At 45.2% G+C, this 144,179-nt stretch overlaps 2 protein-coding genes across 5 annotated transcripts; both read left to right on the top strand.

The window, feature by feature from the left end:
- Window positions 1-31,932: 31,932 nt before the first annotated feature.
- Window positions 31,933-69,588, top strand: LOC140116806 (OX-2 membrane glycoprotein-like). 3 transcript variants are annotated; one of them, XM_072133243.1, is made up of 8 exons: window positions 31,933-32,085; window positions 33,900-34,232; window positions 54,121-54,312; window positions 54,842-55,057; window positions 56,953-57,049; window positions 61,474-61,704; window positions 66,963-67,023; window positions 69,443-69,588. In XM_072133243.1, exons 1-8 carry the CDS (start codon window positions 32,028-32,030, stop codon window positions 69,494-69,496), a joined length of 1,242 nt encoding a protein of 413 aa, XP_071989344.1. In that variant the 5' UTR covers window positions 31,933-32,027; the 3' UTR covers window positions 69,497-69,588. The 3 variants fall into 3 exon arrangements, with proteins under 3 accessions (XP_071989344.1, XP_071989343.1, XP_071989345.1); XM_072133242.1 differs by lacking the exon at window positions 69,443-69,588 and adding an exon at window positions 68,310-68,394; XM_072133244.1 differs by lacking the exons at window positions 61,474-61,704; window positions 69,443-69,588 and adding an exon at window positions 68,310-68,394.
- Window positions 69,589-79,833: 10,245 nt separating this feature from the next.
- LOC140116805 (OX-2 membrane glycoprotein-like) lies at window positions 79,834-143,010 on the top strand. 2 transcript variants are annotated; one of them, XM_072133241.1, is made up of 8 exons: window positions 79,834-79,927; window positions 101,886-102,218; window positions 103,856-104,047; window positions 105,135-105,350; window positions 120,467-120,569; window positions 124,569-124,638; window positions 125,789-125,887; window positions 142,227-143,010. In XM_072133241.1, exons 1-8 carry the CDS (start codon window positions 79,849-79,851, stop codon window positions 142,260-142,262), a joined length of 1,128 nt encoding a protein of 375 aa, XP_071989342.1. In that variant the 5' UTR covers window positions 79,834-79,848; the 3' UTR covers window positions 142,263-143,010. The 2 variants fall into 2 exon arrangements, with proteins under 2 accessions (XP_071989342.1, XP_071989341.1); XM_072133240.1 differs by lacking the exon at window positions 79,834-79,927 and adding an exon at window positions 97,892-97,977.
- Window positions 143,011-144,179: the final 1,169 nt, after the last annotated feature.

Below are 144,179 nucleotides of genomic sequence, written 5' to 3'. Positions count from 1 at the left end.
GAAAAACTGTACCGACACCTCCACTTTCAAGTCCCAAGCAACGATCCTAAAAAAACGTTTCCAAGAAAAAGGGTATCCTGCACATATTCTTAAAAATGCATACAAGAGGAGCTCCAAACTCACCCAGGAAGAATGTCTCACTACCGGAGTTAAAAATAAAGACCCGATCGATCTGCCGTTGGCATTCATCACGCGATACAACGACAAGCACAAACAAATCAAGGACATTCTCTACAAACATTGGCACATCCTAGAAGGTGATAATGTACTAAAGGAGATCATCCCCAAACACCCCAAGGTTACCTTCAGGAAAGCGGCCACTCTCAAGAATATTCTAGCCCCGAGCCAGATTAAACAACATGGGATCAAGAGAACAGTATCCACTGGACCAGTAGTCAACAGATGTGCCCAACCTCTATGCCTGTGTTGCCACAACATTAAACACAATGCTAATAACTTCCGGTCTAACACCACCTCTGAATGCTTTCAGGTTAAACACCATATGACGTGTCAGACCAAATACGTCATATATCTCCTGGAATGCCCCTGTGGACTCCAATATGTGGGGAGAACGACACAGGCCCTGAACAGAAGGATCAATGGCCACAGGGCAAACATAAAGAAGGGTTTCCAACTGCATGGGCTGTCTAAGCATTATCTCATGAGACATGCCAAGAATGAGAACTTGCTAACAATCATGCCTATCGACCATATTATGGAGGACGTCCACAACAGATATGAGACACTCTGCAAGAGAGAGGTCTTTTGGATTTTCAAACTTAATACCCTAAGCCCCACCGGTCTAAATGAAGTTACTGAGACTATCATTCATTGAATTCATCCCATTCTACCTCTCCCACTGCCCCAGACAATAATCCTTCATCTAATCAGACCTCTCCCCCTTCCCCTCCTCTTCAAAAAATTTTAGTTTATTTTATTTTATGTTATTCCCTTTTTCACTATATATATAATTTTTTTTTTCCTTTATTTAGAAACAATCCCTTTTTTTTTTTTTCTCTTTATTTTATTCAGACACTCACACCTATAAATTTCCGCTAAAACAGGGGAACCTAGATCACTTCTCCAGCACAACAAGCCTAGGTGAGTCCCTCCAGACTTCTATTTAGACATCCATCACAACCAGCTACATAGACTATTGGCCCCTCATCTTTAAGCCATCCGATGCATACTCTATGTCACAGGTCACTATATTTATGATTATGTTGTACTATATAATATTCCATGATTTTAACCAAATTGGTTGTTTTTAGCCTATAGGTTTATTCATTTATATGTATATGTATGTATGTGTATATATATGTATATATATATTTTTATTTTTATCATGTATTATCTGTCTCTTCCACTTCCAATGTGATCACCAATTACCTTAGAGAAGGCCATAGGAATATTTATTTCCCTCAAATGTATAATTTCCTAACTTATATGAACTTTTAAAGCCTATGTTTTATTCTTTTATTCTTTTTGGTATACCGAGCCTCTGCTTGCTATTCTCCTTTTTAACTTACCATAAATATTAAAATTAATTTATTTTTGTGTATTGTATTAGACCTGAGGAAGCACTCGTTGGAGTGCGAAACGCGTTGTCCTAAATATCTCTGAATAAAAGGAAACCTCTTACCCCTGATGACCAGCGCCTTTCTGATGTCCCATTTTTACACATAGGGTGGCACAATTAGTGTCCTACCCTCCAGCCCATATGCAGGATATCAGGCGCAGGATCTTAGTGACTCCCCGCACAGCGCATTATACACGGACAATGCACTTACATGCACCAGGAAGAAGAAGGTGAACTCCGGGGACCTGAGCGGGGAAGTGACACATGCAGGATATCGGGTGCAGGATCTTAGTGACTCCCCGCACAGTGCATTATACACGGACAATGCACTTACATGCACCAGGAAGAAGAAGGTGAACTCCGGGGACCTGAGCGAGGAAGCGACACATGCAGGATATCGGGGGCAGGATCTTAGTGACTCCCTGCACAGCACATTATACACGGACAATGCACTTACATGCACCAAGAAGAAGAAGGGGGAACTCCAGGGACCTGAGCGGGAGAAGTGACACATGCAGGATATCGGGCGCAGGATCTTAGTGACTCCCTGCACAGCGCATTATACACAGACAATGCACTTACATGCACCAGGAAGAAGTAGGTGAACTCCGGGGACCTGAGCGGGGAAGTGACACATGCAGGATATCGGGCGCAGGATCTTAGTGACTCCCCGCACAGCGCATTATACACGGACAATGCACTTACATGCACCAGGAAGAAGAAGGTGAACTCCGGGGACCTGAGTGGGGAAGCGACACATGCAGGATATCAGGCGCACAATCTTAGTGACTCCCCGCACAGCGCATTATACACGGACAATGCACTTACATGCACCAGGAGGAAGGTGAACTCCGGGGACCTGAGCGGGGAAGCGACACATGCAGGATATCGGACACACGATCTTAGTGACTCCCTACACAGCGCATTATACACGGACAATGCACTTACATGCACTAGGAAGAAGAAGGTGAACTCCGGGGACCTGAGCGGGGAAACAACACATGCAGGATATCGGGGGCAGGATCTTAGTGACTCCCCGCACAGCGCATTATACATGTACAATGCACTTACATGCACCAGGAAGAAGAAGGTGAACTCCTCTGGCAAAACTCTTGGTGCATTGGCAGATTTGTGGCGCCACCAAACATCATCATAATACAATCTATTATACTCTATAACAACCCAACAGGACCCTGATGTGCAGTAAGTTGTGACTCATGGTGATACCTTTCGTGTACTGTGTAATGTCCCCCAATGTGCCCATCAACTAATAATACACCATTTTTACAAGTCATGCAATTGAACCTCTTCCTCCAGTTCCCACTTTCTGCGGTGTACGCCCGACGGAGGGTGCACCTGGACTGGTGGAGGATGTTGGAGGCGGAAGGGGTTAATTACATGTTGCACTTTAAAGGGAGGAGGTTTGTTGCAGGGCTCTTTCCTCCTCCCCTTTTTCCTGTATATAAGGAGAGCGAGTCTCCTCCCCTCTCTCTCTCTTGACTGCGGCACTCAAAAAAGCAGTCCCTCCCTCCCTCCCTAATTTATTGGTTGTTTGTTTTTACTGTTTTTGGATAATTTGTGTTTTTCTTTAGTTCTGAAGTCACAGCTGGCGGAAAATGGAGATCTGAGATTTGTGCTTTGCTCGTCTGGCCGACTACCCATCTGGGAGTTCAGATGGGCATAGTGCTGTCCCGAGCCGTTTACCGTCAGATGGAGAGTTTTTCATCTAAAGTGCCTACTGTTTTTCATAATGATGTTTTGAATTAACAAATAATATTTGTTAATAAATGCTGTGACCGGTTTTTCCACCACCCAACATGAGCCTTGGTTCAAGCCATATCTTTAAGGAGGGGTTAAGTTAATCATTCCACCAGTCTGCCCAACTGTAGTTAACTTTTATACATCCCTCGATTGAAATTCCCCCTTCACATAGTCTTCCCACTTAAGCCTAATCTTTAGTTGTTGTACAATAATAATAAAAAATACTTACTTTTCCCTCTTTCCCTGCAGCAGCTCTTTTACTTTCTTCAGACCCCAACTGAATGTACAGAGATTTGGGACCTGACAAAATGTTTGCACGATTTATGAGTATATGTCTCTCTCTCTCACCTACTTTTGGGATGGAGACGTATGAATGCAATAGGCTGCCTAATGGGCTTGCTCCACCCATGTCCTGCATTTTGTTATCCATGCCCCTACGGTGGCAAGAAGCCAAGTAGTTTTGTACACACAGTCAAATATACCCAAGCCCTCAATGCCAGTCTGCTGCATCAAAAGCACACACTATATTGTCCTGTATACTGAAATGCTTGGTTTCTAGATACACGTGTACTATGTTACTTCTCTATAATGCCAGGGAGTGGCCACATTTTCAGAGTACAGCCCAGATTTGGGCACCAGTCCCTAAAATAGATCCGAGAAATCTATTCAAATTTCTAAAAAGGGCAACCAGATTTATACCAGGAATGGAAGGTTCATGTTATGAAAGAAGACAACACAGATAGACAGATACAAGTGGAGTCAGGATAACCAAGACAAAGCCAATATGGCTGCAAGGTACAGAATTGTAAGGAAAAGAGTAGTCTAAAAACAAAGCAATAGAGAAAACGTATAACCACAAGAGTCAAGAGAACAGTATAACAGCACGTGGAGTCCTAGCAGCTGATTGGTTCTGCCGTCCCTCATTCAACACACACCTGGCATACACACTAAGCTCCAAGATTAAACCAACCAGCTCTCCACAGAATATACACACAGCTAAGCCAAGTAAACTAAACGCTACCGAACAATCTGTCACTCACAGCCTCAGAAAGGGAGGATCCTGGTCTTTTTGCTGCCCGATGCAAAAATGTAAGTCCCCCCCCCCCCCCCACCTTCCAACTGGCCTACCACTGAACCACTACAGGGAAAAAAACATCTACAACCTGATGAGAATATGCTGACAACATCAATAACAATTGATAACATCCTCACACTGACACTATACATGCGGAGAGCTGCCTTCACACTAGTAGTCAGTCTTGTGTAGGATACAATTTGCTTCATTACGATTTTGCCACTGTTTATCACTGTTGAATTTTCTCCGTAGAGAACATCTCCACACTGTGCCCCTAAAAATCCCACAGTCACTTACAGTATAATGGATCATGTGCCTCAATTTATTCCACACCTAAAATATCCTTTATATAGTCGCCCTAATAAATTATTGTACATGCAGCACCCATGACTAATTTTATGCAGATCCCCATAACTAATATAAAGCCACACTAAGCCCCCTATATACATACTCCTCAATTAAATTATATTCATTACTGCAAATACAGCCACCTAGTTTAATAAAAATCTAGCCCCTATATACAGATCCCCCATTACCGTATTTTTTTTCCAGACTATAAGGTGCACAAAAAATCCTTTAATTTCCTCAGAAATCAAAGGGGTGCCTTATATATGAACCATACTTACAGACATCAGCTGCCTTGAACTGTGCACAGGTCTGCCACCTGCTGGTCATTCATCCTTATAATCAGGTGCGCCATATAATCCGGTGCGCCTTATATATGAACTTAGATGTTTTAGCAAGCATTTATTGATGGTGAGCCTTATACTCAGGTGCGCCTTATAGTCCGAAAAATATGGTAATTTAATTATATACAGCCATGCCACCCACCTCCATATATGGGATATACAGCCAGGCCACCCCCCTCAATATATGGGATATACAGCCACGCCACCCCCTTTGTGGATTATATATTCCTCCACCCCGCCAGTAAATAGTATATGTAGCCCTCCCAGTAGATAGCGTGTGTATTGTTATTCATGAAATGGAATGATATCTCTTCCCCTCTTTTATTTGGAAAGAGGTCGTGCGAAGATCTGTCTGTCCACTCTGCGACGACCTAAAGCATAGACAGGGGGAAGCTCTCTCGGGCCCCTTCCTGTATTACCTGGTGGGTCAGCTTTGTTATCCTCGTATCCTCTATATAAGCTACATATTGGTATGTAAATATGTAGCTAATATAGAGAATATGAATAAGAATTGTAATTGTCCTTCTTCGGCCATATGTGCTTCTAATTCCTCCTCTCCATATGTTCCAACCCCCTATTTATATATATATATATATATATATATATATATGCAACACCCTCACCGATGCAAGGCAGAGTGGTTGTTGCGAATACGTCCCATCATGTAGCTTGCAGCCTGTGAAGGCTGGTCAGGAAACTTCTAGAGTTCAGTTCCAGTCAGTTCTCTCTCAGAAGAGAGTCCACTGTGAGGAGAGAGTTCACTCTCTCAGATTAGAGACTCAGAGCAGTCTGTGCAGCCAGCACACCAGACCAGAGCAGGTTAGTGAGTGAGAGGAAAGGGGTATCATCCTACCTTCAAGGGTGATACCTGAAGCAATCCTTCTAGTTCCAATAAAGAACTGAAAGTTATTTTTGTTCAACGTCTGCCTCCGTCTGGTCCCTGCTACTACGGCTGTCACCATCACTGGCACCCTATCCACTACACTGGGACTCATACTCCAGACCCCAGGGGGTTGCCCCAGGGAGAACCGCTATAGCAGCCTCTCCCTCATCATTTCTTGCCAACACCACCCTGCTGGAGACCTGCCAGGCTGTAGGACAGCCCTCCGGTTCCCCCGTACCAAGCACCGTGACACTAGTGTGCCTAGGCCGCAACCGCCAGCCACTCAGGTACTGCGGGCCCCGGCTGTCTCCAGGCCCCAAGAAAAGGCTAGGCCCCGGTGGAGGATGTTGTAAGTGGCGTCACGAACAGGATTTATACTTCTGTGCCTTATTCTGGCACTATATACTGTCCTTTATTACAAAGACTGTGCTGCCTAACCCTGCTGCCATCCGGGTTTAGGCCCAAGTGATTGTGCGTTTCTACATTGAACTGTGTTACTGCTGCCACGTGCTGTCGAGCACCGCTCCAGCACTCCAGAGGTTAAACCCTGCAAAGAACTTTGTCAACTCTGCTACATCCGGCGCTGCCGCGCCTGAAGCATTTGCCTCAGAGGCGTGTGGCGCAGCAAGTATTTCCAGCCCGCCAAATCCTCATTGGAGGGAACTCCAGAGTCGTCACCAGGCTCCACCCCCTGCACGTGAGGCTTGAAGGATTGTAGAGGAGGAGCTGGAGCGTGTGCGGCCGGCAACGAAGAGGGTCCTGGATTTCGTATTTCGGCGCAGGCCGCGTCTGAAGCCTGCCGGCAGCGCGCGCCTCATCCGGAGTCCCGGCGCACGTGTCCTGCGACTGGAGGAGAGCACCGCTGAGCATCACCGAGCCCCTGCTGCCTGCTGGACATCGGGAACGGAGTCTTTCGCACACCGGAGCTGTCCTGTCACCGCGGCTGATCCTGAGTGACTACCGCTGGGGAAGTTAAAGGGGGGTAGAGATTGTTTCTGACGCTAGACTATTGGCTCACCTCCCAGGGTATAGTGACTGTTTCTTAAAGTGCCCACGTCCCATTCTAGCCATCGCCCATGCAGACTTCCCTCAGCTAGGCCAGTCATGTCCGCCCAGGACGAAGATACGGGACTGGAGCAGGTCACGTCCCCTGGTCCCTCCTCAGGGTACCGGAGCATGTTAAGCCCGCCAGAGAGTCCCTTCAGCCCTACTACAGCCAGTGTCCCCGGGACTCCCACCGTTATGCCTCTGACTATGCCATACTATCTGGGGGCCCCACTACGAGGGAGAATTGCACACTCTCTCTGAATTCAGAGCCAAGTTGTTAGCTACCTTCGCCCTCTACCCGCTCACAGAGGAACAGAAAGTGGGCATTTTAACTGGGCAGTTGAAAGGACCCGCTCTCCAGGAAGTCAAGTCTTAGCCCCGAGAACAGCGCCAGAATGTGGTCCAAATTCTCAATAGGCTGCGCAACACCTTTGACAAATGTACTGCCTCAGAGTTGAAGCAGAAATTCTTCGGGAAAAGACAGAAGCCCCAAGAGTCCCTCCGAGACTTTGAGGCTGTAGATACTACAAGAGGCTGAAACCTCTGATCAAACCCTGAGGGAACAATTCATTAATGGACTTGTTGATAGAAATCAAAGGTGTCAACTAAAGATAATCTCTTCTCAACATGCCCAGGCCTCCCTTCTTGAGTTTAAGGAAAGTGCCGTTGACATATTAGGGGACCAACTGCCTACTGGACCGCAGAAAGATCCTGAATCAGTGGAAATGGAGGACTCTGCTCTAGCTTGCCATCCAACGCAGCCGACATCACCTACTCCTGCGGCTGCGGAAGCTGCTGGCTTAGCAGGACAGGTCACTAATCTGATGGACACCCTGAGTAAATTACTCGATCGGCTGACCCAACTGGAAGTGACCGTCTCCTCTATGAGGAAGAAACCTCCAGAGGCCTCTGTACGGGCAGCTACCCCTCGTGGCTCCCCGGCCAAACCGCGCCCGAGGGAAGCAAAGTCGTTAAGCACCTGGAGTCAGAAGGAACCCTGCCAGCGGTGCAGCTACTGCCGTAAATACGGGCATGAAGAGGATGAATGTCGTCAGTTAAACGACAAACCCTTGGAGCTAAGGGACGACCCCCAAGGGAAGAACCTCTAAGTCCCTGAGATGTCAACTGGATGCCCAGGTTCGTGGGGACTCGCCCCATGGTTCATGTAACCATCAACGGAGTTACCCTACCGGCCTTAATCGATACCGGCTCTCAAGTGACCACCCTCCGGAGTGCTACCTTTGAGAGATGCCGAGGAGGAGCATCCTTAATCCAGCCTCCCAAGGCTTACTTGAACATTATTGCTACGAACGGAAAACCTGTACCCATCCGCGGCTACTGGGAGCCTACACTAACCATTGGAGACACTAAGTTAACCAGACAGGGCGTAGTGGTGACACGAGTGCCCGAAAATGGTAACTTCTCCTTGGTACTGGGTACCAATGTCCTCCGCAACTGCTACCCTGAAGTGCTGAAGGCTCTCCACGACTCCCTGCCAACAGTGCCCAACGGTTCCCGGAAGGTAATTCAGGAGACTATGCAGGTTCTAGCGGCGCAACAGAAGTTTGCTGGCCCTAATGGAGAAATCTGCAGAGCCCGGATCTAATATCCACAACCTGTCTGCCTTCAACCTGGGACTGAGACATTAGTATGGTGCCGAGCCTGCATGGGCGTCCAAGGTCAAGACTACCAGGCGATAGTAGAACCTTTACCAGCTGATGAAGACCTACCCATCCTAGCCGCCAGGAGCCTAGTCACTGTATCCCGAGGACAAGTACCCATTCTACTACTAAATGTGGGAGACTCCCCAGTAGATCTGAGAAAATATCAAGCTGTAGCCACTCTCTTCAGCGTCCATGCTGAAGACTTAGTGGAAACCTCTCTGTCTGCCTCCCAACAGTTGGAAGTGAAGCAAAGTGCTGAAGGTGAGCCTGCCGAGCAATCCTGGTGGCTTGAGCTCAATATTGGAGACAACGATTTTACTCCTGCAGACCAAGTACAAGGTGTCCTGGATGTCGTTGTGAAGCACCACCAGGCCTTTAGCAAACACCCACTGGATTTTGGGCAGACTACCATGATCCAACATACCATCCCTACTGGCTCTCATCCTCCTATCAAAGAGCGATACCGGCCTATACCTCCAGCCCGCTACCAAGAGGTGAAAAAGCTGGTACAAGAAATGAAGACAGCCAATGTTATCCGGGAGAGTCACAGCCCATGGGCTGCCCCGTTATTCCTTGTGAAAAATAAGGATGGAACCCTTCGATTCTGTGTTGACTATAGGAAGATCAACAATATCACCCACAAGGACGCCTATCCGCTGCCTCGAATCGAGGAATCCCTCGCAGCCCTAGGGTCAGCTGCCTACTTCTCTACCCTGGATCTGACCAGTGGCTACTGGCAAGTGGCCATGGTGCAGGAAGACAGAGAGAAGACGGCTTTCACCACCCCATTGGGCCTGTTCGAGTTCAACAACATGCCGTTCGGGCTATGCAATGCCCCAGGCACATTTCAACGGCTGATGGAGAGATGTTTGGGTCATCGAAACTTCGAGACCGTCCTGCTATACTTGGACGACATCATCATCTACTCCAAGACTTATGAAGACCACCTCCACCATCTGGCTGAAGTCTTCCAAATCCTGACCCAACATGGGTTGAAGGTCAAGCCATCCAAGTGCCACCTGCTACAACCTAGCGTCAAGTACCTGGGACATGTGGTGAGCACTCATGGAATTGAGCCAGATCCAGAGAAGATTGCAGCTGTCCACGACTGGCCTACCCCATCAACCATACGGGACATCAAAAGCTTCCTGGGATTTGCCAGTTATTACAGGCGTTTTATCCCGAAGTTTGCCCTGCTGGCGGCTCCTCTGCAAGAACTCCTAAGGGGCCTGTCAAAAGAGAGCCAACGTTCCCAAGTATCCATTGAGTGGACAGCCGAACGGGAAGCTGCCTTCCAGATGCTCAAGCAATGGTTGACTGAGCCTCCGGTGTTGGGATATCCAGACTACAATCTGCCTTTCACCCTATACACCGATACCAGCAAGCAAGGCCTAGGGGCTGTACTATCCCAGCTCCAGAACGGAACTGAAAGGGTCATAGCCTACGCCAGCCGTTCCCTCCGAGAACCGGAGCAAAACGACCAGAACTACAGTTCCTTCAAGTTGGAGTTTCTAGCGTTAATCTGGGCTGTGACCGAAAAGTTCAAGGACTACCTGGCTGCATCCTTCTTCACTGTCTTCACAGACAATAATCCCTTGGCGCATCTGAACACCGCTCTTTTCAGATTGTAGTGTGGCTGTGTCGGACCGTCTCTATGTAAACCCTGACCGCTATCTTATGCCTCAAACCGAAGCTTCGTAAGTGGGGGTAGTCCGTAAACTGTGGGTTCTTAGGGGACCGGAGGTGTTAAAGATGTAGCACCTGGATACCACTCATACAAGGGTAAGAATGTCAGTCGGCAGGTACTTGTACATTGTACAATGTCTTATTGTGTCACACATGCCAATGTAATGCATATCTACACTATATATTTGTCGCCAGGGAAGAAGTGTTTATATAACAAATATACAGGCCCTGGTGCAAGGAGTGGATTACAGTACATGACACCACCCTTATCTACTGTACAGTTTGGTTTAATGGCGTCAGCGACCAACTGTCAAACTTCACATACACATGTCCTTGTCTTAGTCTGACACCAACCCAGGTGCCTGTCTCCAGGACCATGGGCGGTTTGTCCCTACAGATCCCTTAGCCTGCACTTCACCGAAGTGCCCTTTTTGTAATCTACCTCTACCGGCCATAACTTGCACGGACCCCCCAGAGGTTCCCCGCTGCTGACCAGCAGTTGGTCCTCTGTGCCCCAACCAGTCCGTAGTCAAGTTGAGGGCGGCTCTTTCAATTGCCCCGGGGGTATGCAACACCCTCGCCGATGCAAGGCAGAGTGGTTGTTGCGAATACGTCCCATCATGTAGCTTGCAGCCTGTGAAGGGTTTGATAAACCCCACAGCAGGTCACTACATCACAACTACATAACACAGATGAGCACTGCAGTGGTAAAGCCTGCCTGGTAAGGCAGGAGTTAATTGTTTTCTGTGATGTAATTCCAGCAACCAATCACATGTGTTATACTTTGTTTCTGTGAGCTGAGATGTAATTGGAGGAGTAGCCACCACCTGACCAGTGGGAGTAACAAAACCCCTGGTCAGGAAATTTCTAGAGTTCAGTTCCAGTCAGTTCTCTCTCAGAAGAGAGTCCAGGGTGAGGAGAGCATTCACTCTCTCAGATTTGAGACTCAGAGGAGTCAGTCCAGCCAGCACACCAGACCAGAGCAGGTGAGCCCAGCTCCCTGCCTGAAGAGTGAAGCTAAGAGCTAGTTAGTGAGAGGAAAGGGGTATCATCCTACCTTCAAGGGTGATATCTGAAGCAACCCAGGACAAGCTGAAGCATCCTTCCAGGACACAGCTATCTCCCAGCCTGCCATTGCATCCAGGCTGATGATCCATTCCTGTGGCTCCCTCCAACTGCATCTCCAGCTTTCTACGATTCTGTCAAGGCACGTTCCTGTCGGTTCCAATAAAGAACTGTAAGTTATTTTTGTTCAACGGTTGCCTCCGTCTGGTCCCTGCTACTACGGCTGTCACCATCACGGGCACCCTATCCACTACACTGGGACTCATACTCCTGACCACAGGGTTGCCCCAGGGAGAACTGCTATAGCAGCCTCTCCCTCATCATTTCTTGCCAACACCACCCTGCTGGAGACCTGCCAGGCTGTAGGACAGCCCTCCGGTTCCCCATACCAAGCACCGTGACACTAGCGTGCTTAGGCCGCAACCGCCAGCGACTCAGGTACTGCGGGCCCCGGCTGACTCCAGGCCCTTAAGAGAAGGCTAGGCCCCGGTGGGGGATATTGCATATATATATATATATATATATATATATATATAATTTTATATATTTTTTAAGACGTGGATGCATATATTTCAATGTATTTCAAAATTCCTGTAGTCAGTATATATACATTGAGTGAAATTTCTATACAGTATGTTGGGAGAACTGCCAGGGTAAGTGTTAATGGGATGGCATCTCCTGTACTCAGCCTCCATAGGGGGACGAGCAGGGGTGTCCTCTCTCTCCCCTGTTATTTGCTATTGTTTGGAGCCTTTGGCCTGTGCCCTTAGATCTAGTATTCCGATTCAGGGGGTTTTGAGGACCCAGGGTGGATACTATTCTGCTGCACGCTGATGATTTGCTTCTATTTTGGAACACATGGTTGAGTCAGAGGAAAATGGTGACGATGAGCTTATGACCACTGCTAGTTGTGCGTAGACTTTTGCTCGCTGTAAGAAGGGTCAGGTAGAGCACGCATTAGCTACGGATAGAAGCTGGTACCATAACTTTCTATTTATAGTGAGAGCTCAGGTGACCTGAGGCTCAATCGGGGACTGGTGGAGATCTACCGGGGGGGACACATTTACAGCAGGACAACAAGTGGGGTAAAATAAAGAATAAGGGAGGGTTACTAACTAGCTAGGGGAGGGGGAAAAGGTACTAGTAAAGAATAAATAAGAAAATTAAGGGAAGCCAGAGGCCCGTCTCCTAACTCTCCTCCAGCAGGTCTCAAAAAGAAAACCAAGGCTGCCAGACCTTAAGAAACTTCTCTGAAGAACTGTGGACACCTGCCATTAATTCCTCCATGCAAAAGATTTGGATCAACTCGTGCAGCCTCTCTGTAACTTTGGGGGGGGAGCGGTATTGTGCCACTTACATGGTATCACTGATGTAGATGCAATCAGGCAGTACTTGAGCATGCTGCTTTTCAGTGCCCGTATCGACCCTGGTAAAATCGAGAGGAGTGCCAAGTCCGGAGTGTCAGAAACGTTGGGACCCTGTTATTGATTGGAATGACCTGAACACACTGTCCCAAAATGGTTTAATTTTATTGCAGAACCACCAGATGTGGACCACATCCCCCCGTTCGGATTCACACCCCCAACACATGTCTGGGACTGATAGTGTGGATGAGAATAGGCAGGGCCGGATTAAGGTTGGTGGGGGCCCCTGGGCGCAAAATCTGGTGGAGGCCCCCACTGAATGTTCCATAGGTACACATACTCCTTCTCACAATCCCCCCAGTAACAGCCGCCAACCCACAGTAATACATCTATATTTACCTCAACCCCTACCAGCCATGCAGTTTCATGTAACATACCCCCCATTCCCCACTTGCCATGCTGTCCCTAATAAAACACATGTTTAGCTCCCCTGACATGACTTCAATCATCCTTTTTCCTTGTCAAGACCCTCACCTCCATACACCTGTATACAGACACCGCCAGCCCCGTCACCTCCATACACCTGTATACAGACACCGCCAGCCCCGTCACCTCCATACACCTGTATACAGACACCGCCAGCCCCGTCACCTCCATACACATGTATACAGACACCGCCAGCCCCGTCACCTCCATACACCTGTATACAGACACCGCCAGCCCCGTCACCTCCATACACCTGTATACAGACACCTCCAGCCCCGTCACCTCCATACACCTGTATACAGACACCGCCAGCCCCGTCACCTCCATACACCTGTATACAGACACCGCCAGCCCCGTCACCTCCATACACCTGTATACAGACACCTCCAGCCCCTCACCTCCATACACCTGTATACAGACACCGCCAGCCCCGTCACCTCCATACACCTGTATACAGACACCGCCAGCCCCGTCACCTCCATACACCTGTATACAGACACCGCCAGCCCCGTCACCTCCATACACCTGTATACAGACACCGCCAGCCCCGTCACCTCCATACACCTGTATACAGACACCGCCAGCCCCGTCACCTCCATACACCTGTATACAGACACCGCCAGCCCCCTCACCTCCATACACCTGTATACAGACACCGCCAGCCCCGTCACCTCCATACACCTGTATACAGACACCGCCAGCCCCGTCACCTCCATACACCTGTATACAGACACCGCCAGCCCCGTCACCTCCATACACCTGTATACAGACACCGCCAGCCCCGTCACCTCCATACACCTGTATACAGACACCGCCAGCCCCGTCACCTCCATACACCTGTATACAGACACCGCCAGCCCCGTCACCTCCATACACCTGTATACAGACACCGCCAGCCCCGTCACTTCCATACACCTGTATACAGACACCGCCAGCCCCGTCACCTCCATACACCTGTATACAGACACCGCCAGCCCCGTCACCTCCATACACCTGTATACAGACACCGCCAGCCCCGTCACCTCCATACACCTGTATACAGACACCGCCAGCCCCGTCACCTCCATACACCTGTATACAGACACCGCCAGCCCCGTCACCTCCATACACCTGTATACAGACACCGCCAGCCCCCTCACCTCCATACACCTGTATACAGACACCGCCAGCCCCCTCACCTCCATACACATGTATACAGACACCTCCAGCCCCTCACCTCCATACACATGTATACAGACACCTCCAGCCCCCTCACCTCCATACACCTGTATACAGACACCGCCAGCCCCGTCACCTCCATACACCTGTATACAGACACTGCCAGCACCTCTCCTCCATACACATGTATACAGACACTGCCAGCACCTCACCTCCATACACCTGTATACAGACACCGCCAGCCCCGTCACCTCCATACACCTGTATACAGACACCGCCAGCCCCGTCACCTCCATACACCTGTATACAGACACCGCCAGCCCCGTCACCTCCATACACCTGTATACAGACACCGCCAGCCCCGTCACCTCCATACACCTGTATACAGACACCGCCAGCCCCGTCACCTCCATACACCTGTATACAGTGTCTGTCACTTCTCTCCCATCCACGTGTAGTCAGAAGTTACAGCATCTTTGCTTCCTCCATTGAGAAGAGACTGTCTCCGCCCCTTCCCGTGACATCACACCTTCCAGAAGACAGTGCGATGTAGAAGTATCTGCCTGCATTCTGGAGGTCTGTGCGCTGCCCTGTCCCTTTGAGCTGACTGTCGGTAGCTGGGAGCGATGTGCTGCAGCAGCTGCAGCACATCGCTCCAGCCAGAGACAGACAGCTCACAGCTCACATCTGGGATGGGGGGGCACGGTGCACTGTGCAGCTTGCTGTGTTTGCAAGCTGCCTGTCTCTGCGTGACTGGGAGTGATGCTCTGCAGAACCACCGCTGCGCACCGCTCCCAGGGTCAGAGGGAGACCGCTCTCTGTGCAGGAGCATCAGCGGAGGCTGCGGAGCACATACGGGCAGCGGGGGGAAATAAAATATGTCAGAGACCGTCACCCGGTGGGGGCCCCCTGGGGGGGCAAGATGGTGGGGGCCCCGGGGCTCGAGCCCCGGGAGCCCCGCCTATAATCCGGCCCTGAGAATAGGTACCTAATACCATCTCGAGAGGATTTTAAAATTCCGCTCCTGATCTGAGCAGGCAGAACAGAGTTTATGAGTATAAAGGAAGAGCTTTTGCCAATCTTCAGGAGATATTGTTACAGTAAGATCCCATTCCCACCCCGTTATGTAGGGTAGAGCCGTCCTGTTAGACTCCTGAATTAATACAGAGTACACCATGGAAATACAATGTTCTGGGGGTGGCTGGAGCCTGGTTACCCGAGAAAAGAACGGAGTTAGGAATATTCCAGCCAAGTAATCTGGAGGCAGCGGTGAGCCCTTGAGGAGATCATACATGCTAACATCAGTTTCGACACATTGGCTGAGAAAATGATCCCTAGAGAAGGGATAAAATCAGGGTTATTGAAAAGCGGTGTGAGTGGGCTATGTAAGCAGGAGAGAATGGTGCTGCCCGAGCTCTTATAAAGAATATGGTGGGGTCAGAGGTTGGGAAGGTCTGATGAGAGGTCCATGGGAGTAGGCACAGAAGAATCGAAGAACAAGCTTGTTCCAATGATACCCACTTCTCGGAGGGGCTATGATGTTGCCAGTCTAGTAGACGACGCAGTATTGAGGCCTGGTGATAACGTTTCAATTCTGGCAGTGCCGCTCCCCCATCCAGCTTAACCCGGGTTAAGTAACGCCAACCAATCCTCGGTCTGGATGTTCCCCAGATAAATCTCAAGAGAGCCGTCCGCAAAGTACGGAATAACGAGGCAGGGGACATTATAGGGACTCTCTGAAAGATATAGAACAAGCGCAGGTCTACAACTAAAAATGGATTCCTAAAACAGAGCGTATCCAAGCATCTTACTGTAGAGCACGGGAAGAACTTTGCCAACATAAAAATCTACCCTGTTGAACAAATCCCTTTAAATACACAGAACAGATTTCAAAAATTGAAAATCAGAGAATCCTGCTGGATCTTCAAATTCCAAGGTCTGAACAAAGCTCTGGAGCATGTACAAGAAAATGACACAGTGGGGCAGATTTACTTACCCGCTCCATTAGCGATCAAGCGGCGCGTTCTCTGCGCTGGATTCGGGTCCGGCCGGGATTTATTAAGGTAGTTCCTCCGCCGTCCTCCAGGTGGCGCTGCTGCGCTGAAAAGCATCGGAACGCACTGGAGTTCACCGAGCCGGGCTGAGTGAAGGTAAGTGCAAGCTCCGCGACAGATTTTTTGTTTTAAATGCGGCGGTTTTTCCGAATCCGTCGGGTTTTTGTTCGGCCACGCCCCCCGATTTCTGTCGCGTGCATGCCAGCGCCGATGCACCACAATCCGATCGCATGCGCCAAAATCCCGGGGCAATTCAGGGGAAATCGGCGCAAATCGGAAATATTCGGGTAGCACGTCGGGAAAACGCGAATCGGGGCCTTAGTAAATTACCCCCTTTTTGTCAGAGATGCAATTTTTTAACCATAGTTTATGTCCTTCGCCCTATCCCCCCCCCCCAATTCTAAACACAGCATCCATATCCATTAATTCCCACCCTCTCCCCAACTGATTGTATTATACACCCTAATCCCTTCCATCTGCCCCTATCCTGCCCCCCTCATTCTTATTCTCCTCTAATTACTATTTATTTTATCTTAAATATTATCACTTCCCCCATTCATATTTATACTATATATATATATAAATGTATACATTACTTCCCTCCATTTAACATCAACCCCCATTTATAAGCCCCCCCCCCCCCCCCCGTCTACTATTCACCTTTATGTCTACTATTCACCTTATGTCATTTAAATCTTGTATCCAGGGCCGGCGCTGACACTGGGCACAACTAGGCAAGTGCCAGGGCCCAGAGCTGCTGGGGGGGGGGGGCCTGCATAAGGCTGTACTTAAGGAATCCATGGGGGTGAGAGGAACTATATCTCATAAATCCATAGGGGGTGAGGGGGGCTTCATATAAAATAACGATGAGGCGGCTGTTTATTATGATAAACTAGGGAATATTTTAGGGAACAGGTGACTGTTTCAGATTCCGAATTTTTAATGCCGCCACGTGAGTTCACTGCAAAGGGGCCCACTGAGGCTCTGCCGCCCAGGGGCCTACTGATACCTGGAGCCGACCCTGGTCCTATCCCCTTTTTGTCTTCTTGCTTTTACTAATTCGGTTACATTTCCCGCCCCTGTGTGTCCATTAGGTGTCAGTGTTGTGCCTGGTGCCTCCACAAGTCCTCCCCACCCCCTCCAGGTCACTCCACTCCTCCTTATATTCCCGCCAGTATTGTCCTCCCGGCCCCAGCCAGAATCTCCCCCCAGGGCCGGCTTTGGTAAGTAAATATACTCCGTTTTGCCTTCCTTTTTGCCACGTATCACTTCCATTTAATGCTAATGATAAATTGTTCATCAAGTCACCCCCTTCCCCAATTATAACTTTGCCCCTGGACAATCTGTCTTTCCCTGCACCTGGTCCGTATATAAAATATTTTAAGGGCCCCATTACATTTATATAGAACATTCCCTGCAATGCGAGGCCTAATGTAGTTATGGTTTTGGAATACTTAGCAACATTTGTATCACATTGTCAGTGTCTCTTTTTTATGACATGTACCTGATTCATATACATGTATTTGTTGCTCTAGGAATATATATAGGTATATACAGTATGTTGTATATAAATTTGTACGGTATATACTATTTTTTATATTTTTACTTCAATTTATTATATATATATATATATCTTTGCTTTTAGTGGCCCTTTGTAATTTCTTATTATCAATTCCTGTTATTATGTACATTTATATGTTTGCGTATGTAATCTGTCATGATTAAGTAAGGTTGGGTAAGACCTGAGGCTACTTCGGGTTAACCCATTCATTACAATGTGCTATCAGCACATTGTAATGAATGGGGAGTAAAAACCCCATATACTGCCATACTGTAGTATATGATAGGATCGTAGAGACAACCTAGGGTTAAAGTACCCTAGGGACTCTGAAAAATAGTAAAAAGAAAAAGAAAAGTTTTAAAAAAAATTATAATAAAAAAACCTAAAAACTCAAATCACCCCCCTTTCCCTAGAACTGATATAAATATAAATAAGCAGTAAAAATCATAAACACATTAGGTATCGCCGCGTCCAAAAATTCCTGATCTATCAAAATATAATAACTTTTTTTTCACTGCATTTAATACCGAAATGGAAACCCCAAATTTTTGCCATTTAAAAAAAAATTCAAAATTCTATAAAAAGTGATCAAAAGGTCGCACAGTCCTAAAAATGATAACATTGTAAACGGCATAAAAATCTGCAAAAAAACGACACGACCCACAGCTCCGTACACCAAAGTATAAAAAAGTTATTAGCGCCAGAAGACAGCAAAATCGCAAAAAAAATTTTGTACAGAAGGTTTTAATTTTTTTTAAATGTATGAAACATTATAAAACCTATACAAATTTGGTATCCACGTGACCGTACCGACCCAAAGAATAAAGTAGACGTGTAATTTGGGGCATAAAGTGAAATCCGTAAAATCCAAGCCCACAAGAATACGGAACAAATGCGTTTTTTTTACCAATTTCACTGCATTTGGAATTTTTTTCCCACTTCCTAGTACACGGCATGGAATATTAAATACCACCATTTTGAAGTGTAATTTGTTACGCAGAAAGTAAGCCATCACATTGCTCTGTACATGGAAAAATAAAAAAGTTACAGATTTTTGAAGGTGGGAAGTGAAAACTGAAAACGCAAAAACGAAAAAGGGCTGCGGCGTTAAGGAGTTAAAAGCATTAATGATGCTTGGCATCATTGTTTCTCTTCTGTTATCCATGGTTATCTCTAAAGAAACATGTGCAGTCATCATTGCACTGCACAAAACTGGCCGAACAGGGAAGAGTATCGCAGCCAGAAAGATTGCACCTCAGTCACCAATCTATCACATCATCAAGGAATACAAGGAGAGAGGCTCCATTGTTACCAAAAAGGCTCCAGGGCCCAAGAAGGACCCGCAAGCGTCAGGAGCGTCTCTTACAAGTGTCTCAGCTTGGGGATGGGGCTCCCAGCATCGCAGAGCTCAGGAATGGCAGCAGCAGGTGTGAGGCATCTGCAGGCACTGTGACACTGCGGAGACTCCTGGAGCAAGGCCTGGTGTCCAGGAGGGCAGCACAGAAGCCACTTCTCTCCAGAAACCATCAGGGACAGACGGATATTCTGCAGGAGGTGCAGGGAGTGGACGCTGAGGGCTGGGGGACAGACGGATATTCTGCAGGAGGTGCAGGGAGTGGACGCTGAGGACTGGGGGACAGACGGATATTCTGCAGGAGGTGCAGGGAGTGGACGCTGAGGACTGGGGGACAGACTGATATCCTGCAGGAGGTGCAGGGAGTGGACGCTGAGGACTGGGGGAAAGCGATTGTCTCTGATGAATCCCCTTTCCGATTGTTGGGAGCAGACAAGGTGAGCGATGCCCCCAGTCCTGTCTCCTGCACCTGTAAAGCTCCTGCAGCCATCCATGTGTGTGTGTGGGGGGGCGGCTTCTCAGCCAAGGGAATCGCCTAAAAACACCTCAATGAATAAAGAATGGGACCAGAATGTCCTCCAGGAGCCGCTTCTCCCAACCCTCCAGGAGCAGATGGTGATGAGCAGAGCCTCCTCCAGCATGATGGAGCACCTGCCATAAAGGGGAGAACTAAATGGCTCCGGGAACAGAACACAGAGATTCTGGGTCCATGGCCCGGGAACAGAACACAGAGATTCTGGGTCCATGGCCCGGGAACAGAACACAGAGATTCTGGGTCCATGGCTCCGGGAACAGAACACAGAGATTCTGGGTCCATGGCCCGGGAATAGAACACAGAGATTCTGGGTCCATGGCCCGGGAACAGAACACAGAGATTCTGGGTCCATGGCTCCGGGAACAGAACACAGAGATTCTGGGTCCATGGCCCGGGAACAGAACACAGAGATTCTGGGTCCATGGCCCGGGAACAGAACACAGAGATTCTGGGTCCATGGCCCGGGAACAGAACACAGAGATTCTGGGTCCATGGCCCGGGAACAGAACACAGAGATTCTGGGTCCATGGCCCGGAGACTCCCCGGATCTTATCCCATTGAGAACTTGTGGTCAATCATCAGGAGACGGAGGACAAACAAACCCAACACATTGTGACAGAATGCAGCAGTGATTGTGCAGGAATGGACGGCGATCAGTCAGGATCTGGTGCAGGAGGTGAGTGAGAGCTGCCGGGGAGAATTGCAGAGGTCCTGAAGGAGAAGGAGAGGTCCTGCAGATACTGACTCGCTGCAGTAACTCCTCCTACCTGACAATAAAAGCTTCTGCTCCCCATAATATGATTGCACTTGTATCTCTGTATGTGATAAACATCTGACAGACCAGAGGGACACATCATGTGACAATAGAAGATTTGTGTCATTCTATAGGTCTGTAATTTGTTGGGGGTTCTGGGGATTTTCCTGGTTTTGGTATTGTGATTATTAGAGCGTTTATCATATCTTTTAGGAATTCGCCTTTTTGAGCTGCTACAGAGAATAGTTTGTGGCGGTGTGGAAGAAGGATGTAGGCAAATGTCTCGTAGTATTCTCCTGGTAGTCCGTCCGGGCCCGGTGCTTTGTGGCTGGGGAGGTTTATCTGCTGTTTTTGGTCTGGAGTTAAATGAGGAAGGTTTAGGTTTTTCAGTTATTACCTTGTCTGGGGGGTGATGTTTGGTGGCCTGAAGATACGTTGTATAGTTTTTGGTAGTTTTCTTTGAAGGCATTAGCAATGACCTTTGGGGATAGAATGTTTGGACCATTAGTTGGGTGTATTATATACGGGATTCTAGATTTTAATGCTCTTTTTTTCAGTTTATTGGCTAGTACTGCACCGGCTTTTTGGTCTTTGGAGTAAAATTTCGCTCTTGTAAAGCTTAGCGCCATTTCGTATTTGTCTAGTAGTATGTTTCGTTGATGATCTTTTGTTTGGGTTAATTCTACCGTTGTGGCATATGAGTATTTTGTTTTGTTTCTGTTTTCTAGTTGGTGAATTTTTTGGGTCATTTCTTTATTTCTAGCTTTTTTTTTTTTTTTTGCTTTTCTGCTGGTTTACTTATTTCTTCCCTTACATATCCCTTTTGTGTAATCCACACTGAGGAGAAGTTAAGAAGGTTTGGTTGTGCTAATGTGTGTTTCCTGTAAGCAGCAGGTGTCTATTTTATTGCTTTTTGTTTCTTGCCATATTAGGGATATTTTATATGGGCTGTTCGGACTTTGGACATTTAGAGACAATGAGGCACATTTACTTACCCAGTCCGGAGGAGATCCTGAAAAAACATTGTCCATGTATAATGCCCTCTGCCGCGATTCACTAAGATTGTGCACCCGATATCCTGCATGTGTCGCTTCCCCGCTCAGGTCCCCGGAGTTCACCTTCTTCTTCCCAGTGCATGTAAGTGCATTGTCCGTGTATAATGCGCTGTGCGGGGAGTCACTAAGATCCTGCGCCCGATATCCTGCATGTGTCGCTTCCCCGCTCAGGTCCCCGGAGTTCACCTTCTTCTTCCCAGTGCATGTAAGTGCATTGTCCGTGTATAATGCGCTGTGCGGGAAGTCACTAAGATCATACGCCCGATATCCTGCATGTGTCGCTTCCCCGCTCAGGTCCCCGGAGTTCACCTTCTTCTTCCTGGTGCATGTAAGTGCATTGTCTGTGTATAATGCGCTGTGCGGGGAGTCACTAAGATCGTGCTCCCGATATCCTGCATGTGTCGCTTCCCCGCTCAGGTCCCCGGAGTTCACCTTCTTCTTCCTGGTGCATGTAAGTGCATTGTCTGTGTATAATGCGCTGTGCGGGGAGTCACTAAGATCCTGCTCCCGATATCCTGCATGTGTCGCTTCCCCGCTCAGGTCCCCGGAGTTAACCTTCTTCTTCCTGGTGCATGTAAGTGCATTGTCCGTGTATAATGTGCTGTGCGGGGAGTCACTAAGATCCTGCGCCCGATATCCTGCATGTGTCGCTTCCCCGCTCAGGTCCCCGGAGTTCACCTTCTTCTTCCTAGTGCATGTAAGTGCATCGTCCGTGTATAATGTGCTGTGCAGGGAGTCACTAAGATCGTGCGCCCGATATCCTGCATGTGTCGCTTCCCCACTCAGGTCCCCGGAGTTCACCTTCTTCTTCCTGGTGCATGTAAGTGCATTGTCCGTGTATAATGCGCTGTGCGGGGAGTCACTAAGATCCTGCGCCCGATATCCTGCATGTGTCGCTTCCCAGCTCAGGTCCTCGGAGTGCACCTTCTTCTTCCTGGTGCATGTAAGTGCATTGTCCGTGTATAATGTGCTGTGCGGGGAGTCACTAAGATCGTGCACCGATATCCTGCATGTGTCGCTTCCCTGCTCAGGTCCCCGGAGTTCACCTTCTTCTTCCTGGTGCATGTAAGTGCATCGTCAGTGTATAATGCGCTGTGCAGGGAGTCACTAAGATCGTGCACCCGATATCCTGCATGTGTCGCTTCCCCGCTCAGGTCCCCGGAGTTCACCTTCTTCTTCTTGGTGCATGTAAGTGCATTGTCCGTGTATAATGTGCTGTGCGGGGAGTCACTAAGATTGTGCCCCGATATCCTGCATGTGTCGCTTCCCCGCTCAGGTCCCCGGAGTTCACCTTCTTCTTCCTGGTGCATGTAAGTGAATTGTCCGTGTATAATGCGCTGTGCAGGGAGTCACTAAGATCCTGCGCCCGATATCCTGCATGTGCCGCTTCCCCGCTCAGGTCCCCGGAGTTCACCTTCTTCTTCCTGGTGCATGTAAGTGCATTGTCCGTGTATAATGCGCTGTGCAGGGAGTCACTAAGTATGTGCACCCGATATCCTGCATGTGTCGCTTCCCCGCTCAGGTCCCCGGAGTTCACCTTCTTCTTCCTGGTGCATGTAAGTGCATTGTCCGTGTATAATGCGCTGTGCAGGGAGTCACTAAGTATGTGCACCCGATATCCTGCATGTGTCGCTTCCCCGCTCAGGTCCCCGGAGTTCACCTTCTTCTTCCTGGTGCATGTAAGTGCATTGTCCGTGTATAATGTGCTGTGCGGGGAGTCACTAAGATCGTGCGCAAGATATCCTGCATGTGTCGCTTCCCTGCTCAGGTCCCCGGAGTTCACCTTCTTCCTGGTGCATGTAAGTGCATTGTCCGTGTATAATGCGCTGTGCGGGGAGTCACTAAGATCCTGCGCCTGATATCCTGCATGTGTCACTTCCCCGCTCAGGTCCCCGGAGTTCACCTTCTTCTTCCTGGTGCATGTAAGTGCATTGTCCGTATATAATGCGCTGTGCGGGGAGTCACTAAGATCCTGCGTCCGATATCCTGCATGTGTCGCTTCCCCGCTCAGGTCCCCGGAGTTCACCTTCTTCTTCCTGGTATGTAAGTGCGTGTCTTGTGAGTTAAATCTCGCGCTCAGTCCGAATCCGTCGGATAGTCCTACGGAACGCCCTCCGATTTCTGTCGCATTAAAGCCAGCGACGATGCGGCAAAATCCGATCGCGTGTGGCACAATCCCCTTCTAAATCCCTGTCCCAGCGTCGCGATCCCCAAAACCGTTGGAAAACCCGACAGAAAAGCGGCCGCGGGACCCTCAGTAAATAAGCCCCATTATCTTAGTACCCATCTTTAGTACAATTTTCTTGCATGGTTATTTGGGTGAGATAACATCTATTACTGGGGGGGGGGTGAGCAGGCAAAACATGGGGAAAACATATTGAAGCAAATCAGTTGTTTTACAATATATATACCTAACATAGTGCACTTAACATCTTTGCAAATTTTGGGGATGGGGTTTCAGAGGGGTAAGTCACTTAACCTCCTGAAATCAAAAAGAACATACATATAGAAATAAAGTTCTGTCATTTTACGTAGCTGACAATTTTCTTGCTTTCGGCTCCAGATTTTCATGGCACTTTTTTCCATTCAGTATCCATTCTCCCAGGTGGGCATGAGTTTGGACTTGGGGATGTTTGCGGTGATACGATGTTCCATTTTTCTAGTACTTTGAACCTGTAGTCTGCTGAGGCTACTGGAATGATTGTGTTTTGTCGCTTGATCAGGATTTTGGTAGGGAATCCCCATCTGTATGGAATGTTGTGGTTCCTTAGAATATCTCTTCTAACTTGTAGGGTGGCAGCCAGGGGTGTAACGATCGCGGTCGCAGGGGTCACGACTGAGGCCGGGCCCATTGTCATTCATAGGCCCGCACCTGATCCCTGTGCTGCGCTGATAACTTGGCGCAGCACAGCGGGCAGATGTTTTAGATTGTGACAGCCGCGGTCCCTCCTGTTACAGCGCACGGACTGTTCTGCATCTGGTCTGTGCGCTGGATCCGGGGAATCCGGAGCAGTCATAATTCAAAATAAGAACAGGCCCCACTCCACCCAACGTCCCCACCCCACGCACCTCACCCACCGTCCCCACGCATCGCATCCATCGATTACGCCGATGCAGGCCTAAGTACGCGTCTGCCTGTGCCGGGTCTGCTGAGGTCTATGACCCGGCACCTGACCTGGCAGACGCGTCATCAGCTGTCAGCTGCGCCGATCTTCATATAAGAGAGCTCGGAGAGGAGCGGAATAAGGTAAGAATTATATTTTTTATTTTGCTTAAATATATGGGCCCTGTTTCTATTGGGGGGGGGGGGGTAGGTGAAAGTTAGGAAATGGATATTTGGGGGGATATTACCTATGGGGGACATTAATTATGGCTACTGGTGAGGGGGGGCATTAATTATTGCTACTGGTGGATGGGGGGACATTAATTATGGCTACTGGTGAGGGGGGGCATTAATTATGGCTATTGGAGGAGGTGGAGGGGACATTAATTATGGCTACTGGTGGATGGTGTTCAATGTTTTTATACATAGCGAGGGGGGGTCCCTGTTGGGAATTTTGCCCTGGGGCCCAGAGGACTCTAGTTACGCCACTGGTGGCAGCTGAGAGATCTGTGAAGAGCTTAATGTCTGTATGTGGCGCTGGTAGGGATTGTAGTTGAGTTTTGTTGAGTAGGGATTCCTTCACATGGAAGAAGGTGAATCTTGCTAGTGTGTCGCTAGGGACTGTTTCTGGGAGGTGGGTCGGTTTTGGGACTCTATGTACTTGGTCCATGCATAGTTCATAGTCTGCTAGATCCGGCAGCAGGGCTTTAGTCATGTCTTGGACGTATTGTTTTAGTTGGTTAGTGGGTTAATCTTTAACTTTTCCGTTTCCCTGCTGCCTGATCTCAGTAGAAGACACATGGAGCTTATCTGCACCGGCCTTGTTTATCCCCACCTGCTTCCGGCTGCCTGTTCCTCTCTTATCTTCCCTCCTACCTCCTCCCTGGAGTTTTCCTGGTTTTCCTACTCATCCTGCTCCTGTCACTTTGTGACGGCTTGTTTTCTGCGTAACAAATTGCACCTCATAGTGATGGTATATAATATTCCATGCCGTGTACTGGGAAGCGGGAAAAATATTCCAAATGTAATGAAAATGGTGAAAAAAGTGCATTTTCACCGTTTTCTTGCGGGCTTGGATTTTACGGCTTTCACTGTTCCCCCCCAAAATGACAGGTCTACTTTATTCTTTGGGTCGGTACGATCACCGGAATAAACATTTATATTGGTTTTATAATGTTTTCATACATTTACAAAAATTAAAACCTGTACAATCTTTTTTTTTTGTGTGTGTGATTTTGCTCTATATTCTGGCGCTAATGACTTATGAAGTTAAACGCAGTGAAAAACCGTTATTATATTTTGATAGATCGGGCATTTTCGGACGCGGCGATACCTAATGTGTTTATGATTTTTACTGTTTATTAATATTTATGTCAGTTCTAGGGAAAGGGGGGGGGGATTTGAATTTTTATGATTTTATTAGAATTTTTTTTTTTTTACTCTTTTAAAATTTTTATTGATACTATTTTTCAGACCCCCTAGGGTTCTTTAACCCTAGGTTGTCTGATCAATCCTACCATATACTGCCATACTACAGATGACGATGATCAATGAGGTCACGGGGCAATCCCAATTTGCCAGCGCCGATTGGTGGGATAACACTCGATAGCTAGCAACGATCGGGGGTGTTACCGATAAGCAATATGCAGCAAAGACTTACTGGATATGGAGAGGGCTCAGCCCGTGCGCCCTCTCCATGCACCCAACGCACGCCATACTATTACGTTGCGCATCGGGAAGGGGTTAAAGACTGGCTGGTAGCAAAGCATACCGACCCAAGAGTAAGATGTTTTATCCTGTAGGCTCGTTACTATCTTGCTCACTTAATTCTTCACATCCTTTGCCTTTCTCGTTTGTACATGTTTTATTAAGAAGATAAATAAAGCTGGAGGATTTGTATTTTATGATCCCGTTTCCAGCTGGAGTTCTTTCTTCATTCCTCTGTCTTGACCACTTGCAGCCCGGGTTCTCTCGTGCTAGTGAAACGGCATCCATTGTAAACCGGTGAGATGACCTTCAGTGTGTTTTGTGCACAGTCAGTAAACCCTTACGGACCCATAGCTTGGATGGTTCCCCTGCTACAGAGGTCTGACTTGGTCAGCTATTACAGCTCTGTCGTGCGACTTGAGGCACGGGCAGCTTAGACCATCTTCCATCACCGGTTGAATTAAAGTAGTCAGAGAAACCTTTACTTTCTGACCCCCCCTACACAAAGGAGGTCCAACTTTTTGGAGGCAGTGTAACAGAGAGTTTGGGGAGGATAATCATTTTGATTGTGGAAATGCGCCCAATCCAAGATATAGGCAGGTTATGGGATTTGTAGTACTCATTGTATGTTCTGTCAGGGCCGGGGGATCTGTTTGATTTGAGAAATGAAATTACTTTGGATATTTCCTGCAATGTAAATGGGCAGGCTAGAGAGGATACATGGCAGAAGATAGCTATGGGAGATGTAGCTGGGCTAGGAATGAGCTAATCTCTTGCTCTACTGGATATTCTTTGGGTATCAGGGTCAAAGTTTTGTTCAAGTATTTGAGTCTCCTTGAACAAGTGGATATGTTTTGCATGAGCCGCTTGTTTGATAAAATGGCCTCGAATGGTGGCCTTGTGGGCACACGATAGGGTGGTGTCGTCTACTTCTCTATTGTCATTGAAGTGAAAATATTCTTTCAATGCAGAGACGGTGGCCAACACCAAGTCGAGTTTGGTGGGGAGTCATATTCCTCTGTCATGTCCACTGTAATAGGGACATGATCTGACCAAGCAATGGTCCCAATGCATCTGATACTCTGATTAAAGTTTTTCTGTCTACCAGGAAGAAGTATATTTGTGAGTATTTTTTATGATGATTTGTTGTGGTTGGAGAGGTGCCATATATCATATAAATCAGACTTAAACACAGTAGCGGAATAGGGATGGTCCTCCTGAGGATGGGTGGGGGATGTAGAGTCAATGGAGGGCCATAAAACCTGATGAAAGTCGCCCCCACTGATGAGAGATCCCTTCCTAACTCACTACTCTTTCCTTAGAAGTGTCTTTAGGAAGGTGTGTTGTTTAGTGTTAGGACTGTATACTGCGACCAGAGTGGTGTCCATGTTGTACACATTGCACACATAATTATAATTAAGAATTATATAAATCATTTTGGGGAAGCGTATGTGTTTCAGTTGAGATGGTTCCTGGTTGAGATGAGTCTCCTGAACCAGCAAGATATCTGCATGAGATTTACATATTGCAGACTACAGAGTTGACCATTTGCAAGGGGAATTCAGACCTTTTGAATAAATTAAATGCATTTTAATTAGCATCGGGAGGGGGGGGGCTTATAAAAAAAAGATGTATAAAATAGCAGGGTTTGTTGAATGAGGTGTGGTATCCCCCTGACTTATACCCACACGTAAGCACAGACAAACAGGTCCATGCTGCTCTGCACCACTGTACCACTTGCCTCTGTGTCTGTAAGACCTGGAGGTTAGTGATAGTAATGGGGCAGTATTGACTGCTAGCGGCAGGTCCGTACTTCAAGTGTGTGATTGGGTCGGGTGCCGAATCACCCAGAGTTCTTTTTCAGCCTCCTTCAAGGCTCCTCATCTGCCGCCTGAGGCTGCTATTACACAACCTGAGCTTCCATAAAACCTCTGCAGCGCCATCAGCGGATCCCTCCAGTACAAATTACAGCAATGATGCCGTCATTCATGGAGAAGTAGCCCTGACCATGTACAAACTTTTCATTTGGCCAACATTTCTGTGTTCTAAATGTTTTTTACAGTTTTTCTAATATAATATTCTAATTTTCATTTTTAGGATTTTTTTTCATAGATAAACCTCTACATGTGGGCTCCTGGTAGGTCTTCTCTCCTGGCCATACATGTGGGCTCCTGGTAGGTCTTCTCTCCTGCCCATACATGTGGGCTCCTGGTAGGTCTTCTCTCCTGCCCATACATGTGGGCTCCTGGTAGGTCTTCCCTTCTGCCCATACATGTGGGCTTAGGTAGGTCCTCTAGTCTGCCTCTACATGTGGGCTCCTGGTAGGTCTTCTCTCTTGCCCATACATGTGGGCTCCTAGTAGGTCTTCCCTTCTGCCCATACATGTGGGCTCCTAGCAGGTCCTCTCTTCTGCCCATATATGTGGGCTTAGGTAGGTCCTCTAGTCTGCCTCTACATGTGGGCTCCTGGTAGGTCTTCTCTCCTGGCCATACATGTGGGTTCCTGGTAGGTCTTCTCTCCTGGCCATACATGTGGGCTCCTGGTAGATCTTCTCTCCTGGCCATACATGTGGGCTCCTGGTGGGTCCTCTCTTCTGCCCATACATGTGGGCTTCTGGTAGGTCTTCTCTCCTGGCCATACCTGTGGGCTCCTGGTAGGTCTTCTCCCCTGGCCATACATGTGGGCTCCTGGTAGGTCTTCTCTCCTGCCCATACATGTGGGCTCCTGGTAGGTCTTCTCTCCTGCCCATACATGTGGGCTCCTGGTAGGTCTTCCCTTCTGCCCATACATGTGGGCTCCTAGTAGGTCCTCTCTTCTGCCCATACATGTGGGCTTATGGTAGGTCCTCTGTTCTGCCTCTACATGTGGGCTCCTGGTAGGTCTTCTCTCCTGGCCATACATGTGGGCTCCTGGTAGGTCTTCTCTCCTGCCCATACATGTGGGCTCCTGGTAGGTCTTCTCTCCTGCCCATACATGTGGGCTCCTGGTAGGTCTTCTCTCCTGCCCATACATGTGGGCTCCTGGTAGGTCTTCCCTTCTGCCCATACATGTGGGCTTAGGTAGGTCCTCTGTTCTGCCTCTACATGTGGGCTCCTGGTAGGTCTTCTCTCCTGGCCATACATGTGGGTTCCTGGTAGGTCTTCTCTCCTGGCCATACATGTGGGCTCCTGGTAGGTCTTCTCTCCTGGCCATACATGTGGGCTCCTGGTGGGTCCTCTCTTCTGCCCATACATGTGGGCTTCTGGTGGGTCCTCTCTTCTGCCTCTACATGTGGGCTCCTGGTAGGTCTTCTCCCCTGGCCATACATGTGGGCTCCTGGTAGGTCTTCTCTCCTGCCCATACATGTGGGCTCCTGGTAGGTCTTCTCTCCTGCCCATACATGTGGGCTCCTAGTAGGTCCTCTCTTCTGCCCATACATGTGGGCTTATGGTAGGTCCTCTGTTCTGCCTCTACATGTGGGCTCCTAGTAGGTCTTCTCTCCTGGCCATGCATGTGGTCTCCTGGTAGTTCTTCTCTCCTGCCCATACATGTGGGCTCCTGGTAGGTCCTCTGTTCTGCCTCTATATGTGGGCGCCTGGTAGGTCTTCTCTTCTGCCCATACATTTGGGCTTATGGTAGGTCCTCTGTTCTGTCCATACATTTGGGCTTATGGTAGGTCTTCTCTCCTGGCCACACATGTGGGCTCCTGGTAGGTCCTCTCTCCTGCCCATACATGTGGGCTCCTGGTAGGTCCTCTCTTCTGCCCATACATGTGGGCTTATGGTAGGTCCTCTGTTCTGCCTCTACATGTGGGCTCCTGGTAGGTCTTCTCTCCTGGCCATACATGTGGGCTCCTGGTAGGTCTTCTCTCCTGCCCATACATGTGGGCTCCTGTGAGGTCTTCTCTCCTGCCCATACATGTGGGCTCCTGGTAGGTCTTCTCTCCTGCCCATACATGTGGGCTCCTGGTAGGTCTTCCCTTCTGCCCATACATGTGGGCTTAGGTAGGTCCTCTGTTCTGCCTCTACATGTGGGCTCCTGGTAGGTCTTCTCTCCTGGCCATACATGTGGGTTCCTGGTAGGTCTTCTCTCCTGGCCATACATGTGGGCTCCTGGTAGGTCTTCTCTCCTGGCCATACATGTGGGCTCCTGGTGGGTCCTCTCTTCTGCCTCTACATGTGGGCTCCTGGTAGGTCTTCTCCCCTGGCCATACATGTGGGCTCCTGGTAGGTCTTCTCTCCTGGCCATACATGTGGGCTCCTGGTAGGTCTTCTCTCCTGCCCATACATGTGGGCTCCTAGTAGGTCCTCTCTTCTGCCCATACATGTGGGCTCCTGGTAGGTCCTCTGTTCTGCCTCTACATGTGGGCTCCTGGTAGGTCTTCTCTCCTGGCCATACATGTGGTCTCCTGGTAGTTTTTCTCTCCTGCCCATACATGTGGGCTTATGGTAGGTCCTCTGTTCTGCCTCTATATGTGGGCGCCTGGTAGGTCTTCCCTTCTGCCCATACATGTGGGCTCCTGGTAGGTCTTCTCTTCTGCCCATACATTTGGGCTTATGGTAGGTCCTCTGTTCTGCCCATACATTTGGGCTTATGGTAGGTCTTCTCTCCTGGCCACACATGTGGGCTCCTGGTAGGTCTTCTCTCCTGGCCATACATGTGGGCTCCTGGTAGGTCTTCTCTCCTGGTCATACATGTGGGCTCCTGGTAGGTCTTCTCTCCTGGTCATACATGTGGTCTCCTGGTAGGTCTTCTCTCCTGCCCATACATGTGGGCTCCTGGTAGGTCCTCTCTTCTGCCCATACATGTGAGATCCTAGTAGGTCCCTCCTTCTTCCTATACATGTGGACTCCAAGTAATGCTGATGTTAGGACTCTGAGCTTCCTGGTGATATATGACGAAGGGAGTTCCGGCTTCCCCATGGAACAACAGCACCAAACCGTAATCATTATGATAGTATGACCTGCTGTTTTGCAGGAAATAAGGGCCTCCTTGCTTTATATATCATCACGATGTTCGGAGTCCCATCATGGGCATAATGTTCTGTCCACCACCTGGTTTGGGATTTACCAGCTTCAGAAGTCAGTAATCTCACTGGCTGACAGGAGGTGACATGAGCCGACATACACGTGATGTCACATCCACCCTTATACTCTATGCAGTGGAGTCTGTAGCATCTTCTGCCGTCCTCCTCCTCTAAGCCTACCGTGGCATCACTGGGATGTGTCCTTCTACCTCCCAGCCTTGTAGACCACATAGTGATGCTGATTATAATGTTAGATTGTCTGTTATCTGTTTTAGGCATTTAATAGTAAAACTTTTTGAAGTTCTTTGTGAAGGTTGTAAAGAATTAAAGTTTACTTATTGATCTAGGGTCAAGGATTTAGAGTGGTGCCTCAGAAAGCGAAATTACCAACAAACTACAGAATTTCCCACCAAGAATCAGTCGGCAGCGGAGGCCGGGGCAGATGTCTGCACCTATAATATTCATTATCATAGTGGCTACGGTCTTAAGTGTGACTCTCGGTAAGTGACCTCCCCCCTGTATGTGTCCAGCATATCTTATGAGTCTCCCATAACCCCTGACCCCCACCCCAAAAAGCAGAGCAGGGAGTTTAGTGAACCCCACTCTACCATAGGTTTAAACTACATTGGGGTCCTGCAATCATCAGAGTGGGGCCCACTTTGGGCCACATTTATCACTTTTGTGCGCCTAAGTGTAGTAGTTGCGCCTAAATTCGGGCGCACTGTTTTGCTAGAATTATCACAAGCTACAACCATCTGTGATAAGTATATTTTCTGCCTCTTATTAATCACTTCAGTTTAGGCGCAGTTTAGGCGCAATGTTAGATTCGGGCAATTACATGTCATCCTGCTACAAGCTCCTCTCTGCTTCTCCCACATCCCAGAATGAAGATAACACTCACAGCAGCACCCAGGTGTGTGACGCCCTGCACCCAGTGACCTCCTCAGCAGCACCCAGGTGTGTGACACCCAGCACCCAGTGACCTCCTCAGCAGTGGCTTCTCCTGGAGGGGATCCCCCAGTGCTGGTCTCCTGCTGCACCCCTGTAATTCTGCACAGTATCCCCCTCAGACACTGTGCAGAATTACATGGGGGACACTTGTTTGTAGCTTCTGCAAACTTGTGCAAACTTCTCTTGCTCTTGCTGTGAGCTCAGCGTTTTGCAGAATATTTTGTAAATAGAAGGTGATGAACTGTAAATAGAGTCTGCAGCTCCTATCTGCAGTGTATCTAATGTATCTATTATATGTTCTAGTGTCTGTAATGTATCTAATGTATCTATTATATGTTCTAGTGTCTGTAATGTATCTAATGTATCTATTATATGTTCCAGTGTCTGGCTGAGCTTTGCTGCTAGAAATGAGCTCTTCTGCAAAGGGGCTCAGTGCTTTCTTCTCAGACAACGCCACCTTCGGGCTGGAGTGTTTTTGCGCCCGTTTTTGCGCCTAAATGCAAAAGTCGCCCGTGATGAATATCATTAGGCCCAGCAAAACATCTGGAATTGAACGATAGATGAGGGAAAGGTGGTTATTTTAGCTGCGCGGCTAATTTGACGTTTAATCGCAAAAATGGCGCAAAAACGGTGCGCCTAAACGAAAAGGCGCAAAAACAACAGAAAAAACAAGTGATAAATGTGGCCCATTGTTCTCCGGAGCCCCAAGCACTTGCACAAAGATAAATGTCCTATGTGCAAACACTTTGGGGACATTTATCTTAAAGGGGTTGGCCACTTACCTCATGTTTTTGTAATGCCTGTGGGGGGCAGGATATTAGGTAATTTACCTATATACATCTAGTAATAGTTCTGCTCCGCTTTCCTGATAAGTAAAGTGACGCCTCCTGTCTGTTACCTCATCAGCTGGAGATTCATGACTATAAAATGGCCGCAGGTGGAGGGTCATGTGATCTCTAACTGTCCATGAACAATCGCCCTGCCAGGACCTTAAACTTATATTCATGAATACTATGATAAGGTCCTGGCAGAGCGATTGCTTGTGGACAGATAGACATCACTTGACCCTACACCTGCGGCCATTTTATGATCGGAAATGTCTGACTGATGAGGTCACTGGCTAGGGCTCAAATTTTTCATTCAGCTCGTATCAGTCATAATCCGTCTCAGGAATCAAAGTTCAGATATGTCAGGTAATTGTAGGGCAAATTTAGTGATGAAAATTGAGTGACTGCGAGGAGCTCACGCGCACTGAACACCAGATTCCAGACCTTTCCTTCCACCATATATTTGTGAAGAAATGGTCAAAGACAAGTCTTGTGAAAGACCTTCACAGATGCCACAAATGTCCTGTAATTTCTAGGATCAGATCCCCCAGTAAACTGCACAGTGACCAGAGCCGGAGGCCGCGCTGATCTGACGTGTAGGATCTCGTCTCTCCTGGACGTTGTACAAGTCACCTGGCAGAGGAGGACAGGAGACTCCTACCAGACCTTGGTAACACGTAGTAGAAGGTTCGGGGTCAAGATTTCCAAATCCTATGAAAACCGCGTCTCCGCTCCACGAACAAAAAACCTCGGGACATCGACCATCGCTCTATCAGAACTGGAAATAGACGATGTCTCCTGTTTTAGGATTATTTACAATCTATTCCCTGAGGGAACCCTGGAAGGAGACGTCTGCCTGCCAAAGCCCGGTGAGTACAAGACAAGAATTATAGAGGAGAAAAATAAGAAAAACTTTAAAAGGGTTTTAACTATTTTTTCCAATGAATGTGTTTCATGTTGAAATTGCTAGTGGCCCCACCAATAGGAGAGCAGGACAAAGCAATCGGACAATGATCTGATCTATAGTGTAGAAGACTTCCAAGAAATAGAACCCTTGGAAGTGCTACATCTATGTATGGATGTGGTTTCAATACGTTAACTTCATTGTTGCAGAAGATGGTGTTGGATTTCTTTTTATCTAAAAAAGATAGATATGAGATAGATAGATAGATAGATAGATATGAGATAGATAGATAGATAGATATGATATAGATAGATAGATAGATATGAGATAGATAGATAGATAGATATGATATAGATAGATAGATAGATATGAGATAGATAGATAGATATGAGATAGATAGATAGTTAGATATGAGAGAGATAGATAGATATGAGATAGATAGATAGATAGATAGATAGATAGATATGATATAGATAGATAGATAGATAGATAGATATGAGATAGATAGATAGATAGATATGAGATAGATAGATAGATAGATAGATAGATATGAGATAGATAGATATGAGATAGATAGATAGATAGATAGATAGATAGATAGATAGATATGAGATAGATAGATAGATAGATAGATATGAGATAGATAGATAGATAGATATGAGATAGATAGATAGATAGATAGATATGAGATAGATAGATAGATAGATAGATATGAGATAGATAGATAGATAGATAGATATGAGATAGATAGATAGATAGATAGATATGAGATAGATAGATAGATAGATAGATAGATAGATAGATAGATATGAGATAGATAGATAGATAGATATGAGATAGATAGATAGATAGATATGAGATAGATAGATAGATAGATAGATATGAGATAGATAGATAGATAGATAGATATGAGATAGATAGATAGATATGAGATAGATAGGTAGATAGATAGATAGATAGATATGAGATAGATAGATAGATATGAGATAGATAGATAGATAGATAGATAGATAGATAGAAGATAGATAGATAAATAGATATGAGATAGATAGATAGATAGATAGATAGATAGATAGATAGATAGATATGAGATAGATAGATAGATAGATAGATAGATAGATAGATAGATATGAGATAGATAGATAGATAGATAGATAGATAGATAGATAGATAGGAGATAGATAGATAGATAGGAGATAGATAGATAGATAGATAGATAGATATGAGATAGATAGATAGACAGATATGAGATAGATAGATAGATAGATATGAGATAGATAGATAGATAGATAGATAGATAGATAGGAGATAGATAGATAGATAGATATGAGATAGATAGATAGATATGAGATAGATAGATAGATAGATAGATAGATAGATAGATAGATATGAGATAGATAGATAGATAGATAGATAGATATGAGATAGATAGATAGATAGATAGATAGATAGATATGAGATAGATAGATAGATAGATAGATAGATAGATATGAGATAGATAGATAGATAGATAGGAGATAGATAGATAGATAGGAGATAGATAGATAGATAGATATGAGATAGATAGATAGATAGATAGATAGGAGATAGATAGATAGATAGATAGATATGAGATAGATAGATAGATAGATAGATAGATAGATATGAGATAGATAGATAGATAGATATGAGATAGATAGATAGATAGATAGATAGATATGAGATAGATAGATAGATAGATAGATATGAGATAGATAGATAGATAGATAGATATGAGATAGATAGATAGATAGATAGATAGATATGAGATAGATAGATAGATAGATATGAGATAGATAGATAGATATGAGATAGATAGATAGATAGATAGATAGATAGATAGATAGATAGATAGATAGATAGATATGAGATAGATAGATAGATAGATAGATATGAGATAGATAGATAGATATGAGATAGATAGGTAGATAGATAGATAGATATGAGATAGATAGATAGATATGAGATAGATAGATAGATAGATAGATAGATAGATAGATAGATAGAAGATAGATAGATAAATAGATATGAGATAGATAGATAGATAGATAGATAGATAGATAGATAGATATGAGATAGATAGATAGATAGATAGATAGATAGATAGATAGATATGAGATAGATAGATAGATAGATAGATAGGAGATAGATAGATAGATAGATAGATATGAGATAGATAGATAGATAGATAGATAGATAGGAGATAGATAGATAGATAGATAGATATGAGATAGATAGATAGATAGATATGAGATAGATAGATAGATAGATATGAGATAGATAGATAGATAGATAGATATGAGATAGATAGATAGATAGATAGATAGATAGATAGATATGAGATAGATAGATAGATAGATAGATAGATATGAGATAGATAGATAGATAGATAGATAGATAGATATGAGATAGATAGATAGATAGATAGATAGATAGATAGATAGATATGAGATAGATAGATAGATATGAGATAGATAGGTAGATAGATAGATAGATATGAGATAGATAGATAGATATGAGATAGATAGATAGATAGATAGATAGATAGATAGATAGAAGATAGATAGATAAATAGATATGAGATAGATAGATAGATAGATAGATAGATAGATAGATAGATATGAGATAGATAGATAGATAGATATGATATAGATAGATAGATAGATATGAGATAGATAGATAGATAGATATGATATAGATAGATAGATAGATATGAGATAGATAGATAGATATGAGATAGATAGATAGTTAGATATGAGAGAGATAGATAGATATGAGATAGATAGATAGATAGATAGATAGATAGATATGATATAGATAGATAGATAGATAGATAGATATGAGATAGATAGATAGATAGATATGAGATAGATAGATAGATAGATAGATAGATAGATATGAGATAGATAGATATGAGATAGATAGATAGATAGATAGATAGATATGAGATAGATAGATAGATAGATAGATATGAGATAGATAGATAGATAGATATGAGATAGATAGATAGATAGATAGATATGAGATAGATAGATAGATAGATAGATATGAGATAGATAGATAGATAGATAGATATGAGATAGATAGATAGATAGATAGATATGAGATAGATAGATAGATAGATAGATAGATAGATAGATAGATATGAGATAGATAGATAGATAGATATGAGATAGATAGATAGATAGATAGATAGATAGATATGAGATAGATAGATAGATAGATAGATATGAGATAGATAGATATGAGATAGATAGGTAGATAGATAGATAGATAGATATGAGATAGATAGATAGATATGAGATAGATAGATAGATAGATAGATAGATAGATAGAAGATAGATAGATAAATAGATATGAGATAGATAGATAGATAGATAGATAGATAGATAGATAGATAGATAGATAGATATGAGATAGATAGATAGATAGATAGATAGATAGATATGAGATAGATAGATAGATAGATAGATAGATAGATAGGAGATAGATAGATAGATAGGAGATAGATAGATAGATAGATAGATATGAGATAGATAGATAGACAGATATGAGATAGATAGATAGATAGATATGAGATAGATAGATAGATAGATAGATAGATAGGAGATAGATAGATAGATAGATATGAGATAGATAGATAGATATGAGATAGATAGATAGATAGATAGATAGATAGATATGAGATAGATAGATAGATAGATAGATAGATATGAGATAGATAGATAGATAGATAGATAGATAGATAGATAGATAGATATGAGATAGATAGATAGATAGATAGATAGATAGATATGAGATAGATAGATAGATAGATAGGAGATAGATAGATAGATAGGAGATAGATAGATAGATAGATATGAGATAGATAGATAGATAGATAGATAGGAGATAGATAGATAGATAGATAGATATGAGATAGATAGATAGATAGATAGATAGATAGATATGAGATAGATAGATAGATAGATATGAGATAGATAGATAGATAGATAGATATGAGATAGATAGATAGATAGATAGATATGAGATAGATAGATAGATAGATAGATATGAGATAGATAGATAGATAGATAGATAGATATGAGATAGATAGATAGATAGATATGAGATAGATAGATAGATATGAGATAGATAGATAGATAGATACGTATGGAAAGTTCAAGCAGCACATTCAGCAGGGCAATAGATGGGTGCACGCTGCATAAGATTGGGCCTCAAATCTTCAAGCAATAAAAAAGGAAATTGCGCAGCACACCGAATTGAGTGAAAAAAAATTCTTGTGGTTTATTCCATATTCAATAACAATAGCAGCGACGTTTCGGCTACATGTAGCCTTCCTCAAGCCATTAAACAAGTGTGCAGGATGGACATATATACAATGGTGATAGGTCACATGACCTCATAAGTGCCGCCCATCCCATTAACATATTTGTGTTAAAAAACATATATATACATATAAATAGATATATAGCAATAAAAACACGTTCATAATACATAGTGCATCAAGTATATGCATGTGATAATTAGGAATTACAATCAGATTACATGAATAAACATATAAAGTGCATGTGTGATGTATTCAAATACAACTAATCCCTCGCGGTAAAAGTGATCCAGTGTCAAAGTGCATGAAGTGTATCCTCTTACTGTGCAGAGTCCATGCGTCCCCGATTGAGCTGCGGATATATACTCTTAAAGATATAAGTTAAATTCCTTGAAATATGCAGACAAATCGAATGGACCGCACAAGTGGAACGCATGCCATTGAAGCCGAATGCGCATGCGCATCGGTAGTTATGGAGCAGAGCCAGCGTCTTTAGTGACCATTTGAAAAAATGTGTATTGTCACGTGATTCATGGAAGGATCGCGGAAGGAGACATCAGCCTCAAGTCATCCTGGAGAAGCAGAAGACAGCAAAAAGAGATAAGAAGCTCTAGCTGTAGCTCGATTAGTTATAGTGTATGCAACTTCAGTCACAACTTCGAGGGATGCATATAGCAGGTAAGTAGGACCGGAACAGAGGTGAAATGATTAACCCCTCCCGGGGAAACCATCACCAGTGCGGGTGACCCAATCACAGGGCAACCCATCTTAGGGTGCACCCAAATGGGTCAACCAAATCCTTTATAGGGACAAGAATATATTGTAACCTCTAGCTGCCATGACTCGAGAAGTGCAACACTCAAGAGAAACAAAACCAATGAATAGATTCACTAAATGGCATCTGCTGATAAAAAATAGTTTGGCATGTGTGTCTAATGTTGTGTCGGCCATAACCTCAGAATACAGAAAAATGTATAGAAAAATATAAAGAAGGATTTTTCCGTCAGCTTCCTCGGGGAGACGACAGGGACCAGGCCAAAGTATCTGGAAAAAATAGAGATCGTAATGAGTACAAGTGTATAGGTATGTTCACACTTAATGTTATTGTATAACTATACATCAGGAAACAGGAAAAGACACAAGACCTTTGTAACATTCCTTTAAATAGCCCATAATTTAAAGTCCACATTAAGACCATTAGGTCTGAGTGTATTTAATGTGTGGATCCATTGAAGCTCCTTCTTTTTTAGAATTCTTTCCCTGTCCCCTCCACGCCTAAGTGGGGGCACATGGTCTATTAAACGGAATCTGAGTTGTTTTTCAGTATGTCCAAAATCCGTAAAGTGCTTCGGTACAGGAAGATCTCTACGGTTGGATCTGATTGTGTAACGGTGCTGGTTAAACCGTGTCTTGAATTCTAGTGTAGTCTCGCCTACATATGCCAACCCACATGGACAACTTAGAAGATAAATTACATAGGTACTATCGCACGTCAAGTAGTGGATGATGTCATATTTTTTATTGTTGTGCAAGAATGAGGAGCCTTTGTCCATATGTTTGCAATTGATGCATTTACAGCAAGGAAAGCTACCTTTGTTCAGCTGGCCTAATATACCTGTTTGTCTACTTGTTCTCGTCGGGCCTACATCCGCTCTGACCAGTCTATCCCCAATTTTCTGTGAGTTTCTGTAGGATAGTAATGGTGGTATCTGGAATTCCGGTACTACTGAATCACTACATGTTAATTTCGGCCAATGTCTCCGAATAATATTGGCCACCTTGTGGCTCTGAGAATTGAAATCTGAAACAAATGGGATTCTGTCAGAGTGATTAGACTGTTTGGTTCTGGAGAGTAGGTCCCCTCTAGGTATATTTTTGGCCTTCTGTAAATTAAGGTCAATAATTTTATGTGGGTAGCCGCGTTGACGAAATCTGAGTGACATATCGGATAAATTACTTTCAAGATTATGTGGCTCACTGGTGATTCTTTTTACCCTGAGGAACTGGCTATAGGGTAAAGATCTGATGGTGGTGCGTGGGTGGCTACTCTCATAGCGTACCAATGTATTTCTGTCTGTAGGTTTTGTATAGAGATCAGTCATGAAATGTCCATCACATAGTTTAATAGTCACGTCTAGGAATTGTAACTCAGAATCAGAAGATACCACTGTGAATTTAATGGTATCATCTATTGTGTTGAGAAACAGATGAAAGTCTTCCAAGTCCTGTCTGGTCCCGGTCCAAAGGAGGAAGACGTCATCTATATACCTCCACCACCTGAGGCAATGCTCAAAAAGTGGGGAGGCATAGATGACGTCCTCCTCCAGTACCCGCATAACAATATTGGCGTAGGTAGGTGCCATATTAGCGCCCATGGCGACACCCCTACATTGTAAAAAATACTGGTCACCAAATAGAAAGTAGTTGTTGTTAAGTATGAAGTCTAAAAGGGTAAGTATAAAGTCCTGTGTTTTGAATGAAAAATTCTTTGTAGCAATTTTTTTCTTAACCGCTGCAATGCCCCTCCGGTGGTCGATGGATGTGTATAATGAAACCACATCGAACGACACCAGAAGTATTTGTTGTGTCGAAGAAAATTGTATTTCATTAAGTTTGTTAATAAAATCGGATGTGTCCCTAATATATGAAGTACCTGTAGTAGCAAGATCTCTGAGTGCCCTGTCCAAAAATGTGGCTATATTAGAAAAGATAGATTCTGTACCTGCGACAATAGGACGGCCAGGTGGATGCATTAAATCTTTGTGAATTTTTGGTAACACATAAATCACAGGAGTAATAGGATTTTTGACAAACAGAAATCTATACATATCATCATCGATAATACCATCCAGTAGTGCCTGATCGAGTATAATTTTAATCCTCTTAGCCAGAGAAAACTTAGGATCCGTGGGGATTTTTTTATAAACACCTGTGTCTGATAATTGTCTGTTGATCTCCGCCAAGTATGAGCTGGTATCCATGACGACGACAGCACCACCCTTGTCCGCAGACTTGATGGTGATGTCGCCGTCACGGGCCAGCTCACCCAGGGCTTCGATCTCACCCCTTGTAAGATTGGGGTGATCAAGGGTACCGCTACTGGACATGTTTTTCAATCTCATGATGTCCTTCCTGACGGCGGATGCAAAGGCCTCAATGTGTGGTGCCTCTACATCCGGAAAGAAAAGACTTTTGTTGCGCAACTGGAAATCATTAAGGCACAATTCAGACCTGCTACACTGGTCAATTCTTGGACGAGTATGGAAAAATTGTTTTAATTTAAGGGAACGTATAAACTTTTGTACATCTACTTCTAATTGAAACCAGTCAGGATGTGAAGATATACAGAAGGACAAACCCTTGGATAATACTGACATCTGATTGCTAGTAAGAGTCTTAGAAGAGATATTTACCACAAGTGATGTCAGGTTCTCTTTCTTAGTGCCATCTTCGGAGTGGACTGGTCTGTCTTGGATGATATTTGTCTTCCTATAGCGGTAGTGCTTGTGGCCCCCTCTTCTAGTCCTGGATCGTCTGATGTGTGGGCAGTCTTTGGGATCTCTAAAAAAGACTCGGATTGTTCCTTATTTTGTCTAGATTTGGAGTTTGACATTGTGCTCTTGTTTGTCGGTCCGCCTTTACGTCTGTTCATATCCCTCTGTTTCGGTTGAGAGTAATCACCTTGCCAACTGTAAATTTGTCCCTTTTTGTAGTCCTCAATATCTCGTAACCATTTGTTTCTCTTTGTAGCTTCTTGTTCCGTTTTATTGGTTTGTACTCGTGTCTGGATAGAAGTTGTGAAGGTAGTTTGTTCCTCAGCTGTAAGAACATTGTTTAATTGGAGCTCCGTATCTTGTACACACCTCTTAGTATTTTCAATTTCTCTTTTTAGGAATTCTACATTAAGTAATATAAGATCCATGGCGTATTTGTTAGAAATTTGTGCAAATTTAGTGCAAAAGTCCTTATCATGTGAAAACAGCGTAGGAGAGACACGTGAACGCATCCCTCTCGGGATCATATGATTTTTGTAGTATTCACTCAGGGTAGTAAGGTGCAGGTGAAGAGACATCAATTTTTTAGAAGAGTTTTCATATTTACGTTTAAGCTCCATGGTACTGGGAGTCGTCAAGAAAGTAGAGTCACATATCAGGTCCTGTAGAATCCTCTCCCCATCTTCAGGTGAATAGGTAAACATATGGAAACCATCATGCTGATTGTCATGTTCCATTGTGTTCAAAAGGTTGAAGTGCAGGCTTTGAAAGGCCAAAAAATACGTATGGAAAGTTCAAGCAGCACATTCAGCAGGGCAATAGATGGGTGCACGCTGCATAAGATTGGGCCTCAAATCTTCAAGCAATAAAAAAGGAAATTGCGCAGCACACCGAATTGAGTGAAAAAAAATTCTTGTGGTTTATTCCATATTCAATAACAATAGCAGCGACGTTTCGGCTACATGTAGCCTTCCTCAAGCCATTAAACAAGTGTGCAGGATGGACATATATACAATGGTGATAGGTCACATGACCTCATAAGTGCCGCCCATCCCATTAACATATTTGTGTTAAAAAACATATATATACATATAAATAGATATATAGCAATAAAAACACGTTCATAATACATAGTGCATCAAGTATATGCATGTGATAATTAGGAATTACAATCAGATTACATGAATAAACATATAAAGTGCATGTGTGATGTATTCAAATACAACTAATCCCTCGCGGTAAAAGTGATCCAGTGTCAAAGTGCATGAAGTGTATCCTCTTACTGTGCAGAGTCCATGCGTCCCCGATTGAGCTGCGGATATATACTCTTAAAGATATAAGTTAAATTCCTTGAAATATGCAGACAAATCGAATGGACCGCACAAGTGGAACGCATGCCATTGAAGCCGAATGCGCATGCGCATCGGTAGTTATGGAGCAGAGCCAGCGTCTTTAGTGACCATTTGAAAAAATGTGTATTGTCACGTGATTCATGGAAGGATCGCGGAAGGAGACATCAGCCTCAAGTCATCCTGGAGAAGCAGAAGACAGCAAAAAGAGATAAGAAGCTCTAGCTGTAGCTCGATTAGTTATAGTGTATGCAACTTCAGTCACAACTTCGAGGGATGCATATAGCAGGTAAGTAGGACCGGAACAGAGGTGAAATGATTAACCCCTCCCGGGGAAACCATCACCAGTGCGGGTGACCCAATCACAGGGCAACCCATCTTAGGGTGCACCCAAATGGGTCAACCAAATCCTTTATAGGGACAAGAATATATTGTAACCTCTAGCTGCCATGACTCGAGAAGTGCAACACTCAAGAGAAACAAAACCAATGAATAGATTCACTAAATGGCATCTGCTGATAAAAAATAGTTTGGCATGTGTGTCTAATGTTGTGTCGGCCATAACCTCAGAATACAGAAAAATGTATAGAAAAATATAAAGAAGGATTTTTCCGTCAGCTTCCTCGGGGAGACGACAGGGACCAGGCCAAAGTATCACAAGTGATGTCAGGTTCTCTTTCTTAGTGCCATCTTCGGAGTGGACTGGTCTGTCTTGGATGATATTTGTCTTCCTATAGCGGTAGTGCTTGTGGCCCCCTCTTCTAGTCCTGGATCGTCTGATGTGTGGGCAGTCTTTGGGATCTCTAAAAAAGACTCGGATTGTTCCTTATTTTGTCTAGATTTGGAGTTTGACATTGTGCTCTTGTTTGTCGGTCCGCCTTTACGTCTGTTCATATCCCTCTGTTTCGGTTGAGAGTAATCACCTTGCCAACTGTAAATTTGTCCCTTTTTGTAGTCCTCAATATCTCGTAACCATTTGTTTCTCTTTGTAGCTTCTTGTTCCGTTTTATTGGTTTGTACTCGTGTCTGGATAGAAGTTGTGAAGGTAGTTTGTTCCTCAGCTGTAAGAACATTGTTTAATTGGAGCTCCGTATCTTGTACACACCTCTTAGTATTTTCAATTTCTCTTTTTAGGAATTCTACATTAAGTAATATAAGATCCATGGCGTATTTGTTAGAAATTTGTGCAAATTTAGTGCAAAAGTCCTTATCATGTGAAAACAGCGTAGGAGAGACACGTGAACGCATCCCTCTCGGGATCATATGATTTTTGTAGTATTCACTCAGGGTAGTAAGGTGCAGGTGAAGAGACATCAATTTTTTAGAAGAGTTTTCATATTTACGTTTAAGCTCCATGGTACTGGGAGTCGTCAAGAAAGTAGAGTCACATATCAGGTCCTGTAGAATCCTCTCCCCATCTTCAGGTGAATAGGTAAACATATGGAAACCATCATGCTGATTGTCATGTTCCATTGTGTTCAAAAGGTTGAAGTGCAGGCTTTGAAAGGCCAAAAAATACGTATGGAAAGTTCAAGCAGCACATTCAGCAGGGCAATAGATGGGTGCACGCTGCATAAGATTGGGCCTCAAATCTTCAAGCAATAAAAAAGGAAATTGCGCAGCACACCGAATTGAGTGAAAAAAAATTCTTGTGGTTTATTCCATATTCAATAACAATAGCAGCGACGTTTCGGCTACATGTAGCCTTCCTCAAGGTCATGTGACCTATCACCATTGTATATATGTCCATCCTGCACACTTGTTTAATGGCTTGAGGAAGGCTACATGTAGCCGAAACGTCGCTGCTATTGTTATTGAATATGGAATAAACCACAAGAATTTTTTTTCACTCAATTCGGTGTGCTGCGCAATTTCCTTTTTTATTGCTTGAAGATTTGAGGCCCAATCTTATGCAGCGTGCACCCATCTATTGCCCTGCTGAATGTGCTGCTTGAACTTTCCATACGTATTTTTTGGCCTTTCAAAGCCTGCACTTCAACCTTTTGAACACAATGGAACATGACAATCAGCATGATGGTTTCCATATGTTTACCTATTCACCTGAAGATGGGGAGAGGATTCTACAGGACCTGATATGTGACTCTACTTTCTTGACGACTCCCAGTACCATGGAGCTTAAACGTAAATATGAAAACTCTTCTAAAAAATTGATGTCTCTTCACCTGCACCTTACTACCCTGAGTGAATACTACAAAAATCATATGATCCCGAGAGGGATGCGTTCACGTGTCTCTCCTACGCTGTTTTCACATGATAAGGACTTTTGCACTAAATTTGCACAAATTTCTAACAAATACGCCATGGATCTTATATTACTTAATGTAGAATTCCTAAAAAGAGAAATTGAAAATACTAAGAGGTGTGTACAAGATACGGAGCTCCAATTAAACAATGTTCTTACAGCTGAGGAACAAACTACCTTCACAACTTCTATCCAGACACGAGTACAAACCAATAAAACGGAACAAGAAGCTACAAAGAGAAACAAATGGTTACGAGATATTGAGGACTACAAAAAGGGACAAATTTACAGTTGGCAAGGTGATTACTCTCAACCGAAACAGAGGGATATGAACAGACGTAAAGGCGGACCGACAAACAAGAGCACAATGTCAAACTCCAAATCTAGACAAAATAAGGAACAATCCGAGTCTTTTTTAGAGATCCCAAAGACTGCCCACACATCAGACGATCCAGGACTAGAAGAGGGGGCCACAAGCACTACCGCTATAGGAAGACAAATATCATCCAAGACAGACCAGTCCACTCCGAAGATGGCACTAAGAAAGAGAACCTGACATCACTTGTGGTAAATATCTCTTCTAAGACTCTTACTAGCAATCAGATGTCAGTATTATCCAAGGGTTTGTCCTTCTGTATATCTTCACATCCTGACTGGTTTCAATTAGAAGTAGATGTACAAAAGTTTATACGTTCCCTTAAATTAAAACAATTTTTCCATACTCGTCCAAGAATTGACCAGTGTAGCAGGTCTGAATTGTGCCTTAATGATTTCCAGTTGCGCAACAAAAGTCTTTTCTTTCCGGATGTAGAGGCACCACACATTGAGGCCTTTGCATCCGCCGTCAGGAAGGACATCATGAGATTGAAAAACATGTCCAGTAGCGGTACCCTTGATCACCCCAATCTTACAAGGGGTGAGATCGAAGCCCTGGGTGAGCTGGCCCGTGACGGCGACATCACCATCAAGTCTGCGGACAAGGGTGGTGCTGTCGTCGTCATGGATACCAGCTCATACTTGGCGGAGATCAACAGACAATTATCAGACACAGGTGTTTATAAAAAAATCCCCACGGATCCTAAGTTTTCTCTGGCTAAGAGGATTAAAATTATACTCGATCAGGCACTACTGGATGGTATTATCGATGATGATATGTATAGATTTCTGTTTGTCAAAAATCCTATTACTCCTGTGATTTATGTGTTACCAAAAATTCACAAAGATTTAATGCATCCACCTGGCCGTCCTATTGTCGCAGGTACAGAATCTATCTTTTCTAATATAGCCACATTTTTGGACAGGGCACTCAGAGATCTTGCTACTACAGGTACTTCATATATTAGGGACACATCCGATTTTATTAACAAACTTAATGAAATACAATTTTCTTCGACACAACAAATACTTCTGGTGTCGTTCGATGTGGTTTCATTATACACATCCATCGACCACCGGAGGGGCATTGCAGCGGTTAAGAAAAAAATTGCTACAAAGAATTTTTCATTCAAAACACAGGACTTTATACTTACCCTTTTAGACTTCATACTTAACAACAACTACTTTCTATTTGGTGACCAGTATTTTTTACAATGTAGGGGTGTCGCCATGGGCGCTAATATGGCACCTACCTACGCCAATATTGTTATGCGGGTACTGGAGGAGGACGTCATCTATGCCTCCCCACTTTTTGAGCATTGCCTCAGGTGGTGGAGGTATATAGATGACGTCTTCCTCCTTTGGACCGGGACCAGACAGGACTTGGAAGACTTTCATCTGTTTCTCAACACAATAGATGATACCATTAAATTCACAGTGGTATCTTCTGATTCTGAGTTACAATTCCTAGACGTGACTATTAAACTATGTGATGGACATTTCATGACTGATCTCTATACAAAACCTACAGACAGAAATACATTGGTACGCTATGAGAGTAGCCACCCACGCACCACCATCAGATCTTTACCCTATAGCCAGTTCCTCAGGGTAAAAAGAATCACCAGTGAGCCACATAATCTTGAAAGTAATTTATCCGATATGTCACTCAGATTTCGTCAACGCGGCTACCCACATAAAATTATTGACCTTAATTTACAGAAGGCCAAAAATATACCTAGAGGGGACCTACTCTCCAGAACCAAACAGTCTAATCACTCTGACAGAATCCCATTTGTTTCAGATTTCAATTCTCAGAGCCACAAGGTGGCCAATATTATTCGGAGACATTGGCCGAAATTAACATGTAGTGATTCAGTAGTACCGGAATTCCAGATACCACCATTACTATCCTACAGAAACTCACAGAAAATTGGGGATAGACTGGTCAGAGCGGATGTAGGCCCGACGAGAACAAGTAGACAAACAGGTATATTAGGCCAGCTGAACAAAGGTAGCTTTCCTTGCTGTAAATGCATCAATTGCAAACATATGGACAAAGGCTCCTCATTCTTGCACAACAATAAAAAATATGACATCATCCACTACTTGACGTGCGATAGTACCTATGTAATTTATCTTCTAAGTTGTCCATGTGGGTTGGCATATGTAGGCGAGACTACACTAGAATTCAAGACACGGTTTAACCAGCACCGTTACACAATCAGATCCAACCGTAGAGATCTTCCTGTACCGAAGCACTTTACGGATTTTGGACATACTGAAAAACAACTCAGATTCCGTTTAATAGACCATGTGCCCCCACTTAGGCGTGGAGGGGACAGGGAAAGAATTCTAAAAAAGAAGGAGCTTCAATGGATCCACACATTAAATACACTCAGACCTAATGGTCTTAATGTGGACTTTAAATTATGGGCTATTTAAAGGAATGTTACAAAGGTCTTGTGTCTTTTCCTGTTTCCTGATGTATAGTTATACAATAACATTAAGTGTGAACATACCTATACACTTGTACTCATTACGATCTCTATTTTTTCCAGATACTTTGGCCTGGTCCCTGTCGTCTCCCCGAGGAAGCTGACGGAAAAATCCTTCTTTATATTTTTCTATACATTTTTCTGTATTCTGAGGTTATGGCCGACACAACATTAGACACACATGCCAAACTATTTTTTATCAGCAGATGCCATTTAGTGAATCTATTCATTGGTTTTGTTTCTCTTGAGTGTTGCACTTCTCGAGTCATGGCAGCTAGAGGTTACAATATATTCTTGTCCCTATAAAGGATTTGGTTGACCCATTTGGGTGCACCCTAAGATGGGTTGCCCTGTGATTGGGTCACCCGCACTGGTGATGGTTTCCCCGGGAGGGGTTAATCATTTCACCTCTGTTCCGGTCCTACTTACCTGCTATATGCATCCCTCGAAGTTGTGACTGAAGTTGCATACACTATAACTAATCGAGCTACAGCTAGAGCTTCTTATCTCTTTTTGCTGTCTTCTGCTTCTCCAGGATGACTTGAGGCTGATGTCTCCTTCCGCGATCCTTCCATGAATCACGTGACAATACACATTTTTTCAAATGGTCACTAAAGACGCTGGCTCTGCTCCATAACTACCGATGCGCATGCGCATTCGGCTTCAATGGCATGCGTTCCACTTGTGCGGTCCATTCGATTTGTCTGCATATTTCAAGGAATTTAACTTATATCTTTAAGAGTATATATCCGCAGCTCAATCGGGGACGCATGGACTCTGCACAGTAAGAGGATACACTTCATGCACTTTGACACTGGATCACTTTTACCGCGAGGGATTAGTTGTATTTGAATACATCACACATGCACTTTATATGTTTATTCATGTAATCTGATTGTAATTCCTAATTATCACATGCATATACTTGATGCACTATGTATTATGAACGTGTTTTTATTGCTATATATCTATTTATATGTATATATATGTTTTTTAACACAAATATGTTAATGGGATGGGCGGCACTTATGAGGTCATGTGACCTATCACCATTGTATATATGTCCATCCTGCACACTTGTTTAATGGCTTGAGGAAGGCTACATGTAGCCGAAACGTCGCTGCTATTGTTATTGAATATGGAATAAACCACAAGAATTTTTTTTCACTCAATTCGGTGTGCTGCGCAATTTCCTTTTTTATAGATAGATAGATAGATAGATAGATATGAGATAGATAGATAGATAGATAGATATGAGATAGATAGATAGATATGAGATAGATAGGTAGATAGATAGATAGATATGAGATAGATAGATAGATATGAGATAGATAGATAGATAGATAGATAGATAGATAGATAGATAGATAGAAGATAGATAGATAAATAGATATGAGATAGATAGATAGATAGATAGATAGATAGATATGAGATAGATAGATAGATAGATAGATAGATAGATAGATAGATAGATATGAGATAGATAGATAGATAGATAGATAGGAGATAGATAGATAGATAGATAGATAGATATGAGATAGATAGATAGATAGATAGATAGATAGATAGGAGATAGATAGATAGATAGATAGATATGAGATAGATAGATAGATAGATATGAGATAGATAGATAGATAGATATGAGATAGATAGATAGATAGATAGATATGAGATAGATAGATAGATAGATAGATAGATAGATATGAGATAGATAGATAGATAGATAGATAGATATGAGATAGATAGATAGATAGATAGATAGATAGATATGAGATAGATAGATAGATAGATAGATAGATATGAGATAGATAGATAGATATGAGATAGATAGGTAGATAGATAGATAGATATGAGATAGATAGATAGATATGAGATAGATAGATAGATAGATAGATAGATAGATAGATAGATAGATAGATAGATAGAAGATAGATAGATAAATAGATATGAGATAGATAGATAGATAGATAGATAGATAGATAGATAGATATGAGATAGATAGATAGATAGATAGATAGATAGATAGATAGATAGATAGATATGAGATAGATAGATAGATAGATAGATAGATAGATAGGAGATAGATAGATAGATAGGAGATAGATAGATAGATATGAGATAGATAGATAGACAGATATGAGATAGATAGATAGATATGAGATAGATAGATAGATAGATAGATAGATAGATAGATAGATAGGAGATAGATAGATAGATAGATATGAGATAGATAGATAGATATGAGATAGATAGATAGATAGATAGATATGAGATAGATAGATAGATAGATAGATAGATATGAGATAGATAGATAGATAGATAGATAGATAGATAGATAGATATGAGATAGATAGATAGATAGATAGATAGATAGATAGATATGAGATAGATAGATAGATAGATAGATAGATAGATAGATAGATAGGAGATAGATAGATAGATAGGAGATAGATAGATAGATAGATATGAGATAGATAGATAGATAGATAGATAGATAGATAGATAGGAGATAGATAGATAGATAGATAGATAGATATGAGATAGATAGATAGATAGATATGAGATAGATAGATAGATATGAGATAGATAGATAGATATGAGATAGATAGATAGATAGATAGATAGATATGAGATAGATAGATAGATAGATAGATAGATAGATAGATAGATAGATAGATAGGAGATAGATAGATAGATAGATAGATAGGAGATAGATAGATATGAGATAGATAGATAGATAGATATGAGATAGATAGATAGATATGAGATAGATATGAGATAGATAGATAGATATGAGATAGATAGATATGAGATAGATAGATAGATAGATATGAGATAGATAGATAGATATGAGATAGATATGAGATAGATAGATAGATAGATATGAGATAGATAGATAGATATGAGATAGATAGATAGATATGAGATAGATAGATATGAGATAGATAGATATGAGATAGATAGATATGAGATAGATAGATAGATAGATAGATATGAGATAGATAGATAGATAGATAGATATGAGATAGATAGATAGATAGGAGATAGATAGATAGATAGATAGATATGAGATAGATAGATAGATATGAGATAGATAGATAGATATGAGATAGATAGATATGAGATAGATAGATAGGAGATAGATAGATAGATAGATATGAGATAGATAGATAGATAGATAGGAGATAGATAGATAGATAGATAGATAGATATGAGATAGATAGATATGAGATAGATAGATATGAGATAGATAGATAGATAGATATGAGATAGATAGATATGAGATAGATAGGAGATAGATAGATAGATAGATAGATATGAGATAGATAGATAGATAGATAGGAGATAGATAGATAGATAGATAGATAGATATGAGATAGATAGATAGATATGAGATAGATAGATAGATAGATAGATAGATAGGATCATGTATAGAGATGAGCGAGCACTAAAATGCTCGGGTGCTCGTTATTCGAGACGAACTTTTCCAGATGCTCGAGTGCTCGTCTCGAATATCGAGCCCCATTGAAGTCAATGGGAGACTCCAGCATTTTTCAAAGGGACCATGGTTCGGGAATAAAATGTGTTAATTAATTGAAAAAGAATGTCTTCTGATAAGTTATCAGATGTATGCAAACATCTGCAATCTATTCTTCACTGTTCTCCGCGTATATTATCTCCCGACAAGTTATCAGATGTGAAGAACAGTAAAGAATAGAATAAAAACAGTGACCACAGGATCATTTAAGTGAAAAACACAGTGAAGAATAGATTGCAAATGTTCGGCACATCTGCTTTTTTGTCGGGAGATACGCTGTCCCGGGATCCGTGCTGCTCCCCGGTATCTCCGTGCTGCTGCTCCCCGGTGTCTCCGTGCTGCTGCTCCCTGGTGTCTCCGTTCTGCCCCGGTGTCTCCGTTCTGCCCCTGCCCCGATGTCTCCGTGCTGCCCGATGTCTCCGTGCTGCCCCAGTGTCTCCGTTCTGCCCCTGCCCAAATGTCTCCATGCTGCCCAATGTCTCCGTGCTGCCCCAGTGTCTCCGTTCTGCCCCTGCCCCGATGTCTCCATGCTGCCCGATGTCTCCGTGCTGCCCCAGTGTCTCCGTGCTGCCTCAGTGTCTCCATTCTGCCCCTGCCCCAATGTCTCCTTGCTGCCCGATGTCTCCATGCTGCCCGATGTCTCCGTGCTGCCCCAGTGTCTCCGTGCTGCCCCAGTGTCTCCGTTCTGCCCCTGCCCCGATGTCTCCGTGTTGCCCGATGTCTCCGTGCTGCCCCAGTGTCTGCGTGCTGCCCCAGTGTCTCCGTTCTGCCCCTGCCCCGATGTCTCCGTGCTGCCCGATGTCTCCGTGCTGCCCGATGTCTCTGTGCTGCCCCAGTGTCTCCGTTCTGCCCCTGCCCCGATGTCTCCGTGCTGCCTGATGTCTCCGTGCTGCCCGGTGTCTCCGTGCTGCCCCAGTGTCTCCGTTCTGCCCCTGCCCCGATGTCTCTGTGCTGCCCGATGTCTCCGTGCTGCCCCGATGTCTCCGTTCTGCCCCTGCCCCGATGTCTCCGTGCTGCAGATGTCTCCGAGCTGCCCGATGTCTCCGTGCTGCCCCAGTGTCTCCGTTCTGCCCCTGTCCCGATGTCTCCGTGCTGCCCGATGTCTCCGTGCTGCCCCAGTGTCTCCGTTCTGCCCCTGCCCCGATGTCTCCGTGCTGCTGTTCCCCCGGAGTCTCCGTGCTGCTGTTCCCCCGGAGTCTCCGTGCTGCTGCTCCCCGGAGTCTCCGTGCTGCTGCTCCCCGGTGTCTCTGTGCTGCTCCCCGGTGTCTCCGTGCTGCTGCTCCCCGGTGTCTCTGTGCTGCTCCCCGGTGTCTCCGTGCTGCTGCTCCCCGGTGTCTCCATGCTGCCGCTGCCCCATGTCTCCGCGCTGCTGCTCCCTGGTGTCTCTGTGCTGCTCCCCGGTGTCTCCGTGCTGCTGCTCCCCGTTGTCTCCGTGCTGCCGCTGCCCCATGTCTCTGCGCTGCTGCTCCCTGGTGTCTCTGTGCTGCTCCCCGGTGTCTCCGTGCTGCCGCTGCCCCATGTCTCCGCGCTGCTGCTCCCTGGTGTCTCTGTGCTGCTCCCCGGTGTCTCCGTGCTGCTCCCCGGTGTCTCCGTGCTGCTCCCCGGTGTCTCCGTGCTACTCCCCGTGTTCTTCTATGTGTTCTTCACACATATATATTGTTCTTCACATAGTATTTTGTTGGCACCGTTCCGCGCGTATCTCCCGACAAGTAAGCAGATGTGCCGAACATCTGTAATCTATTCTTCACTGTGTTCTTCACTTAAATGATCCTGTGTTCACTGTTTTTATTCTATTCTTCATTGTTCTTCACTGTGTTTTTTTAATTAAATGCTCGATCTCGAGCAGGGGAAATACTCGTCCGAGCAACGAGCTGTTTCGAGTACCTTAATACTCGAACGAGCATCAAGCTCGGACGAGTATACTCGCTCATCTCTAATCATGTATGTAGTGGATGGAATGATCTTTGTTTTGTTTCATTTCTATCTATTAGATGGAGTCAGAGAAGTCGTCTGTAGGAGTCCATCAGGCTTCAAAGTCATTCTAGACCCTCCACAGATCAAAACACAACACTCCGAAACACATGGCGTCATCACTGAAAAAGGTCGATGGCTTAACCATTCCTTCTCTCCAATGTGTACCTTTTACTTACAAGGGGAAACCAAGAGTAAGAGAAGTGTCCCAGGTAAGGGTCCATCCACCTGTGCAGTCCTTAGGATACGGAACATGCAGTTGTCAGTGAATGAGTATTTGGAGTTTGTGAGAAGTTATTTATTTTTGTTAGGTAAAACTAAAATCATTTTTTGGTAGATGGTCCAAAAAAAATCCATCCTGATAAACCAGGGACATTACTCATACATCCAGGGACTGTGACTGTGATAATCTTCTTATATTTGTTATCCATACCCTGCTTCCTTATAAAATCAGCTACTGAGCCAGAAGGGCTCCCCTAGCCCATATGTGCTATGGCTTTACAAACTGTTACAGCTCGTGAAGTTTCAACAGGGAGGGGCTACAGTAGACCTTCAGGTCCATTAGCATAATTAGAAATGTTGATTTTAGAAGGAAGGAGGTCATGGATAACACATATAAGAAGATACCACAGTCCCGGTGCCTGGATCTATGGGTAATGCCCCTGGTTTATCAAGATGGATTTTGATTTTCTTCAAATATCAACATTTTTAATTTTTTTCTCTCTTTTTGTATTTCTGAAGAGAAGGATAAAGAATTTTCCACGGAGTGTGAAGCATCCGGAGAACAGAAACCTACAATAACCTGGACTGATGAAGGACGTCCGATACGTATAGAAGAGAAGGAGAACATCACAGGAGACGTCATCACCGTCACCAGCACCCGGCACCATGTGTGGTCTACATTCCCCAAAGACAAGGAAATTAGATGTCATATATCCTACAACCAAAGTCCTGGAGGTATGGAAACAATGTCGGAGATAAATTAGGGCTTTGATGCCAGAAAACTGGCGTAGAAGCCCTGAAATATTCGGAATACCTTGAGAACCACCAGGCATTGTGATCATTTTTCCCCATATGCCACCAAAGTGGTATGAAGGGGTAGCGGCCAGCGGGGGGATGGATCAGTGCGGGGTCGGGCATAGAAATGTGCTCTGTGTAGCCGCCCCACCTGATACATCAAGGGCTTTGGCCAGGAGCCCTTGTGCAGTAGGGGTGGGGTTTTCGTCATGCACCGGGACACACGGGCACCAGCGTATGGTAAATCTCCCCTGATGACTGGTTACAATTGCTAAAGGAATCACCATAAATCTTAACATTCATTCACACCTCCAATAAACTTTTGCTCTCCTCCAAAATCCCCACGTCTTTGCATCCTATGAAAGCTGCTTCCCACTCAGATGAAATTTTTCTTTTAGCCCCTACTGAACAATCAGTGTCGTTAGCTGTGGTATACAATACGCTATTGTCAAGTGTGGAGTATCCAGGAAATGATTACTTAGGAACACAAGGTCCAACTGTTTCCAAATCAATGGAGCAAGGCCGACTAAAGGGGGCAAAGAACCCTCGTTTGTGGGGTGGAGTTATTTCCTTTTTTTAAGCTTGTGTAATAAGCGTTAACTTAAAATACCAAAATTTTAATAAAGTTTATGTTGTCAGATAAATCAACTAGTACAAGGTGCAGTGGCCTCAACTCTACTTTATGCAGTACTCATGCACCGGGGGGGCCAAAGAGGACTCAACTTACTTGACCCCCATCTCATTGCCCTACAGAAACTTAGGTATGTGCTGCATCCCCCACCAGGGCCTGACCTTTTTGGCTTGGGGGCAGCTTGATTCCCCTGGTACCTGAGTGGCTGTGGGTCACAGTCGCTTGGTCCAGGTGGAAAAGGAATCATCCATGCTGGGAAGGTGTCAGACAGGTCTATTGCAAGAAAGACAAGACAATCCTTTATTAGTGCAGAAGGAGGGAGATGCCATGGGTGGATGTAAACCGTCCTCCTTGGGGCACTCCCGTTGTATTCATCTATGAGGCAGATGGTAGAGAGGAGGCCCTTGATGTTATGCGGCTGCCAGGGATCGCACGGAGACAAGGGATGTGAAACATCAACTGATGGTTATTCCAGAACACGAACACAACAAAGGCAACAAGCCAAGGTAACAGCTCAACTGGTCCAGGTCCAAGGTGGCTGCTTGGAGTATATCTAGCCAAGGATGATCACAGTTTGGTTTCTGTGTCTTGGGTCTAGGGAGGTTAGGATCTGCTCTTGGCAGAAGTTCTACGCATGGTCCTGCATCAGGCCTGGTATCTGCAGGCTGTGTGTCTGGACAGCGGGCCTCAGACACATCTGCTCTTCACTCTATTTCAGAAAGAACTGGAACTTTCCAGCTACAAGGAGTTTAATGAACTTCCCTTGGGAGGTTGCAAGTTCTATTATCCAATCAGGAACCTTGTTACAGTATAGAATAAACATTGATAAACATGAACTTGAAAACATTTCTTTCGCAGGCAGTTGTTGTACAGCTGCAGTACCAGATATAGACCGTAGATGGCGCACAGAGGTGATCAGGCTCTATAGGACACATCCAATCTAATAGGAGAAGTACTTTGTAATGTATTGGGCCGGCCATGACATATCCAGTGTCTGACATTTGTAAGGTGCACAGATTTGGGACCATGATACCGGCTGCACACTGTAGGTCTATGCTGTTGGCTTAAGGGCTTCATACCTACAATGTCTCCTCTCATGGAGCTCACAATGCTGGCGGAAATATGGTCCGGAGCAGCATCTTGTGTTTGTTGCTTGGTTCTGTTTGGTTTGAGATGATAAAGATTATGTATCTTCATTTCCTAGGTCTCCAACATGAGCCGGATCAAAGGCTCATCAGAGTTCTATGCGTAGTCCCGCCTCTGCTGCTCCTGGGGGCTATCAGTGTTATCATTTACTGGAGGTAAGTTACTACCCAATACTATAGGTACCATAGACATAGTGCAGAGGGCAAAGGCGACACAGAGGAACCTGCTGGATTCACATTAGCAGCATAATGAGCAGGACTCGGACCGTTCTATCCACAGCAAGAACTAGAAACCCGATAAAGGTTCCAGAATTCAGCATATTAATTATATATACAATTATAATATTACAGATACAAACAGTCATATAGAACAATAGGAGTGAGGGCCATGATCACAAGAGCTTACAGTCTATGAGGATGAGGGGGTGACACAAGAGCTTACAGTCTATGAGGATGAGGGGGTGACACAAGAGCTTACAGTCTATGAGGATGAGGGGTGACACAAGAGCTTACAGTCTATGAGGATGAGGGGGGACACAAGAGCTTACAGTCTATGAGGATGAGGGGAGGACACAAGAGCTTACAGTCTATGAGGATGAGGGGGTGACACAAGAGCTTACAGTCTATGAGGATGAGGGGTGACACATGAGCTTACAGTCTATGAGGATGAGGGAGGACACAGGAGCTTACAGTCTATGAGGATGAGGGGGTTACACAAGAGCTTACAGTCTATGAGGATGAGGGGGTTACACAAGAGCTTACAGTCTATGAGGATGAGGAGGTGACACAAGAGCTTACAGTCTATGAGGATGAGGGGGGTGACACAAGAGCTTACAGTCTATGAGGATGAGGGGGTGACACAAGAGCTTACAGTATATGAGGATAAGGGGTGACACAAGAGCTTACAGTCTATGAGGATGAGGGGGTGACACAAGAGCTTACAGTCTATGAGGATGAGGGGGTGACACAAGAGCTTAAAGTCTATGAGGATGAGGGGTGACACAAGAGCTTACAGTCTATGAGGATGAGGGGGTGACACAAGAGCTTACAGTCTATGAGGATGAGGGGGTGACACAAGAGCTTAAAGTCTATGAGGATGAGGGGGACACAAGAGCTTACAGTCTATGAAGATGAGGAGGTGACACAAGGTCTTACAGTCTATGAGGATGAGGGGGTTACACAAGAGCTTACAGTCTATGAGGATGAGGGGGGACACAAGAGCTTACAGTCTATGAGGATGAGGGGTGACACAAGAGCTTACAGTCTATGAGGATGAGGAGTGACACAAGAGCTTACAATCTATGAGGATGAGGGGGTGACACAAGAGCTTACAGTCTATGAGGATGAGGGATGTGACACAAGAGCTTACAGTCTATGAGGATGAGGAGTGACACAAGAGCTTACAATCTATGAGGATGAGGGGGTGACACAAGAGCTTACAGTCTATGAGGATGAGGGGGTGACACAAGAGCTTACAGTCTATGAGGATGAGGGGTGACACAAGAGCTTACAGACTATGAGGATGAGGGGTGACACAAGGTCTTACAGTCTATGAGGATGAGGGGGTTACACAAGAGCTTACAGTCTATGAGGATGAGGGGGGACACAAGAGCTTACAGTCTATGAGGATGAGGGGTGACACAAGAGCTTACAGTCTATGAGGATGAGGAGTGACACAAGAGCTTACAATCTATGAGGATGAGGGGGTGACACAAGAGCTTACAGTCTATGAGGATGAGGGATGTGACACAAGAGCTTACAGTCTATGAGGATGAGGAGTGACACAAGAGCTTACAATCTATGAGGATGAGGGGGTGACACAAGAGCTTACAATCTATGAGGATGAGGGGGTGACACAAGAGCTTACAGTCTATGAGGATGAGGGTCGACACAAGAGCTTACAGACTATGAGGATGAGGGGTGACACAAGATCTTACAGTCTATGAGGATGAGGGGGTGACACAAGAGCTTACAGACTATGAGGATGAGGGGTGACACAAGATCTTACAGTCTATGAGGATGAGGGGGTGACACAAGAGCTTACAGTCTATGAGGATGAGGGGTGACACAAGAGCTTACAGTCTATGAGGATGAGGGGGACACAAGAGCTTACAGTCTATGAGGATGAGGGGGGACACAAGAGCTTACAGTCTATGAGGATGAGGGGTGACACAAGAGCTTACAGTCTATGAGGAAGATGGGGTTGACACAAGAGCTTACAGGCTATGAGGATGAGGGGGGTGACACAAGAGCTTACAGTCTATGAGGATGAGGGGGGACACAAGAGCTTACAGTCTATGAGGATGAGGGGGTGACACAAGAGCTTACAGTCTATGAGGATGAGGGGGTGACACAAGAGCTTACAGTCTATGAGGATGAGGGGGTGACACAAGAGCTTACAGTCTATGAGGATGAGGGGGTGACACAAGAGCTTACAGACTATGAGGATGAGGGGGTGACACAAGAGCTTACAGACTATGAGGATGAGGGGGACACAAGAGCTTACAGTCTATGAGGATGAGGGGGTGACACAAGAGCTTACAGACTATGAGGATGAGGGGGACACAAGAGCTTACAGACTATGGGGATGAGGAGATGACACAAGAGCTTACAGTCTATGAGGATGAGGGGGTGACACAAGAGCTTACAGTCTATGAGGGTGAGGGGGTGACACAAGCGCTTACAGTCTATGAGGATGAGGGGGTGACACAAGAGCTTACAGTCTATGAGGATGAGGAGGTGACTCAAGAGCTTACAGTCTATGAGGATGAGGGGTGACACAAGAGCTTACAGACTATGAGGATGAGGGGACACAAGAGCTTACAGTCTATGAGGATGAGGAGGTGACACAAGAGCTTACAGCCTATGAGGATGAGGGGGTGACACAAGAGCTTACAGTCTATGAGGATGAGGGGGTGACACAAGAGCTTACAGACTATGAGGATGAGGGGGTGACACAAGAGCTTACAGTCTATGAGGATGAGGGGGTGACACAAGAGCTTACAGACTATGAGGATGAGGGGGGACACAAGAGCTTACAGTCTATGAGGATGAGGGGGACACAAGAGCTTACAGTCTATGAGGATGAGGGGGTGACACAAGAGCTTACAGTCTATGAGGATGAGGGGGTGACACAAGAGCTTACAGTCTATGAGGATGAGGGGGTGACACAAGAGCTTACAGTCTATGAGGATGAGGGGGTGACACAAGAGCTTACATATTATGTAGCTTGGGGGTCGCATACCTGGGACATTATTAGGTTAGGGGGCAGAGTTAGGGTACATTTTTGGTGGTGTCCACATTGAGGGGGTATTATTATAATATAAGTGTGGGTGGCCTTGTTTATGTAACAGATCACATTTAGGGAATTTTATAAGGTGTGTTGCACAATGTGGGGGCATTATGAAGTGTGAGGGGTTAAAAATGCCATTTTCTATCTGGGGGCCGTAATTGGTGGTTTATTATAAAATGCTGGGGCCACAATAAGGGGCATAATACAAGGTGTGAGGGGCACAATTGGGACAATGGACTGTGTGTGACTCAGTGGGGCACATTTACTAAGGGTCTGAATCGTGTTTTTCCGCCGGGTTTCCCGAATATTTCCGATTTGCGCCAAATAGCCCCGGGATTTTGGCACACGCAATCGGATTGTGGAGCATCGGCGCCGGCTTTCACGCGACAGAAATCGGAGGACGTCTCCGTCAGAAAACCCGATGGATTCGGAAAACCGTGGAAGTTTTTTTAAAAAATTGTGTCGCAAAAATAGCACTTACATACACCAAGGCGGAAGAAGTGAACTCCGGCGGACTTCAGCGCAGCAGCGACACCTAGTGGACATTGGGCGCACGACCTTAGTGAATCCCGTCAGAACCCGAATCAGCGTCGGAGAACGCACCGCTGGATCGCGACCGGACTGGGTAAGTAAATGACCCCCAGTATGTAGAATATTATGCTGTGTGGGGCTATTAGGAGGAGATTATATGGTTTGGTAGACAAAATTAGTACATTACACTGTGTCGGGCCATAAGTACAGACTCCTATTGTATGTATTATGTATTATATTTGTATATGTTATGTATTATATTTGTATATGTCCCCTATGATTTGTAAAGCTACGGAATATGATGCCACTATATTATTATTATTATTATTATTATTATTATTATTATTATTATAGTGTGCAGGGAATGTACCAGTGGGGGAGGGGGGGAATTTTATAATTAGTTACAAATGGGACAACTATTTATATACTGGTATTTTTCTCGAAAATTTTATATAAAATGTCTGTGTGTGACCGCAGGAAGAGACGAGGTGCTGCTGGGCCAGAAGGAAACAATAACGAGCACACGTTAGAACAAGCACTTGTGGGGAAGGGTGTATAGAACTGGACACTTCTGAGAATTTGGTTTATATGCACAAGGACCCGTGACCCGGGATTTTTCTGACCCTAGCAATGCCCTGACAGGCAGAATGACACGACACCTCAGTGTCCACTTGTGGGGAAGGTGGTTTAGCGATTGTAGGTTGTGGTGGGGTAGTGATGAGGGGGTTTATTAAACTTCTGACTTGGAACTTCTCAGACGGTCATCAGAAGACCGCCCAGGCAGACAGTCTCCAGAAGACCGCCCAGGCAGACAGTCTCCAGAAGACCTCCGAGCCAGTGCTGCTTCTCTAAATGGTAATGTAGGACGAAGAGGATATGTGCAACAAATCCTCCCAGAGAAAAGTGCACAGAGAGAGACCTCCAGGTCACATTCACAGCCGTTGGGTAACTCACCTCGGGCTGAAGCCCCCTCAGGAGACTCCCAAAGGTAGGAAAATGTCCTGGTTTGCAGCAGTATATAAACCATAGACTAATAAAAAACTAGACTGGTAAAATATTAGAGATTGCAAAAAAGAGAAATACTTACTGAATTAGTCACAAAATCTACTGAAGACTTTCACTGCGATTCTAGAGGACATGGTGTAGAGTACATAGCTCCCAACCGTCCCGATTTTGACGGGACTTTCCCGTTTTTCGTACCTCTGCCCCGCGTCACGGGCAGCTATGATATTGTCACGGATTCTCCCCCCAGGTCCCGCTGTGTCCCGGCGCTGTGTCCGCATAGTAAATACTTTGAAAGCCTGCACTCACAGTACAGAATGGCTTCTACAGACATCGGGAGGGAATCCTTTTCAGAGAAGTGTCGGCTTAGCAGAGAGCAGGGACCACGTCATCAGCTCAGATCAGCATCTGTCCATATATGGTCACTGCATCTCCTAGGGTTCCCCAGAGCAGACATCGGGCAGGGAATCCTTTTCAGAGAAGTGTCGGCTTAGCAGAGAGAGCAGGGACCACGTCATCAGCTTCAGTTTACCATCTGTCCATATATGGTCACTGCATCTCCTAGGGTTCCCCAGAGCAGACATCGGGAGGGAATCCTTTTCAGAGAAGTGTCGGGTTAGCGGAGAGCAGGGACCACGTCATCAGGTTCATATCACCATCTGTCCATATATGGTCACTGCATCTCCTAGGGTTCCCCAGAGCAGACATCGGGCAGGGAATCCTTTTCAGAGAAGTGTCGGCTTAGCAGAGAGAGCAGGGACCACGTCATCAGGTTCATATCAGCATCTGTCCATATATGGTCTCCAGGGCTTCCCCAGACACAAGCTCTTTATATAATTAAATTACATAAAGTTTTGCCCAGGCTGAGATTCAAACCTGGGACCCTCTGCACTGCAGACAGGAGCCTTAACTAACTGAGCTATAAGCCCAGTGATACAGAGCTGAGGATTTCTGGTAACTAAGAAGTGTTATCAGCCATTTACACTGTGACACAGACTAATGCACTGATATATAGAGAGGGAACTTCTCAGATATTATTATTGTAATTATTCAGACTATTATTATTATTATAAATTTTATTATTTTTATTATTATGGAGATGATTATTAATAATGGTAAAAATAATAATAATAATCTCCATAACAATAATAATAATAATAATAATAATAATCTCCATAATAATAATAATAGTCTCAATAATTACAATAATCTGAGAAGATCCCTTCCTATATACCAAGGCAGTATATAGTCATAGTTCTTAGTTACCAAAATTCTCCACCATGTTAATCACAGAGGTTATAGCTCAGTGGGTTGAGGCGCTGTGTTATTATTGTACATGGACACTGCAGGTTCTGGGTTAAAATTATAATGAGGATAATTTTTTTTTTTTATTGAGATGATTTTTATTATTTTAATATGGCTAAAATTTGGGGCGTGGCCAGGGAGTGATTGGGGGTGTGGCTTAGGGGGATCGCCACGGCACGCTACCGCGTGCCATCATTTTGTCCCTCTTTCCTTTTCACAAATGTTGGGAGGTATGCACACCTGTAGGCACCTGTAGTAGTAGCGGGGACGGGGGGCACCTGTAGTAGTAGCGGGGACGGGGAGCACCTGTAGTAGTAGTGGGGACGGGGGGCACCTGTAGTAGTAGCGGGGACGGGGGGCACCTGTAGTAGTAGTGGAGACGGGGGGCACCTGTAGTAGTAGCGGGGACGGGGGGCACCTGTAGTAGTAGCAGGGACGGGGGGCACCTGTAGTAGTAGTGGGGACGGGGGGCACCTGTAGTAGTAGCAGGGACGGGGGGCACCTGTAGTAGTAGTGGGGACGGGGGGCACCTGCCTGTAGTAGTAGCAGGGACGGGGGGCACCTGTAGTAGTAGTGGGGACGGGGGGCACCTGTAGTAGTAGCAGGGACGGGGGGCACCTGTAGTAGTAGTGGGGATGGGGGGCACCTGTAGTAGTAGCGGGGACGGGGGGCACCTGTAGTAGTAGCGGGGACGGGGGGCACCTGTAGTAGTAGTGGGGACGGGGGGCACCTGTAGTAGTAGTGGGGACGGGGGGCACCTGTAGTAGTAGTAGGGACGGGGGGCACCTGTAGTAGTAGTGGGGACGGGGGGCACCTGTAGTAGTAGTAGTAGGGACGGGGGGCACCTGTAGTACTAGTAGTCATAGCTCCCAACCGTCCCGATTTTGATGGGACTTTCCCGTTTTTCGTACCTCTGCCCCGCGTCACGGGCAGCTATGAGATTGTTACGGATTCTCCCCCCAGGTCCCGCTGTGTCCCGGCGCTGTGTCCCCATAGTAAATACTTTCAAAGTCTGAACTCACAGTACAGAATGGCTTCTACAGACATCGGGAGGGAATCCTTCTCAGAGAAGTGTCGGCTTAGTGGAGAGAGCAGGGACCACGTCATCAGCTTCAGATCAGCATCTGTCCATATATGGTCACTGCATCTCCTAGGGTTCCCCAGAGCAGACATCGGGAGGGAATCCTTTTCAGAGAAGTGTCGGGCTTAGCGGAGAGCAGGGACCACGTCATCAGCTTCAGATCAGCATCTGTCCATATATGGTCTCTGCATCTCCTAGGGTTCTCCAGAGCAGACATCGGCAGGGAATCCTTTTCAGAGAAGTGTCGGGTTAGCAGAGAGCAGGGACCACGTCATCAGGTCAGATCAGTATCTGTCCATATATGGTCACTGCATCTCCTAGGGTTCCCCAGAGCAGACATCGGGCAGGGAATCCTTCTCAGAGAAGTGTCGGGCTTAGCAGGGACCACGTCATCAGGTCAGATCAGCATCTGTCCATATATGGTCACTGCATCTCCTAGGGTTCCCCAGAGCAGACATCGGGCAGGGAATCCTTTTCAGAGAAGTGTCGGCTTAGCGGAGAGAGCAGGGACCACGTCATCAGGTCAGATCAGTATCTGTCCATATATGGTCGCTGCATCTCCTAGGGTTCCCCAGAGCAGACATCGGGGAGGGAATCCTTTTCAGAGAAGTGTCGGGCTTAGCGGAGAGAGCAGGGACCACGTCATCAGCTTCAGATCAGCATCTGTCCATATATGGTCACTGCATCTCCTAGGGTTCCCCAGAGCAGACATCGGGCAGGGAATCCTTTTCACAGAAGTGTCGGCTTAGCGGAGAGCAGGGACCACGTCATCAGGTCAGATCAGCATCTGTCCATATATGGTCTCCAGGGCTTCCCCAGACACAAGCTCTTTATATAATTAAATTACATAAAGTTTTGCCCAGGCTGAGATTCGCACCTGGGACTCTCTGCACCAGAGACAGGAGCCTTAACTAACTGAGCTATGAGCCCAGTGATACAGAGCTGAGGATTTCTGGTAACTAAGAAGTGTTATCAGCCAGTGTTACACTGTGACACAGACTAATGCACTGATATATAGAGAGGGATCTTCTCAGAGATTATTATTGTAATTATTGAGACTATTATTATTATTATTAATTTTATTATTTTTATTATTATGGAGATGATTATTAATAATGGTAAAAATAATAATAATCATCTCAATAATAATAATAATAATCTCCATAATAATAATAATAGTCTCAATAATTACAATAATCTGAGAAGATCCCTCCCTATATACCAAGGCAGTATATAGTCATAGTTCTTAGTTACCAAAATTCTCCACCCTGTTAATCACAGAGATTATAGCTCAGTGGGTTGAGGCGCTGTGTTATTATTGTACATGGACACTGGGTTCAAATCCCTATGAGGATAATTTTTTTTTGTTTTTTTTTTATTGAGATAATTTTTATTATTTTAATATGGCTAAAATTGGGGGTGTGGCTTAGGGGGATCGCTACGCGTGCCGCAATTTTGGCCCTCTTTCCTTTTCACAAATGTTGGGAGGTATGTAGAGTAGGTTGCCTATTAACCACTTCAAGCATAATGAAATCTATATGAATATATGGAGGGGGCTCATGGTTGAGCATATGGCACTAAGGGCATCTTAACTGTGGATTCAACTGCAGATTGTCACGGGTGCCCCCACAATCCATGCCCGTGCCCCTCTTCGTGCCGCGGTCCCCGCCGCCCCGGTCCTAGACCTATACTCCACGCTCCTGCTCCGGATCCCACTAGGCCACGCACGCCAGCTCTTCAAGACTTAAAGGGCCAGTGTCCTTTTGATTGGCGCTGGTTAATCCGGCTCTGCCTTATAATCCGGCTCCTCCCTTCCTGCCTCACTGGATCTTCAGCATCATTTCCTGCTAAGTGAAAGCCCTTCAGTGTTGCTGTGTTTCCAGTGTTCCTCCGTGTTCCAGTTTCTTTGTTCCTGCCATGAGCTCCAGAGTTTTCTCTAAAGCTGTCCACAGACTACGACTTCCCCTGAACTCCATGTTCTCCAGTCCCATGTCCACTGGCATTGGTAACACAGACCCTAAACAGTGGTAGAGAAGGGTACTGTCAAGTTAGCTGCAATCACAGCTCCCTACTGAAGTCATCAGGGGGCATCAAGCTGTTGCCATGACAGTCGGGAGCCTCTCAGAGGCTTCCCTAGCTGCCATTCTGCTTCTGCTATTACAGTTTTCCAGAGGCAGGCAGTAATAGGCAAGCCGTATATTCACAATAAGCGTCAATACAGTTGTATTGCAATATATTCAAGAAAATGTAAAGTGTGGTAACTGTGAGGCACTTATCTGCTTTATAGGACTACATAAGGTACCTACCAACCAATCCCATGAACCACCACGATCAGCTTGAATAAAAAACACATGTGGTGCTCAAGATCCAGATCAAGTTAAACCAAACGTATATTGTCCATATTGAAAACAGTAGAACTGCCCTCACCAATGGTCATCTTCTGAATCCATTTATTGATATATTTCTCATACAGCCATGATAAAAAGTGAATTCATGAAGGGAGGGAAGGACAACAGGACATCACAGGGTAGTAAGAGAAACCACAGCTGTTCTGCGCACGTGACGCTTCATCTGGTTTTCTGATAATAAGATGAGAATTTACAAGAAAACCTGATGAACCGTTAGACCAATCAGACCCCCCCAAGATTTCAAACACCCTAAGGGGCCTGATATAATGGTAAAAAAAATAGTAATTATAAAAAAAATATAAAGTCCATACAGTATATAAACAAATAACACAGAACTGAAAATGGCATGGGCATGAAAGGGTTAAAGCATGTAAAAAGGAGTTGGAATCGGTGAAAGTGGTAACGGTATCATAATCTGTCCTTAAAACTTTTTTGCCTGTTGTATTACAGAAAGAAGCCTGATTCAAGAAAGGGTCAGGGTGGTTCAGCTGTTGCGCGCAGGTCTGGTCCGGTAAGTTTTATGTCATTTGGACTAGTATTTTTTTCTGTCTGTATAGTTAAGGTAAGTTGTAGGTCTTGCTGTTTGGTGGGAAGCATCTTGCTGGATGAGAGGCAGCTCGCTGGCTCCTGGGCTTCACTGACTACTTTGGGGCTTTTGGAACATGGACTCCAGTTGATATGGAGGACGTCAGACTCCCAGTCTTGTTAATCTTGACACAATGGGGCTCATTTTCTAAGGGTCTGAACGCCGCACTTTTGTTGGGTTTCCCAAATATTTCTCTTTTGCCCCGAATTGCTCCGGGATTTTGGTGCACGCGATCGGATTGTGGCGCATCGGCGCCGGCTTACATGCAACAGAAATCAGAGGCGTGGCCGTCGGACAACCCGACGGATTCGGACAAACCACGGAATCTAAAAAAGGAAATGTGTCGCAAGATCAAGCACGTGCACCAGGAAGAAGCAGGTGAACTCCGGCGGACCTCAGCGCAGCAGCGACACACGTGTAGGATATCGGGCGCACGATCTTAGTGAATCCCGGCAGACCCGAATCCTCGTCGGACAACGCACCGCGGGATCGGATAAGTAAATCTTCCCCAATCTCCTTTAAAATATTATTAGAGACTAAAATAAATGATGAGGCCTCCAGTTGCGCACACAAGAGGTCGTAGGGCTCAGTTTATGGTCATTCTTCTTGTTGAGTTGCCACTTCTGGAGGCCATTCCTTTCGCTCCAGAATCCCATTTGGGAGGATCTGACGACCTTCAGGCTGGTGGAAGTTTCTTCCAGGGTAACTCATTGTTCAGGTCTAGTTGTAGTGAAACGGCCATTCGAGAATCCCCCTTCAACATGTGAACCAAGCCCGTTCCACCAGTGTGCCCATCCTCGTGTCTCATGCTGACACCAGATCTATGGGCATCAAACCTCATGATGGTTGTCCATGCTGGTTGCTAATTGTCTAAATGTATAGGAAAGAGCAGCACAAAGTGGAAATGGTGGTGTAGAGCCATAGGATCCGCGGCAGAAAATCCCAATAAATAAGTCCAAAAGTAGGCAGTGAAAAAAAATCAAGGGTGAAGTTTTATTCCATTGCGGCGTTTCGGTGGTGGCACCCAACTTTTTCAAAACTTCACCCTCGATTTTTTGACTTCAATCCTGAATGCTGCCTACTTTTAGACTTAATTGTCTAAATGGATATAAAAATCACCAGAATTTTCCTAAATGAATTCATAGTAATCTAGTATATTATTTAGAAATCATGAAGCGATTCAGTTTAGTTCTTATCATTTTGTATTTTAGCTAATGGAAGGAAAACCAAAAAATGTGAGAAAACGAAATAAAAAGAAGACAAAATAAGAATCACCTGGATCCCAGTTCTTCTCCATGGAGAATAATAGAGGATGGCCAGACAAATGGGCGGTCCAATGGACTATAGGGTCAATAATGATCACTGATTCAGTGCACGGATGGAGCCTGGGTGGAGCCATGTCACCTGCTGCAGCCAAGGACCACCCACCTGGCAGTAGCCTAATTAGCATATATGGTAGTTGGGCTCTTTCTTGTCTTGGACTGGATGGACAGCGTGGCTCCACCCATAGAATTTGTCAAAATATTGGCCTAGATTACTCAGATATTAAGGAATGTCCGAGCCGAACGCTCAGAGTCCAGAACCAAACTGACGTGGTGAGTTCAGTTCTGGCCTCTGAGCATTTGGGCCGGACATTTTGAGCACACGATGTGAGTTTGATAAGAATTAGTTGCATCAGACTCGCTTGTGAGCAATAGGCCTTAAAGAGGATTTTTCACCATCTTCAACTTTTTGCATCATTTAATAGATATTGCTGCAATTTCCTCTCTAGTTTTCACAATGCCTGAGTAATCTGTGTCAATATTTTAGCTTCATACTGTCAGATGGGTGGAGCCAGGCTGTCCATAAAGTCCAAGACAATAAAGAGCCCAACTAGCATAGTTTTAGTTCACTATATGCTAATTAGGCTCTCTACTTCCAGGTGGGTGGTCCTTGGCTACAGCAGATGTCATGGCTCCACCCACCTGACAGTAGAGATCTAAAAATGATGACATATATGACTAATTGTGAAATAGCAGAATAACAACTGTCGGGGATAGGGATGTAATATTATCACTGTACAAGGCATTGGTTCGGCCTCACCTGGAATATGCCGTTCAGTTCTGGGCACCGGTCCATAAAAAGGAGGCCCTGGAGCTGGAGAGGGTTCAACGTAGCGCCACAAAAATGATAAGGGGTATGGAGGGTCTGAGTTATGAGAAAAGATTCATGGAATTAGATTTATTTAGTCTGGAAAAGAGACGACTACGAGGGGACATGATTAATGTATATAAATATATGAATGGTCCATACAAAAAATATGGTGGGAGCTGTGATTCACATTTTTTTGTTCTTATTCATAAAGGTTGTTGCTGGAACTTCTACAATCAGGAGGAAACCAAGAAGCCAAAAACGATGAAGCCAAAAACCAAGATGCCAAAATTAACAACTACTACTTTGAAGTGAAAAACTTTCTTAAGGATGTAATAATATAGGGAAAAGAAAGATAAACCGGTTGTACGGTGTCATTATTAACCCTTGGAAACCTCAATAGTGGCCAATTTCATCCTACCCTATACATAGGGCACTACAACCCCAACCACCGGACATGACCCTAACAATTCTATTACACTGTATACATAGAGCCCTACAAGACCCTACAGGCCCGTCCTGAGGACATCAGTGACTAAAATGCAAATGTGGAGTCCCTATGGGTGGAGATAAGGGGAGGAAAAAAGAATAATAAAATATCACTAGGGGTTTGTTATAAGGCTCCAAATATAATGGAGGCAGCAGAGGAAATGCTGATAAGTGAAATGGATGCGGCTTCAGAGCATGGTGAAGTACTTATCATGGGGGACTTCAATTACCCAGATATTGACTGGGGGGCAGAAACCTGCAGGTCCTTCAAAGGCAGCGGGTTCTTGTCAACAACAAAAGACAATTACCTGTCTCAACTAGTCCTGGAGCCAACAAGAGGGCTGCTGGACCTTATCCTAACCAACAGACCTGATAGGGTATCAAAATTACATGTTGGGGGGAACCTGAGGAATAGTGATCACAATATCATAGATTTTGTATTACTTTACTAACTTCAGGAGGGCAAATTTTCACCAGCTAAGGGAAGACCTTATAGCCATAAACAGGGATAAGGTTTTCAAAGACAAAAGTCCCCCCCCCCGAAAAAAAAAGAACTTTTATTTACAAATATTTTACAAATATTAAAAAAGACTTGTGAGAAACACAAATATGGGGAAAAGGGTAAGAGGAACAAGAAAAAGCCAATGATGTGGCTAAAAAGTCTTGTAAGGAGAGCAATAAGCGAGAAAGATAAGGAATTTAAGGTGCTAAAACGTGAAGGTAGCGATGAGTCGTTACAGGATTATAGAAGAAAAATAGGAGAAAAATAAATCTTGTAATTTACAGATAAAGGCAGATAATTTATTCTTCTGAGCCCTCTGAAGAATAATCTGGGGGTCATGGTGGAAGGAGATGAGGAAAGGGCCAATCTACTGAATGTCGTCCTCTCAACTGTCTTTACACAGGAAAATCCCCTGGTGGAAGACACAGTGGGCCACATGTATCATAGTTTTGTCTCTCTGAGGTGAATTTTAGAGACTTTTGGCTGCTAGTATTTGCACCTTATGTATGATCCTGTCTTTTTACTTGTGATACATGTTCAGTTTTTCCTATCCAGACGGGCGCAAATTTTGGCTTCTTTTTGAGACTTTTGGTTGCAAATGTCTCAAATCCACATGGACACAAGCCACGTGAGGGGGTTATATACAGGAGAGGACACAAGCCACGTGAGAACGTTATATACAGGAGAGGATACAAGCCATGTGAGGGGTTATATACAGGAGAGGATACAAGCCATGTGAGGGGTTATATACAGGTGAGGACACAAGCCATGTGAGGGGTTATATACAGGAGAGGATACAAGCCATGTGAGGGGTTATATACAGGAGAGGACACAAGCCATGTGAGGGGTTATATACAGGAGAGGATACAAGCCATGTGAGCGGTTATATACAGGAGATGACACAAGCCATGTGAGGGGGTTATATACAGGAGAGGATACAAGCCATGTGAGGGGTTATATACAGAAGAGGACACAAGCCATGTGAGGGGTTATATACAGGAGATGATACAAGCCATGTGAGGGGTTATATACAGAAGAGGACACAAGCCATGTGAGGGGTTATATACAGGAGAGGATACAAGCCATGTGAGGGGTTATATACAGGAGAGGATACAAGCCATGAGAGGGGTTATATACAGGAGAGGACACAAGCCATGAGAGGGGTTGCATACAGGAGAGGATACCAGCCATGTGAGGGGTTATATACAGGAGAGGATACAAGCCATGAGAGGGGTTATATACAGGAGAGGATACAAGCCATGTGAGGGGTTATATACAGGAGAGGACACAAGCCATGAGAGGGGTTGCATACAGGAGAGGATACAAGCCATGTGAGGGGTTATATACAGGAGAGGATACAAGCCATGTGAGGGGTTATATACAGGAGAGGATACAAGCCATGTGAGGGGGTTATATACAGGAGAGGATACAAGCCATGTGAGGAGGTTATATACAGGAGAGGACACAAGCCACGTGAGAAGGTTATATACAGTAGAAGATACAAGCCATGTGAGGGGTTTTATACAGAAGAGGATACAAGCCATGTGAGGGGTTTTATACAGAAGAGGATACAAGCCATGTGAGGGGTTTTATACAGAAGAGGATACAAGACATGTGAGGAGTTATATACAGGAGAGGATACAAGCCACAGGAGGGGGTTATATACAGGGGAGGATACAAGACATGTGAGGAGTTATATACAGGAGAGGATACAAGCCATGTGAGGGGATTATATACAGGAGAGGATACGAGCCATGAGAGGGGTTATATACAGGAGAGGATATAAGCCATGTGAGGGGTTATATACAGGAGAGGACACAAGCCATGTGAGGGGTTATATACAGGAGAGGACACAAGCCATGTGAGGGGTTATATACAGGAGAGGATACAAGCCATGTGAGAGGTTACATACAGGAGAGGGTACAAGCCATGTGAGGAGGTTATATACAGGAGAGGATACAAGCCATGTGAGGGATTATATACAGGAGAGGGCACAAGCCATGTGAGGGGTTATATACAGGAGAGGATACAAGCCATGTGAGGGGTTATATACAGGAGAGGATACAAGCCATGTGAGGAGGTTATATACAGGAGAGGATACAAGACATGTGAGGGGTTATATACAGGAGAGGATACAAGCCACAGGAGGGGGTTATATACAGGGGAGGATACAAGACATGTGAGGGGTTATATACAGGAGAGGATACAAGCCATGTGAGGGGTTATATACAGGAGAGGATACAAGCCACAGGAGGGGGTTATATACAGGGGAGGATACAAGACATGTGAGGAGTTATATACAGGAGAGGATACAAGCCATGTGAGAGGTTACATACAGGAGAGGGTACAAGCCATGTGAGGGGGTTATATACAGGAGAGGATATGAGCCATGAGAGGGGTTATATACAGAAGAGGATACAAGCCACAGGAGGGGGTTATATACAGGGGAGGATACAAGCCATGTGAGGGGTTATATACAGGAGAGGATACAAGCCATGTGCGGGGTTATATACAGGAGAGGATACAAGCCATGCAAGGGGGTTATATACAGTAGAGGATACAAGCCATGTGAGGGGTTATATACAGGAGAGGATACAAGCCATGTGAGGGGGTTATATACCGGAGAGGATACAAGCCATGTGAGAGGTTATATACAAGAGAGGATACAAGCCTTGTGAGGGGATATATACAGGAGTGGATACAAGCCATGTGAGGGGTTATATACAGGAGAGGATACAAGACATGTGAGGAGGTTATATACAGGAGAGGATACAAGACATGTGAGGGGTTATATACAGGAGAGGATACAAGCCACAGGAGGGGGTTATATACAGGGGAGGATACAAGACATGTGAGGGGTTATATACAGGAGAGGATACAAGCCATGTGAGGGGTTATATACAGGAGAGGATACAAGCCACAGGAGGGGGTTATATACAGGGGAGGATACAAGACATGTGAGGAGTTATATACAGGAGAGGATACAAGCCATGTGAGGGGGTTATATACAGGAGAGGATACAAGCCATGTGAGGGGTTATATACAGGAGAGGATACAAGCCATGTGAGGGGTTATATACAGGAGAGGATACAAGCCATGTGAGGGGTTATATACAGGAGAGGATACAAGCCATGTGAGGGGGTTATATACAGGAGAGGACACAAGCCATGTGAGGGGGTTATATACAGGAGAGGATACATGCCATGTGAGGGGGTTATATACAGGAGAGGATACATGCCATGTGAGGGGGTTATATACAGGAGAGGATACAAGCCATGTGAGAGGTTACATACAGGAGAGTGTACAAGCCATGTGAGGGGGTTATATACAGGAGAGGATATGAGCCATGAGAGGGGTTATATACAGAAGAGGATACAAGCCACAGGAGGGGGTTATATACAGGGGAGGATACAAGCCATGTGAGGGGTTATATACAGGAGAGGATACAAGCCATGTGCGGGGTTATATACAGGAGAGGATACAAGCCATGCAAGGGGGTTATATACAGTAGAGGATACAAGCCATGTGAGGGGTTATATACAGGAGAGGATACAAGCCATGTGAGGGGGTTATATACCGGAGAGGATACAAGCCATGTGAGAGGTTATATACAAGAGAGGATACAAGCCTTGTGAGGGGATATATACAGGAGTGGATACAAGCCATGTGAGGGGTTATATACAGGAGAGGATACAAGCCATGAGAGGGGTTATATACAGGGGAGAATACAAGCCATGTGAGGGGGTTATATACAGGAGAGGATACAAGCCATGTGAGGGGGTTATATACCGGAGAGGATACAAGCCATGTGAGAGGTTATATACAAGAGAGGATACAAGACTTGTGAGGGGATATATACAGGAGAGGATACAAGCCATGTGAGGGGGTTATATACCGGAGAGGATACAAGCCATGTGAGAGGATATATACAAGAGAGGATACAAGACTTGTGAGGGGATATATACAGGAGAGGATACAAGCCATGTGAGGGTTTATATACAGGAGTGGATACAATCCATGTGAGGGGGTTATATATAGGAGAGGATACAAGCCATGTGAGGGGTTAAATACAGGAGAGGTTACAAGCCATGTGAGAGGTTATATACAAGAGAGGATACAAGCCATGTGAGGGGTTATATACAGGAGAGGATACAAGCCATGTGAGGGGTTATATACAGGAGAGGATACAGGACATGTGAGGGTTATATACAGGAGAGGATACAAGCCATGTGAGGGGGTTATATACAGGAGAGGACACAAGCCATGTGAGGGGATATATACAGGAGTGGATACAAGCCATGTGAGGGGGTTATATGCAGGAGAGGATACAAGCCACGTGAGGGGGTTATATACAGGAGAGGATACAAGCCATGTAAGGGGGTTATATACAGGAGAGGATACAAGCCATATGAGGGGTCATATACAGGAGAGGATACAAGCCATGTGAGGGGTTATATACAGGAGAGGACACAAGCCATGTGAGGGGTTATATACAGGAGAAGACACAAGCCATTTTAGGGGGTTATATACAGGAGAGGATACAAGCCATGTGAGGGGGTTATATACAGGAGAGGACACAAGCCATGTGAGGGGGTTATATACAAGAGAGGATACAAGCCTTGTGAGGGGGTTATATACAGGAGAGGATACAAGCCATGTGAGGGGTTATATACAGGAGAGGATACAAGCCATGAGAGGGGTTATATACAGGAGAGGATACAAGCCACAGGAGGGGGTTATATACAGGGGAGGATACAAGCCATGTGAGGGGTTATATACAGGAGAGGATACAAGCCATGTTAGGGGATATATACAGGAGAGGACACAAGCCATGTGAAGGGTTATATACAGGAGAGGACACAAGCCATGTGAGGAGTTATATACAGGAGAGGACACAAGCCATGTGAGGGGTTATATACAGGAGAAGACACAAGCCATGTGAGGGGGTTATATACAGGAGAGGATACAAGCCATTTGAGGGGTTATATACAGGAGAGGACACAAGCCATGTGAGGGGTTATATACAGGAGAAGACACAAGCCATTTGAGGGGGTTATATACAGGAGAGGATACAAGCCATGTGAGGGGGTTATATACAGGAGAGGACACAAGCCATGTGAGGGGGTTATATACAAGAGAGGATACAAGCCTTGTGAGGGGGTTATATACAGGAGAGGATACAAGCCATGTGAGGGGGTTATATACAGGAGAGGACACAAGCCATGTGAGGGGGTTATATACAAGAGAGGATACAAGCCATGTGAGGGGTTATATACAGGAGAGGATACAAGCCATGAGAGGGGTTATATACTGGAGAGGATACAAGCCACAGGAGGGGGTTATATACAGTGGAGGATACAAGCCATGTGAGGGGTTATATACAGGAGAGGATACAAGCCATGTGAGGGGTTATATACAGGAGAGGACACAAGCCATGTGAAGGGTTATATACAGGAGAGGACACAAGCCATGTGAGGGGTTATATACAGGAGAGGACACAAGCCATGTGAGGGGTTATATACAGGAGAGGATACAAGACATGTGAGGGGTTACATACAGGAGAGGACACAAGCCATGTGAGGGGTTATATACAGGAGAGGACACAAGCCATGTGAGGGGTTATATACAGGAGAGGATACAAGCCATGTGAGGGGGTTATATACAGGAGAGGATACAAGCCATGTGAGGAGGTTATATACAGGAGAGGATACAAGCCATGTGAGGGGTTATATACAGGAGAGGACACAAGCTATGTGAGGGGTTATATACAGGAGAGGACACAAGCCATGTGAGGGGGTTATATACAGAAGAGGATACAAGCCATGTGAGGGGTTATATACAGGAGAGGACACAAGCCATGTGAGGGGGTTATATACAGGAGATGATACAAGCCATGTGAGGAGGTTATATACAGGAGAGGATACAAGCCATGTGAGGGGTTATATACAGGAGAGGACACAAGCCATGTGAGGGGTTATATACAGGAGAGGACACAAGCCATGTGAGGGGTTATATACAGGAGAAGACACAAGCCATGTGAGGGGGTTATATACAGGAGAGGATACAAGCCATGTGAGGGGTTATATACAGGAGAGGATACAAGCCATGTGAGGGGTTATATACAGGAGAGAATACAAGCCATGTGAGGGGGTTATATACAGGAGAGGATACAAGCCATGTGAGGGGGTTATATACAGGAGAAGACACAAGCCATGTGAGGGGGTTATATACAGGAGAGGACACAAGCCATGTGAGGAGGTTATATACAGGAGAGGATACAAGCCATGTGAGGGGGTTATATACAGGAGTGGACACTGCTGTTAATTTGGGATTTAACATTTTGCATTTTTAATGCATTTTGAAACATATTAAAATGCATTGAGGGGAGCCCCTCGTCCCTAGCTGCCAGTAATATACTGTAGAGTACCGTATATACCAGAGTATAAGCCGAGGCACCTAATTTTAAACACAAAATCTGGAAAAACCTATTAACTTGAGTACAACCCGAGGTTGGGAAATGTATTGGTCACAGCCTCCCAGTATATAGCCAGAACTCCTCCCCCAGTATATAGCCAGCATCCCCCAGTTTATAGCCAGCCCCTGTCCCCTAGTATATAGCCAGCAGCCCCTGCCCCAGTATATTGCCAGCCCCTGCCCCCTCGTTTATAGTCAGCGTTTGCCCCCAGTATATAGCCAGTGCATGTCCCTCAGTATATGGACACTGCCTGCCCCTTTAGTATATAGCCAGTGCCTGTGCTCTTAGTAAATAGCCAGTATCTGCCCCCTCAGTATATAACCAGTGCCTGCCCCTAGTGTATAGCTAGTGCCTGCCCCCCAATATATAGACTGTTCCTGCCCCTAGTATATAGCCAGTGCCTGCCCCTAGTATATAGCCAGTGCCTGTCCCCAAGTATACAACCAATTCCTGCCCCTCATATATAGCTAGCAGCCCCCAGACCAGCCTTAAAAAAAAGACAAAAAACGCTGTACTCACCTTTCCGATGCCCCCCGCTGGTCCTCTTCTGTCTTCGGCTCCCCGTACGGTCCCGTCGCATGCACCATGAGGTCAGCCGTTCGGTACCTGACCATCTGAGATGATGGTTGGGCAAGGGGCAGCAGCAGCAGAATTAGGCTACCATGGGCCAATAACTGTGGCTCCTGACAGCCCGGTGCTCACTGCTCACTGCTGCTCACTGGCCGTAGAGGGAAAAACAGGGGGGACCCTTAGGTTTTTATAAAAATTATTTATTAAATAACACACAGAATTTTATTGAAATAAGAAATCCCCCCTAGTTCGCTGTTTGATCATTTTATTGAAACTAAAAAAAATCCAATGGGTCCAGGAAAAACAGAAAAGAAATGCATTAACCATTTCTAGTACCAATAACAATGATACTTACAGTCACTGCTGCTCTGCGGCCTCTGGATCTGCATGCGCCCCCTGGTGGCTGAGCTTTGTAGTTACACCTATTTTTAGTAAAGTTAGCAGCGCGTTATCCTCGACAGTCCAATAGAGAATGGGACAAAACTATTCTTCAGTCTTTCCATCTTGCAAATCCAATGGTTGTATCTACCGCTAAATACACTTTGCTGTCTTATAATTCGCTGTATCATAATTCAGGGTTCCGAGGGTCCCTAATCATTTTCTTAAACCTTTCCAGCAAACACTTGTTAATCACCAACTCCCAAGACTCCAATAAAGTTCCCACGACAGACCCGGCTTTCCGGATCTGAGTCTAGATCTATCACGGGTTGTGATTCCTGTGCCCCACCCTCCAGCTGCGAAAAATAACCTGCTTTCCAGTAGGGATCAATAAAAACTATATAATAATTGGCTACAAATATTAAAAGATCTTAATGAAATTTCTTTACCTGTTGATTAACATGAAAGTCCCAATAAAGTTTCTAATCAAAACAGACCCCTAAGTACTTCCTCTATAGACCCCTAAGTATTCCCCTATAGACCCCTAAGTATTTCCCCTACAGACCCCTAATTACTTCCTCTATAGACCCCTAAGTATTCCCCTATAGACCCCTAATTACTTCCTCTATAGACCCCTAAGTATTCCCCTATAGACCCCTAAGTACGTCCCCTATAGACCCTAAGTACTTCCTCTATAGACCCCTAAGTATTCCCCTATAGACCCCTAATTACTTCCTCTATAGACCCCTAAGTATTCCCCTATAGACCCCTAAGTACGTCCCCTATAGACCCTAAGTACTTCCTCTATAGACCCCTAAGTATTCCCCTATAGACCCCTAAGTATTTTCCCTATAGACCCTAAGTATTTCCCCTATAGACCCCTTAGTACTTCCCCTATAGACCCCTAAGTACCTCCCCTATAGACCCCTAAGTACCTCCCTTATAGACCCCTAAGTATTTCCCCTATAGACCCCTTAGTACTTCCTCTATAGACCCCTAAGTACTTCCTCTATAGACCCCTAAGTATTCCCCTATAGACCCCTAATTACTTCCTCTATATACCCTTAAGTACTTCCCCTGTAGACCCCTAAGTACTTCCTCTATAGACCCTTAACTACTTCCTCTATAGACCCCTAAGTACTTCCCCTATAGACCCCTAAGTATTCCCCTATAGACCCCTAAGTATTTCCTCTATAGACCCCTAAGTATTTCCCCATAGACCCCTTAGTACTTCCCCTATAGACCCCTAAGTACCTCCCCTATAGACCCCTAATTACCTCCCTTATAGACCCCTAAGTATTTCCCCTATAGACCCCTTAGTACTTCCTCTATAGACCCCTAAGTACTTCCTCTATAGACCCCTAAGTATTTCCCTGTAGACCCCTAAGTACTTCCCCTATAGACCCCTAAGTACTTCCCCTATAGACCCCTAAGTACTTCCCCTATAGACCCCTAAGTACTTCCTCTATAGACCCCTAAGTATTTCGAGACTTGCTCCACTGCGGAGTCATCTATACACATGGGGGAACACACGGCACCCTTGTCTATCCTTTGATACATTTGTATCAGGAGTCAAATAAGTGATCTGTAAGAGTCTTAAGGTCAAGAGTCAAAATGGATCATCCAAGGTCAATGGCTAAAAGATATCACATCTCCAACGCGCAACTTCCAGCTACAAAGCAAAGCAAGGACAACAAGAGATGTTCCCGGGAAAAAGTAGAACATTCCAAATGAATGAGATTTTACAACCATTTCCTATAATTCACAAATATTCCACAAACTGCTCAAATAATATAATAGTGTCCACACCATACAGTGCCCTTACATTGTAAAAAGACCGGATGAGCTTGTACTGTTCCATGTACAGAGGTCACTGCAACCAATGTTCCCCCTTGTAGCAATCACGAGAGCGGGATCATTCATATATATCATCCTACAGGTGGCAACTGAGAAGATTGTCCATCCCGAGGTACTGGCTACCGGGGTCACCCACCAGCACCCATTATTGATGAGCACCTTAAACGATTTGGTCTTTCTGCTGTCTTTGACACTTAATAGGTTAAACTATTGTTCTAGGAACTACCTGCAGTGACCATTGTAGATTCCCATAGTTACGTAAGCTCAGGTGTTATGTTTCCTTATCAGTCATAGGTAAAGTGACGTCTCTCGACAAACTGAAACTACAGTTAGTTTCACACCAGGGATCATGCGGTGGAGTCGGCCAGAGATCTCTGTACATATAATAACCACTATTATTGTGATTGTGACTTCCCGTGTGACTCCAGGTAAGTGACCTCCTTCTTCCTGTATGTGGACTGCTCCTCAGGGCGCCTTCCCATGTGGCATTTTTCTCGCGTTTTTAAACACCTCCAAAACAAAAGTGGGAGGGGGGGGGGGTTTGGATGCGTTTAATAACAGGAGAAAAATGACATGTGGAAGGCGCCCTGCGGAGCAGTCTACTGCTACAAGGCATTACTAGAACTACGACAAGGCATCTACCAGAGCAACCCCCCACACATAGTGGAATGGAGCGGGCAAAGTGCAGTGAAGTATACACTAGCTGAATGTTAATAAAGCAGCTTGTCCAGACCAATGTGCAGCAGCAGGAAACAAACAGCAGCTGACAACTGCTCAGCACAGGACTGTCCCAGCGATGACTGTGAAGGACGCAGGGAAGGAGGTCCGCAAAGCCATGACAAAGATGACGAGGTGGAGGACGATGTGGAGGCCTAGCTGACAGGGTTTGAGACGGTGGCCACCCGAGAGAGGTTGCCACAGCAATACTGGGCAGAGGGGTTGGCTCCCTTCTTCGTCGCTGAACCCCAGCAGGCATACTACGATCTGAGCAAGCAGGATTTATACAGGTAGCTTTCGACTTAAGGACAACAACTTACAGACCACCCCCTAGTTACAGATGAACCTCTCTGCACGCTGTGCCCTCTGGTGACCTCTCTAGATGCTTTACTTTAGTCCCAGGCTGCAAACCAAACCAGTAGACCTATTCCAGAAGGAACAGAATCCCAGCTGTAGGCAGTGCTGTACAATGTTTCAACCTTGTTGGGTCTCTTCAGTACAGTGCAGGAACTGGATTGGCTGGGAGAGAGGCTTCTGACTAGGGTCAGGAAGAAAGAGTTCTCCTTACAGCAGGGGCGTTGCTAGGGTCATAAAAGATTCGGGGCACGGGCCCCAATGAATATACGTTGAATTCTCAGGAGTGTCAACTCCTCTACATACCCTCTGCCCATGTGTGCTTGTTCTACAAACAACAGTGCATATCATTTACAGCTACAGAAAACACAGGAGATGTACAGATGTCCCTATTACATCTAGTGATATTGGGGTCATTGTGGCCATCACAGTAAAACACTCAACGTTGGGATCTGCATCTATCTCAAAAGTGGGGGGTAGCTGTCCCCATTCACACAGATGGGCAGAATGCAGAGTTTTACATGCATACGTGGTCACTTTCCACTCGAGTCTGTGGGAGTTATGAAAAAAGCAGAGAAAATTGACTTTTCATTTGGCCTGGCCGCACAAAGGATGTCATCAGACCCCTGTTTTAGAAATGGCCCTGAGGGATCTGCACCTGTCATGTATTAATGACATATCCTATGCTCCCCACCTTATAATGCCCCTCAATGAAACATCTACACTTGCCACCTAATGTGGCCCACTTCCTAATAAAGCAGACTGTAAGAAACCAACCACTAGTTATACCCATACTAAATAATGCTCCCACTAAAAAATGCTGGCACACTAAAGTCCCCTTAATGTGCCCCCTTCCCGTTCACAATGAATAATACCCCCACATTCACTAATGCTCACAGTGAATAATGGTATTTCAAAATGTCGCACTAAAGCAACAACAACAACAAAAAAAAAAGGTCCTTTGGCCTATAAAAATTAATTGTCCCCCAGTGAATAATGGGGCACAATTACTCATAACAGTGCATTGGGCACTATATGCATTTTTCTGGTGCAGCTTTAACGTTACGCGCTCATGACATATCTCTGTCGTACCTTGCATGATAAATGTGGTGCAAGGTCCATCTGAGCACTAGAACGGCCATATCAGTGCAGAGATTTATGTCACATTGGTAACAGTGCAGCGTGCGCCACAAAACGGTCTCAGACACTTTTTAATTATCTATGCAAGCAATTTGCTCTGAAAAGAACTTGCAAATTCTGAAAGAAAACCGGCGCACAACCCTTAGGCTACATTCACACTAACGTATGGGGGACGTATATACGGCCGATATACGTCCCCCATACACTTCTATGGGCGCACGGCACCCTACGGGAGCGGTACGGTGCAGCACACGTGCGGCACCGTACCGTTCCGTACCCGGGAAGAAGATAGGACCTGTCCTATCTTTTCCCGTAATATGGCGCCGTGCGCCATAGGTTGCTATGGAGAGGGGCGGGGGTGAGCTGCGCTCACCTCCTCCTCCTCTCCCCGTGCACTGCCGTTGCCCGCTACGGTACGGTACGGGCGGGCAACGGCAGTGTGAATATAGCCTAAGTAAATGTTTGTCAATGTTACCACGCCAAAGACCCATTAATTTGAGCCCCATCTTCTTGCTGTGAAGGATGAGGTGTTATGATATCACTATATCACGCCTCTGTGATGTATGAATGTAGGATACAGTACATAACTCTCTGGGGCTGGAGGATACAGAGTTGATATCTCAGAGGAACATGTTTTAAATGCATTTTTAAATGATTTGGATATCTTTAAAGGACATCTACCATCAGATTACCTGATGGTAGATGACTATTACGTACCCATCCCTAGCTTCATTTCTTATATCTTTGCATGGCCGCATTTCTGTAAAAAAATACGTTTATATGGTATGCAAATTAGTCTGTGGCGCTCTGCAGAGCCCCATCAGGCTCCATGTAATCTAATTTACACCAGCCACGTTCTGAGAGACGGTGATGTCATCGGACCTCTTTTCAAATTGAGCCAGCTCTCAAAATGTGGCTGGCATAAACTATATTACGGTGGAGCCTGATCAGAGGCTAATTTGCATATTTCATCATCTTTGTTTTTTACAAAAATGTAGCCATTCAAAGATACAAGAAATTAATCTGATGGAAAATGTTCTTTAAATTATACATTATTAGGCTATATTCACACGACCGTATGGGGGATGTATATACGGCCAACATATATACGCAATATATACACGTCCCCCATAGACGGCAATGGTTGCACGGCGCCGTATGGGAATGGTGCTGCGCATCACACGTGCGGCACCGCACCGTTCTGTAGCTGGGAGAAAGATAGGACATGTCCTATCTTCGTCAAGAATATGGCGCTGTGTGCCATACATTGGTATGTAGAGGGCCAGGGGCGAGCAGCGCTCCACCTCTCCCCAGTGCTGTGAATACGGTACGGTGGGCACACATCAGGGGGATGTAGCCTAAGGCTTCACATGCACGACTGTATATGTGTGCTGTGTGTTAGCCACACAAACTGTGTCTAACTCATAGCGCACATAAGGGGGATTTATCATGGCTTGTACATACAGTATAAAAGATGTGATTTCATTGAAATTCCCGGAACAGAGCTGGCAATTGCAACTACTCTGCTAACTATGCTGGTTGGGCAGGGAGGCAATGCAGTGGGCCTGCGCATGCGCATGCACCCGTTCAGGCACAGTCTAGGGCACGATTCTATGCCAGGTCAGACCTGTTGTAGAGGTGCACAGCTCACCTGTCCATTGTGATTTTTCTGGAGGCTGGAGCCAGCGAGTGCCTGGACCCCATCATATAATCATATGACAAATGTGCCCCATAGACTTGTATTGTGTGCGAGGCACAGTACACATCACCGTGACCAAGGTGTTAGAGGAAAGAGTTTATCTCTGTTCAGGCTCCTGTACAATTACCTGAAAAAGAAGCAGGAAGTGACAGGAGACAGGGATCTTTTGACCTAGCGACGCCCCTGCCTTACAGAGACTGACAATTAAGGCCACTGTGTAGGTGTGTGGAGTCTGTGTTGGCAGTCTAAGGCCCGTTCCCCACTTGCGAGTGTGATGCGATGAACTCGCATCACACTCGCAACGCAAGCTGCCGGGAACGCACGGCCTGAACGCTGCACCGCGGGAGTGAACTCAGCATGTCAGTTCACTCCCGCGGTGCAGCGTTCGGGCCGTGCGTTCCCGACAGCTTGCGTTGCGAGTGTGATGCGAGTTCATCGCATCACACTCGCAAGTGGGGAAGGGGCCTAAGTCTACGTAAGGAGAACTTTTACTTCCTGACTCTATTCAAAAGCCTCTAACAACGTGCACGCTGCGCCGAGGTCCGCTGGAGTTCACCTGCTTCTTCCCGGTGCATGTGAGTGCTTGATCTTGCGACACAAATGGTTTTTTTAAATTTTTAAATAAGTTTTTCCGAACCCGTCGGGTTGTCCGACGGCCCATCCCCCGTGCAAGCCGGCGCCGATGCGCCAAAATCCGATCGCATGCGTCAAAATCTCGGGGCAAATCAGCGCAAAATATTCGGGAAACCCAACGAAAGTGCAGCGTTCGGACCCTTAGTAAATGAGCCCCATTGTGTTTATGAGCACGGCTGGACCGTGGATTTATTCTCAAAATACTGCTTTGCCCGTGCAGAGGGGTGGTCCGTGCCTCACTCCACATGTTGGAATGAGAGGTGAGCTGGTATACATCTATACACACAGTCCCCGGGTTACGTACAAGATAGGTTCCGATGATTTGTTCTTAAGTTGAATTTGTATGTAAGTCGAAACTGTATATTTTACAATTGTATTTCAAGGCTATTTTTTTTTTGCCCCAGTGACAATTGGAGTTTCAAAATTTTTTACTGTAATTGGACCAAGGATTATGAATAAAGCTTCATTACAGACTCCTTACAGCTGATCATTACAGCCTGGGACTATAGTAACATCCAGAGAGGTCACCAGAGGTCACAGGGGGCAGAGGGGTCTCTCTGTAACTATGGGTTGTCTGTAAGTCGGGTGTCCTTAAGTAGGGGACTTCCTGTATTTGCAGTGGTGCCTGTAATAACTGCAGTAACCCTTCTTTATCATTATAAAAGCTACATCCAACAATTTTGAGTTAACAATTGATACATTTCTCCCCTGCTGCTCTTGGGGAGGTTACAGTATATACATTTCTCACAATGCCTGTTACGGAATATCGGTAGGACAATTTTAGAAGTTGAAAAGAAATGATAGGGGAACACGATTGTGTTATAAAATCAGGTTTTCGATCACTCTGTATCACAACATTTTTAAAATGTGCCCAATTGTAACCCAAAATATATGAAATTCTTTGCCATCCAATCAATAAAGGCAGAAAGGAGAGGTGGCCACTTTATTTACAGAATGTCAAAAGCGGACTAAAAAATAATTTATGAATTTAACTCTTTGGCTCCTAGAAATAAATGGAGACACTGGGGGTCATTTATTAAAGTGTCGGTGTCAGGTTCGCTGGAGAGAATGCTGGTACTTCTGGTTCTTCTGGTGGTGCTAGCAGTGTTCTCCAACCTCCAGCGCGTGTCCGCGCAAACTCCTCCTCTCGTCCCGGGCAGCGGCTGCTAAGATCTCGCGCTGTCTAGGAGTTGTGTTCTGAACTGCTGACTTGTGGTACCTCTGCATGGTGCCTGCTATTGTGCTTGGTTATTCGACACCATGAGGGGTTAATTCCCAGTAGCTGTGCAGCTCCTATCAGGTTCTGGAGGTGGAGTTCTGGCTGCATAAATTGCAGCCTCACTAGTCACCTGTGCCAGTGTTTGAAATCCCTTCTCCACTCGCTCTGTGCATTAGGTGTGACTTGCTCTGTATCTGTATCGTTGTGACCTCGGCTAGTTTTTTACATTGACTCTTTGCTTACTGACTTTGCTATTGACGTACCCTCTCGTTGTTACTCCGGCTAGTTTACCATTCTTTTGTGTTTTATGTTTGTCAGTCTGTTTGTGTTTCCCTTCCCACACTTATCCAGCGTATCTCGAGTCTTCAAGTAGTCGCCCCACGGTTTAGCGTGGGGGGGCTATAGGAAGGGACAGAGGTTGGGGCAAGCTCAGGGCACACTATCCCCTGTCTTTTGTGTTACCCAATCCTAACAGAAATACTGGCCACACATAGGTCTGCATCCTGTATCCGACCTGCTACATTCTCTCCTCCCATGGAGCCTTTGTCAGCTGTGGTCACTCAGGTCCAGACCCTAACTCAGCTTGTTCAGGATCTAGCTTCCCGTCTCCAAATTCAGGAATCTATGCAGGTTCCACGGCAGACACCACCACAGGATCCACTGACACCCATGCCTGAACCTAAGGTTCCTCTCCCTGACTTGTTTTTTTGGTGACCGTAAGAAATTTTTTTCATTTCGGGAGGGCTGTAAACTTTATTTTTCTTTACGTCCTCGTTCTTCGGGCACAGAGACTCAAAGGGTGGGCGTGGTAATTTCCCTGTTGCGTGGGGATCCGCAAAATTGGGCCTTTTCTCTCCCACCTGACTCTCCATCCCGTTCTTCTCTTGACGCTTTTTTTTCTGCTTTATGCCAGATTTATGACGAACCTGACCGCCGAGCACTGGCAGTTTCCCACCTTAGATCTCTGTGTCAGGGAAAACGGACAGCAGAAGATTATTGTGCCCAGTTCAGACAGTATGTGACTGACTCACAATGGAATGACTGCGCCCTAAAAGACCAATTTATGTCCAGACTGTCAGACCGAGTAAGGACTTAGTCTTATCTTATGCCGAGCCTCAGACATTAGATGATGCTATGACTCTGGTCGTCCGAGTTGATCGTCGCCTAAGATCCAGGCGATCATCTCGGGTGTCCCCTGACTGTCAGGGTACATTCACACGGCCGTATGCCTTTTCTGTCCTGTATTTACAGCTGTATTCTGGTCGCAAATACAGGCTGTATGAAATCTGTATGTTGCCTGTATGTAACCTGTATTTTCACAGTATTCTGTAAAAAATACAATGGGCTTCCAAATGATGTCACTTACTTGGCCAAGCCCAAATTTGATCACCTGATAAGCCCAGACTACATTTTCATTTTACTGAGAGTGAGGTTTAGATTTCATTGTGGAATATATAACTGGATATATAGATGTACATGCTTGTATCATCTATACATGCATATTTGCAAGTATACAGCATAGGAGTAGTAGTACTGTGTCCCCATATATACAGGATAGGAGTAGTAGTACTGTGTCCCCCACCCACTAGGCAACGGGCATGTCCCCATTCCGCCCTAGACAACGAGCATGTCCCCCCTTGGCAACGGGCATGTCCCCACCCCCCCTAGACAACGAGCATGTCTCCCCTAGACAACGAGCATGTCCCCCCTTGGCAACGAGCATGGTCCCCACTCCCCTTGGCAACAAGCACGTCCCCCCAGACAATGAGCATGTCCCCCCTTGGCAACGAGCATGTCCCCCCTTGGCAACGAGCATGTCCCCCCTTGGCAACGAGCATGTCCCCCCTTGGCAATGAGCATGGTCCCCACTCCCCTTGGCAACGAGCATGTCCCCCCTTGGCAACAGGCATGTCCCCACTCCCCCCCTAGACAACGAGCATGTCTCCCCTAGACAACGAGCATGTCTCCCCTAGACAACGAGCATGTCTCCCTTAGAAAACAGGCATGGTCCCCACTCCCCTTGGCAACGAGCATGGTCCCCACTCCCCTTGGCAACGAGCATGGTCCCCACTCCCCTTGGCAACGAGCATGGTCCCCACTCCCCTTGGCAACGAGCATGTCCCCCCCTAGACAACGAGCATGTCCGCCTCCCCCTTTGGCAACAAGCCCTTTTTTGTGTGTGTGTTTTTATTTTTTGTCTTCCAGGACCGTGCATGCTGTGGACTACTTCAGATTCGTAGGATTGCGTCGATAACTACCATTATTTTTACAAATAAAATGGTCAACGAGGGTGTGTCCGCATTTTTTTTTCAATAAAACTATCTTTTTGTTATTAAAAGTGTGGGGTTTTTTTCTTCGCAAGACTGTATAATTTGCCATAGTAGTGGTGCTGTCTAGTTGACGGTGATCATTACTAAGGGCTGGCCTTAGTGTTTGCCATCTTTTTTTAGCAAATTTTCACTAATGCCGATACCATTACCCCGGTACCCACCGCCACCAGGGGTGCCGGGAAGAGCCGGGTACAAACCAGTATCTGACCGTCTATAGATGGTCAGGTAGTGGGGCGGCTGCAGGCTGTTATTGTTGCGCTGGAATAGCCCCCTAACAGTGGCCTATCCCAGCTCAGTAATGGCAGGCTGCTGCTGCTTTTTTGTATCTGGCTGATTTGGACAATAGAGGGGGGACTCACGTCAATTTTTTTTTTCATTTTTTGGCCGAAAATTGGGTAAAAAAAGAAGACATGGGGTCCACTCTATTAATAGGGGGAACCCTACATCATTTTTTTGGTCAGAATTGTTATTTTTTTAATTATGTGGGGTCCACCATATCATTTATTGGCCAAAAAATGAAAAAAAAAAATTGACGTGCGTCCCCCCTCTATTGTCCAAATCAATTAAATTACATAAAGTTTTTCTGGTAACTAAGAAGTGTTATCTGCCATTTACACTGTGACACAGACTAATGCACTGATATATAGAGAGGGATCTTCTCAGAGATTATTATTGTAATTATTCAGACTATTATTATTATTATAAATTTTATTATTTTTATTATTATGGAGATGATTATTAATAATGGTAAAAATAATAATAATAATCATCTCAATAATAATAATAATAATCTCCATAATAATAATAATAATAATAATAATCTCCATAATAATAATAATAATAGTCTCAATAATTACAATAATCTGAGAAGATCCCTCCCTATATACCAAGGCAGTATATAGTCATAGTTCTTAGTTACCAAAATTCTCCACCTAGATAATCACAGAGGTTATAGCTCAGTTGGTTGAAGCGTCGTGTTATTATTGTACATGGACACTGCAGGTTCTGGGTTCAAATCCCAATGAGGATCATTTTTTTTTTTTTTTATTGAGATGATTTTTATTATTTTAATATGGCTAAAATTTGGGGCGTGGCCAGGGAGTGATTGGGGGTGTGGCTACGCGTGCCGCCATTTTGTCCCTCTTTCCTTTTCACAAATGTTGGGAGGTATGCACACTGCACACTCTTTCACACCCCATGCACACACTCTTTCACACCCTTTCATACACTTGCACACCCTTTGAACTTACTTTTCACAGGCTCCTGCTCTGCACACTCTTCAGACACTCAGCTGACAGCAGTGCTGAGGTCACGTTCTGCAGCGTGATCGCGTCACGTGATCGCGTCTCCACAGCAACCCACAGCACAGTGAACGGCCGCATGCGGTGGATCCTTTCTGGCACCGTAAGCACACCGGATATTTTACACTTCCATACACTTCTATTGGAATGGCCGCATCGCAAATCTGTCCATAAATAGGACATGTTCTATATTTTGCGATGAGGCAATCTGGTCTGGTCACGATGCGGTGAGACATCGTTTGCTCACCGCATCACTACCAGAAGTAATGTAAGTCTATGGGGGGCTGTGATCTGGTCGCAAATCATGCGACCAGATCACTGTCCCCCTCACGGTCGTGTGAATGAGGCCTCAGCCAGCGGCCAGTCTGTCTCCAGGCCGTCAAAAATTGGAATCCCTGGAGCTGGATAGCATCTCTCCTGCACAGCGGAAGCAACTTCGAATAAGACGCCATCTTTGTTTCTGCTGTGGAAGTCCTGATCATCAGATACTCACCTGTTCCAAGAGGCAGCAGCAGGAAAACTTCCGCTCCTAAGCAGTAATCGAGGGGACTGCTTAGGAGCTCAGGTACTCCCAGTTGTGTCTAGAATGTATTTACTTTGTACGGTTAAGTTTCAGTCTGTTTCCTGCACTGGTCGCGCCTTTTTGGATTCAGGTGCTGCGACTAATTTAATCGATTATAATTTTGTCTCTCAGTTTTGCATGTCATTGATTCCATTGTCCACTCCTATCCAGATGTCGGGTGCGGATTTGACCCCTCTACAGGCAGGGTTGATTAAATTCCGAACCCCGCAGATAAAGCTTATGGTAGGAGCTATGCATGAAGAATGGTGTTCTTTCCTAGTTATGGAAAATTTGTCTGAAAATGTCATTCTTGGTCTACCCTGGCTCCGGATCCATAATCCGGTAATTAATTGGGAAACTCTGGAGCTGGTTCATTGGGGTCCTCACTGTAAGGATCACCTGACCAGAGTTTCATTATGTACAGTAGTGACGGAAGATCAGGGTCTTCCAGGTTTTCTCTCTGATTACTCAGATGTGTTTTCTAAACCCTTGTCCCAAGTCCTTCCTCCTCACAGGGAGTTTGATTGTAAAATTGACCTTCTTCCTGATGCTAGATTGCCAAAGGGTCGTATATATAACCTGTCAGTACCAGAACGGGAGGCACTGAAGAGTTATATTGATGAGAGTTTGGCAATCGGACATATCCGTCCCTCTGAGTCGCCCACTGGGGCCGGGTTCTTTTTTGTTGAGAAAAAAGATGGTGGTTTACGGCCGTGTATTGACTATCGAGAATTAAATAAGATAACGGTAAAAAACTCAGGTCCTCTCCCCTTGATCCCGGATCTCTTAAATCAGGTTTCTGGGGCCCAAGTTTTCTCTAAATTAGATCTCAGAGGGGCTTATAACCTGATTCGGATCCGGGAAGGGGATGAGTGGAAGACTGCATTTAATACACCTTTGGGGCACTTTGAATACCTGGTTATGCCCTTTGGTTTGAGTAATGCCCCAGCGTTTTTTCAAGGGTTTATGAACTCCATTTTTCATGATTACATCGGTGTGTTTATGGTGGTGTATCTAGACGATATCTTGATTTTCTCTCCTGATATGATTTCTCACCAGCAACATCTCCGCCAAGTACTTACCAGGTTACGCAAAAACCATCTCTTCGCTAAGCTGGAAAAGTGTGTTTTTTGCATCCAGAAGGTTTCCTTCTTAGGTTATGTTGTGACTCCCTCTGATGTACAGATGGATCCGAGTAAGGTTCAGGCGCTCACGGACTGGGTTCGGCCTACCAATCTTAAGGCCTTACAACGTTTTTTAGGTTTCGCTAACTATTATCGGAACTTTATTAAGAACTTTTCCGTGATCGCCAAACCCCTCACGGATCTAACCCGTAAGGGTGCTGATCCAAACAATTGGTCCCCTGCCGCTTGCTCTGCGTTTGAAACTTTAAAAGCGGCATTCTCGTCAGCCCCAGTTTTGGTTCAACCTGACCTCTCTCTACCGTTTGTGGAGGTTGATGCCTCCGAGGTTGGAGTAGGTGCAGTGTTGTCTCAGGGGTCCTCCACTCTCACCAGACTCAGACCCTGTGCATATTTCTCTAGAAAGTTTTCTTCTTGTGAGAGGAATTATGATATTGGTAATCGAGAGCTCCTTGCCATTAAGTGGGCATTTGAAGTCTGGCGACACTTTTTGGAGGGAGCTCTTCATCCGATAACTGTGCTCACGGATCATAAGAACTTAGTATATTTGGATACTGCTAAGCGTTTGAACTCGCGTCAGGCTAGGTGGGCCTTGTTTTTCTCTCGCTTTAATTTTATGGTCACCTACCGACCGGGGTCAAAAAATGTGAAGGCTGATGCCTTGTCCCGTAGCTTTGGGACTCCTGAGCTTCCAGAGACTACGGACAGTAATATTTTGTCTCCGGGTGTTGTGCTGGCAGCTGTCTCCTCCCACCTCTCCTCTCAAATTTTAGCAGGACAAAGATCTGCACCTAAAGACCTTCCGGTAGGCAAATTATTTGTTCCTCTTTCTTGTCGTTTGAGAGTGTTGGAGGAGATGCATTGCTCGGTATTGGCAGGTCATCCGGGGGTATGCGGAGTACCTTGGATCTCTTAAAAAGAAGTTACTGGTGGCCTCACATGACTAATGATGTGCACGCATTTGTCCAAGCCTGTCAGGTCTGTGCGCGAGGAAAGACTCCCAGGAGACGTCCTGAGGGGCCTCTTCTTCCGCTTCCAGTTCCCACCAGGCCATGGTCTAAAGTGTCAATGGATTTTGTCACTGATCTGTCAGCATCTCAAGGCTATACAGTGATTTGGGTGGTAGTGGACCGTTTTTCTAAGATGGGACACTTTGTTCCATTAAAAAAGTTACCTTCAGCTGAAGAATTGGCTGAATTGTTTATACAGAATATTGTGCGCCTCCATGGTATACCAGATGATATTATGTCAGATAGGGGCGTACAATTTGTTTCCAGATTTTGGCGAGCATTTTGTTCTAAACTGGAAGTGAATTTGTTATTCTCGTCGGCGTTTCACCCTGAGTCTAATGGTCAGTCCGAGAGAATGAATCAGGAGATGATTCAATATCTGCGACTCTTTGTCTCGGACAGTCAGGACCAGTGGGTGAAATTCCTTCCGTTGGCAGAATTTGCTATTAATAATCACTGTAGTTCGTCCACTCAGGTTTCTCAGTTTTTCTGCAATTATGGTTTTCATCCTCGTTTTTCCTTTTCTTCTGTGCCTGTCTCTAATATTCCTCGAGCAGAAGCTATTACATCCAAGTTGCGCTCGCTCTGGTCACAAGTTCGGGAGAATATTCAGAGGGCACAAAATTCTATGGTCCAACAGACTGAAAGAAGGCGCACTAAATCTGATACGTTTGAGGTGGGGGATAAAGTGTGGTTATCCACGAAAAACCTTAAATTGAAGGTCCCCTCTTTGAAGTTTGCACCCAGGTTTGTGGGTCCGTTTGTTGTTACTCATATTGTTAACCCGGTTTCCTTCAAGATTACACTTCCAGCAGGGTGGCGGGTCCATAACACCTTCCATAAGAGTCTTCTGAAGCGCTATGTTGAGCCTGTTTTGCCTCTTTCTGACCCTCCTTCTCCATCTATTGTGGAGGGGAATCTGGAATTTGAGGTGGAAAAGGTGGTGAATTCCAGATGGGTAGGTTACTCCCTGCAGTACCTGGTCCATTGGAAAGGTTTTGGTCCTGAGGATAGGTCTTGGGTTCCGGCTAGGGATGTTCATGCTCCACGGTTACTCAGGTTATTTCATCAGACCTACACTCAGAAGCCGTCTTTAAGATATAGGGGTCCGAAGGCCCCCCGTCAGGGGGGGGGGGGTACTGTCAGGTTCGCTAGGGAGATTGCTGGGACTTCTGGTTCTTCTGGTGGTACCAGCAGCGTTCTCCGAACCCCGGCGCGTATCCGCGCAAACTCCACCTCTCGTCCTGGGCAGCGGCTGCTAAGATCTCGCGCTGTCTAGGAGTGGCTGGGACTTTGAACCTCTGCTTGGTGCCTGGTTGTTCTGCACCATGAGGGGTTAATTCCCAGATGCTGTCAAGCTCCTATCAGGTTCTGGAGGTGGAGTTCTGGCTGCATAAATTGCAGCTTCACTAGTCACCTGTGCCAGTGTTTGAAAATCCCTTTCTCCACTCGCTGCTACTAGGTTGTATTGCTCAGTATCTTTATCTGTATTGTTGTTACCTCGGCTAGTTTTTGACTTTGACTCTTTGCTTACTGATTTTGCTATTGACGTACCCTCTCGTTGTGACTCCGGCTAGTTTACCATTCTTTTGTGTTTTATGTTTGTCTGTTTGTGTTTCCCTTCCCTCACTTATCCAGCGTATCTCGAGTCTTCAAGTAGTCGCCCCACGGTTTAGCGTGGGGGGGCTATAGGAAGGGACAGAGGTTGGGGAAAGCTCAGGGCACACTATCCCCTGTCTTTTGTGTACCAATCTTAACAATATTATTTCAGCGCTTCTTGCGCATCTGTTTACATTCCCCTCACCCGCCATATCCTAAACTTATAAGAATACTACTACACTTGATCTTATACAAAAGGTTCTTAGAAGTGCTGTTTGGGGAGTAGCCTAGAGACAGGGGCTTGGATTGGCGAAAGCTCGCCTGGCAGCGGAGCGCCAGCTCCATGCCAAGATCCAACTAACATAGTTTTAACTGCAGCACCTTTAATCTACTACTAGTTCACTGCCTCCATACATGGTCCCCTTATCAAACGAGCTGTGTCAGGCAGAATTTTGGGTTGTTTTCATGGCTTCCATGTTAACTTTGTCGCCACCCTGCTGTGTAATCCACAAAATATACTGGCAAACTTTTATCATGTACCGATATTATTTGAGCGCTTCTTGCTCACCTCCTTTGGTTCCTCTCTGCCACCCATTGGTTTGAAGCCTGAGTCCATTTAGGGTATGTCGCCATGACACTCTCTAGCCTGCTGCCGCTGCCTCTGCATGCCGTCCCCTATAGTGTCAGGGTCAATTATTGGATGCTTTACATGCTATCTAGCTTCATTCTGTCACTCTGTCATGGCCATGCTGTTGCCCATAATTTTGGCATAATGGTGCGATTAAGCAGCCTCAGAGGCATCCATGCATGCTGCCCCTGCTGTTTCCTGTCCATTTCCGTGGTGTTTCCATCCTTTTCTGAGGTTCCCAGGTGTTTGGCCAAGCTTCCCTGTGCAGAGCCTTGGTCCCCTTGAAAAATGCTCGAGTCTCCCATTGACTTCAATGGGGCTCGTTATTCGAGACGAGCACTCGAGCATCGGGAAAAGTTCGTCTAGAATAACGAGTACCCGAGCATTTTAGTGCTCGCTCATCGCTAATCATAACCTATGCTGAGAGCACAACATGACCTGACACTGGACATGGCCATCATACAATCTATTACCCCCAATACACCAAAACAAGATCCGATTTGTTCTTAAGTTGAATTTGTATGTAAGTCAAAACCGTATACTTTATTATTGTAACCCCAGCCAAATATTTTTTGGCCTCTGCGACAATTGGATTTTAAAAATGTTGGATTGTCATAAGAACCAGGATTAACAATAAATCTTCGTTACAGACGCCTGTGATAACTGTTACAGCTGTTTATTGCAGTCTAGGCCTAAAGTACATAAGTCGGGTAAGTCGTCTGTAAATCGGGTGTAGGGCACTGCCTGTATTGCACATTTTTTGGCAGGTCGATGGGATTAGGTTTGAAGGATGTAAAGAACCTTTGGTAAAGTGTTTTTTTTCATCGGATTCTTCCTTGCAAACCAGGAGATGAGTGTGAAGAACGTGCAGCCACAACTGAAGACATCTGGGGGCAAATTCTGCAGCAATAAATCACAGTCGGAGGAGTCATTTTAAAGTTTCCAACCTGACTATGGCTTCCGGGTCCATGATGTCTATATACACCCCTGCAAAGTGCACTTAAAGAGAATCTACCATGTGATTTGATGCAGTATGAAGCAAACATACCTTGAGCACGCTGCAGCTACACTGATGCAGAAACATGTCTTGTTTAATCCCTGAGCTGAGTGGTTTTGCTGAAAAAAAAACAGATATAACATTCAGGATAATGAGTCTCTGTAGCTCCTATGGCTCAGCACTTCTCTTCTAACACTTTTCAAGAGGATGATGTAATCACTGTGTTGTGCCTGAAGGCATAAGTAATCAATCACTGCACCATCCCCCAGCTACTGTGTATGAGTCATCCATCTCAGGTTGATTAGTCCTGTCTAGACACTGCAGACAGCAAAACCACTCAGCTCAGGGACTAAACAAGATATGTTGCTGCATCAATGTACAGCAGCCTCAATGTATGTTTGCTTCATACTGCATCACATGGTAGGTTTCCTTTAAAAAGTATTCATTGTTTCAGAAAATGAACAGACATGTGTGATTGTCCTTTCTGAAGAAAAAACTGTTTAACCTGAGAAAACTGACCATAGATGAGGTCACGGGCAAAGAAAGCGAACATTTAAGAAACAAAACTCTCACGGAAGATAAACATAGGATCATAATTCAAGATGCGGTTAATACTTCCACCAAATAAAATATAATGGGGGGCACCAGTCTTATTATTCCCACAGCTGCCCCTTAGTAATTCTGGGGCAACACTTGTGTGTCAGAAAAAAATCTACACCAGCTCCCGGTATAGATAGATTTGCAGCCGCTCCAATATTCTGGCACAGATTATAGAAAATTTGGCATCCCCCGGTGTCCTCATGCTTCCCAATTTTTTAGTAAAGAGGTGCGAGTGGTGGAAATCCACAAAAAAAGTAGAATTGCAACAACAAAAGTTGTGACAAGGTGACTGCTGGAGTGCTGAGTGTGCATGTCTAGTGGTGTGACAAGGTTACAGCTAGAGAGCTGAGCGTGCATGTCTAGTGGTGTGACATGGTGATTGCTAGAGAGCTGAGCGTGCATGTCTAGTGGTGTGACAAGGTGACTGCTAGAGAGCTGAGCGTGCATGTCTAGTGGTGTGACAAGGTGACTGCTAGGGTGCTGAGCGTGCATGTCTAGTGGTGTGACAAGGTGACTGCTAGAGTGCTGAGCGTGCATGTCTAGTGGTGTGACAAGGTGACTGCTAGAGAGTTGAGCGTGCATGTCTAGTGGTGTGACAAAGGGACTGCTAGAGTGCTGAGCGTGCATGTCTAGTGGTGTGACAAAGTGCTGCTAGAGAGCTGAGCATGCATGTCTAGTGGTGTGACAATGTGACTGCTAGAGAGCTGAGCGTGCATGTCTAGTGGTGTGACAAGGTGACTGCTAGAGTGCTGAGCATGCATGTCTAGTGGTGTAACAAGGTGACTGCTAGAGAGCTGAGCGTGCATGTCTAGTGGTGTGACAAGGTGACTGCTAGAGAGCTGAGTGTGCATGTCTAGTGGTGTGACAAGGTGACTGCTAGAGAGCTGAGTGTGCATGTCTAGTGGTGTGACAAGGTGACTGCTTGAGAAGCAAGAGCGGATGTAGAGTTGGATAATTATTGGTCCCAGTATAAATACAATAAGTGGTGGCAGTGGATAGTAATTTTAGCTGGAATCTGTGTGAGGTGTGATTTATGCTCAATTGTGTCCTGATTGAAAGGTGAGAGCAAGTTTGAGTAGGCTAAATTAACCCTTACAGTCACACCCCAAGTCACATGACGAGGCGGTGGCAACCTCTCTGTGATGATATATTAAAGTCACATTGTAGCCGTGGTCACTCACCAGCACCTGTCATTGATGAGCACCAATGGCCTGGCAATGGGTGGCCCCTTCTTAGGTGAAGCCTTAGATGTTTGGTCTCTACTGACTTTGACACTTAATGGGTTAAAGTTTAACCTCCCAACTTTTCTGGAAGGGAAAGAGGGACAAAATGGCGGCACGCGCAGCGATTCCCCCTAAGCCACACCCCCAATCACACGGTGGCAACGCCCCGAATTGCTGTTACCTGTTACTGTTACACTGTGACTTAATGCCCTGGTATACAGAGAGGGATCTTCTCAGAGATTATTATTGTAATTAATGAGACAATTATTATTTTTATTATTATTATTAATAATAATAATAATTGTCTCCATAATAATAATAAAAAAAATAAAAATTATAATAATCTCTGAGAAGATCCCTCTCTATATACCAGGGCATTAAGTCACAGTGTAACAGTAACAGGTAACAGCTCTTAGTTACCAAAAATCCACTAATAGACATTCACTAAGCCCATAGCCTCTGTCTCTCTCTATGGTAGGTAGAGCTGTGAAGTCTGAGTTTGAATACTGGGCAGAAATTTAATTAATCTAAATAAATAGCTTGTGTCTGGGGGAACCCTGGAGACCATATATGGACAGATGCTGATCAGACCTGATGACGTGGTCCCTGCTCTCTCCGCTAAGCCGACACTTCTCTGAAAAGGATTCCCTCCCGATGTCTGCTCTGGGGAACCCTAGGAGATGCAGTGACCATATATGGACAGATGCTGATCTGAGCTGATGACGTGGTCCCTGCTCTCTCCGCTAAGCCCGACACTTCTCTGAAAAGGATTCCCTCCCGATGTCTGCTCTGGGGAACCCTAGGAGATGCAGTGACCATATATGGATAGAGATCTGAAGCTGATGACGTGGTCCCTGCTCTCCACTAACCCGACACTTCTCTGAAAAGGATTCCCTCCCGATGTCTGTAGAAGCCATTCTGTACTGTGAGTTCTGGCTTTGAAAGTATTTACTATGCGGACACAGAGTCGGGACAACCCCAGCCAGTGCGGGACCTGGAGGGAATATTGGGGACAATCTCCCAGCTGCCCATGACATGGGGCAGAGGTAAAAAAAATCAGGACTGTCCCGGCAAATCCGAGACGGTTGGGAATTATGGTTACACTAGTGTTGTAGGCACTCCCTGCAGAAACCATTGTAGGTTCCTATAAGTATACGTATACAGGTGAGGTTTTATGTTTATGTGTCAAAGGTAAAGACTGAAACTGAAACTGAATCTACAGGTGAGTTTCCCGCAGATATTATCATGCAGCGACGGCGGAGAGAGATATGTGCTCATGTAATAATCCATATTATCGTGATTGTGACTTCCCGTGTGACTCCAGGTAAGTGACCTCCTTCTCCCTGTATGGCGACTGCTCCCCAATCTCTTCCCCTCGATCATGTACCTGGGCGGCTGAGGTATATTCACTGTAAATGGCAGATCATGGAGACTATTGCATCATGTTCTACCATAGATTCATCGGACCCAGAAGGAAGGGGCTCCACGGGACATGATTGGGGATGAGGGTGACTATTCGCCACCACCGGTCACTGGTACTGGTGGGTAGTGGCTTTTTGGGGGTCACCTGCCAGTCCCTGGGATTGGCATAAGAAGAGTGAGAGAACTTCCAGCGTCTGTCCAGGTGTCTGTAGAAGGTCAACTATTACAGGACTCCTATCCCCCCATCCTGTACATCTACGCAGAGCACAGTACTACTACTCCTATCCTGTATATATGAGCACAGAACTACTACTCCTATCCTGTATATATGGACACTGCACAGTACTACTACTCCTGTCCTGTATATATGGACACAGCACAGTACTACTACTCCTATCCTGTATATATGAGCACAGCACAGTACTACTACTCCTATCCTGTATATATGGGCACAGCACAGTACTACTACTCCTATCCTGTATATATGGACACAGCACAGTACTACTACTCCTATCCTGTATATATGGGCACAGCACTACTACTACTCCTATCCTGTATATATGGACACAGCACAGTACTACTACTCCTATCCTGTATATATGGGCACAGCACTACTACTCCTATCCTGTATATATGGGGACAGCACAGTACTACTACTCCTATCCTGTATATATGGGCACAGTACAGTACTACTACCCCTATCCTATATAAAGGGCACAGCACAGTACTACTACTCCTATCCTGTATATATGGGCACAGCATAGTACTACTACTCCTATCCTGTATATATAGACACAGTACTACTACTCCTATTCTGTATATATGGGCACAGCACAGTACTACTACTCCTATCCTGTATATATGGACATAGCACAGTACTACTACTCCTATCCTGTATATATGGGCACAGTACAGTACTACTACTCCTACCCTGTATATATGGACACAGCACATTACTACTACTCCTATCCTGTATATATGGACACAATACTACTACTCCTATCCTGTACATATCGGCACATATCAGTACTACTACTCCTATCCTGTATATATGGGCACAGCACAGTACTACTACTCCTATCCTGTATATATAGGCACAGTACTACTACTCCTATCCTGTATATATGGGCACAGCACAGTACTACTACTCCTATCCTGTATATATAGGCACTGTACTACTACTCCTATCATGTATCTATGGAGACAGCACAGTACTACTACTTCTATCCTGTATATATGGGCACATCACAGTACTACTACTCCTATCCTGTATATATGGGCACAGCACAGTACTACTACTCCTGTCCTATATATATGGGCACAGCACAGTACTACTACTCCTATCCTGTATATATAGGCACAATACTACTACTCCTATCCTGTATATATGGGCACAGCACAGTACTACTACTCCTATCCTGTATATATAGGCACTGTACTACTACTCCTATCCTGTATCTATGGAGACAGCACAGTACTACTACTCCTATCCTATACTTTATATATGGGCACAGCACAGTACTACTACTCCTTTCCTGTATATATGGACACAGCACAGTACTACTACTCCTATCCTGTATATATAGGCACAGTACTACTACTCCTATCCTGTATATATGGGCACAGCACAGTACTACTACTCCTATCCTGTATATATAGGCACTGTACTACTACTCCTATCCTGTATCTATGGAGACAGCACAGTACTACTACTCCTATCCTATACTTTATATATGGGCACAGCACAGTACTACTACTCCTATCCTGTATGTATGGGCACAGCACAGTACTACTACTCCTATCCTGTATATATGGGCACAGCACAGTACTACTACTCCTATCCTGTATATATGGGCACAGCACAGTACTACTACTCCTATCCTGTACATATGGGCACAGCACTGTACTACTACTCCTATCCTGTACATATGAAAACAACACAGTACTACTACTCCTATCCTGTATATATGGACACAGCACAGTACTACTACTCCTATCCTGTATATATGGACACAGCACAGAACTACTACTCCTATCATATACTCTATATATGGGCACAGCACAGTACTACTACTCCTATCCTATACTTTATATATGGGCACAGCACAGTACTACTACTCCTATCCTGTATATATGGGCACAGCACAGTACTACTACTCCTATCCTGTATATATGGGCACAGCACAGTACTACTACTCCCATCCTGTATATATGGGCACAGCACAGTACCACTACTCCTATCCTGTATATATGGGCACAGCACAGTACTACTACTCCTATCCTGTATAAATGAGCACAGCACAGTACTACTACTCCCATCCTGTATATATGGGCACAGCACAGTACTACTACTCCTATCCTGTATATATGGACACAGCACAGTACTACTACTCCTATCCTGTATATATGGGCACAGCACAGTACTACTACTCCTATCCTGTATAAATGAGCACAGCACAGTACTACTACTCCCATCCTGTATATATGGGCACAGCACAGTACTACTACTCCTATCCTGTATATATGGACACAGCACAGTACTACTAATCCTATCCTGTATATATGGGCACAGAACAGTACTACTACTCCTATCCTGTATATATGGGCACAGCACAGTACTACTACTCATATCCTGTATATATGGGCACAGTACAGTACTACTACCCCTATCCTGTATATATAGGCACAGTACTTCTACTCCTATCCTGTATATATGGGCACAGCACAGTACTACTACTCCTATCCTGTATATATGGGCACAGCACAGTACTACTACTCCTATCCTGTATATATGGGCACAGCACAGTACTACTACTCCTATCCAGTATATATGGGCACAGTACAGCACTACAACTCCTATCCTGTATATATAGGCACAGTACTACTACTCCTATCCTGTATATATGGGCACAGCACAGTACAACTACTCCTATCCAGTATATATGGGCACAGTACAGCACTACAACTCCTATCCTGTATATATAGGCACAGTACTACTACTCCTATCCTGTATATATGGGCACAGCACAGTACTACTACTCCTATCCTGTATATATAGACACTGTACTACTACTCCTATCCTGTATCTATGGAGACAGCACAGTACTACTACTTCTATCCTGTATATATGGGCACAGCACAGTACTACTACTCCTATCCTGTATATATGGGCACAGTACAGTACTACTACTCCTATCCTGTATATATGGACACAGCACAGTACTACTCCTCCTGTCCTGTATATATGGGCACAGCACAGTACTACTACTCCTATCCTATACTCTATATATGGGCACAGCACAGTACTACTACTCCTATCCTGTATATATGGGCACAGCCTAGTACTACTACTCCTATCCTGTATATATGGGCACAGCACAGTACTACTACTCCTATCCTGTATATATGGGCACAGCCTAGTACTACTACTCCTATCCTGTATATATGGGCACAGCACAGTACTACTACTCCTATCCAGTATATATGGGCACAGCACAGTACTACTACTCCTATCCTGTATATATGGGCACAGCACAGTACTACTACTCCTAACTCTGTATATATGGGCACAGCACAGTACTACTACTCCTAACTCTGTATATATGGGCACCGCCTAGTACTACTACTCCTATCATGCAGAAAGCTGACAGTTTTATTTATGGAGTATTCTTGGTTATGACATTGTTTGGACTCTATGCATTAGCTTTAAACACTTTTGAAAACATTTTAGGGCCCCCAAATGTCTGCACTTCCATTATACTGTATCTTAGGAAACCCTTTAGAAAGCCACAATTTTCTTGTTCCCTTTAGGATCGGATCCCCCAGTAAACTGCACAGTGACCAGAGCCGGAGGCCGCGCTGATCTGACGTGTAGGATCTCGTCTCTCCTGGACGTTGTACAAGTCACCTGGCAGAGGAGGACAGGAGACTCCTACCAGACCTTGGTAACACGTAGTAGAAGGTTTGGGGTTCAGATTTCCAAATTCTATGAAAACCGCATCTCCGCTCCACAAACCAAAGACCTGGGGACATCGACCATCGCTCTATCAGAACTGGAAATAGACGATGTCTCCTGTTTTAGGATTATTTACAATCTATTCCCTGAGGGAACCCTGGAAGGAGATGTCTGCCTGCCCAAGCCCGGTGAGTACATAGAGGCAGAAAAATAATGCACATGATAGGAAGTGGGGAGGGGGGAGGGAGCTGGATGAGTGAGGGGGAGAGGAAGACTGATACAGGCACACACAGTCCGCAGCTGCCCCCTCACCCGGGGACTCACTACACACGGCTGGAAAGGAGATAGACAATGGAAAATAAACTGAAATACTGAAGTACTGAAATGATGCAGGGTGCTGACAAATCAGCACAGAATAGGCTACAGGAACCTGTCAGCAGCTAAAAATGACATTCCTGGTGACAGGTTTCCTTAAAATAAGCTGACACGGAGGTTAACATTGTAGTGATGAATAAGGACAATTACAAAATGATTTGCATTGATATTCTAGACGACAGGGACTGTTACACAAAACTCTAGTGAGCTTTACAATGGAAGGACACTGGATAGCGCAAAAGATTAGATACAGTATCCCAAAAGTCCACAAGGAGTTTCAACCACTTGACAAAGCACCATATCTAGACTTGAGGCCTTCCATCAATTTTTCACATTTGTTTGGGCCTTAGTGCCATCCTCTGTCCATAAAGTACATCAGAGGAAGCTCTGTTGACTATGATTTTGTACTTAGTTTCCATCCATTCCTGCACTAGTCTGAATCCTGCCCTATTCCACTCCTGTCTGACTTAATTGATGTACACCACATCTGTCTGTCTCCTGCTGACTTTGCTCTAGGCTGCAGACGGTTAAGCTAATTGTAATGGACAATGCTTTCTCCTTTCATTGGCCTTCTCTGCTGGTCTGTTTCCCATTGATGATTATGTGCCCTCTGCTAGATGCGTACTATAAGCTGTTTTGCCCTGTTTGTGTCTCTGTTTTACTTTGGTGCAGGAAGAGAATGTCTCTTAGTTGTTGCCTAACATCTAGAGTAGGGTTGAAAGTAGGTAGGGACAGTTGGATGGATCCAATTTCATTGCTAGTATGTTCCCTGTCAGGATCAGAGATAGTGGACTCACTGGACCACCATGGATGATGACGTAAACCGACACCTGAGAGCAGAGTCCAAGTGCCACAAAGCAGGTTGGACTTGCTGTGGCGTGGTACCACCAGGTCGTTCCACAGGTGCGACTTTGTCTGCGGTGGTACAGAGACGTTGAGCAAAATCGTAGTCAGGGACAGGCAGGAGGTCAGGGCAGGCAGCACAGGATCAGAGTCGGGGACAAAGTGGAAGGTCACAACAGGCACAAAAGGAGCGTGGTCAGGAACGGAACCCGGGTCACAATAGGAATTCTGAACATGAGCGACGGGCATCAGGAACAAAGCTTTCTCGAATGCACAATGCACAAAGATCCGGCTGGGTGTGCATGGATAAGATGCGTTATAAAGAATTCTGGGAATGGGCAGCACCAATCAATGGTGCACTTTAAATCTTTGTGCGCACACCATAGGAGACAGGGACGCACGTGCACATCCGCCGTATCCGGAACGGGGACAAGTAAGTGGAGCTGTGGAGTCACTAGAGCACAGAAAGGGGCACGGGTGAACCCGAAACCTGAGACGTGGGTCACTGGAGCACCCGTGACATCAGCAACAAAACAACACAATGGATAGATATATATGAGTATGTAGTGAATATAATCATCTGTTTAATTCAATTTTTGTCTAACAGATGGAGTCAGAGAAGTCGTCTGTAAGAGTTCAGCAGATCTCAGAGTTATTTTAGACCCTCCACAGATAAGAACACAACACTCCGAAACCAATGGAATATTCATTGAGAAAGGTCGATGGCTTAATGATTCCCTATCTCCGATGTGTATCTTTTACTTACAAGGGGAAGCCAAGAGTAAGAGAAGTGTCCCAGGTAAGTGTCCATCCACCAGGCTTGGTGCTGTGAATACTCTGCGGCAATCAATGCCCGGTCACTGTGGAGCCATGTAGGGTAATTTATCATTAGTATTTTTGTCTATTTTTGGCGTAAGTGGAATTTTACTCTGTTTTTACTCTATTGCGACAATTGAAATGTTTCAAGTGATTTTGGCATAGAACTTGTGTGTGCAAAATTCTTTATTTTCGTCTGTTGCTTATTCCAGGCTTTTAGACTGCAATCATGTTTTGCGACTGTTTGTTCAAACCAATTTTTTTTTGCGAAAAATTACTCCAGTCACCCTGTGGCGTAGAAATATGATAAAAACAATTAGCAAATTTACCAAGATAAGCACAAAAAAAGCTAAATTATGCGACACAACAAAAAAAAAAAGAAACACCAAATACAACAACTTACATAGAGTCACTCGATGAATTCAGATAAAATAAAAATTGAATTGAACATAAACAACCAAGATTAAAGGGTTTTTTTTTACACGGAGACAAGTTTCTTATATGTACTCAGGATAATAAAATAACACATTCCCTAATTCCCTGTTATTAACAAAAATACAGAATTTCACAGATATAAGTCCAACCTGTCTCCATCAGTCCTGGTGTAAACAAATTTGGTTGTCCTTGGAACCGACCCTGGATTTTATGACTTTAGGGTCGCCAGACATCTTGTTCTCCTGTCTGACGCTGCACTGAGCTCCACTCTCTCTCTAGCCTTTCCCCTTGCATTCCAGGACGAGCTCACACACACAGACACTGACTTCCTGCCAGCATGTGATGAGAGTAAAGCTACAGACAGATAAGATCTTTATCCAGGAGAGAGGGAGGCACAGCAGTTCTGGCAGTGTGTGTTATAGGGGAGATATAGCAGGGCTGTGTATGTCATGGCTGTGATAGCAGAGCTGAGAATGTCATTTTGTGTTATATCCATCTCATGGATCACATAATCTCTCATCTCTGATCTATCTGATCTCTCTTTCTCTGTTTCATATACTAGTGAGTGTTCAGAAGCCAAATGAAAGTGTAGATAAACCCCCTTACTGTTATTTATTTTTTGTTGTTTTCTGAAGAGACGGAAGAAGAATTTTTCATAGAGTGTAAAGCATCTGGAGCCCAGAAACCTACAATAACCTGGACTGATGAAGGACGTCCCATAAGTAGAGAAGAGAAGGAGAACATCATAGGAGACGTCATCACCGTCACCAGCATCCGGCACCATGCGAGATCTACATTACCCAGAGACAAGGAAATAAGGTGTCATGTATCCTACAACCAAAGTCCTGAAGGTATGGAGATTAGGATTGTATACAGTGGTTAAAGGATTGATCCTTAAACTAAACATTCACAACACCCCACTAAACTTTTCAAAACCTTCACCAAGGGGTACAACTGCAATGAGGCAAATTCAGCCACTCACCTCAGGAGGCAACCCCTTGCTGCATAACAGGGGGCGGCATCTTGTGGGCAGGTACTTTCAGGCAGCTAGGACATGGCATGTCCTGGCTGCAGAAGGAGAGGTCCATGTAGAGAAGAGGGCGGTGAAATCAGTGCAGAGTGGAGGGGTATGTAATGACTTTGCTCCAGAAAGTATGAAAATCCGGCACTACATAGTCAACGGGCCCTCCCCCTCCACCCTCAATGCTTCTAGGACTACGCTCTGCCTTGTCCAACTTATCTCAAACTCTGCAGGATTATGGAGTAGTATATATTAACGGGGGTGTAACTTGAGGGGGTGCGGTCGCAACTGGGCCCAAGAGGCTTAGATGACCCATGTAGTGTAGCTTTCCTGTATGAATAGACTATTACAATAAACAACACATTGTAATTGGGGGCCTGACAGACATTTTGCTCTGTGGCCCGACAGCTTCAAGTTACATCCCTTTATATCAAGGTTATGTAAACAAAAAAAACACAATGGCTGCCATATTTTTGCAGTACACAGGAAAATCCACAAAACCAGCCCTGCCCCTTCCATTACATCTCAGCATGTTAGGAGGAGAAGGGAGAGGTGTGAGCCCTGGCAGCAGGGCCCGCGCAAGCACATACCCGGACAAGTGTCAGGGCCCAGAGCTGCTGGGGGGCTGTACTTGAGGAATCCATGGGGGTGAGAGGGGCTGTATATAATGACTCCATAGAGTGTGAGGGGGGGTATAAAATACACATGAGGGGGCTGTATATAAAATAACCATGAGGGGGCTATATATAAAATAACCATGAGGGGGCTGTATATAAAATAACCATGAGAGGGGGCTGTATATAAAATAACCATGAGGGGCTGTATATAAAATAACCATGAGGGGGCTGTATATAAAATAACCATGAGGGGGCTGTATATATAATAACCATGAGGGGCTGTATATAAAATACACATGAGGGGGTTGTATATAAAATACCCATGAGGGGCTGTATATAAAATACACATGAGGGGGTTGTATATAAAATACCCATGAGGGGCTGTATATAAAATAACCATGAGGGGCTGTATATAAAATACCCATGAGGGGCGGTATATAAAATAACCATGAGGGGACTGTATATAAAATACCCATGAGGGGCTGTATATAAAATACCCATGTGGGGGCTGTATATAAAATAACCATGAGGGGGCTGTATATAAAATACCCATGAGGGGGCTGTATATAAAATACCCATGAGGAGCTGTATATAAAATACCCATGAGGGGCTGTATATAAAATACCCATGAGGGGCCGTATATAAAATAACCATGAGGGACTGTATATAAAATAACCATGAGGGGCTGTATATAAAATAACCATGAGGGACTGTATATAAAATAACCATGAGGGGCTGTATATAAAATACCCATGAGGGGGCTGTATACAAAATAACCATGAGGAGGGCTGTATATAAAATAACCACGAGGGGCTGTATATAAAATAACCATGAGGGGCTGTATATAAAATAACCATGAGGGGGCTGTATATAAAATAACCACGAGGGGCTGTATATAAAATAACCATGAGAGGGGGCTGTATATAAAATACCCATGAGGGGCTGTATATAAAATAACCATGAGGAGCTGTATATAAAATAACCATGAGGGGGCTGTATATAAAATAACCATGAGGAGCTGTATATAAAATAACCATGAGGGGCTGTATATAAAATACACATGAGGGGGTTGTATATAAAATACCCATGAGGGGCTGTATATAAAATACACATGAGGGGGTTGTATATAAAATACCCATGAGGGGCTGTATATAAAATAACCATGAGGGGCTGTATATAAAATACACATGAGGGGGCTGTATATAAAATACCCATAGGGGGCTGTATATAAAATACCCATGAGGGGCGGTATATAAAATAACCATGAGGGGACTGTATATAAAATACCCATGAGGGGCTGTATATAAAATACCCATGTGGGGGCTGTATATAAAATAACCATGAGGGGGCTGTATATAAAATACCCATGAGGGGGCTGTATATAAAATACCCATGAAGGGGCTGTATATAAAATAACCATGAGGGACTGTATATAAAATAACCATGAGGGGCTGTATATAAAATAACCATGAGGGACTGTATATAAAATAACCATGAGGGGCTGTATATAAAATACCCATGAGGGGGCTGTATACAAAATAACCATGAGGGGGCTGTATATAAAATAACCACGAGGGGCTGTATATAAAATAACCATGAGGAGCTGTATATAAAATACCCATGAGGGGCTGTATATAAAATACCCATGAGGGGCCGTATATAAAATAACCATGAGGGACTGTATATAAAATAACCATGAGGGGCTGTATATAAAATAACCATGAGGGACTGTATATAAAATAACCATGAGGGGCTGTATATAAAATACCCATGAGGGGGCTGTATACAAAATAACCATGAGGGGGCTGTATATAAAATAACCACGAGGGGCTGTATATAAAATAACCATGAGGGGCTGTATATAAAATAACCATGAGGGGGCTGTATATAAAATAACCATGAGGAGCTGTATATAAAATACCCATGAGGGGGCTGTATATAAAATACCCATGAGGAGCTGTATATAAAATACCCATGAGGGGCTGTATATAAAATACCCATGAGGGGCCGTATATAAAATAACCATGAGGGACTGTATATAAAATAACCATGAGGGGCTGTATATAAAATACCCATGAGGGGGCTGTATATAAAATAACCATGAGGGGACTGTATATAAAATAACCATGAGGGGCTGTATATAAAATACCCATGAGGGGGCTGTATATAAAATAACCATGAGGGACTGTATATAAAATAACCATGAGAGACTGTATATAAAATAACCATGAGGGGCTATATATAAAAGAACCATAATGGGGCTGTATATAAAATAACCATGAGGGGCTGTATATAAAATAACCATGAGGGGCTGTATATAAAGTAACCATGAGGGGCTGTATATAAAATACCCATGAGGGGCTGTATATAAAATACCCATGAGGGGCTGTATATAAAATACCCATGAGGGGCTGTATATAAAATACCCATGAGGGGGCTGTATATAAAATACCCATGAGGGGCTGTATATAAAATAACCATGAGGGGGCTGTATATAAAATACCCATGAGGGGCTGTATATAAAATACCCATGTGGGGGCTGTATATAAAATAACCATGAGGGACTGTATATAAAATAACCATGAGGGGCTGTATATAAAATACCCATGAGGGGGCTGTATATAAAATAACCATGAGGGGACTGTATATAAAATAACCATGAGGGGACTGTATATAAAATAACCATGAGGGGACTGTATATAAAATAACCATGAGGGGACTGTATATAAAATACCCATGAGGGGGCTGTATATAAAATAACCATGAGGGGACTGTATATAAAATAACCATGAGGGACTGTATATAAAATAACCATGAGGGACTGTATATAAAATAACCATGAGGGACTGTATATAAACTAACCATGAGGGGCTATATATAAAATAACCATGATGGGGCTGTATATAAAATAACCATGAAGGGTTGTATATAAAATAACCATGAGGGGCTGTATATAAAATACCCATGAGGGGCTGTATATAAAATAACCATGAGGGGCTGTATATAAAATAACCATGAGGGGCTGTATATAAACTAACCATGAGGGGCTGTATATAAAATACCCATGAGGGGGCTGTATATAAAATACCCATGAGGGGCTGTATATAAAATACCCATGAGGGGGCTGTATATAAAATACCCATGAGGGGCTGTATATAAAATAACCATGAGGGGGCTGTATATAAAATACCCATGAGGGGGCTGTATATAAAATACCCATGAGGGGGTTGTATATAAAATACCCATGAGGGGGCTGTATATAAAATACCCATGAGGGGCTGTATATAAAATACCCATGAGGGGCTGTATATAAAATACCCATGAGGGGGCTGTATATAAAATACCCATGAGGGGCTGTATATAAAATACCCATCAGGGGCTGTATATAAAATAACCATGAGGGGGCTGTATATAAAATACCCATGAGAGGCTGTATATAAAATAACCATGAGGGGCTGTATATAAAATAACCATGAGGGGGCTGTATATAAAATACCCATGAGGGGCTGTATATAAAATACCCATCAGGGGCTGTATATAAAATAACCATGAGGGGGCTGTATATAAAATAACCATGAGGGGGCTGTATATAAAATAACCATGAGGGGCTGTATATAAACTAACCATGAGGGGCTATATATAAAATAACCATGATGGGGCTATATATAAAATAACCATGAGGGGCTGTATATAAAATACCCATGAGGGGCTGTATATAAAATAACCATGAGGGGCTGTATATAAAATAACCATGAGGGGCTGTATATAAACTAACCATGAGGGGCTGTATATAAAATACCCATGAGGGGGCTGTATATAAAATACCCATGAGGGGCTGTATATAAAATACCCATGAGGGGGCTGTATATAAAATACCCATGAGGGGCTGTATATAAAATAACCATGAGGGGGCTGTATATAAAATACCCATGAGGGGGCTGTATATAAAATACCCATGAGGGGGCTGTATATAAAATAACCATGAGGGGACTGTATATAAAATAACCATGAGGGGACTGTATATAAAATACCCATGAGGGGGCTGTATATAAAATAACCATGAGGGACTGTATATAAAATAACCATGAGAGACTGTATATAAAATAACCATGAGGGGCTATATATAAAAGAACCATAATGGGGCTGTATATAAAATAACCATGAGGGGCTGTATATAAAATACCCATGAGGGGCTGTATATAAAATAACCATGAGGGGCTTTATATAAAATAACCATGAGGGGCTGTATATAAAGTAAGCATGAGGGGCTGTATATAAAATACCCATGAGGGGGCTGTATATAAAATACCCATGAGGGGCTGTATATAAAATACCCATGAGGGGGCTGTATATAAAATACCCATGAGGGGCTGTATATAAAATAACCATGAGGGGGCTGTATATAAAATACCCATGAGGGGCTGTATATAAAATACCCATGTGGGGGCTGTATATAAAATAACCATGAGGGACTGTATATAAAATAACCATGAGGGGCTGTATATAAAATACCCATGAGGGGGCTGTATATAAAATAACCATGAGGGGACTGTATATAAAATAACCATGAGGGGACTGTATATAAAATAACCATGAGGGGACTGTATATAAAATAACCATGAGGGGACTGTATATAAAATACCCATGAGGGGGCTGTATATAAAATAACCATGAGGGGACTGTATATAAAATAACCATGAGGGACTGTATATAAAATAACCATGAGGGACTGTATATAAAATAACCATGAGGGACTGTATATAAACTAACCATGAGGGGCTATATATAAAATAACGATGATGGGGCTGTATATAAAATAACCATGAAGGGTTGTATATAAAATAACCATGAGGGGCTGTATATAAAATACCCATGAGGGGCTGTATATAAAATAACCATGAGGGGCTGTATATAAAATAACCATGAGGGGCTGTATATAAACTAACCATGAGGGGCTGTATATAAAATACCCATGAGGGGGCTGTATATAAAATACCCATGAGGGGCTGTATATAAAATACCCATGAGGGGGCTGTATATAAAATACCCATGAGGGGCTGTATATAAAATAACCATGAGGGGGCTGTATATAAAATACCCATGAGGGGGCTGTATATAAAATACCCATGAGGGGGTTGTATATAAAATACCCATGAGGGGGCTGTATATAAAATACCCATGAGGGGCTGTATATAAAATACCCATGAGGGGCTGTATATAAAATACCCATGAGGGGGCTGTATATAAAATACCCATGAGGGGCTGTATATAAAATACCCATCAGGGGCTGTATATAAAATAACCATGAGGGGGCTGTATATAAAATACCCATGAGAGGCTGTATATAAAATAACCATGAGGGGCTGTATATAAAATAACCATGAGGGGGCTGTATATAAAATACCCATGAGGGGCTGTATATAAAATACCCATCAGGGGCTGTATATAAAATAACCATGAGGGGGCTGTATATAAAATAACCATGAGGGGCTGTATATAAACTAACCATGAGGGGCTATATATAAAATAACCATGATGGGGCTGTATATAAAATAACCATGAGGGGCTGTATATAAAATACCCATGAGGGGCTGTATATAAAATAACCATGAGGGGCTGTATATAAAATAACCATGAGGGGCTGTATATAAACTAACCATGAGGGGCTGTATATAAAATACCCATGAGGGGGCTGTATATAAAATACCCATGAGGGGCTGTATATAAAATACCCATGAGGGGGCTGTATATAAAATACCCATGAGGGGCTGTATATAAAATAACCATGAGGGGGCTGTATATAAAATACCCATGAGGGGGCTGTATATAAAATACCCATGAGGGGCTGTATATAAAATACCCATGAGGGGCTGTATATAAAATACCCATGAGGGGCTGTATATAAAATAACCATGAGGGGCTGTATATAAAATACCCATGAGGGGCTGTATATAAAATACACATGAGGGGGTTGTATATAAAATACCCATGAGGGGCGGTATATAAAATAACCATGAGGGGGCTGTATATAAAATAACCATGAGGGGGCTGTATATAAAATACCCATGAGGGGCTGTATATAAAATACACATGAGGGGCTGTATATAAAATACACATGAGGGGGTTGTATATAAAATACCCATGAGGGGCTGTATATAAAATACCCATGAGGGGGTTGTATATAAAATACCCATGAGGGGCTGTATATAAAATAACCATGAGGGGCTGTATATAAAATAACCATGAGGGGGCTGTATATAAAATAACCATGAGGGGGCTGTATATAAAATACCCATGAGGGGCTGTATATAGAATACACATGAGGGGGTTGTATATAAAATACCCATGAGGGGCGGTATATAAAATAACCATGAGGGGGCTGTATATAAAATAACCATGGGGGGGCTGTATATAAATACCCATGAGGGGCTGTATATAATATAACCATGAGGGGACTGTATATAAAATAACCATGAGGGGCTGTATATAATATAACCATGAGGGGACTGTATATAAAATAACCATGAGGGGACTGTATATAAAATAACCATGAGGGGCTGTATATAAAATACCCATGAGGGGGCTGTATATAAAATAACCATGAGGGGACTGTATATAAAATAACCATGAGGGGACTGTATATAAAATACCCATGAGGGGGCTGTATATAAAATAACCATGAGGGGCTGTATATAAAATAACCATGAGGGGACTGTATATAAAATACCCATGAGGGGGCTGTATATAAAATAACCATGAGGGGGCTGTATATAAAATAACCAAGAGGGGACTGTATATAAAATAACCATGAGGGGACTGTATATAAAATACCCATGAGGGGACTGTATATAAAATAACCATGAGGGGCTGTATATAAAATAACCATGAGGGACTGTATATAAAATAACCATGAGGGGACTGTATATAAAATACCCATGAGGGGCTGTATATAAAATAACCATGAGGGGCTGTATATAAAATAACCATGAGGGACTGTATATAAAATAACCATGAGGGGACTGTATATAAAATACCCATGAGGGGCTGTATATAAAATAACCATGAGGGGCTGTATATAAAATACCCATGAGGGGCTGTATATAAAATAACCATGAGGGGCTGTATATAAAATAACCATGAGGGGCTATATATAAAATAACCATGATGGGGCTGTATATAAAATAACCATGAGGGGGCTGTATATAAAATAACCATGAGGGGGCTGTATATAAAATAACCATGAGGGGGCTGTATATAAAATACACATGAGGGGGTTGTATATAAAATACCCATGAGGGGCGGTATATAAAATAACCATGAGGGGGCTGTATATAAAATAACCATGGGGGGGCTGTATATAAAATACCCATGAGGGGCTGTATATAATATAACCATGAGGGGACTGTATATAAAATAACCATGAGGGGCTGTATATAATATAACCATGAGGGGACTGTATATAAAATAACCATGAGGGGCTGTATATAAAATACCCATGAGGGGGCTGTATATAAAATAACCATGAGGGGACTGTATATAAAATAACCATGAGGGGACTGTATATAAAATACCCATGAGGGGGCTGTATATAAAATAACCATGAGGGGCTGTATATAAAATAACCATGAGGGGGCTGTATATAAAATAACCATGAGGGGACTGTATATAAAATAACCATGAGGGGACTGTATATAAAATACCCATGAGGGGGCTGTATAAAAAATAACCATGAGGGGCTGTATATAAAATAACCATGAGGGACTGTATATAAAATAACCATGAGGGGACTGTATATAAAATACCCATGAGGGGCTGTATATAAAATACCCATGAGGGGCTGTATATAAAATACCCATGAGGGGGCTGTATATAAAATACCCATGAGGGGGCTGTATATAAAATAACCATGAGGGGGCTGTATATAAAATAACCATGAGGGACTGTATATAAAATAACCATGAGGGACTGTATATAAAATAACCATGAGGGACTGTATATAAAATACCCATGAGAGGGCTGTATATAAAATACCCATGAGGGGCTGTATATAAAATAACCATGAGGGGACTGTATATAAACTAACCATGAGGGGGCTGTATATAAAATACCCATGAGGGGCTGTATATAAAATACCCATGAGGGGCTGTATATAAAATAACCATGAGGGGGCTGTATATAAAATACCCATGAGGGGGCTGTATATAAAATAACCATGAGGGGCTGTATATAAAATACCCATGAGGGGCTGTATATAAAATACCCATGAGGGGGCTGTATATAAAATAACCATGAGGGGGCTGTATATAAAATACCCATGAGGGGCTGTATATAAAATACCCATGAGGGGGCTGTATATAAAATAACCATGAGGGGCTGTATATTAGATAACCATGAGGGACTGTATATAAAATAACCATGAGGGGACTGTATATAAAATACCCATGAGGGGCTGTATATAAAATAACCATGAGGGGCTGTATATAAAATAACCATGAGGGACTGTATATAAAATAACCATGAGGGGACTGTATATAAAATACCCATGAGGGGCTGTATATAAAATAACCATGAGGGGCTGTATATAAAATACCCATGAGGGGCTGTATATAAAATAACCATGAGGGGCTGTATATAAAATAACCATGAGGGGCTGTATATAAACTAACCATGAGGGGCTATATATAAAATAACCATGATGGGGCTGTATATAAAATAACCATGAAGGGTTGTATATAAAATAACCATGAGGGGCTGTATATAAAATACCCATGAGGGGCTGTATATAAAATACCCATGTGGGGGCTGTATATAAAATAACCATGAGGGGCTGTATATAAACTAACCATGAGGGGCTGTATATTAAATACCCATGAGGGGGCTGTATATAAAATACCCATGAGGGGCTGTATATAAAATACCCTTGAGGGGGCTGTATATAAAATACCCATGAGGGGATGTATATAAAATACCCATGAGGGGGCTGTATATAAAATACCCATGAGGAGGCTGTATATAAAATAACCATGAGGGGCTGTATATAAAATACCCATGAGGGGCTGTATATAAAATACCCATGTGGGGGCTGTATATAAAATAACCATGAGGGGCTGTATATAAACTAACCATGAGGGGCTGTATATAAAATACCCATGAGGGGGCTGTATATAAAATACCCATGAGGGGCTGTATATAAAATACCCATGAGGGGGCTGTATATAAAAAACCCATGAGGGGCTGTATATAAAATACCCATGAGGGGGCTGTATATAAAATACCCATGAGGAGGCTGTATATAAAATAACCATGAGGGGCTGTATATAAAATAACCATGAGGGGGCTGTATATAAAATACCCATGAGGGGACTGTATATAAAATAACCATGAGGGGGCTGTATATAAAATAACCATGAGGGGGCTGTATATAAAATAACCATGAGGGGGCTGTATATAAAATACCCATGAGGGGGCTGTATATAAAATAACCATGAGGGGCTGTATATAAAATAACCATGAGGGACTGTATATAAAATACCCATGAGGGGCTGTATATAAAATACCCATGAGGGGCTGTATATAAAATAACCATGAGGGGCTGTATATAAAATAACCATGAGGGGCTGTATATAAAATACCCATGAGGGGCTGTATATAAAATAACCATGAGGGGCTGTATATAAAATACACATGAGGAGGTTGTATATAAAATACCCATGAGGGGGCTGTATATAAAATACACATGAGGGGGTTGTATATAAAATACCCATGAGGGGCGGTATATAAAATAACCATGAGGGGGCTGTATATAAAATAACCATGAGGGGGCTGTATATAAAATACCCATGAGGGGCTGTATATAAAATACACATGAGGGGCTGTATATAAAATACACATGAGGGGGTTGTATATAAAATACCCATGAGGGGCTGTATATAAAATAACCATGTAGGGGGCTGTATATAATATAACCATGAGGGGACTGTATATAAAATAACCATGAGGGGGCTGTATATAAAATAACCATGAGGGGACTGTATATAAAATAACCATGAGGGGACTGTATATAAAATAACCATGAGGGGACTGTATATAAAATACCCATGAGGGGCTGTATATAAAATACCCATGAGGGGCTGTATATAAAATAACCATGAGGGGCTGTATATAAAATAACCATGAGGGACTGTATATAAAATAACCATGAGGGGACTGTATATAAAATACCCATGAGGGGCTGTATATAAAATACCCATGAGGGGCTGTATATAAAATAACCATGAGGGGCTGTATATAAAATACCCATGAGGGGCTGTATATAAAATACCCATGAGGGGGCTGTATATAAAATAACCATGAGGGGGCTGTATATAAAATACCCATGAGGGGCTGTATATAAAATACCCATGAGGGGGCTGTATATAAAATAACCATGAGGGGCTGTATATAAAATAAACATGAGGGACTGTATATAAAATAACCATGAGGGGACTGTATATTAAATAACCATGAGGGGACTGTATATAAAATACCCATGAGGGGCTGTATATAAAATAACCATGAGGGGCTGTATATAAAATACCCATGAGGGGCTGTATATAAAATAACCATGAGGGGCTGTATATAAAATAACCATGAGGGGCTGTATATAAACTAACCATGAGGGGCTATATATAAAATAACCATGATGGGGCTGTATATAAAATAACCATGAAGGGTTGTATATAAAATAACCATGAGGGGCTGTATATAAAATACCCATGAGGGGCTGTATATAAAATACCCATGTGGGGGCTGTATATAAAATAACCATGAGGGGCTGTATATAAACTAACCATGAGGGGCTGTATATAAAATACCCATGAGGGGGCTGTATATAAAATACCCATGAGGGGCTGTATATAAAATGCCCATGAGGGGGCTGTATATAAAATACCCATGAGGGGCTGTATATAAAATAACCATGAGGGGGCTGTATATAAAATACCCATGAGGGGGCTGTATATAAAATACCCATGAGGGGGTTGTATATAAAATACCCATGAGGGGGCTGTATATAAAATACCCATGAGGGGCTGTATATAAAATACCCAGGAGGGGCTGTATATAAAATACCCATGAGGGGGCTGTATATAAAATACCCATGAGGGGCTGTATATAAAATACCCATCAGGGGCTGTATATAAAATAACCATGAGGGGGCTGTATATAAAATACCCATGAGGGGCTGTATATAAAATACCCATGAGGGGCTGTATATAAAATAACCATGAGGGGGCTGTATATAAAATAACCATGAGGGGGCTGTATATAAAATAACCATGAGGGGGCTGTATATAAAATACCCATGAGGGGGCTGTATATAAAATACCCATGAGGGGGCTGTATATAAAATAACCATGAGGGGCTGTATATAAAATACCCATGAGGGGCTGCATATAAAATACCCATGAGGGGCTGTATATAAAATACCCATGAGGGGCTGCATATAAAATACCCATGAGGGGCTGCATATAAAATACCCATGAGGGGGCTGTATATAAAATAACCATAGGGGGCTGTATATAAAATAACCATGAGGGGGCTGTATATAAAATAACCATGAGGGGCTGTATATAAAATAACCATGAGGGGGCTGTATATAAAATATCCATGAGGGGGCTGTATATAAAATAACCATGAGGGGCTGTATATAAACTAACCATGAGGGGCTGTATATAAAATATCCATGAGGGGGCTGTATATAAAATAACCATGAGGGGGCTGTATATAAAATAACCATGAGGGGCTGTATATAAACTAACCATGAGGGGCTGTATATAAAATATCCATGAGGGGGCTGTATATAAAATACCCATGAGGGGGCTGTATATAAAATACCCATGAGGGGCTGTATATAAAATACCCATGAGGGGCTGTATATAAAATACCCATGAGGGGATTGCAGGAAGAGGGTTTATGAGGGTTTTCTCCCTGGGGCACTCCCGATGTATGTGTGATGTCAGGATCCCCAAGTAGATGGTAGAGGGAAGACTTGTGATGTTACCCCGGCCGGGGATCATACGTAGAGACAAGATGTAGAACAAGATGTCAAATATACAGGGGCACATTTACTTACCCGGTCCTGTCACGATCCAGCGGCACGTTCTCCGACAAGGATTTGGGTCTGCCGGGATTCATTAAGGTCGTGCAGCCGATATCCACTAGGTGTCGCTGCGCCGAGTTCACTTTTTTCGTCCCGGTGCATGTAAGTGCTGATCTTGCGACACAAAGGGGGTCATTTACTAAGGGCCCTATTCAAGTTTTCCTGACGTGTTACCCGAATATTTCCGATTTGCGCTGATTTTCCCTGTATTGCCCCAGGTTTTTGGTGCACGCGATCGGATTGTGGCGCATCGATTGTGACGGATTTAGAGAAACCGCTGCATTTAAAAAAAAACAAGTGTCGCCCGACACGCGCTTACCTTCACCCACGATGGCTCGGTGAACTCCAGATGCTCTTAAGCGCAGCAGCGACACCTGGTGGACGTCGGAGGAACTGCCTTAGTGAATCCCGGCCGGACCCGAATCCACCGCAGAGAATGAGACGCTGGATCGCGAATGGACCGGGTAAGTAAATCTGCCCCAAATTCCTTTATAAATTCCGCGGTTTTTCCAAATCTGTTGGGTTGTCCGATGGCCACGCCCCCCAATTTCTGTCGTTTGAAAGCCGGCGTCGATGCACCAAAATCTGATCATGTGCGCCAAAATCCCGGGGCGGAGAAAATTCGGAGAAAATTGGAAATCGTCGGGAAACCCGACAAATGTCTTAGATTCGGACCCTTAGTAAATGAGCCCCACAGTCTCTTTATTTCAAGACTTCAACGCAGCAAACGTAACAGACTGAGGTGGTGTCCTATCTGCCGGTGTCCGAGGAAGCTGGTTGGGTGCAGTCTCGTAGAAGAGGCTCACAGCCCAGATACAGGAACAGATACAGGGGCTGGAGAAGATAGAAGTGGCTTCTTGGGCAGCAAGGTTAAAGGAAACCTACCACCACAAATCTACCTATAAAGGTAGATTGGGTGGTAGGTGCATCAATGGGACGTGAGGATAGCCCTTTTAAGGGCTAATCCTCACGTCCCCTCACTTTTTTGGTAACTTTTATTCCATATATATTTAAATTTACTTATGTGGCTACCGGGGCGTGGAGTAGCCGCATATGAGATTACATGAGGCGGCTACTCCACGCCCCGGTACCCACTTTACCCCTCCTACTCACCCATCTTCGGCGCGCAGCTCCGCGTAGCTGCGCGCCCTCGTCCGGCGACCCTGCCGTCTGCGCATGCGCAGAAGAGCAGGCCCGCGCCTGTTTCGGAGCAGTGACCGCGCAGGCGCGGGCCTGCTCTTCTGCGTATGCGCAGACGGCAGGGTCGCCGGACGAGGGCGCGCAGCTACGCGGAGCTGCGCGCCGAAGATGGGTGAGTAGGAGGGGTAAAGTGGGTACCGGGGCGTGGAGTAGCCGCCTCATGTAATCTCATATGCGGCTACTCCACGCCCCGGTAGCCACATAAGTAAATTTAAATATATATGGAATAAAAGTTACCAAAAAAGTGAGGGGACGTGAGGATTAGCCCTTAAAAGGGCTATCCTCACGTCCCATTGATGCACCTACCACCCAATCTACCTTTATAGGTAGATTTGTGGTGGTAGGTGCCCTTTAAGGCAAGTTCTGTAAGTAAGTTAGAGTCCTGCAGACCTGATGGAGGGAGACAACAGGAGTAGGTTGATGGGTCATGTGCCTGGTTTGCCCTCTAGGACAGAAGAATCTGGAAAATCCACTTCAACTACAACTCTTGCTGACAGGCTCCTCCGCACCTGGTTCTCATCCCAGTGCAGACAGCAGCTCCGGAGGTGTGACAGCTCCATGTAGGAGAAGACTCCAGCACATGGCTCGCTGATCTCCTGAGGCTGTGAAGGAGGCACAGCGGGAGCTGCCACAATCTGCTCCCTAGTTCTGGGTCATTCAAACCCCTTCACACTCCCTCAGCACCGAGCAACATCCTGCAACAATCACTTTACTTACCTGCTCCTCTCCCAGGCTGTATTCCACCTGCCTGCCGCGTTACTGCCACCCCCTAGCCGGCACCAGCACCTGTCCTGCTACAGTGAGAAATATGAGTGCTGTGGGCCCCCCTGGCATTGCAGAGCCTTGGCACTTGGCCGGGTGCTGGTGCCGTCCCTGACTATTGGCTACAATGCTGGTGTAAATATGGTATATAGCAGCGTCTTCTGTATATTGTTCAGTTTTGGTTTGGTTTGTGATGATTGAGATTATATATATGGCTTCCAATCTTAGGTCTCCAACATGAACAAAATCAAGAACTCATTATAATTCTATCCGTAGTCCTGCCTCTCATATTCCTGGTGGGAGTCTCTGTTATCATTTATCACTTCAGAAGGTAAGTTACTCCTATGTACTATCATGCACCGTGTGGTGGGCAGAGAGGTGACGTGAAGCTGTTTGGTCGTAAAGTTAAATCTGTAGCAGCCCTCTTACTATAACGTCCCACCTATCTTCACGCCTTTATCGAAGCTTATGTCGCGTCGCCACCTCTCCGAGCTCTACACATGTGCAATAACTCCGACTTCAGTGCCGCATGTAGAGCTCCAGGGGCTGGTGCTCCGTGTAGAGTACCGGGGGCTGGTGCTCCGTGTAGAGTACCGGGGGCTGGTGCTCCGTGTAGAGTACCGGGGGCTTGTGCTCCGTGTAGAGTACCGGGGGCTGGTGCTCCGTGTAGAGTACCCGGGGGTGGTGATCCGACAGAAGCTTCGGCTAAGGCTACATTCACACTGCCATTCACTATGGGGGAGGTATATACGACCGATGTATATACAATGTATATACCTCCCCCATAGATGGCAATGGGCGCACAGCACCGGACGGGAGCGGTGGGGCACTGTACCGTTCCGTAGCCAGGAGAAAGATAGGACATGTCTTATCTTTCCCCGGAATACGGCACCGTGCCCCAGGTTTCTCTGTAGAGAGGGGCAGCGGTGCTCATCCCCTCCTCCCCTCCCCGGCGTTAGTGTGAATTTAGCCTACGGTGCGCAGGTAGGAGGGATCGCCAAGGCTACTGGGGCACGAAGTAGTCTTTGCTCCCGGGAGAGGGTACCCCCGCGCTACTATGCTGACAATTTGCATACGCTACTACCCTCCAGTAAGAAGGGTAATGGGAGCAGAGGCAAGGTCAGACAGGTGCTGGTAGTGGGAGATTCGATTATTAGGGGAACACACAGGGCAATCTGTCACAAAGACCGTGCATACCGAACAGTGTGTTGTTTGCCGGGTGCTCGGGTTCGGCATGTTGCGGATCGGGTTGATGGATTACTGGGAGGGGCTGGTGAGGAACCAGCGGTCATGGTCCACATTGGCACTAATGACAAAGTAACAGGTAGGTGGAAGGTCCTTAAAAATGATTTCAGAGATTTAGGCCACTCTAAACTTCAGGAGGGCAAACTTTCATCAACTAAGGGAAGACCTTAAAGGCATAGACTGGGATAATGCTCTCAAAGACAAAAGTCCCCCCCAAAAATGGGACTTTTTCTCATATATTCTGAAAAAGTCCTGTGAGAAACACATACCTTATGGGAAAAAGCATAAAAGGAACAAGAAAAAGCCTATGTGGCTAACTAGTCTTGTAAGGAAAGCAATAAGCGAGAAAGATAAAGCGTTTAAGGTGCTAAAACGTGAAGGTAGCGATGAGGCATTACAGGATTATAGAGAGAAAAATAAATCCTGTAAAAAGCAGATAAAGGCCGCAAAAATAGAGACTGAGAGAAATATTGCCAGGGAGAGCAAAAATAATCCCAAATTATTTTTCAAGTATATAAATGATAAGAAACTAAAAACAGAGAGTGTGGGTCCCCTTAGAAATAACATGGGGGTCATGGTGGAAGGAGATGAGGAAAGGGCCAATCTACTGAATGTCGCCTTCTCAACTATCTTTACCCAGGAAAATCCCCTGGTGGAAGACACAATGAGGAATAATATAAATTCTTTTTATAATGTCAACAGTTTAACCCAGGAAGAGGTACGGCGCCGCCTCGCATCCACTAAGATAGATAAATCACCTGGGCCAGATGGCATACACCCCCGGGTTCTGCATGAATTATGTACGGTGATAGACAGACCGTTATTTTTAATATTTGAAGATTCACTGAGGACTGGTTATGTTCCACAGGAATGGCGCATAGCAAATGTGGTACCAATATACAAAAAAGGATCAAATAGCGATCCTGGAAACTACAGACCCGTAAGTCTAACTGCTGTGGTGGGGAAAATATTTGAGGGGTTTATTAGAGATGCTATCCTGGAGTATCTCACTGTGCACAACCTTATAACCCAGCGTCAGCATGGGTTTATGAGAGATCGGTCCTGTCAGACTAATCTGATTGGTTTCTACGAGGAGGTAAGTTCAAGACTGGATCTGGGGGACGCTGTGGATGTTGTATATCTGGACTTTTCAAAGGCATTTGACACCGTGCCACATAAAAGGTTGGTATATAAAATGAGACTGCTGGGAGTAGGAGAAAATCTGTGTATCTGGGTAAGTAATTGGCTTAGTGATAGAAAACAGAGGGTGGTCATTAATGGCACATTCTCAGATTGGGTTGATGTTACCAGTGGAGTGCCACAGGGGTCAGTATTGGGGCCACTTCTTTTTAATATTTTTATTAATGACCTTGTAGTGGGTTTACACAGTCAAGTTTCAATATTTGCAGATGATACTAAGCTGTGTAAAGTAATAAATACTGAGGTCGATAGTTTAGCATTACAGAGGGATTTGTGGAAGCTTGAGGGATGGGCAGAGAAATGGTTGATGAGGTTTAATGTAGATAAATGTAAAGTTATGCACTTGGGCCATGGAAACAAAAAGTATAATTATGTTCTAAACGGTCAATTACTTAGTAAAACTGAAGCTGAAAAGGACTTGGGGGTATTGGTGGATGGTAAACTTAATTTTAGTGACCAGAGCCAGGCGGCTGCTGCTAAAGCAAATAAAATAATGGGATGTATCAAGAGAGGAATAGATTCTCATGATAAAGACATAGTTCTGCCCTTATACAAATCCCTGGTCAGACCACACATGGAATATTGTGTACAGTTTTGGGCACCAGTGTATAAAAAGGATATAGTAGAGCTGGAACGGGTGCAGAGGAGAGCAACCAGGATTATTAGGGGAATGGGACGACTAGAATACAATGACAGATTACAAAATTTGGGATTATTCAGTTTAGAAAAAAGACGACTGAGGGGAGACCTCATTACAATGTACAAATACCTGAACGGACAGTACAAGGATCTCTCCAAAGATCTTTTTATACCTAGGCCTGTGACCAGAACAAGGGGGCATCCTCTACGCCTAGAGGAGAGGCGATTCTACCATCAACATAGACAGGGGGCATCCTCTACACCTAGAGGGGAGGAGGTTCTACCATCACCATAGACAGGGGGCATCCTCTACGCCTAGAGGAGAGGCGGTTCTACCATCAACATAGACAGGGGGCATCCTCTACACCTAGAGGAGAGGAGGTTCTACATCACCATAGACAGGGGGCATCCTCTACACCTAGAGGAGAGGAGGTTCTACCATCACCATAGACAGGAGGCATCCTCTACACCCAGAGGAGAGGAGGTTCTACCATCACCATAGACAGGGGGCATCCTCTACACCTAGAGGAGAGGAGGTTCTACCATCATCATAGACAGGGGGCATCCTCTACACCTAGAGGAGAGGAGGTTCTACCATCACCATAGACAGGGGGCATCCTCTACACCTAGAGGAGAGGAGGTTCTACCATCACCATAGACAGGGGGCATCCTCTACACCTAGAGGAGAGGAGGTTCTACCATCACCATAGACAGGGGGCATCCTCTACACCTAGACGAGAGGAGGTTCTATCATCACCATAGACAGGGGGCATCCTATACACCTAGAGGAGAGGAGGCTCTACCATCACCATAGACAGGGGACATCCTCTACGCCTAGAGGAGAGGCGATTCTACCATCACCATAGACAAAGGTTCTTTACTGTAAGAGCAGTGAGACTATGGAACTCTCTGCCGCAGGAGGTTGTTATGGAGGACTCTTTGTACATGTTCAGGAGAGGCCTGGATGCCTTTCTGGAGAGAAAAAATGTCACGGGTTATGGGGATAAAACATTTATTTAATTCTTGAAGGTTGGACTTGATGGACTTGCGTCTCCTTCCAGCCTTATATACTATGATACTATGATACTAGTTATATAAAGTGTAGACTAGGTTAGAAAGTCTTATAGGATTAGGGAAGGATAGTTTAGGGCTTAGGTGGTTACGGGGAACCTACCACCAGATCTACCTTAATAGGCAGCTTCCTGTAGGTAGGTTTCCTTTCAACTTTTTTTTACCTGTTTTATAGCAGAATGGAGGAAGAGGAATATCAAGTGCCTGTAATGGATCATTTGGGCCCAGGAAGACTTTCTTATCTGGTAGGTTTTCTAAAATTTGGATAATTTTTTTCCATCTAGTTTAGGAAAGTAATAGGACTTGCTGTAGGTCGGGATAAGAGACAGTTTGCTGGTTCCTGTACTAATATTCGGCTTATGAAACATGGAAGCCCGTCTGGGATGGAGCATGTCAGACCTCCCAAAGATCCACACCCTTATCAAAAATGTTTACACTAATGAAATGAGGCACAGATGAGGTCAAATGGGTTTCTTTTAGGTTCAGTTGATGGTCAATCTTCTTGTTGAGTTAAAACTTCTGGAGACCTTCCTTCTATCTGCTCCAGAATCCCATCAGAGAGGGTCTGGTGGTCTCCAGGTTTTTAAAGATTTCAGTACCTCATCATTCAGTAGTAGTAGCGACACGGCCAATCGAGAATCTCCCTGCAGCATGTGCACAAAGCCCTTTCCACCGTGTGCCAATCCTTGGGTCTGATCACACTTACACCAGATCTAAGGGGATGACCCCCTAACTGGGACTGGACTTTGGTGGATGCTATTCATCATTCCAGATGATGTAACATCACTTAAAGGCAATTTGTCATGAGTTTTTTTTTAAAAAATATACTGCCGACTAAGCTGCTAGACCATGCAGACATGTGTAACCATACTTGTCTGTGGGTAGTAAGTAGCAGCAGGACTGTGAAAAGTAAACTTTTAATTCATGTTCACATCTCCTCCAAGTTCTCTGTGCAGGTCTTTCAGCCTGAAGAGCTTTCTTCTTTTTGCACTGAACTGTTCCACAGACCCTCCCTCTCCTCTGAGTGATCGCTCTAAGTATCCAACCAAAATCCTGTTACAGCTCCTTCTCTGAGCAGAGGGGAGGGGCTGTGGTGCTGCGCAGTGCAGAGAGCAGAAAGCCCTTCAGGTTGAAAGACACACCCCCAGAGCCCTTCAAGAGTTGCAGAACTGACAGACACTGTCTTGTCACTACTAATAACACACACAGAGGTTTTATTACACAGGTCTGTAGGGCTGCTACCTAATGCTATCTGTGGCTTTACATTGTCACAACTGCTGACAGATTCCCTGTAATTTGTCTTAATATATTTTGGGCAATGATTCTTATACATTTAGTATGTTATTTTGAAATCTGTGAGCGGTTCAGTTTAATGCTAATCACTTTGTCTTTGAGGAACATAAACCAAACCAGAAATATGAGATCAAACAAAGGAAAAAGAAGAAAAAAAAGAATAACACAGAGACCAGTGGAACTCGTAGCAAATCTTATGAGGTAACGTTATGAGATCTTCTGTAATGATACAATACTAACATATAATCTGATGCAATGATACAATACTAACATATAATCTGATGCAATGATACAATACTAACATATAATCTGATGCAATGATACAATACTAACATATAATCTGATGCAATGATACAATACTAACATATAATCTGATGCAATGATACAATACTAATATATAATCTGATGTAATGATACAATTAGAGATGAGCGAACATGCTCGTCCGAGCTTGATGCTCGGTCGAGCATTAGGGTACTCGAAACTGCTCGTTGCTCGGACGAATACTTTGCCCGCTCGAGAAAATGGCAGCTCCCGCCGTTTTGCTTTTTGGCGGCCAGAAACAGAGCCAATCACAAGCCAGGAGACTCTGCACTCCACCCAGCATGACGTGGTACCCTTACACGTCGATAGCAGTGGTTGGCTGGCCAGATCAGGTGACCCTGGGATAGACTAGCCGCTGGCCGCGCTGCTCGGATCATTCTGTCTCTGGATGCCGCTAGGGAGAGAGCTGCTGCTGGTCAGGGAAAGCGTTAGGGTGTTCTATTAGCTTACTGTTAGGCAGGAGTGATTCTCAAAGAACCCAACAGCCCTTCTTAGGGCTACAATAACGTTCTACTTTTTTTATTTTAATTTGCATCTTTTACCATTTTGTGAGGAATTAGCAGGGGGACTTGCTACCGTTGTGTTTAGCTCTTAGTGGCACACATATCCATAGCAAAGACCGAAGTGGGAAAATTCAGTAGGGGTTGGATTTCTATTAGGCAATAACTCAGTGTCATCTCATCTGGCATAGTAGTGTGCTTCCTTTGATACTTGGCTAGAAAATAGCCATAGGAGAATACAAATAGCTTCTTGAAGCCTACAGTAGCGTTCTATATATTTGATTTCTGGTTGATCTGCTGGTGGCTGTAGTTTCTGCAGTGCATGTACTTGCCAATTCTGAGCAATTTGTAGTGAGACTTGCGACCGCTGTGTTCTGCGCTTAGTGGCGCACATATCCATAGCAAAGGCTGAAGTGGGAAAATTCAGTAGGGGTTGGATTTCTATTAGGCAATAACTCAGTGTCATCTCATCTGGCATAGTAGTGTGCTTCCTTTGATACTTGGCTAGAAAATAGCCATAGGAGAATACAAATAGCTTCTTGAAGCCTACAGTAGCGTTCTATATATTTGATTTCTGGTTGATCTGCTGGTGGCTGTAGTTTCTGCAGTGCATGTACTTGCCAATTCTGAGCAATTTGTAGTGAGACTTGCGACCGCTGTGTTCTGCGCTTAGTGGCGCACATATCCATAGCAAAGGCTGAAGTGGCAAAATTCAGTAGGGGTTGGATTTCTATTAGGCAATAACTCAGTGTCATCTCATCTGGCATAGTAGTGTGCTTCCTTTGATACTTGGCTAGAAAATAGCCATAGGAGAATACAAATAGCTTCTTGAAGCCTACAGTAGCGTTCTATATATTTGATTTCTGGTTGATCTGCTGGTGGCTGTAGTTTCTGCAGTGCATGTACTTGCCAATTCTGAGCAATTTGTAGTGAGACTTGCGACCGCTGTGTTCTGCGCTTAGTGGCGCACATATCCATAGCAAAGGCTGAAGTGGGAAAATTCAGTAGGGGTTGGATTTCTATTAGGCAATAACTCAGTGTCATCTCATCTGGCATAGTAGTGTGCTTCCTTTGATACTTGGCTAGAAAATAGCCATAGGAGAATACAAACAGCTTCTTGAAGCCTACAGTAGCGTTCTATATATTTGATTTCTGGTTGATCTGCTGGTGGCTGTAGTTTCTGCAGTGCATGTACTTGCCAATTCTGAGCAATTTGTAGTGAGACTTGCGACCGCTGTGTTCTGCGCTTAGTGGCGCACATATCCATAGCAAAGGCTGAAGTGGCAAAATTCAGTAGGGGTTGGATTTCTATTAGGCAATAACTCAGTGTCATCTCATCTGGCATAGTAGTGTGCTTCCTTTGATACTTGGCTAGAAAATAGCCATAGGAGAATACAAATAGCTTCTTGAAGCCTACAGTAGCGTTCTATATATTTGATTTCTGGTTGATCTGCTGGTGGCTGTAGTTTCTGCAGTGCATGTACTTGCCAATTCTGAGCAATTTGTAGTGAGACTTGCGACCGCTGTGTTCTGCGCTTAGTGGCGCACATATCCATAGCAAAGGCTGAAGTGGCAAAATTCAGTAGGGGTTGGATTTCTATTAGGCAATAACTCAGTGTCATCTCATCTGGCATAGTAGTGTGCTTCCTTTGATACTTGGCTAGAAAATAGCCATAGCAATAGGATAGGATTGTTTGGTTCTAAAAACTCAAAAAAAAACAAAAAACACAAAAAAAAACAAAAAACACAAAAAAACACACAAAAAAAAAAAAAAAAAGTAAAAAAAAAAAAAAAGTTATAACTCTCATTTTAAAAATGTTTAACCCCAGGGCTAGGGGTAGAGGACGAGGGCGGGGACGTGGGCGTCCAACTACTGCAGGGGTCAGAGGCCGTGGTCCTGGGCGGGGTGAGACACCACCTGCTGATGAGGGAGCAGGGGAACGCCGCAGAGCTACACTCCCTAGGTTCATGTCTGAAGTTACTGGGACTCGTGGTAGAGCACTGTTGAGGCCAGAACAGTGCGAACAGGTGATGTCGTGGATTGCTGACAATGCTTCGAGCAATTTGTCCACCACCAGTCAGTCTTCCACGCAGTCCACCCATGTCACCGAAATCCCCACTCCTCCAGCTCCTGCACCTCAGCCTCCTCCCCCCCAGTCTGCCCCCTCCCAGGAAAATTTGCCATTTGAACCGGCATACTCTGAGGAACTGTTTTCTGGACCCTTCCCACAGTCACAAACCACTTGTCCGGTTGCTGCTGAGCAATTTTCCGATGCCCAGGTTTTCCACCAGTCACAGTCTGTGGGTGATGATGACCTTCTTGACGTAGTGGAAGTGTGTAAAGAGGTGTCCGACGATGAGGAGACACGGTTGTCAGACAGTGGGGAAGTTGTTGTCAGGGCAGGAAGTCCGAGGGGGGAGCAGACTGAGGGATCGGAGGATGATGAGGTGACAGACCCAAGCTGGGTTGAGAGGCCGGGTGAACACAGTGCTTCTGAGACGGAGGAGAGTCCTCGACCTGAACAGGTTGGAAGAGGCAGTGGTGGGGCCAGACGGAGAGGCAGGGCCAGAGCTGGTGCATCAGCGCCACTGTCAACTAGTGAAGCTCCCGTGGTGAGGGCTCTTGCGGCGAGGGCTAGATCTTCAGAAGTGTGGAGGTTCTTTAAGGAAACACCGGATGACCGACGGACTGTGGTGTGCAACATTTGCCAAACCAGGCTCAGCAGGGGTTCCACCACTACTAGCTTAACTACCACCAGTATGCGCAGGCATATGAATGCTAAACACCCCACTCAGTGGCAACAAGCCCGTTCACCTCCGGCCGTGCACACCACTGCTCCTTCCCCTGTGTCAGCTGCTAGTCAGCCCCCTGCCCAGGACCCTGGCCCAAAAACCCCATCGTCGCCTCCACGATCCTCCACAGCATCCACCAGCGTTCAGCTCTCCATACCCCAGACGCTGGAGCGGAAACGCAAATATAGTGCAACCCACCCGCACGCCCAAGCCCTTAATGTGCACATCTCCAGATTGCTTAGCCTGGAGATGCTGCCCTATAGGCTAGTAGAGACCGAGGCCTTTCGCAACCTCATGGCGGCGGCCGCCCCTCGGTATTCGGTCCCCAGCCGCCACTACTTTTCCCGATGTGCCGTCCCAGCCCTGCACCAGCACGTGTCAGACAACATCATCCGTGCCCTGACCAACGCCGTTTCTGACAAGGTCCACCTGACCACGGACACGTGGACGAGTGCTGCCGGGCAGGGCCACTATATATCGCTGACGGCACATTGGGTTAACTTGGTGGAGGCTGGGACCGAGACTGACCCTGGGGCTGCTCATATACTGCCGACGCCGAGGATTGCGGGGCCTACCTCGGTCCAGGTGTTTCAGGCCTACTATGCCTCCTCCTCCTCCCACCCCTCCTCCACCTCCTCCTCCGAACTACCATCCGTGGGCACGGCGCCATCAGTCGGTAGCTCTAGGCACAGCAGCAGTGCCGTCGCTAAGCGACAGCAGGCGGTGCTCAAACTGCTGAGCCTAGGCGACAAAAGGCACACCGCCCAAGAGCTATTACAGGGCATCACGGCGCAGACTGATCTGTGGCTGGCACCGCTGAACCTCAAGCCGGGAATGGTTGTGTGTGACAACGGCCGTAACCTGGTGGCGGCTCTGCAACTCGGCAGACTGACACATGTGCCATGCCTGGCCCATGTGTTAAATCTGATAGTGCAGCGTTTCCTCAAGACATACCCCAATCTGTCTGATTTGCTCACGAAGGTGCGCCGCATCTGTGCGCATTTCAGGAAGTCCAGCCCAGATGCTGCCACTCTCAGGGCAGCGCAGCGCCGCCTCCAACTGCCCGCTCACCGACTGTTGTGCGACGTGCCCACGAGGTGGAATTCAACACTGACCATGTTATCCAGAGTTTACCAGCAGCGCCGAGCGATTGTAGACTGCCAGATGTCAACTTCCACCAGAACTGGTAGTCAGGTCAGTCAGCTTCCTCAAGTCTACAATGAGGAGTGGACGTGGATGTCTGATATCTGTCAGGTGCTGAGTAACTTTGAGGAGTCAACACAGATGGTCAGTGGCGATGCCGCCATCATCAGCCTCACCATCCCGCTGCTTGGCCTGTTGAAAAACTCTCTGGTCAGCATGAAGTCGGAAGCTTTGCGCTCGTCACAAGAGACGGGGGAAGAATATTCCCTTGTTGATAGCCAAAGCACCCTGAGGTCTGTTTCTCAGCGCATATCGGAGGAGGTGGAGGTGGAGGAGGATGAGGAGGAAGAGGAGGAGAATGTTGGCGAGACACAAGAGGGGACCATTGTTGAGTCCTTCACTGTTCAGCGTGTATGGGCAGAAGAAGAGGAGTTGGAGGAGTTGGAGGAGGAGGAAATGGACAGTCAGGCCAGTGAGGGGAGTGAATTCTTACGCGTTGGTACTCTGGCGCATATGGCAGATTTCATGCTAGGCTGCCTATCCCGTGACCCTCGCGTTCAAAGAATTTATTCCAGCACCGATTACTGGGTGTTCACTCTCCTGGACCCACGGTACAAGCAAAATCTTGCCACTCTCATCCCTGCAGAGGAAAGGAGTGTGAGAATGCATGAATACCAGCAGGCCCTGGTGCACAAGCTGAAACAGTATTTCCCTTCTGACAGCGCTAGCGGCAGAGGGCGTACTTCTGCGGGACAAGTAGCGAGGGAGAGTAGGCGACCAGGCAGCTTGTCCAGCACTGGCAGGGGTACGCTTTACAAGGCTTTTGCCAGCTTTATGTCACCCCAGCAAGACACTGTCACCTGTCCCCAGTCTCGGCAGAGTAGGGCTGATCTTTACAGAAAGATGGTGAGGGAGTACGTAGCTGACCATACCATCGTCCTAAATGATCACACAGCTCCCTACAACTACTGGGTTTCAAAGCTGGACATGTGGCACGAACTGGCGCTGTACGCCTTGGAGGTTCTTGCCTGCCCTGCCGCTAGCGTCTTGTCCGAGCGGGTTTTCAGTGCAGCTGGTGGCATCATCACCGATAAGCGTACACGCCTGTCGACTGACAGCGCTGACAGGCTGACGCTTATTAAAATGAATAAAGGCTGGATTTCTCAGAATTTCCAATCTCCACCAGGTGAAGGAAGCTCAACCTGAATAATTGATCCACTCCTCCTCCTCCTCCTCATTTTCCTCCTTCTCCTCCTCTTTGTACAGTAAAGCAGAGGAAAATGGCTATTTTTTGACAGGGCCCACTGGCTCTTGCTATACTTCATGCATTTAATTTTTCTGGAGGGCCACCTACCCGGTCCTCTGTTTGAAACAATTTTTGTGAGTGCCACATACAGGCACTCAATCTATTCCATTTTTCTGGAGGGCCACCTACCCGGTCCTCTGGTTTGAACAATTTTTGGGACTGCCACATACAGGCACTCAATCTATTCCATTTTACTGGAGGGCCACCTACCTGCTCCTCTGGTTTGAACAATTTTTGGGACTGCCACATACAGGCACTCAATCTATTCCATTTTACTGGAGGGCCACCTACCTGCTCCTCTGGTTTGAAACATTTTTGGGACTGCCACATACAGGCACTCAATCTATCCCATTTTACTGGAGGGCCACCTACCTGCTCCTCTGGTTTGAACAATTTTTGGGACTGCCACATACAGGCACTCAATCTATTCCATTTTACTGGAGGGCCACCTACCTGCTCCTCTGGTTTGAAACATTTTTGGGACTGCCACATACAGGCACTCAATCTATCCCATTTTACTGGAGGGCCACCTACCTGCTCCTCTGGTTTGAAACATTTTTGGGACTGCCACATACAGGCACTCAATCTATCCCATTTTACTGGAGGGCCACCTACCTGCTCCTCTGGTTTGAAACATTTTTGGGACTGCCACATACAGGCACTCAATCTATTCCATTTTACTGCAGGGCCACCTACCTGCTCCTCTGGTTTGAACAATTTTTGGGACTGCCACATACAGGCACTCAATCTATTCCATTTTACTGGAGGGCCACCTACCTGCTCCTCTGGTTTGAACAATTTTTGGGACTGCCACATACAGGCACTCAATCTATCCCATTTTACTGGAGGGCCACCTACCTGCTCCTCTGGTTTGAAAAATGTTTGGGACTGCCACATACAGGCACTATCCAAATTAAATTGTCTCCATAGCAGCCTCCACACGTTGTCTCCATTCCTACCTCCAAAAGTCGTCCATATAGCTGCCTCCATACATCGTCCCTTTATCAAACGAGGTGTGTCAGGCAGAAATTTGGGTTGTTTTCATGGATTCCACATCAAAGTTGTTAACTTTGTCGCCACCCTGCTGTGTAATCCACAAAATATACTTGCAAACTTTTACCATTTAGGGATATTATTTCAGCGCTTCTTGCGCATCTGTTTACATTCCCCTCACCCGGCATATCCTAAACTTATAAGAACGCTACTACACTTGATCTTATACAAAAGGTTCTTAGAAGTGCTGTTTGGGGAGTAGCCTAGAGACAGGGGCTTGGATTGGCGAAAGCTCGCCTGGCAGCGGAGCGCCAGCTCCATGCCAAGATCCAACTAACATAGTTTTAACTGCAGCACCTTTAATCTACTACTAGTTCACTGCCTCCATACATGGTCCCCTTATCAAACGAGCTGTGTCAGGCAGAATTTTGGGTTGTTTTCATGGCTTCCATGTTAACTTTGTCGCCACCCTGCTGTGTAATCCACAAAATATACTGGCAAACTTTTATCATGTACCGATATTATTTGAGCACTTCTTGCTCACCTCCTTTGGTTCCTCTCTGCCACCCATTGGTTTGAAGCCTGAGTCCATTTAGGGTATGTCGCCATGACACTCTCTAGCCTGCTGCCGCTGCCTCTGCATGCCGTCCCCTATAGTGTCAGGGTCAATTATTGCATGTTTTAGATGCTATCTAGCTTCATTCTGTCACTCTGTCATGGCCATGCTGTTGCCCATAATTTTGGCATAATGGTGCGTTTAAGCAGCCTCAGAGGCATCCATGCATGCTGCCCCTGCTGTTTCCTGTCCATTTCCGTGGTGTTTCCATCCTTTTCTGAGGTTCCCAGGTGTTTGGCCAAGCTTCCCTGTGCAGAGCCTTGGTCCCCTTGAAAAATGCTCGAGTCTCCCATTGACTTCAATGGGGTTCGTTATTCGAGACGAGCACTCGAGCATCGGGAAAAGTTCGTCTCGAATAACGAGTACCCGAGCATTTTAGTGTTCGCTCATCTCTAGATACAATACTAATATATAATCTAATGTGATGTTACAATACTAACATATAATCTGATGTAATGATACAATACTAACATATAATCTGATGTAATGTTACAATACTAACATATAATCTGATGTAATGATACAATACTAACATATAATCTGATGTAATGATTAGAGATGAGCAAACATACTCGTCCGAGCTTGATGCTCGAAACTGCTCGTTGCTCGGACGAATACTTCGCCCGCTCGAGAAAATGGCAGCTCCCGCCGTTTTGCTTTTTGGCGGCCAGAAACAGAGCCAATCACAAGCCAGGAGACTCTGCACTCCACCCAGCATGACGTGGTACCCTTACACGTCGATAGCAGTGGTTGGCTGGCCAGATCAGGTGACCCTGGGATAGACTAGCCGCTGGCCGCGCTGCTCGGATCATTCTGTCTCTGGATGCCGCTAGGGAGAGAGCTGCTGCTGGTCAGGGAAAGCGTTAGGGTGTTCTATTAGCTTACTGTTAGGCAGGAGTGATTCTCCAAGAACCCAACAGCCCTTCTTAGGGCTACAATAACGTTCTACTTTTTTTTTTTTTTATTTGCAGCTAGTACCATATTGTGAGGAATTAGCAGGGGGACTTGCTACCGTTGTGTTTAGCTCTTAGTGGCACACATATCCATAGCAAAGACCGAAGTGGGAAAATTTATTAGGGGTTTGATTTCAATTAGGCACAGTCTGCCATTTACTTTTTATTTTACGTTTATTTTTTCATAACTCTGCGTCATCTCATCTGGCATAGTAGTGTGCTTTCATAGTTGGCTAGAAAATAGCCATAGCAATAGGATAGCATCGTTTGGTTTTAAAAACTAAAAAACACAAAAAAAAAAAAAACACAAAAAAAAAGTAAAAAAAAAATTAAAGTTATAACTTTAATTTTCAAAATGTTTAACCCGAGGGCTAGGGGTAGAGGGCGTGGACGTGGGCGTCCAACTACTGCAGGGGTCAGAGGCCGTGGTCCTGGGCGGGGTGAGACACCACCTGCTTATGAGGGAGCAGGGGAACGCCGCAGAGCTACACTCCCTAGGTTCATGTCTGAAGTTACTGGGACTCGTGGTAGAGCACTGTTGAGGCCAGAACAGTGCGAACAGGTGATGTCGTGGATTGCCGACAATGCTTCGAGCAATTTGTCCACCAATCAGTCTTCCACGCAGTCCACCCATGTCACCGAAATCGCCACTCCTCCAGCTCCTGCACCTCAGCCTCCTCCCCCCCAGTCTGCCCCCTCCCAGGAAAATTTGGCATTTGAACCGGCATACTCTGAGGAACTGTTTTCTGGACCCTTTCCACAGCTGCTGAGCAATTTTCCGATGCCCAGGTTTTCCACCAGTCGCAGTCTGTGGCTGATGATGACATTGTTGACGTAGTGGAAGAAGTGTGTAAAAAGGTGTCCGACGATGAGGAGACACGGTTGTCAGACAGTGGTGAAGTTGTTGTCAGGGCAGGAAGTCCGAGGGGGGAGCAGACTGAGGGATCGGAGGATGATGAGGTGACAGACCCAAGCTGGGTTGAGAGGCCGGGTGAACACAGTGCTTCTGAGACGGAGGAGAGTCCTCGACCAGAACAGGTTGGAAGAGGCAGTGGTGGGGCCAGACGGAGAGGCAAGGCCAGAGCTGGTGCACCAGCGCCAAATGTGTCAACTAGTGAAGCTCCCGTGGCAAGGGCTCCTGCGGCGAGGGCTAGATTTTCAGAAGTCTGGAGGATCTTTAAGGAAACACCGGATGACCGACGGACTGTGGTGTGCAACCTTTGCCAAACCAGGCTCAGCAGGGGTTCCACCACTACTAGCTTAACTACCACCAGTATGCGCAGGCATATGAATGCTAAACACCCCACTCAGTGGCAACAAGCCCGTTCACCTCCGGCCGTGCACACCACTGCTCCTTCCCCTGTGTCAGCTGATAGTCAGCCCCCTGCCCAGGACCCTGCCACAAAAACCCCATCGTCGCCTCCACGATCCTCCACAGCATCCACCAGCGTTCAGCTCTCCATACCCCAGACGTTGGAGCGGAAAAGGAAATATAGTGCAACCCACCCGCACGCCCAAGCCCTTAATGTCCACATCTCCAGATTGCTTAGCCTGGAGATGCTGCCCTATAGGCTAGTAGAGACCGAGGCCTTTCGCAACCTCATGGCGGCGGCCGCCCCTCGGTATTCGGTCCCCAGCCGCCACTACTTTCCCGATGTGCCGTCCCAGCCCTGCACCAGCACGTGTCAGACAACATCATCCGTGCCCTGACCAACGCCGTTTCTGACAAGGTCCACCTGACCACGGACACGTGGACGAGTGCTGCCGGGCAGGGCCACTATATATCGCTGACGGCACATTGGGTTAACTTGGTGGAGGCTGGGACCGAGTCTGACCCTGCGGCTGGTCATATACTGCCGACGCCGAGGATTGCGGGGCCTACCTCGGTCCAGGTGTTTCAGGCCTACTATGCCTCCTCCTCCTCCCACCCCTCCTCCACCTCCTCCTCCGAACTACCATCCGTGGGCATGGCGCCATCAGTCGCTAGCTCTAGGCACAGCAGCAGTGCCATCGCTAAGCGACAGCAGGCGGTGCTCAAACTGCTGAGCCTAGGCGACAAAAGGCACACCGCCCAAGAGCTATTACAGGGCATCACGGCGCAGACTGATCTGTGGCTGGCACCGCTGAACCTGAAGCCAGGCATGGTTGTGTGTGACAACAGCCGTAACCTGGTGGCGGCTCTGCAACTCGGCAGACTGACACATGTGCCATGCCTGGCCCATGTGTTAAATCTGATAGTTCAGCGTTTCCTCAAGACATACCCCAATCTGTCTGATTTGCTCACGAAGGTGCGCCGCATCTGTGCGCATTTCAGGAAGTCCAGCACAGATGCTGCCACTCTCAGGGCAGCGCAGCGCCGCCTCCAACTGCCCGCTCACCGACTGTTGTGCGACGTGCCCACGAGGTGGAATTCAACATTAACCATGTTATCCAGAGTTTACCAGCAGCGCAGAGCGATTGTAGACTGCCAGATGTCAACTTCCACCAGAACTGGTAGTCAGGTCAGTCAGCTTCCTCAAGTCTACAATGAGGAGTGGACGTGGATGTCTGATATCTGTCAGGTGCTGAGTAACTTCGAGGAGTCAACACAGATGGTCAGTGGCGATGCCGCCATCATCAGCCTCACCATCCCGCTGCTTGGCCTGTTGAAAAACTCTCTGGTCAGCATGAAGTCGGAAGCTTTGCGCTCGTCACAAGAGACGGGGGAAGAAGATTCCCTTGTTGATAGCCAAAGCACCCTCAGGTCTGTTTCTCAGCGCATATCGGAGGAGGTGGAGGAGGATGAGGAGGAAGAGGAGGAGAATGTTGGCGAGACAGAAGAGGGGACCATTGTTCAGTCCTTCACTGTTCAGCGTGTATGAGCAGAAGAAGAGGAGTTGGAGGAGGAGGAAATGGACAGTCAGGCCAGTGAGGGGAGTGAATTCTTGCGCGTTGGTACTCTGGCGCATATGGCAGATTTCATGCTAGGCTGCCTATCCCGTGACCCTCGCGTTCAAAGAATTTATTCCAGCACCGATTACTGGGTGTTCACTCTCCTGGACCCACGGTACAAGCAAAATCTTTCCACTCTCATCCCTGGAGAGGAAAGGAGTGTGAGAATGCATGAATACCAGCAGGCCCTGGTGCACAAGCTGAAACAGTATTTCCCTTCTGACAGCGCTAGCGGCAGAGTGCGTAGTTCTGAGGGACAAGTAGCGAGGGAGAGTAGGCGAGCAGGCAGCTTGTCCAGCACTGGCAAGGGTACGCTTTACAAGGCTTTTGCCAGCTTTATGTCACCCCAGCAAGACACTGTCACCTGTCCCCAGTCTCGGCAGAGTAGGGCTGATCTTTACAGAAAGATGGTGAGGGAGTACGTAGCTGACCATACCATCGTCCTAAATGATCACACAGCTCCCTACAACTACTGGGTTTCAAAGCTGGACATGTGGCACGAACTGGCGCTGTACGCCTTGGAGGTTCTTGCCTGCCCTGCCGCTAGCGTCTTGTCCGAGCGGGTTTTCAGTGCAGCTGGTGGCATCATCACCGATAAGCGTACACGCCTGTCGACTGACAGCGCTGACAGGCTGACGCTTATTAAGATGAATAAAGCCTGGATTTCTCATAATTTCCAATCTCCACTAGGTGAAGGAAGCTCAACCTGAATAATTTATCCACTCCTCCTCCTCCTCATTTTCCTCCTTCTCCTCCTCTTTGTACACTAAAGCAGAGGAAACTGACTATTTTTTGACAGGGCCCACTGGCTCTAGCTATAGTACTTTATGCATTTAATTTTTCTGGAGGGCCACCTACCCGGTCCTCTGTTTTAAACAATTTTTGGGACTGCCACATACAGGCACTCAATCTATTCAATTTTTCTGGAGGGCCACCTACCTGCTCCTCTGGTTTAAAAACTTTTTTGGACTGCCACATACAGGCACTCAATCTATTTCATTTTTCTGGAGGGCCACCTACCTGCTCCTCTGGTTTGAAAACTTTTTTGGACTGCCACATACAGGCACTATCCAAATTAAATTGTCTCCATAGCAGCCTCCACACGTTGTCTCCATTGCTACCTCCAAAAGTCGTCCATATAGCTGCCTCCATACATCGTCCCCTTATCAAACGAGGTGTGTCAGGCAGAAATTTGGGTTGTTTTCATGGATTCCACATCAAAGTTGTTAACTTTGTCGCCACCCTGCTGTGTAATCCACAAAATATACTGCCAAACTTTTACCATTTATGGATATTATTTCAGCGCTTCTTGCGCATCTGTTTACATTCCCCTCACCCGCCATATTCCAAACTTATAAGAACGCTACTACACTTAACTTGGTGGAGGCTGGGACCGAGTCTGACCCTGGGGCTGGTCATATACTGCCGACGCCGAGGATTGCGGGGCCTACCTCGGTCCAGGTCTCAAAGGCCTACTATACCTCCTCCTCCTCCCACCCCTCCTCCACCTCCTCCTCCTCCGAATTACCATCCGTGGGCATGGTGCCATCAGTCGGTAGCTCTAGGCACAGCAGCAGTGCCGTCGCTAAGCGACAGCAGGCGGTGCTCAAACTGCTGAGCCTAGGCGATAAAAGGCACACCGCCCAAGAGCTATTACAGGGCATTCCACATCAAACTTGTTAACTTTGTCGCCACCCTGCTGTGTAATCCACAAAATATACTGGCAAACTTTTATCATGTACCGATATTATTTCAGCGCTTCTTGCTCACCTCCTTTGGTTCCTCTCTGCCACCCATTGGTTTGAAGCCTGAGTCCATTTAGGGTATGTCGCCATGCCACTCTCTAGCCTGCCGCTGCCTCTGCATGCCGTCCCCTATAGTGTCAGGGTCAATTATTGGATGTTTTAGATGCTATCTAGCCTCATTCGGTCACTCTGTCATGGCCATGCTGTTGCCCATAATTTTGGCATAATGGTGCGATTAGGCAGCCTCAGAGGCATCCATGCATGCTGCCCCTGCTGTTTCCTGTCCATTTCCGTGGTGTTTCCATCCTTTTCTGAGGTTCCCAGGTGTTTGGCCAAGCTTCCCTGTGCAGAGCCTTGGTCCCCTTGAAAAATGCTCGAGTCTCCCATTGACTTCAATGGGGCTCGTTATTCGAGACGAGCACTCGAGCATCGGGAAAAGTTTGTCTCGAATAACGAGTACCCGAGCATTTTAGTGCTCGCTCATCTCTAGTAATGATACAATACTAACATATAATCTGATGCAATGATACAATATAATCTAAGGCTGTAGGGCTGGAAATCCTCAGCATCACCACATTTCATCCTTTATATTCCCGGGAAAGGTAGAATTGTTGGAGCGGCCATCCCTGATATTCCCATGGACCAGACAAATGGGCGGTCTAATGGCAATGGGAACAATAATGGCCACAGATTCAGTACCCGATCTGGGTGCAGTAGTTCAGTCTTAAAGAAGATTTTACCCATCTTCAACCCCAAACCCAAATCTTTGTTATTTAATGGGCATTGTTGCAATTTTCTCTCTAACTTTTTCCTGTCAAATGGGTGGAGCCAGGCTGCCTATGAAGTCCAGGACAATAAAGACTACCATACTTTAATACTGGATATGCTAATTAGGCTCTCATGCCAGGTGGGTGGTCCTTGGCCGGAGCAGATATCATGGCTCCACCCATCTGACAGTCGGGAAAATGATGATATCTTAGGAAGTCTGGGGGTTAGAGAGAAAATACCAACTAATCCAGAAATGGCAGTTATTATATCATGTAGGAGTTGATGTCAATAGGACAAGCAACTAAAGCAGAGCAGAGGTCTGGACTCTCGGGATAGGGATGTAATATTACACTGTACAAGGCATTGGTTCGGCCTCACCTGGAATATGCGGTCCAGTTCTGGGCACCGGTCCATAAAAAGGAGGCCCTGGAGCTGGAGAGGGGACAACGAAGAGCCACAAAAACGATAAGGGGTATGGAGAGTCTTAGTTATGAGGAAAGATTAAAGGAATTAGATTTATTTAGTCTCAAAAAGAGACGACTACGAGGGGACATGATTAATTTAACCTACCATCAGTTTGACTGATGACTTTCTTGTTTCTTTATGCAGTAATTGGAACTGTGCACAGCAGGGAGAGGAGAGAGCTCCAGAGCAGAGCACAGCAGGGAACTCAAGAGCAGAGCACAGCATGGAGAGGAGAGAGCTCAGGAGCAGAGCACAGCAGGGAGAGGTGAGAGCTCAGGAGCAGAGCACAGCATGGAGAGGAGAGAGCTCCAGAGCAGAGCACAGCAGGGAACTCAAGAGCAGAGCACAGCATGGAGAGGAGAGAGCTCAGGAGCAGAGCACAGCAGGGAGAGGTGAGAGCTCAGGAGCAGAGCACAGCATGGAGAGGAGAGAGCTCCAGAGCAGAGCACAGCAGGGAGAGGTGAGAGCTCAGGAGCAGAGCACAGCAGGGAGCTCAAGAGCAGAGCACAGCATGGAGAGGAGAGAGCTCAGGAGCAGAGCACATCATGGAGAGGAGAGAGCTCAGGAGCAGAGCACAGCAGGGAGAGGAGAGAGCTCCAGAGCAGAGCACAGCAGGGAACTCAAGAGCAGAGCACAGCATGGAGAGGAGAGAGCTCAGGAGCAGAGCACATCATGGAGAGGAGAGAGCTCAGGAGCAGAGCACAGCAGGGAGAGGTGAGAGCTCAGGAGCAGAGCACAGCAGGGAGCTCAAGAGCAGAGCACAGCATGGAGAGGAGAGAGCTCAGGAGCAGAGCACAGCAGGCAGCTCAAGAGCAGAGCACAGCATGGAGAGGAGAGAGCTCAGGAGCAGAGCACAGCATGGAGAGGAGAGAGCTCAGGAGCAGAGCACAGCAGGGAGAGGTGAGAGCTCAGGAGCAGAGCACAGCAGGGAGCTCAAGAGCAGAGCACAGCATGGAGAGGAGTGAGCTCAGGAGCAGAGCACAGCAGGCAGCTCAAGAGCAGAGCACAGCATGGAGAGGAGAGAGCTCAGGAGCAGAGCACAGCAGGCAGCTCAAGAGCAGAGCACAGCATGGAGAGGAGAGAGCTCAGGAGCAGAGCACAGCAGGGAGAGGTGAGAGCTCAGGAGCAGAGCACAGCAGGGAGAGGTGAGAGCTCAGGAGCAGAGCACAGCAGGGAGCTCAAGAGCAGAGCACAGCATGAAGAGGAGTGAGCTCAGGAGCAGAGCACAGCATGGAGAGGTGAGAGCTCAGGAGCAGAGCACAGCATGGAGAGGTGAGAGCTCAGGAGCAGAGCACAGCATGGAGAGGTGAGAGCTCAGGAGCAGAGCACAGCATGGAGAGGTGAGAGCTCAGGAGCAGAGCACAGCATGGAGAGGAGTGAGCTCAGGAGCAGAGCACAGCAGGCAGCTCAAGAGCAGAGCACAGCATGGAGAGGTGAGAGCTCAGGAGCAGAGCACAGCATGGAGAGGAGTGAGCTCAGGAGCAGAGCACAGCAGGCAGCTCAGGAGCAGAGCACAGCATGGAGAGGAGAGAGCTCAGGAGCAGAGCACAGCATGGAGAGGTGAGAGCTCAGGAGCAGAGCACAGCATGGAGAGGTGAGAGCTCAGGAGCAGAGCACAGCAGGGAGAGGTGAGAGCTCAGGAGCAGAGCACAGCATGGAGAGGTGAGAGCTCAGGAGCAGAGCACAGCATGGAGAGGTGAGAGCTCAGGAGCAGAGCACAGCATGGAGAGGTGAGAGCTCAGGAGCAGAGCACAGCATGGAGAGGTGAGAGCTCAGGAGCAGAGCACAGCAGGGAGAGGTGAGAGCTCAGGAGCAGAGCACAGCAGGGAGCTCAAGAGGAGAGCACCGCAAGGACAGCAGAGAGCTGTCTATAAGAAACTTTGTAATATCAGAGCATTGTGCTTTGATATTTATCGTTGCATTTTCACTGAATTCCATTTTGTAACAATAGTTTTATATTTATGAAGTTGAAATTCTCATTTTAGTTCTTATCTTTTACCTTAAGGTTGTTCATGAATCTCCAAGAACGGAGAAGAAATGATGCACAATGGTCACAAGAGCTTACACTCTATGAAGATGAAGGGGGACACAGAAGCCATTCTATATTAGAGATAAAGTAATTAGTTCTGTGAGTTGGGGAGTGTCAATGGCACGGGGGCTCCAGTATGTACGATGGGTGGAAGGATCCAGAGAAAGTGAGGAATTATTCACAGTAAGAGAGAAGGTTATGGTCTGAAAGTGGGAAGGAAGGATTAGTAAAAGAGGTTATTAAAGAAAGTCAGGAGGAGACCAAGTCCAGGATGTTTCCCTCCTGAAAAGCAGAAAGTGATAAGAGCTGCGAGGCAGAAGGGGAGATGGAGATGGTAAAGGTTCCTGTTATATAATGCAAACACTGTATATTATACCGTCTACATAGAGCACTACAACCCCCAACATGCCCTGACACTGGATATGACCAGAATACAATCTATTATACTCTATACATAGAGCACTACAACCCCCAACATGACCTGACACTGGATATGACCAGAATACAATCTATTATACTCTATACATAGAGCACTACAACCCCCAACATGACCTGACACTGGACCAGAACACAATCTAATATACTCTATACATAGAGCACTACAACCCCCAACATGACCTGACACCGGACCAGAATACAATCTATTATACTCTATACATAGAGCACTACAACCCCCAACATGACCTGACACTGGACATGACCAGAATACAATCTATTATACTCTATACATAGAGCACTACAACCCCCAACATGACCTGACACTGGACATGACCAGAATACAATCTATTATACTGTATACATAGAGCACTACAACCCCCAACATGACCTGACACTGGACATGACCAGAATACAATCTATTATACTGTATACATAGAGCACTACAACCCCCAACATGACCTGACACCGGACCAGAATACAATCTATTATACTGTATATATAGAGCACTACAACCCCCAGCATGACCTGATACTGGACATAACCAGAATACAATCTATTATACTCTATACATAGAGTACTACTACCCCCAACATGCCCTGACACTGGACATGTCCAGAATACAATCTATTATACTCTATACATAGAGCACTACAACCCCCAACATGACCTGACACTGGACATGACCAGAATACAATCTATTATACTCTATACATAGAGCACTACAACCCCCAACATGACCGGACACTGGACATGACCAGAATACAATCTATTATACTCTATACATAGAGCACTACAACCCCCAACATGACCTGACACCGGACCAGAATACAACCTATTATACTCTATACATAGAGAACTACAACCCCCAACATGACCCGACACTGGACATGACCAGAATACAATCTATTATACTCTATACATAGAGCACTACAACCCCCAACATGACCTGACACTGGACATGACCAGAATACAATCTATTATACTCTATACATAGAGCACTACAACCCCCAACATGACCTGACACCGGACCAGAACACAATCTATTATACTCTATACATAGAGCACTACAACCCCCAACATGACCTGACACTGGACATGACCAGAATACAACCTATTATATTCTATACATAGAGAACTACAACCCCCAACATGACCTGGCACTGGATATGACCAGAATACAACCTATTATATTCTATACATAGAGCACTACAACCCCCAACATGACCTGACACTGGACATGACCAGAATACAATCTATTATACTCTATACATAGAGCACTACAACCCCCAACATGACCTGACACCGGACCAGAACACAATCTATTATACTCTATACATAGAGCACTACAACCCCCAACATGACCTGACACTGGACATGACCAGAATACAACCTATTATATTCTATACATAGAGAACTACAACCCCCAACATGACCTGGCACTGGATATGACCAGAATACAACCTATTATATTCTATACATAGAGCACTACAA

The sequence above is a fragment of the Engystomops pustulosus genome, chromosome 2 (genome assembly GCF_040894005.1).
Source record: "Engystomops pustulosus chromosome 2, aEngPut4.maternal, whole genome shotgun sequence".
Taxonomy (NCBI): Eukaryota; Metazoa; Chordata; class Amphibia; order Anura; family Leptodactylidae; genus Engystomops; species Engystomops pustulosus.
Note: the sequence above shows the minus strand (reverse complement) of the source record. Positions and strands in the feature narration are given on the sequence as shown.

Bases quoted from the DNA above. Each gene is read 5' to 3' on its own strand.
- LOC140116805 (XM_072133241.1), top strand. From the start codon at position 79,849: ATGCGGTGGAGTCGGCCAGAGATCTCTGTACATATAATAACCACTATT. The intron at 105,351-120,466 runs GTATGGAGATTA...TTCCAATCTTAG, and splicing joins CTACAACCAAAGTCCTGAAG to GTCTCCAACATGAACAAAAT. The intron at 124,639-125,788 runs GTAGGTTTTCTA...TTTGTCTTTGAG, and splicing joins CAGGAAGACTTTCTTATCTG to GAACATAAACCAAACCAGAA.
- LOC140116806 (XM_072133242.1), top strand. From the start codon at position 32,028: ATGTCTGCACCTATAATATTCATTATCATAGTGGCTACGGTCTTAAGT. The intron at 54,313-54,841 runs GTAAGGGTCCAT...GTATTTCTGAAG, and splicing joins GAGTAAGAGAAGTGTCCCAG to AGAAGGATAAAGAATTTTCC. The intron at 61,705-66,962 runs GTAGGAAAATGT...GTTGTATTACAG, and splicing joins CCCTCAGGAGACTCCCAAAG to AAAGAAGCCTGATTCAAGAA.